The sequence below is a fragment of the Schistocerca cancellata genome, chromosome 1 (assembly GCF_023864275.1).
Source record: "Schistocerca cancellata isolate TAMUIC-IGC-003103 chromosome 1, iqSchCanc2.1, whole genome shotgun sequence".
Taxonomy (NCBI): Eukaryota; Metazoa; Arthropoda; class Insecta; order Orthoptera; family Acrididae; genus Schistocerca; species Schistocerca cancellata.
In genome coordinates this window covers 1,269,543,753-1,269,687,931 of record NC_064626.1, presented here as the reverse complement: position 1 = coordinate 1,269,687,931, position 144,179 = coordinate 1,269,543,753, and the positions used below count along the sequence as shown (strand labels likewise).

At 41.6% G+C, this 144,179-nt stretch overlaps 1 protein-coding gene and 1 non-coding gene across 4 annotated transcripts; one reads left to right on the top strand and one right to left on the bottom strand.

Annotated features, from left to right (window-relative positions):
• Positions 1-41,866: 41,866 nt before the first annotated feature.
• Positions 41,867-143,666, top strand: LOC126094986 (caspase-1-like). Of its 3 annotated transcripts, none has more exons than XM_049909651.1 (6): positions 41,867-41,885; positions 59,286-59,353; positions 67,962-68,212; positions 86,362-86,537; positions 96,545-96,665; positions 121,741-122,198. In XM_049909651.1, exons 2-6 carry the CDS (start codon positions 59,289-59,291, stop codon positions 121,977-121,979), a joined length of 852 nt encoding a protein of 283 aa, XP_049765608.1. In that variant the 5' UTR covers positions 41,867-41,885; positions 59,286-59,288; the 3' UTR covers positions 121,980-122,198. The 3 variants fall into 3 exon arrangements, with proteins under 3 accessions (XP_049765608.1, XP_049765616.1, XP_049765601.1); XM_049909659.1 differs by lacking the exons at positions 41,867-41,885; positions 121,741-122,198 and adding exons at positions 58,851-59,069; positions 141,944-143,666; XM_049909644.1 differs by lacking the exon at positions 41,867-41,885 and adding an exon at positions 58,873-59,069.
• On the bottom strand, positions 58,724-58,796 carry Trnak-cuu (transfer RNA lysine (anticodon CUU)). Its single transcript has one exon. It is a non-coding gene; the product is annotated as a tRNA-Lys (tRNA).
• Positions 143,667-144,179: the final 513 nt, after the last annotated feature.

The following is a 144,179-nucleotide window of genomic DNA, read 5'->3' as shown; positions in this document are numbered from 1 at the left end:
TTGACAAGTTTGTTTTATACTAGAAAACAGTTCGGTACGTTAATGTTACAAATGTTAAATATTACGTAACGTAAAGTTACGTTTACGGCCATTTTACCTTTGTGACGCGCGTTAATGGTTGTGGTTTGTCAGGGTGTATACGACCCGGGACAACCGGGAGATCCGGGAAATACCCGGGAATTTTTTTATCCGGGAGAAAACCGGGAAAAACCCGGGAATTTTTTAGAATTCCGGGAATTTGTCGTTGTTTTAATTTTCAGTTAGTTTTTTGTAATTTTGACTGGTAAGAACCGATACTCGAACGAAGGATATTACTGTATCCCGCTACTGCAGAATAATGCTGCAGCAACAATATATGAACGGGAGAATAAAACCTAAATTGCAAAGGAAATGCTTCATATATATAAAGACAGTGCTCATACAAGCGTTTGCCATCAGCAAAATGTGTCAAAGGGTTTAGGAAGACTATGCAATCCTTCGTGACTACAAATTGCCTCCTATGAGCGTGACGTCACAACTGCTTACATTCTATTCATTTAAGGAGTTACGAGCGGGATCATGCGCATGCGCAGTTGAGTCGCGTATGGGTAGAACCTTCTCCCGCTTCTGTGTACAGAAATGTCGCTGTTGGTTGTGTCCGCAGCAAACCAGGGTATCTGAACCGGGCGGCAATTTTGGTGGTGAGGGGGGCAAATTCGTATTCTTGAGGGGAAAAAAAACCTTGTTTCACAAAGCATCTAGCGCACGCTAGTCTATCGATTATTCAAATGATTTTGAAATGCATCCCTGTTGCTTTTTTAACACATTCTAAGTTGATTTATGAATGAATCATAAGTTGCTTTTTGAATGCGTGCATAGAGTACATGATGTCCATGCCAGAGGAATCCTCGTCGCATCTAGAAATAAACTTTCCTGCAGACAAAAGGTGACGGGGCTATACGAGCTGAGCGGAATAAAGCCGAACGGGTGAATGCCGTTTGTTTATGTGATGGATTGATTGGGTATGCGAATGATCAGCGTTGTTATAATTACTAGCTACGTCCATAGATTCAGACTACCAGAGTGGAAATAAACGACTAACAGGAATAACAGGTAAGAAACATTACGTATTATCTTTTCGGTGTATCCAAGAAAATGAAATTTAAACAGAAAATTTTTGGCCACATCGCTACAGTAGAAAGGGCTAGTTGTACATTTCCCGGCTAGCAGCCCCTAAGTTCTATTCTGGGAGTAGCGCGGAAAACGCGTTGAACGAACACGTAATAACGCCTAACCGGAGAATAATCGCTGGATAACTAAACAGTTGATTCTGGCAGGGTTAGTAGAGTTAACCGGAGAATGAGCTTTGACAATGGTAGGAATAGTTACAGAATTAGTGATGAGAAGATAGTTTGTTAGAACGAGGAAGGAGAAGAAACGGGGACATCACACAAATTATGGAATAATATGACGTTTCCAAATCTATACAAACATTTCGTACTACTACTACTTTTCTATCTCGTGCTTCAAAAACTGGAGCGTATGAATGAAATGTGCAACCATTTCCTAACATAAAGCATTTTGCTTGTAGTAGGCCAAATAGGCATTACATATTGTTACTTCGCGAATTATATTCTGTCGTATTATAAAAATGACCATCATTACCAAAACATTACAAAGGCCTGTTTTCTTTTGTCTAGCAGACAGTGACGACATAGACGTAATCAGATCGAGAAACCACACCAGTCTTGGGTACTATTGGTATTAACTGCTTTTGCAGTATTAGACAACGGCATTTAGGTTTTTCATGTAGCAAAACGTTTGACGAACTTTGATGAGGTAATAGATTCTTTCGCAGAAAGGAAAGCACACCATGTAAAGCTGTAGCAAGATTAGAGAGGGGAAAAAAAGAACGCTAGGACTTAAGGATTGAAGAACTGTGTACTGTCTTGCTTGCCTCTTGTCTTACCTGGTTTTGTGTATCCTGTATTTCATTTTATGTCATACAGAACAGCAAGTTATTAGCTAATAGGCAATAAAGAGTCCAAATTTTCTGAGGGGCTCTTGTTCTTCCGGTTACAAATAATCCCATCCACTATTAATTGAGGGGGGGGGGGGGGCATGATGTCAAACCGGCCGACTGGGAGCAGGAGAGACACCACAGGACATTTTAATTTGCACTGCCCTGAATATAGTTTGATGGCACCCAGTACAAAATATACACATTTGAGTTCCACAGTGCGAAGTACAGTGACGTGCGGTAGAAGAATGCTGTGTGAAGAGGCGTGGCACTGCCCTTGGCACACTTAAGACCAAATAACATGGCTTACATTTCCTCAAAGTTATATGTTTTATGCATCAGACTCTTCAGAAAGATGTGCACTACAAAACGAACATTTTTGAAAAGTTTTTTTTAAATTTTTTGCGTCCTATCTCAAATGCTCGATCGTAGATCCATGTGATCTGTGTTTACATTTAGTGATTTTTGCTGTTTCCTCTTCGTTTACTGCTCTCACGTCAAATGGAAAGAAAGGTGATTTCTGTGGCTGGGGGCTATCAAGTGAATTAAAATACATCCACATAATTATCGAAGGCTACAGTATGTTGTTAGTTCCAGATCTGATTTTACTTCCACCTTTCTGACAAGTCAAGCATTAATCGCCTTGCAGAACAATTAAGTTATGTTTGTCACTTTGCTAAAGAAATTCTGCTTTTATTTATCTTTTGCGCTGAGGCAACCAGTTTGTTTCAAACGAAGTTTTTTAGTCCACACTATTGGCTAGTTTCAACTGTTCACTGCATTTCAAGTGCACGTTTTCATCTTCTACCACGTATGGCATTATGCCATAATAAAGAAACAAACATGAGACAATACAGTACTGGTACTCCAAGAAAATTTACATCCTGAAAACCACACTGAAAAGGTTAATATTAGATCGAGGCCTACTTCGCTGGGTATCTGGACATACGAATGTGCACTTTAAAGCGAATTATTCATTTCAGTATGGTTCAAGAAATTCCGACTTTCGTGGAGTGTCTTATTTCTGTTATGACATAATGCAAGATCTTTAAATGTTTTACTCATATGAACATACAGGCTCCCTACGTCATCGTAGCTGCGCAAGCGCGGGGATGCCTCTTATGTGGCATTCTCTGGCAACTACTGGAACAAATCTATTTGTAACAGATCTCGGAAAATATTGCGAATTGTCGTTTGAAAAGCGTTGTTTTCAAAGCAAATTTCCTTTTGCGCAAATGAATTATGTGCGAGAATTTACGATGAATTTCTTAAATCACAGAGCGTTTGACTCTCATTTAAAAATCAACTCTTTAATGACAAGCCATTTAGAAGAATTTCGAGCCCAGATGATCAGAGATTTATGTTGGTATTAAACATTTTACTGGCAAATTTATGTGATGCCTTAAAGTGTAAAACGCGCAAAAAAGATCAACATTATACGTGAAAGCTTCTCTTGTAGCTTATTAATCTTCGCGACAAATATTAAATATGAAAACTTTGCTTTTCCTGCGAAACAGTGTGTATTAATTTAAACCATTAACTTTTCCTGCTTGTGTGTTTGCGCTACTGTGATGCTGTTGGCTGACTACATCACGTTACCTACGCTATGAATATCCGCTGTCATCGGCTAGTGAGATCACGTGAAGTGACATGATCTATGACTGGCTTACAAAAGCGCATCGCAATGTCTATTTAAATGTTTCGAAAAGTAACATGCGGTTTTTGGTGCAATTCGAATTTATACTCTCGTTATACAAAAATATGCAACGTATATGTTGCTGCACATTAAAGAACTTTCCAAAACGTGGTTTCCTTCCCAAGTTTCGTTTTCTAAAGTGCCGGGAAATTCTAAGCCGCTGTATAAAACCATAACCATTCAAATGATTGATCAATTTTACTGCTCCGAGGAAAAGTATACTGTCACTTAACACGGAAAAAGTGTATTTTCGCCCGGGAGAAAGTGTATTTTTAACCGGGAGATCCGGGAAAAATCCGGGAATTTTTTTTCCCTGTCCACGTATACACCCTGTTTGTTGACAAGTTTGTTTTATACTAGAAAACAGTTCGGTACGTTAATGTTACAAATGTTAAATATTACGTAACGTAATTAATTAGGTTCAATAAATTCAGATTAATATTCATATAGCTTAAAACAAGCTGTAAATACCAGGCTGTATTCCACGTGGTAGATACAGCTGGAGCCAAGCTTGATAAGTGAAGCTTGAAATTAGCTTGAACTCTGCCAACTTTGATGTTTGTTTCAAGCTTGAATCCAGCTAACAGGCCTGAATATTCCAGCTTTGATCAAGCTTATATACTTGAACTATACAGCTGGAAACAAGTTTGAAACCGGCTTACTGTGCTATCTGGGAAGTGCTATTCAGAGTTTTTCAGTCCTTGTCTATCGCACTGGGCGTATCTGCACGGACTTTGTCGCCAATCACTGCCAGTTTCTCTTTTCTGGCATCCTGAAATAAACAAGAGATGCAGTCAAAACAAAGTTTCGTAAGCTAAGGCATTACGATACAAATCGAAAATCACCGTATGGCGTTATATGCATATTACTCAGAAAGAAACGGTTGCAGACGTATCGTATTATGATACAGCGAGTCACATGTACGCCTTTCCTCGCTGTATGCCTGAATTAAGACGCTTAACGCCTCTTTGCACCATTTCATTTCTAGAATTCGAAGCTGTCAACAGAAAAAAAATCCTTTCCTAAACAGCTAGTATAAAAGAGTCTACTACAAAAAAAGTTTCTTTTGTGCGTGTAGCCCGCATCTCGTGGTCATGCGGTAGCGTTCTCGCTTCCCACGACCGGGTTCCCGGGTTCGATTCCCGGCGGGGTCAGGGATTTTCTCTGCCTCGTGATGGCTGGGTGTTGTGCGCTGTCCTTAGGTTAGTTAGGTTTAAGTAGTTCTAAGTTCTAGGGGACTTATGACCACAGCAGTTGAGTCCCATAGTGCTCAGAGCCATTTTGTGCGTGTATGAAACCTGCTTACTGAAAAAAATGTGGAAGATCCCCAACGCGAAAAATCCCCTACACGAAAATCTGAAATTAGCCAGTGATTAGGTTAGATTACGTTGGTTTAGGCTGGGTTAAAACACCTAACCAAACAACAAGCAGAAAGCACTGTGGTACACCTTTCTGCGCATGCGCGAGTTATCGCTGCCTACTGCGCAATCGCAGATTGACGGCAGTTTAGAACTGCTCTCTATTCTGACACGCGGATAATGTGTCTGCTAATTTTCGTAGTTTGACCCTATCTACCGCTAGATGGGTGTCGCGTTAGACCAATGCCGTTCGCGGCGGATTGTCGTGTTATACCAACTTAACTGTCATTCATTTCTTTCTTCATGACAACATTCAGCCGAACTCTGCAGGGGCAAAGAAAATGCTCTTGCAGCGTTTTCGATGGGAAATGTTTAATCACCCACAATACAGCTCGTTACTGGCTCCCCCTTTTTCATCTCTGCTCACATGAACCACTGGCTATGAAGTATTGGCAGAAAGTACAGGCGGCTAACTTCTATAACGAGGGCTTTGGAAAGTTGGTACAACGCAACGACAAAGGTAGTAAGTCGGATCGGCGACTATGTAGAGAGGTGGCCGTGAGGTGCAGCTAACTACTGCAAATAAAATATTTTTGATTTTAACATTGGTTTCCATTTTGCGGCCAGTCGGACATTACTTTCCGAGTTGCCCTCGCATAACACTTTGGTTATATAACTTAACGTTAACTGATTTGTTGCATTATTGTAATTTGTGTATGTTATTGCATTATTGTAATTTATGTATGCTTTTTAGTGTCGATTTACATAACTGAAGTTGAGTAAAACGTGTTTTGAAAGCTACATTAATTTCGGATGGCTAGTTAAAGTGTAGCCCACGGCCAATATACGGCCAAATGAATGTGGGGAACCTCCCGAAATCATCCTTAAATTGCCCGCCACAGTAATCCTCTTCTCTACAGTTTGCAGCGTTATTGTGTAGCCGGCCACGCCAAGTGGGTGCAAAATTCGCAGCTATGTGACATCACATGTTTTTCGTCCTCGAAATTTCATACTTTTTTTCCTTTCTTGTAAGAAAATGGTATTTTCTTCTTCCGAATAGTGTGCTCGGGATCAAGTATAAATGGCAGTGTTGTTCTGAGTATATTACAATAGCTCTGCGAATGTAGAATCAGCACGTTTTCATGGGTTTTCATTTTCGATAGACAACTGGCAAACTGCTGTTGTGATTCCGTTGTGCATGAAGGAGTCAGGGCGTTCTTATGGGAACTACGGACAGATGGCGGGCACGTACAATGCTTCCGTGTTTGTGACGTGTTGGCCGTTGGCAACGGAATCCACGCGCCAGGGTGTCGGACTAGCAAGTCTGTGAGGGCTGAACGTGGAAGCGGCAGAAAAAGACTGAAGTCATTATTTGGGCACAGTTTTGTAAAGGTTCGTATCCACCTTGACTGCAAAACAGCGCCGAAACTGCAGTCGTTCTAAGGAACTGGAATAATTTCAGGCAAACGGAGTGGCAACTAATAAAAACCAAGATAAAATTATGGTGAAAGCTCAAGATGTACCATTTCTCGTTGCGGAAATTTGTGGTAAGGTCTTACGGGACCAAAGTGCTGAGGTCATCGCTGGCCGAGTGGCCGAGCGGTTCTAGGCGCTACAGTCTAGAACCGCGCGACCGCTACGGTCGCAGGTTCGAATCCTGCCTCGGGCATGGATGTGTATGATGTCCTTAGGTTAGTTAGGTTTAAGTAGTTCTAAGTTCTAGGGGACTGATGATCTCAGATGTTAAGTCCCATAGTGCTCAGAGCCATTTGAACCATTTGCTGAGGTCATCGGTCCCTAAGCTTACACACTACTTAACCAAACGTAAACTAATTTACGCTAAGAACAACACACACACACACACACCCATGCCCGAGGGACGACTCGAACCTCCTATGGGGCTAGGCGCGCGAACCGTGACAAGACATCCTGGACCGCGCGACTACCCCGCACGGTATCTCTCTTTTGAGTTATTTGTGTTTTAACACTTAGATAGGAACATCGTTCCACAGTGTGTTCCGGAGAACCTGTGGGGTGAATTTCGCTTTTTCTGACATATATTAAGCCTTTTCTGAATATCTTCGTATATCCATAATTAAAACGGACGACTTGGGACGACAGCTGGTATGATATATGTTAAAAAATGACGTAATTCCTCCAGCTGTATTAAGGTGTTGGTTTTATTGGCAACTAGTTTCGATGTTGTTACACCATCTTCAGGCCCATACTTGTTGACAGTAACCGTATGTGTCTAACACTAGTAGTCAGTGGTGAGATAGGCGTGTTCCATGCGGAAGGCAGGTAGATCTATGTTACTTTTATGACTTATTATTTTACATCTTTCAACCAGAAAGTCTTGCACCTATTTGCTGTAATTTTGTTACATGTAGAGTTACTTGTCTGTATATATGCAAAAAGAAAGTTGTGAACTATTGGTACATCTTTCAAATATAAATATGTGAGACCATTATATTTGTTGTACGTAGATTTATGACTACTTCGATACACAACCTATGCGCTTTGCAGTCAGACATATGACGAAGTATTTTATACGACAACATTTTAATAAGTAGATAAAAAATTAAAAAGAGCTCTTCTATCCCGTCCTTCATCACTTTCTATATGTAATATATGTCCTTGTTACTGCATGTTCATGCGTATGAAACGTGTCCCTGCGTTTGTCAGCCAATGATAAGGTTACTTTAGAATATATGTACTATAAATGTTAGCCCGCATCTCGTGGTCGTGCGGTAGCGTTCTCGCTTCCCACGCCCGGGTTCCCGGGTTCGATTCCCGGCGGGGTCAGGGATTTTCTCTGCCTCGTGATGGCTGGGTGTTGTGTGCTGTCCTTAGGTTAGTTAGGTTTAAGTAGTTCTAAGTTCTAGGGGACTGATGACCATAGATGTTAAGTCCCATAGTGCTCAGAGCCATTTGAACCATTATAAATGTTAGAAGTTGATTCGGAGTAGTTTGCATCGTATCTGTAAGAATTTCGTATGTATGCATCGAATATTCTGATTCTCGACACTGTGAGTGGATAGTACCACAGTCTAACATAAGACTGTGATAGTACTTCTGCGATATCGTATCTTTGGTGCTGAAGTTGCCTTAGTTACGATCTTTGAACCACTAGTTTTAACTTCGTATCAGCTAGTACCTGCCTTCCGCATGGAACACGCCTGTCTCACCACTGACTACTAGTTTTAAGACACATACGGCTACTGTCAACAAGTATGGGCCTGAATATGATGCTGTAACAACATCGAAACTAGTTGCCAATAAAACCAACACCTTAATACAGCTGGAGGAATTACGTCATTTTTTAACATATTTCTGAATATTGTGGTTTATCTGGAAATTTAAAATGACTGACGTTTTGAAATACAAAGATTTTGATTTTTTATTCAGTTTCAGAAAGGAAATTCATAAATCTCAAAAACTCCTTTATCATTGTTTTACATTATATTAGCTATACAGAAATAACGAACAGTCAGTTGTTGGGTTTTTCAGTTTAGTGCAGTGAAATGACGTGGAAAAATTGTTTTGGAACAAAATAAAAACATATTTTATTAATGCATAACACGTTTTACATATAGGCTACACAAAAGATCTAGTTGCCAATCAGTAATCACAGAATAGAGTCACAGTGTATCCTATCCACAGCTATACAAGCAGGAAAAATACTTTGTTCACAGATCTCCAACACTCCCTCTTGAACAAATATTTTTCAGATACTGAACACTACTCACCACAGATTAGAAAATAATGATTCACCAAGTTCTGAAACTTGCCTGTATTGAGAGGCTTGGTTAAGAGATCTAATATATTCTGTGCATAGATCATTGATGGTTATATTTCCCTGCCCCAGGTGATCTCTTATAAAGTAATGCTCTATATCGACAGGTTTGGATCTCACCCTGGTGACATTATTGTTAGCGAATTTAGTAGCTGCGACATTATTGTTGCCAAGTTTAATAGCTCCTATATTATCACAAAATACCACAGTTGGTTTTATTTTTGTAAGAGTTTCTCTTTTACCCATCAGTGTTCTGATCCACAGAGCTTCGTGGTCAGTGGAGGATAAGGCCATATATTCAGCTTCCACGGTGCTCAAAGCAGATGCCCTCTGTCTTTTACATGACCAGGATATCCATCCTCCCATTAGTCTAAAGCAACTTCCAGTGATGGAGTGCCTGCTTTGCAGCTCACTTCCCCAGTCTGCATCACTGTATCCTTCGAAATCTGCATTTCCCTTTTTAGTATACTTAAGCTTATAATCAATAGTTCCCTTTAAATACCTGAATATTCTCTTGATTACCATCTAATGTTTTTGACTTGGACCATTGCATAACTTACTTAAAGCGTTTATGGCAAATAAAATGTCAGATTAGGAAGTCTGTGCTAAGTACAGTAGACTTCCTGCAGTTTCCAAATAGGATGCACTTTCCTTACCTTTCTTGTCCTTGTCAGTTATTAACACTTTTGCATTATTTTCAGTTGGAGTGGAAGTAGGCTTACAATTTTTCATACTGAACTTTCCTAATATTTTTCTTGTATACAAAGATTGATCAATTCATAATTCTTCTCTGTTGGCACTTCGTAGAACCTTCATGCCTTAGTATTGATTAACTTTCCCGAATTTATAATGTGTACTTGGATCTGCTTTTGACTGTGACATGCCCAGTTTTATCAAAATTTTATTTAAACATTTATTCCAGCAATGGCCACTCTACTTTAATCCGTACAAACCTTTCTTCGAACGCCAGATTTTCCTTTTCCCTTGATAAGATCTTTTAACTTCATTAGGTGGGATCGCATATATTTCCTCTTCCAGCTTTCCATTCAGATGGCTATTTTTTCATCCATTAGATGAGGTATCTTAATAATAAATATTTCACTACTGGTGAGGAAGTTTCTATATAATCTATTCCTTCTTTCTAATGATATCCTTTAGCTACTAGACGGGCCTTGAATTTTGTTACTGCACTCTCTGGGTGTTTATAATTGAATAGCCATCTTGTGCTTAGTGGCTTTTTATTTTCAGGCATGTCAACCCTTTCATATGTATCGTTATCCAAAAATTACTGTATTTCGTTTTGAATAGCCTGTTTCCAACTTTGAGCATTGGTATTTGTGTGGAGACTTATCGGCTGTGATGGGTTCATTATTAAAGGTTTGGGCAACATTCATGTCATACTCTGAATATCCTTTTGGTTTTGTTATAAGTGTAAAACCTTAAATTGACTTGATCCATCGAATCTTGCACCTCAGTTTCATTTTCAGGTGGCATATCAGTCTGCTCGTTATCCGTATCTTCCTCTGCTTCAGCTTCCATCCCTTTTTCAGCACTGTCACACCTTATATTCGGCTGAATTACTATAGTATGTTGACTATTTTTCTTTATTTTATGTTTAGAATCCTGTAAAAATACCACATCTCTATTGCTCAGTATCTTCTTATTCATAGGATTGCAAAATCTGTACCGTATTGAATCCTCACAGTAGACAAAAAAAAAAAAAATCTGAGACTTTGCATCCCATTTGCCTTTTAATGGTTTTGGAATCTGAACCATGGATTCTCATCCAAAGACTTTTAAGTGCCTTATGTGTGGTTTCTTCCGAGTCCCTACTTCATAAGGTGTCTTGTTTCTCACAGCTTTGGTAAGTAATCTGTTAATTAAATACACCGCAGCTGACACGGCCTTAGGTTGCCCAGCATCGCTTAGCATACTTCTTGCTTTCTCCACAATGGTTCTGTTGGCATGTTCTACAACTCCATTCTGAGGGACTATGGTAGTCTGATGTCTGATACCCATTTCATTCAACTGTCTCTTAAACTGACTGATTACGTATTCTGATCCATTGCCTGACTTAATAATTTTAATTTTCTTCCCAATTTTTCTTTCGACTGTTTTACAATAAGCATCAAATACACCATTCATTTCATCCTTGATATTTATGTATCTAGAAAGTCACATGTGAATGTCAAAAAATAGTAGTTACCGCCCAAGGACTTATTCTCCATAAGGACACAGAGCTCTATGACTTCCGTGGATCTGCTTTGACTCGATTCAAATGGCAGTCTGGCGTGCTTCCTTTGCAGACACACCTCACATTGCTTATTATTCTTTCCATAATTTTTCATCCCAGCTGTCATATTCTTCAACAAGGCCGTAGTTTTTTTGTTCAAATGTCCACAAGCCTCTTAATGAGAGTTAACCTATCTTCTAGAGTGTAATTTAGTTTTTCGCGATGAAAATTCTTGAGCCTGAAAGCATTTACATGTTCTTGAAAACGGGAAAAATCAGTCATTGCACAAGATATGTTGGAAACGAAACATGTCATCAACAGCCTAGAAAACAATTTGGTAATACTACATAACGAAGCCAATGGTAAGACTCTAAGACTGTTAGAACAACAGGAGATATACCTTCACAAAATCAAAAAACCAGAATCTATGTGAAATGATCAAACATATTTCGCAAGCCATAGTTATTTCAGTAATTTTAAAGACCTATTCTAAAGTTATTTCTTGCATATGTCAATTGTTTAATAGTTATATCTTTAGCACAACGAATAAATTCATCTTTGACAATGCCATTTACAAAAACATCATGGACCCACAGGGTCCGAAATGCATCGTTAGTTAATAAAACGCAAAAAAGTTGTTTCTGAAGGCGTTGTTTAACTCATATCTCCAATATTTTGAATACAGTCACGTTTTAAGCTGCATAATATGGATAAAATTACATTAATTTATGTTTGATTACAACCTTCTAAGATGAAGGAGTGCGATCAGATATACAGTATGCATCAATACTGTAAATTTTCTTCAGCGTCACTAACATTGCTTTCGTGGTTTCTACAAAAAATTGTGTTTTGCCATTGCTCCATACATTTGGGAAAATGCCTTTTCAGTAACAGCATACCGATACAGGTGAAATGAACATAAAATTCGGGATAAATCCTTTCATAATTGTTAAATCCAGCACAAATAGGTATTCCGAATAACTTACGAAAATTTTCGGCACGGAGCTAGGAAAATCTTGACTGTTACGAAAAAAGTGGGATGGATGGTCACCTGAAATATGCACGCTGTCTGTAAGCGCACAGGTCGTCTAAGCGATATTCCAGGTCCATATACCGCCTTGGATGCCCCCATTGAAGTGTGCTGTTGCTGCTCTGATGCGAGCTCGCAGTTCGTGCAAGTCCTGCCCGAAGAAAAAAATGTAATGGGGCTCCGCAGGATCTGGGTGTCAGATCCACACATTGTGCCAACTTGCTGGAGGGTGGCCAGTCAATAACTAACATGGCCATACAAGAAAAAAATCAGCTTCAGGTGTGTGTGATCATTATGCTGAAACCGTATCTTTCTACTTATCTCCATTTCTAAAATATATGTGATCAAAGTTGTAAAGATCGTTTTGGAGCCTATTGAATGCATATAGGAGAGCGACCAAGCTTGCTTCCCGCCGGGTTTTTAATAGCCTAAAACAAACAACTAGCTGTAGTTCAGTCCTTTAGTGAATTTTAATTAAGGTTTATTAAATCCATTTCCGATCAATCGAGTTTCCACGGACACGAAGAAAGGTCCACGATTACCTCGGACAGTTGTATAAAAATCATTCCAGCATGCCTCTGCCTCCAAAATTAGGAAATACGGACGTATTGCAGCCCTAATTGGGGATGCAAAGATGAACGCAATGGTTCTCTTAATACATATGAGGAAGAAAGGAATCTTGCCTCGTTTTAGCGACAGTTTTATAGGCAATGTTTAACGATGTCCACAAATGCAAAATCATTTGAATATTCAGCCATTTATTTGTGTGAAAAAGTAAATATTTTGTACAGAAAATTACGTCACCAGCTACATATGTGCCCCCGACGTTTTCAGTTTTACAGGTAGTATCATAACTATTAAAAATTCACAAGCACAAATTTTCAGGAGTATCTGTATGACGTTAGGAATCTGTGTGGGCCTAGGAGAGATTCTTTAGTCTTTATTAGTCTTATATTAAAAAGTTTCTCTATTTAAATAGTTATTTTCTGCTTTTTAGTCTTGTGAGTGTGAAATAGTTTCTCTATTTAAATAGTTATTTTCTGCTTTTTAGTCTTGTGAGTGTGAAATTCTTGAACTGATTTAAAACATTCTGATGAGGTTACAACATAGACATGTGGTAAATTTCAGGTTTATTTGAGCTCTCTTCAACTGAGTCAACCAATATACTGCTTCCTCATAGGCATATCTCGCGAAAAGACCGCGAATGTAAAAATGAGAGAGAATCTAGCTCACAGGAAAGCTTAGCAGCAATTGTTCAACAGCGAAACATTCGCGTTTGGAACACGAACGCAGGGAAATAGCAGTGGTACACTAAGTACCTATCTCCGCTACGCACTAGAAGAGAAGACGAATTAATATTCCATTGTATTGTCATCCTTTTTAAACTAAGTTGAAAATTTCAAGTCCATAGCTTATCGGGAAGTTAGTTTAAAATCAATTGCAAGATAGACCGAAAAAAGTACACTCCGCAACAGGCCAGACCCGAAAGCGAGTGAATATTACAGTGTCATCCACTTCTGAGCTATATTGAAAGTTTCAAGCCTCTAGCTTATCAGGAAGTCAGTCTAAAATGAATTGTAAAATTTTTAACGAGAAAAAGAAACCGATCAAATAAAAATGTGCTAAAAAGTGACTGTCCATTTATATACACACAAATCTACAGTGCAGCACCAGATATTAAACTTTTAAAACCAACAAAAAACTGATGTTTAATGCCAGAAGTACAAAATTCGTATTTCATTAAGTAAATACATATATTTTGAATATACTTTATTTTTAGACATATACTTTTCATTCACATCTCCTTGAAATAACACACTTTATTTGTCTTTAAAAAAAGTTGTCAATCCTAGTCATGGTCCATGTATAACGGAAAAGGCTGAAAAAGATGTAAGTAAAAACACTCAAACACCATAAGTGAGTGAAAACATTAATATGACGGCCGCAACCGACGGAGACTTGCTTCATTCGGTTGTCCCACATTGAGTGAAACCACTTAAACGCGGTGAGTGAGTGAAAACATTTGTGTAGCGACATGGCCGCAGAGACTAGTTTCTTTCGGATGTTTCATTCGACTGAAAAACCGACTGAACGAAAATAAAACTGACTGACCAGTCGATTTTTAAAGGCAGTCGATTGTCCCATCACTATACCATCGCATCACAGTTGCGTGTGAATCGATCTGAATAAAATCGCAGTTTTCTGTTGTAGCTGCGATAAACGGCAAGAGCAAGATAGTGGCATAGCGGCGAAAAGATTGCCATATGAGTGTTTACATTGCAGCATATCTGTGAGACGCACTTAGTAGCTGAGCAGCGGCAAGAGCATCTTAGTTGATTCCTGATCGGGTTTTCTTCGCTGTGTAGAGTATGGTTGTCGCAAGTTTTCGGTGTTGAAATACTTAGCCGAGCTAACATTGTCGTATTTGGTATGAAGTAGCATTTAAATTTGAAAACAGCGCATATGTGTAAATTGGACTCTGAAAACGGTAAAATGTGAAGGCATCGCGAATATTTGCGGGCCTCTGATTTTGTCTTCCAGCAGGAGCTTGGCTATGCACAGATCTATTAGTTGAAAAGTTGTTTACCCTGTAAGATACTGAATACTTTCTCAGAGAATTATGCACGAAGCAGATGCTTTTAACAGTATCGCAAGCCACAAGTTAAGTAATTTGTACCTTAGTGGCTAATTTGTACTTTAGTCCGCCCCCCGTGGTCTCGCGGTAGCGTTTTCGCTTCCCGAGCACGGGGTCCCGGGTTTGATTCCCGGCGGGGTCAGGGATTTTTCCTGCCCCGAGATGACTGGGTGTTGTTGTGTCGTCTTCATCATCATCATTCATCCCCATTACGGTCGGAGGAAGACAACGGCAAACCACCTCCATTAGGACCTTGCCTAGTAAGGCGGTGCGGGTCTCGCGCATCGTTCCCCTACGCTCTGTAAAGAAACATGGGATTTCATTTTCATTTTTCACCTTAGTGGCTATCCTCCATTCAGAATCAATTATACCGAATGCGACCAATACAAAGAAGCTCGGGCCTCATTCCTCTCGTGTGTTCTAACATGTATACCTCACCGCCCCCTCGTCTCTTGTACAGGGAAATCTGTTAAACTCCCATGTACATTGTTACGTAAGATTATGTAATAATTAGGTACTAGAAAAATGCCGGTTTCACGAGCTATTTGGAGTTTTTCTCTGCTGCTGTTTTAACCTCTGCACACGACGAGGTACCTTGACGGGGTTCCCCCCGTATCTGTACACACGCCTACTTGACCTCTGTACGGAGACCTGCTGGTTGCGGAAGCTTACAATCGACTCGTATCGTACTGGCTGCTCAAAGGCCCGCCTCCTCCTACCACGGCAGCCAACTTACAGAAACGAACGTGTAATAGGTTAATGCGTCTAGAAGTGACGCGGAAGTTGATGCAGAGTCGCTAGAAGAACCAGGTACCGACGAAGCCTCTTCACTCATTCTTGTAAATAATAATAATATTGACAATCACTTCGTGCAACACCGCACACGAATCAACACTGTTCACACAATGGGTACTTAGTGCTAAGGGACACAGTACTGTTACATAGCTAACGTTGGCAGCGACCGTAAACATTCCGGAGCTGTCCGAAGTCAGCCGACTTTTACGATCAGGGAGGGGCCAAGTAATATTGTGCGATTAGTAAGTCCTAACCTGTTATAGTGTTACCGTTTGAGGCGAGTGTACTAATACGGCATTGTGGTATTACGGCTCATGGTGGACAGCGTCAGTGGTCAGTTAGTTATACTGTGACTCGATCGAGTTAATAAACAGCGTTTAGTTCTTTACTGGTCAGTTTAAGATGGACAATTTTATGAACAGGCAGAAAAGTGCTAACTCACCAAGTGTTGGTGATTGTCAACTTAGACCTAGTGTTAGTGATAACATGTATGAAAATGAAGGCAAAGGTATTGTCGAAAGTAGTAGCAACAAAAAACGCTGTTCTAGGAAAAAATATCGCAGTTATCATCCCTATGGAGCCAGATCAGTCAGATATAATAAGGTAAAGGATGTTATTTTTGTAAAATTTGCAACAATTATTTGAAGAAAATCATTTTAAGTTTTCTCACAAAATTGAAAAAAAAAACTTTCATTGGAACTGCTTTTTCGTACTGGAAGAAAGGGGTAGAAAAGTTGAAAGTGCACGAAACATCATGCTGACACAGAGAAGCTGTACTCAGATTTCAATTCTTACAATCGAACGTCAAAGTATTTAGCCACATTCGAAAGAAAAACTGACGCAAATGAAAGAAAATCGTGCTTGTTAACTAATAGTCATATCTTCCCATTGTTACTTAGTCTTGCAGGTGCTTGCGATACGAGGGATTACTGGTGAAAAAAGTAACTTAGACAATTTATAGCGCCTTTCTTGGGAAGGCCACCAGCCACCTTCAATGTGGCTGTGCGCCCTAAAACACTAATAATAATCATCATCAATGTGGCTACAGCGCGAGGCTAACAAATGGACATCTCATAATGAACAAAATGAATGTTGGGTATTTTAAGTCATATGCTTATTAGAAAATTATTCGATGTTATCAAAAATGCAATTTAGTGTCTGTATAAGATTTGTTCATGCATTGTGAAATATAGGAGTGTTTTTTAGAGTTATACTCTACACAAAATACCGTAGTTAGAGCTCAGTTTAATATTATTATCGATGTTTTAAGACGATTTCATTTATCTGCATCTAATTGTAGAGGCCAATGCTTTGATGGTTCAGCTAACAAGGCCAGAGTATATAACTGTGTCCTGGTAAAATTTATGGAAATTGAGAATAGAGCTGTATTTGTGCACTGCCTTGCAAGCTCTTTAAACCTAACACTACAAGACACTATGAAAGCAATCCTATAATGTTGAAATTCATTGAATGTTACGAAGGATTTAATGAATTTTGTTAGAGATTCACCTAAAAGATTAGATCTTTTTGCTCACTTACAGGCACATGCATCCACGAATTTAAAAGCACTCTGTCCTACAAGATGGGGCATAAGGTATTTGACGTCTTGTGGAAATAGTTACCCAACTGCTTTTCTCATTCCTTCCTGGCTGTTTGTATTCTTTCTAATGGCCTGGCCATAGTATTCACTTAGATGATTGATTGTTTTGTCAGCCAAATGTCCTCTTAATAGTCTTGTCACCGTCTAGCTTTTGAAAATTGCTGCCTGGTTTTACACAGACGGATACCCATTCATTTCTGAACATGACTGGTCTGTCATGTGTCTACACATTGTTACTTTTGTGATGTTTAAGTCATCAAAGGACCTGCTGACAGTTATCGATTTGAATAAACTGATGTGATCAACAAAAATGAATTTAGCATAGTGAGCCCTATTGTTCTTCAGAGTGCTTAAATATCCCCACAGCTGAGGCATTTTCCATTCCTCCACTGGATTCCTCATATGTTTTCTGACAGTAGTCTTCACGCAATTTTTTTTTGTTATTAGTGGTACACTTTTTGTGCATCCATGGTAATGTTTTGGCAGTGCATCAACAACAAGCATCTTCCCAGTACAAATACTCATGGCAGCAGCACAAGAATTTTTAGATTGATGGGTTCTTTTCTTTCTGCCACGATCCATCAAATGCTGTGCATGTGCTGTTACAACTATTTTCTTCCAATGCTTCCACTGTTGCAGATTTCATTGTTTCCTCTGCAGCTACTTTCACTGTTTCCCTTAAAGTATCTATGTATCGAAACATCAGTAGGGGGCCATGACAGATTCATAAGAGCACAGTTTTTTAGCCCTAGGGTCTTTACTGATACATCTCAGTCCATAGAAATATCTGCCGTTTGTCTCAAAAAGGTTATTGTTTTCACATTTTTCAAGTGTCCCAAATTCTTCCTTACTCTCACAAGTTTAACATGAGACTTCCAAACTAAGAACTAAACCGTTTCTTTTGAAGTCATTTTCAGAAATTACTGTATCTCTGGTACACAAATTACAACATACAGTTTGATTAAACACTGTTTTAAGTACATGTAAACATAACCTAACCTAACCTAAATATTAAACCAATATCACTGGCACTGATTTCACTGTACACTTCGTTACTGTTCGCAAGCTTCCTTTTGGAAGCGCTTGGTGGTGACGAACTTTGTTCTGTGTTGTTTGCCCTAATCTCGTTCTCTGACCGTAAACTTACAAAAGTGCACGTTCTGTAGAATCTGTTTCTCTTATATCTTCTCTTCTTAAACATTCCTTTTGCTGGAGTCATATTAAGAGAAAAACATAACTCAACGGTTCCTCCCGTCGGAGGTTCGAGTCCTCCTTGGGGCATGGATGTGTGTGTTGTCCTTAGCGTAGGTTAGTTTAAGTTAGATTAAGCAATGCGTAAGCCTAGGAACCGATGACCTCCGCAGTTTGGTCCCATAGGTACTTACCACAGATTTCCAAAATAACATAACTCAAAGCGCAGCAAGCCCAAATATAAACAACAAAAGGTGTAATGCACCTTACAAACTGTGGATGATGCCATGCATTATTCCACCAACAGGAGGTGATATCACAGGAACAAACGTAGCCAACCTATGCACTGGGATGTTTACTATGATACTTAGATTCGTCCAGAATAAACGAAACATACATCAAATTAAAGATAACATTCCAGTTAACAGTTTTCCATAAATAAATAAAAATCGATATTTTATGTACCACACACCTTTTGTACTCGACTTAGATGCCCCTATGCGTGCTGTAATTAATCTAATCTTGTCCTTATGATCCTTATGGGAGCGACACATAGGGGATTGTAGTACATTCCTAGATCATCATTCACAGCTGGTTCTTGAAACTTTATTAGTAGGTTTACTCGGAGTAGTTTCCTTCTATGTTCGTCTACCTGTTCAGTTCTTATAACTTCTCTATGATACTTTCCTACCGGTGAAACAAGAGGCCGAGATAGCTATTGTGCTTGAGCTCAAAATACGTTCTAGGTTCTACAAAAAATGCATTTCAAAGATATTGGACGGTAATTTTGTGGATCACTTATGCTACCCTTCTTATAGACAGGGGTGACCTGTGCTTTCATCCAGCTGCTGGGCTTGGATTTTTATTCGAAAGATCTGCTTTACATTATAGCTAGATCTATGATAAAATCAGCCGCAAATTGGGTATAGAATCTGATCGGGATTTCATCGAGCCGTGGTGCATTGTTCAAGTTCAGTTCCTGTCTTGCCCATGAGTGATTGCCCTTACATACGACGAGAATGTCTTTGGAGTTTGTGAAAGACCTGCTCTCTTGACGCCCATAGTGTTTCATTCAGCATCCCTGTGTCTATAGCCCTAAGCTTTATTTTACGCCTATTATGCAGTGGTCACTGTTCCTTTACTGTGACTGTGCACCATTGAGAATCTATCCGTCTATCCAATGCATGGTAAACTATTGTTCCTTGAACATATAAAAACTACCAATGGCTGTTCGAGTCCGGTTATGGCATTGAGAAATGTTCATGTGATCTTGCCACGAAAAAGTAAACAAACCACTAAATCTCCAGGCCAGTTCGCCATTTTTCGTAAGGTACTTCAGATACCTTACTGTGTTGGACGGCTGTGGGAAACCGCGTGATAGCAACGCACACGTCATCAGCCCTGCTCCTCCGTTGTGTGCGGAAGCGCTGAGATAAAGTGCGGCGCCCACGTTGCAGATCGATGTGATAGGAGAGCTACCGCCGCGTGCTGCTCGCTTCGCCGCTGCTGCCAGCCAGCTGTTGCGCGCATTTCCTAGACTGCGGCTGGCGCTGCGTGCCTTTTTGGCGGCAAGCAGGTGTGCAGCTCCGCACAGCAATTTGTCTTGGCTGGGGGGGGGGGGTAACACCGGCGCTGTGCGCGCCTAGCACCGCATTCGATCGCCGGCCAGTCCGTAGCGTGCTGCTTTACGGCGCCCATAAGCCGCCAGCATCATCATGGTGCCCTGTGACGTAGCTCACTCACTCCCTCCGTCGATGAGTACCGCCGTTCTACCGTTAACCTCCCACCCTCCGTATGTCCACTTGCGCTGTAAAAATAACGATTCGTACGTATTCGGTAGGGTCGAGAGACGTACCCTTCAGAAAAGAGCTTAGCACTTTATTTAAAAAAAAAAAAAAAGAAAAAGAAAAAAAAACAGAAGTAGCTCCACTAGAAAAAATTATTTGGGAGGGAAAATGTGTTATGTAGTGTCGAACGGTATAGGTAAAAAATATAGAGGTTTATCGGTCAGTATCTGTAGAGATAGCCACGCCAAAAGAGTTACAATTGCTTAACTTTGTGACGCCAGTTTTGTTCCCCCGCCACCGATGAATGTCATTCGACTGCCATCTTGTGGCGTAATGTCGAAGCACCATCACAATATTTCGATTTCCATGTTAGTAATTGTGCAGTGTGTGTGTGTGTGTGTGTGTGTGGTTTTTTTCCAGTGCCAAAAAATGGCCGGCCGTGTGGCCGAGCAGTTCCAGGCGCTTCAGTCTGGAACCGCGCGACCGCTACGGTCGCAGGTTCGAATCCTGCCTCGGCCATGGATGTGTGTGATGTCCTTAGATTAGTTAGGTTTAAGTAGTTCTAAAGTTCTAGGGGACTGATGACCGCAGATGTTAAGTGCCATAGTGCTCAGAGCCATTTGAACCATTTTGAACCAAAAAATGTCTAAGAGTAGGCGTGAACAACAATTGTGCAGTTTATTGAACTGTATGAGGCGCAGCTTTGTTTTTGGAAAGACAGAAACGAGTGCTATAAAATTAAAGATATCAAGCATTGTTTGAAATTATATCTGAACATCCCTGGTTGTGACTTATGCATCCCAAAAGCTCAAATGAGAATCATTCGCAATGTCTGCACCAACGAACACAACAATATGTTGAAGTTCACAAGAGTGGTGCATCTGCAGATTCATCAGGCAGCCAAAAAGATTTATTTTATGTGTATTTAGAAGGAAAACCCGATGTTCCTTAAAATATCAAGTGAGATAGTTGTGAAAGTTTGATAAAAGTAATACTGTATGTTGCTGTACTTAAACCAATACCAAAAATCGATCATTTTATGCCACACGGAAAGTGCACAACAATTATGACAACAGAAGATCTGGAGTATGATTTTACTTTGGATGGTGAATACCAAGCAAGTGTGACAACATGTGTGTGTTTTTATACTAATTGTATGTGTCGTGAACCATAACAACATGGTATTTTGACAGGAATACAATGCGTGGTTTCAGCATCCAAGGTTGCTGGTAGTAAAAGTTTTTCCATTGCATTTATGAACATATAATGGTTAATTTATGGGGTGAAAATATTTGATGCATGGATAAGATTCGTGTGTGTGTGTCAGTAATCAATGGAAGGTGATTTGTAGCTTCACAACCGCTCTCTTAATTCTACAAGTGGTGTAAATTAATGCAATACTGGCAATATATTCAAATTCTAGTATTGGCAGCTGCAATACTCTTGAAGACTTGCCTAGTGATTCTGAGAAAGGATGTAACAAGGTTTCTGGTGGCAGTATAATTTCACATTGAGCTGCCTTTATACACACATCAAAAAACTTTGCATCACCTCGGTTCCGAGAGTTCTGGCACCTGTACAGAAAATTGGATTAGAGATCAACATAAACATCATTTCCGCTCTTCTTATTGCTCATGAAAACCACACTTTGCATGTTGTACCACCATACAGCGAGGCCTTCAGAGGTCGTGGTCCAGATTGCTGTACAAACCGGTACCTCTAATACCTACTAGCACGGCCTCTTGCATTGATGCATGCCTGTATTCGTCGTGGCATACTACGCACAAGTTCCTAAAGGCACTGTTGGTCCAGATTGCCCCACTCCTCAAGGGCAATTCGGCGCAAATCCCTCATAGTGGTTGGTGGGTCACGTCGCCCATAAACAGCCCTTCTTAACCTATCCCAGGCATGTCCGATAACGTTCATGTCTACAGAAATATATATATAAAAAATGTAAGTATTGATATAATTTTACACAAAAGAAGACCAAAAATTGGACACTTCAATTACATTTGGTGTAGCTCTCATAAAGTCTTGCATGGTGCAGGTGGTTGGTGATGAGGAACACTGAAGGAAATGGCCGTTAGTCTGCTCAACGCCACACTGGCAGAGAACTGATTCCACAGAGAAACCGCAAGTCCGCAGATTGGTCTTGCATCTCGTTGTGTGGGATCGTAATCTATTGAGAGACCTCCATATTGACCACTTCTCCGAATGTCCAGGGGGAAGTTCTTCCTTTGGAGCCATCCATTCTCCCAAATACCGACATTTCACCCGCCATCGCGAGATCCTTGCCGCATGTGGATTCTCGACGAGAGCCTCAGTAGTTGTCAAGAAGGTCTTTCTTGATTTCAGCCTAGGATATGCGGGCTAACGACCGTATAGTGGATGGGCTTCCTTCGTTGTGGCCTTACTTTTCTCAAAACTCGCAGCTACCTCACTTCTGATTTCATGAGGAGCTATGCCAGCGAGGCAATGGAGTTTGTCCACAGGAGTAGGTCTTAAGTAACCCGTGATAATCCGGCAAGACTCGTTTAGATCCACATCTACGTACCTAGCATAACTGGACTTGTACCACACGGAACATGCATATTCAGCAGTCGAATAACATAGAGCAAGCGCGCTTGAGCGCACAGTGCATGGATTAGCACCCCATGATGTACCTGTCATTATCGCACTATGTTATTTCTGGCTGCCACTTTCTGTTTGGTGTTTAGGGAATGCTTTTTATATGTTAGCGCGCGATCCAGAGTTACTCCAAGATCATTGGGAGTAGGATTATGTTTAAGTACGATGCCTCCCCAGGATATATTTAACGATCTATTTGCCTGTTTATTCTTCAGGTGGAAAGCGCAGGTCTGAGTCTTGGCAGGATTAGGTTTCAAGTAATTCCCTTGATAGTAAACAGTGAATTCTTCCAAAGATTTTGATAGAGTATCTTCTACAGTCTCAAAACAGTCAGCCTGGGTCGTGGTAGCGCAGTCATCAGCATAAATAAAGCTTCGAGTTCCTTCAGGTATAGCTTGATCGTTGGTATAGATGTTGAATAATAGCGGCGCAAGCACGCTGCCTTGTGGTAGCCCATTTTTCTGAGTTCTCCGTCTACTTTTCTTACCCTTAAATTCCACGAAAAATCTGCGGTTCTGGAGAAGGTTTCTAATATTGCACATGAGTGTGAAATCTTTAGTTATATCATAAACTTTATTCAGAAGGAGCCGATGGTTGCTCGCATCGTAAGCCGCGGATAGATAGATAAAGACAGCGACTGTAATGAGCCGTTTCTCATATCCACCTTCGATATGTTGTGTTAAGTTTAATGTTTGAGACGTGCAACTTTTCCCTTCTCTGAAACCTGCTTGCTGTGGTATTAGAAGAGGCTCCACCTTTCTAATCATTCTCTGAAGAATGAGCCTCTCCAGTATTTTGTAGAGGTGACAGAGTAAGGAGATAGGTCTATAATTTTTGGGGTCTTTCTTATCCTTCCCTTGTTTCGGTATGGCAATTACTCTTGCTTTTCGCCATACTTTAGGGGTCTTGCATTCTCGAATATTGTTGTTCATAAACACCAGTAACCAAAGTATTGTATCAGGACCAAAATTCTTGATTTGTTCAATTCTAATGTCATCCAGTCCTGCTGCTTTTCCCAATTTACATTTATACAGGGCTGAATTCAATTCCTCAAGAGAGAAACAAGGGGATATGATACTATTCTCTTTATCCGTTTGCCTGAATAATTGTTTCCTCTCTATATTTCTGGGTTTAGTTGATTTGCCATTAATGAGGAGTTAGTGAGCAATTTGGTCTGGTTTAATATTAACATATGTGTTGAGCTGAGTATTATCATTACACAGGTGACGGGTAATAGCCTGGAGGCCTTTTGGCTACTTTTACTCATGTCACAGTCGACCATTAATGGTAGCCATTCTTCTCACTTAGCCTCAGATATTGAAGAGAGGACATTCTGTGCAAGGCTTGATGTCGCTTCACTGAAAGGATCTTCTTCAAGCTTCCTGTAGTATTCTTCAAGAAGAGTGGCCGTTTCAGGTGTTATACCATTGGTACAGTTCATTCTGCATCCTCTTAGAATTGAAGCTCGGGAGGAGGCATTAACGATGTTAACAGAATTCTCATATTGATCTATCACACGATCTATAACTACAATTTTCTCACCTAATAATTTTGAAAAGTTCTGCCAATCAGCCTTTTTGAAGTTGTACCTTCGTCTGAAATGGATTTCTTGAGGTCTTAACTTGTGGGAGAACTTGACACATAATGCTGTGTATTCGGTATGGGCTTACAGACGGATTTAGTGCAGGTATGAAAAATTGTTTAACTCAGCTCCGGATTATAGCCATGTTCCCAGCGTCCACTGGCGGCCGGAGTGGCCGTGCGGTTCTAGGCGCTACAGTCTGGAACCGAGCGACCGCTACGGTCGCAGGTTCGAATCCTGCGTCGGGCATGGATATGTGTGATGTCCTTAGGTTAGTTAGGTTTAATTAGTCCTAAGTTCTAGGCGACTGATGACCTCAGAAGTTAAGTCGCATATTGCTCAGAGCCATTTGAACCATTTTGAAGCAACGTCCACTGTAGCAAGAATGAGGTAGTTTGCTGTCATGAAGGAGGGAGAGATGGAAAGTTTCAGCCCACAGAAGGACAGCCTCACCTTTTTGATCCTCTTGAGTGTACCCCCAAACATGGCTGTTACTGTTGAAATCACCTATCACAATAGAAACTTTGCCTGTAATAAAATTTTCAGGTGGGGTGAAGGAAAAATCTGTTGCTGGAGGTTTATATACTGATGTGACTGTACAGTTACTTAACAGTAATAATTTCAATATTGTTATCGTGTGACTGACCAACACTACAGACTTCAATATCAGGTCTTATAAAGATGGCGCTTCCATACTGTGCATGTGATCTTTCAGCAACAAGTTTCATTCCAGGAACAGAAGGACGTCTGCTGGGTATCCCTATGTATTTCTTGAACACACAAAACATCACATTGCTTAGTGTGGCACATGTATTGCAAGATATTCCTTCGATATTCGCGAATATTATAATCAACACTGGTTCTAAAAAGGACCGTTGATTAGATGTCTCTGATGTCTCTGATACTTCTTGTGTGAAAGGATCAGCTGCCGCCCGCATCTCGTGGTCGTGCGGTAGCGTTCTCGCTTCCCACGCCCGGGTGCCCGGGTTCGATTCCTGGCGGAGTCAGGGATTTTCTCTGCCTCGTGATGGCTGGGTGTTGTGTGGTGTCCTTAGGTTAGTTAGGTTTAAGTAGTTCTAAGTTCTAGGGGACTGATGACCATAGATGTTAAGTCCCATAGTGCTCAGAGCCATTTGAACCATTTTTTTGATCAGCCGCCATGTCATTCTGAGTTGGACTCTGACGTTGGCCAGGGTACGCCCGAATGCAATTCATATCTCTGTACTTATCATCAAACGTTGCAATCTTCGGGGCGTACCCCATGCTACTTGATGTGGAGTCGCTATTGTAGCGTGTGGAAACCTGGCTTTCTACTATGCGGTAGCCGTATGGCAGTAGTTTTCCAGCCACTTACCGCAGCCCTGTTACGTTAAAACCCCCGTTTAATACTGTGGACTATCGAAAAGCTGGCGATTTGCCGTACGGTATAAAACCTAGCATGTGGCAAGAAGCAGTTGGGGGATTACGAGTACAGCTGAACCGACCAAGCCGTACTTCGTGTCACTGACAACTTTGAAACCTGATAGTCAAAGGAAGGCAGGATTCGGTTACGATTGTGGACGGGGCCGTAATCAGTTACTATTGGTTGCCTATTACAGTTAGACACATTTATTTTTGAAACAGTAATTCCAGACTCAACAATAAATAAAAAAATACCACACGTTATTAATGAAGGAATAAACAACTGTGTAAATAATAGTGTTTTCAGTGCGCTACAATTTAGCAAATCACCATAAAATACAGATACAGATAATGTTTAAAAAAACACGCCACTGTGACCACAGCCAAAGGCCTTACACGCCAAGAATGGCAATAAATTGAGAACGTTTAAGAACTCGCTACAGTTACAGTTTACAGGTATTGAAATATTAAAAGGTAAGTGGCCACAAACACAGTAGAAGGTATCAGGCGCCAGGAATGGCAGTAAATAAGGTCTTAAGGCTTACCGTTAAGATACCAATATCGAATTACTTTTTCAGAGCAAATGACCACGATCACGGCTGAAGGCCTTACATGCCAGGAACGACAATTATATAAAAAATTTAGAAACCTGCTGCAACTGACCACCAAATGGATGAAATAAGCTGATGGCAACCTTGTAACACAACCCTTACACTGCTATATTTATTCGAGAAAGCGACCGGAACTATTAACTAGACATACATAACCTTTAATGTAGGCATTACAAGGTATGGTAATAAATAATACAATAATAAAACACAAGGACCAGTCACAGACCCGGTGCTCCAGGAATCGACCTCTGAGAAGGTCCGGCAACAAAACACTTTCGCGACCGATGAGACAGGCAGCCAAGAGTTGCATTCAGCCAAGAGTTGCATTCACTTCACAAGATGGTAACTCAGACTAGTAGCAATCTAACGAGTGACTAATGATAATCTTGCTGAAGCTACCTGACGTCCAATAAACCAGATGCAAGCATGGAACAGCACGCCAAAGCCGGAACCGGCGGTCTGCACTACATCCAGAATACTGTGTTTAGAGCAAAAAGGAACCACTACCAGATATCCGTCCTATTCCACAAACCCGAAAATCTGAACAAACAAGTCACAGTACACAGAACATCAGACGAACTAACAGTAACTAACCCCACTCGATTTGCACGTGAGGCAAAACCGATATGTAACCAACAAGAATCAGCAACCACACGTCATTGCGGAAACAATCGCAAAAACCAAGTACCAAATGAGTGACATCAAATTCATTAGGCACACAAACGCACACTCAACTCACTGTGACGACTTCTGGCAGAATGAAACAAATCTCTTCAATGCTTAATTAATCCACAGTTGAGTAACCACACTGTCTCATCACTGAGCCAAGTGCTTTTAACACAGTAGGGTCTCCAAGTATAACAGGTACGCAGATCCACCAAACCGCACATGATGGCGAGATGATAATCTCCCACAACATCACATACGTACTACGGGGCCCATACATCTACATCTACATCCATACTCCGCAAGCCACCTGACGGTGTGTGGCGGAGGGTATCTTGAGTACCTCTATCGGTTCTCCCTTCTATTCCAGTCTCGTATTGTTCGTGGAAAGAAGGGTTGTCGGTATGCCTCTGTGTGGGCTCTAATCTCTCTGATTTTACCCTCATGGTCTCTTCGCGAGATATACATGGGAGGGAGCAATATACTGCTGGACTCCTCGGTGAAGGTATGTTCTCGAAGCTTCAACAAAAGCCCGTACCGAGCTACTGAGCGTCTCTCCTGCAGAGTCTTCCACTGGAGTTTATCTATCATCTCCGTAACGCTTTCGCGATTACTAAATGATCCTGTAACGAAGCGCGCTGCTCTCCGTTGGATCTTCTCTATCTCTTCTGTCAACCCTAGCTGGTACGGATCCCACACTGCTGAGCAGTATTCAAGCAGTCGGCGAACAAGCGTACTGTAACCTACTTCCTTTGTTTTGGGATTGCATTTTCTTAGGATTCTTCCAATGAATCTTAGCTTGGCATCTGCTTTACCGACGATCAACTTGAGATGATCATCCCATTTTAAATCACTCCTAATGTCTACTCCCAGATAATTTATGGAATTAACTGCTTCCAGTTGCTGACTGCTGTATTGTATCTAAATGATAAAGGATCTTTCTTTCTGTGTATTTGCAGCACATTACACTTGTCTACATTGAGATTCAATTGCCATGCGCTGCACCATGTGTCAATTCGTTGCAGATCCTCCTGCATTTCAGTACAATTTTCCATTGTTACAACCTCTCGATATACCACAGCATCATCCGCAAAAAGCCTCAGTGGACTTCCGATGTCATCCACAAGGTCATTTATGTATATTGTGAACAGCAACGGTCCTACGACACTCCCCTGCGCCACGCATGAAATCACTCTTACTTCGGAAGACTTCTCTCCATTGAGAATGACATGGTGCGTACTGTTATCTAGGAACTCTTCAATCGAATCACACAATTGGCTTGATAGTCACTCTACTTGGATTGAAATGCACTCGTACTGAAGCTTGATGGATCCAGTTTACGGCGAGGGCGTGCACCCTCGTGCTACACTCACACGACACGGAAAAACAACGTCGCCCCAAAGATAGGGCAACAGTTACTACATATCGATAACCGCCGTTGCTGCCACTAGCGGGCAGGCAACGCTTGCAAAACGAGTGGCGCCAGTCAAGGCGAGAAGAAGACAAACAGCCGCAATCACGCCAACTAAAGGATACGGTCTGGCCTCCACCGGACGGAAACCCACGAACAGCACCAACGCGAGCCGCAGTACAGCTCAAACTTGTACCACCGTGAATAAGAAATCAGGGGAAAACGAAAACTACCGAGTCGATATGGACGTGTGAGAAAGCAATAAGTCAGCAACAAAACATTTCCATTATCCCGAGTCCGCTGAGGTTAGCAAACTGGAAGAGTATGAAAACTACAGATTTGGCTGGAGTGAGGTCAGAAATTCATCATCATCATCATCATCATCATCATCATTTAAGACTGATTATGCCTTTCAGCGTTCAGTCTGGAGCATAGCCCCCCTTATACAGCTCCTCCATGATCCCCTATTCAGTGCTAACATTGGTGCCTCTTCTGATGTTAAACCTATTACTTCAAAATCATTCTTAACCGAATCTAGGTACCTTCTCCTCGGTCTGCCCCGACTCCTCCTACCCTCTACTGCTGAATCCATGAGTCTCTTGGGTAACCTTGCTTCTCCCATGGGCGTAACATGACCCCACCATCTAAGCCTGTTCGCCCTGACTGCTACATCTATAGAGTTCATTCCCAGTTTTTTTTTTATTTCCTCATTGTGGACACCCTCCTGCCATTGTTCCCATCTACTAATACCTGCAATCATCCTAGCTACTTTCATATTTGTTGATAAGGTAACCTGAATCCACCCAGCTTTCGCTCCCATACAACAAAGTTGGTCGAAAGATTGAACGGTGCACAGATAACTTAGTCTCGGTACTGACTTCCTTCTTGCAGAAGACAGTAAATCGTAGCTGAGCGCTCACTGCATTAGCTTTGCTACACCTCGCTTCCAGTTCTTTCACTATGTTGCCATCCTGTGAGAATATGCATCCTAAGTACTTGAAACTGTCCACCTGTTCTAACTTTGTTCCTCCTATTTGGCACTCAATCAGTTTATATTTCTTTCCCACTGACATTACTTTCGTTTTGGAGATGCTAATCTTCATACCATAGTCCTTACATTTCTGATCTAGCTCTGAAATATTACTTTGCAAACTTTCAATCGAATCTGCCATCACAACTAAGTCATCCGCATATGGTTCATGGTGTGGCTTCCTGTAGTCATGTCCTAGTTCATGAACCACGGGCAACGTATGAGTGGCCAAGTAAGTGGTCCCGACAGTCGGTATACCAGTTACTTTGGAATAAGGCTGGGCATCTCGGACATATTCTGAGTCGTGGTCACCTTTGTGCTCATACGGCAAAGACTACCAAATCCACCGGTTAGTCCCTCAGCCGTTAGGGGTAAAACCCAATGGGACTCGGGGCAAGTAAGGCTAGCAACCTGCTTCCCTGGTACTTTAAATATGATGCTGGCAATAATCAGAGCAAAATGCCTCAGAAATTCGTCCGAGGAAGAAAACATTCGAGTTCCGAAACGTTTCAGGCAGTAGCAAAACGTTGCTTCGAATTTCGAGTTGCAAGGGAAATTCCTCATCGCAGCCCCCCCTCCCCCTAGATTTAGCGGTAAGAGGGCCCAGTCGACAGCCTGAACTGAACTGTGAAAAAAAGGTAAAATAGCAATAGCGAACGGTCCAGACACAAGTCAACAGAGAGCAGTATGGAAGAGCCACGGCGTCGTGGGTAAGTGGTAACGGTATTGGGCGGGCGAGCCGTATTCAAAGCTAACTCGTAATTTGTTATTTTCCTTCGCTGTATTCAAATTTGTGTCTGTGTCGTGATGTCCGTTTGCAACAGCGAGATGTAAGGAAGGGACCTATAATGAAAGTTGATTCGCACGTCTACTCCATTAAGCATCCGAAAGGAAGCGGTTTTCGAATGGGAACCGCAAACGTTCGATGACAAGGCGACAAGTCAACAGAATCCACCGGGAAACACGGCTGGTGTGTCATACACAGCGTTAGTGACACTACGTGTGTCATTTGATAAGGAACGTCTTACCGACGCACCTAATTCGTACGCCCGGTGAGTGAAGTAAGCCTCCTTGCCCGATTCCGATGTTCGTATGAATGTGAATGTGATCACTCCCAAGGAAATGATGGAAACATAATAGTTCGTCACATGAGCTGCGACAAATGAACCAACGGTTCCACCGTCACAGTTTCCCTGTGCTCTGTCAGAACCTGTTTTTAACGTTTTTCAAACTGCGTTCCGTTTTGGACATTTTAACTCTCGAATTCCTTTGTTGTAACATAGTTCACACCCGTTTCTTTGTTGTTTTCATTTCTGTGTGACGTCTGAGTGGTATTTCGCCTGCTCTCACTATTCATCACATTTACTTGCGACGGTAATGTATTCTTACCACATGACTCATAATCCTGTAACTAGTGTGTAGTATGACAACTGCCAAGATTATAGAAACGGATCAAACATTTCATCGACCCGACGGGCAGTTCATAATTTTTTGAAAAAAAAAAAAAACAATAAACGACATGAAAGAATTTTGCATCCATGTCGACCGCGAAGTTGTCCAGCACTGTTAAATCGCGACACCGTACATCTTCGAATGTATTCGATGTTGCATGTGCTAATCTTGGACCATACTTTGCTTTTTTTTTTCACACTTAGTGTAAGTTCTTCCTGTATTGATGCTTAATCTGTGGTCAGTTTTTGTCGAGCCATCTTACCACTAAATCTGAAGGGGGTGCAATGGAGAGGTTCCCTTGTCAGTAAGCAATACATATGCAACAGCCGTAATCTCTATGGCTTAGAGGTTCTGCAATAACTACGCGATGCGGCTTCCTCTAGGGGTAGTGATACCGAGTAGTGTAAAATTAAGGATTGTATACAGTAAGTAGAAGAAGTAATTAAATTCAAAAACTTAGAAAACGTTATTAGCTATTAAGTACCGAAACTGCACTTTAATTTGATGTGTAGTACAAAGCCGACCGAGAGATTCGAACACGAAGTGTAACTATGAAATAATGGACTAATGCTGTCACAGAGTAAATTCGCATGCGCCAAACATGAACGACCAGTAACCGTGAAACGTGAAGCCTTCTCACTCAGTCGAATGCAGCACACATTGTTCATCATAAGAATAAACCTGATGTAAACATTACGTACGCTATGTATTCTTCCGCGTTTGCTTGAATCTCATTGGATTTGGTTTCACGTGGAGCGGACGCCAAGCTGTGACCAGTACAGTCAAGTAAGATCATAAGAATACCTTTTATGCTGTATTACAAGCACACAGACTGAGCGATACTGCGAGACAACAGCTTTGATGGCGCATTAAACTTGGACAGCACTGGCCATCATGCGGTCCAACTAACCTTCAATGATGTGACAAGTTGCAGTTCAAACGTAAAAAGAGACGTGCCAAGAAACAATATAGCTTCGAACGTCATTTAATTTTTAAAGATAATAAAATAATATTCGGAGAAACTCCAGCACTACTGCGCGCTTCTAGGTGACCAGACGAAAGCATAAAATGCACTGGTTGTCACCTGACGTAGGTTTCTAATTACAAACAAGGGTGATGAGAATTTCTAATGTAAACATAGGGTAATTTTTCTGAGCGAGCTGTGAATAATGCAAAAGCATACTCCAGGGATTTCACCGTGCTGTTGAATACTGAAGACAATGTAGGTATTAATTACAGTCAGTCGTCTGGTAATCTCACAGTTCCTTCCTTATCCGAGTCCGAGAAATACGTTTCAGTTCTGGAAGTGTCACCTGCTACGGTGATAACGAGCCTGTGAACAACAGAATCCACGAAGATAACCAGGCGCCGCATTTTCTCTTCTTCTATGACGAGCCGTTCTACACTGAGTCTAAAAAGTATTCGTCTGGTTGTAATTTAAAAAAAAAAAAAACGATGTATATGTCACGTGAAAGGAAGGGAAAATAAAATGTGAACATCCAGTCATACGCAACGAACCTTGGTAAGTCATTTTTATTGATGGACAAGGAAATAAATACATCCATAGTGATAACAAATTTGACAAAATGGAGAATTTATTCAAGGGCTACTTCAAAAAGTATTCGTCCACTCATATTTTTTTGATTTGCAATCTGAGAATATGATTTCAATTACAAAAATTAATATTTAGTGGGGTTTCCCTTTGCAGCTATTACTGCTTGTAGTCGTCTGGGCATCGACTTGAACAACAGAGAGGCTGGAATTTTGTCCCATTCGTCTTGAAGTGCTTCTCCTGATGCTATCCTCCAGTGCTTTCCAAAGGTGTTCAATAGGATTAATGTCTGGGCTCTGAGGACGGGTGTTTAGTTGTTTTGGGGTATTGTACAGGAGCCACAGTCATGTATTTAGAGCCATATGCTTTGGGTCGTTATCTCGTTGAAAAATGTGATTTCCGTGCAGACCTAATAGTTCGTTGCTAGGATTCAGAATGTCCTTTAAAATGTTGATATACATATGGTGACCCATTGTACCTTCCATGAGATGTAATTTTCCCACACCATCAGGGAGCCACCACTGTGTTTAACGGTTGGCACAAGATTGCGTGGCAACATCTCCGCATTCTTCTTACACCACACCATTCGCCTGCCGCCCGACCCGAATACGTTATATTTACTCTCATCAGAAAATATTACTCTATTCCAGAAGTATTCATTTTAGAATCTATGTTCCATCGCAAAATGAAGACGTTTCTTTCGATTCTGTTCTCTGACCCAAAATTTCATGCGCGCTAACCGGCCGTGATACCCATACGTTTTGCAGGTATTTCTGATTTTGTTGGCACATATCTTCTTTCTTGTAGACTCTTATCTCCCCAGCCAACTTAGGAGTGCTGATTGTAGGTTTCTTCTTCATTTCCCTCATGATACATCTCACGTCTGCTTCACTCAAAATGTGAGAGCGTCCGGTACGTGTTTGGTTTCTTAATGATTTTGTTGCGCAAAATTGATCTATTGTCGACTGAACCATCGATATAGGTCTACCAACTCCTTTAGCAGTCTCTTTAAGAAGATTTGCACTAATTATTTAAGCGTAGAATAAGCTTCGTTTCGGATCAGCGTCAACTCACTACCCTTACCATGGCGCTAATTGCACTGTATCGTCGCCTTCCAGAACTACGACAGGCGATTGAATGGGGCCGCGCACGGTTGATTCTAGTGTGTGCCGTGGGTCAGCGTTATAGTTTGACACTGCGCGCAGAATTTCGGCATGTTCAGATGGTGGACAAATACACTACTGGCCATTAAAACTGCTACTCCAGTAAGAAATGCAGATGATAAACGGGTATTCATTGGACAAATATATTATACTAGAACTGACATGTCATTACATTTTTACGCAATTTGTGTGCATAGATCCTGAGAAATAAATACCCAGAACAACCACCTCTGGCCGTAATAACGGCCTTGATACGCCTGGGCGTTGAGTCAAAGACATCTTGGATGGCGTGTACAGGTACAGCTGTCCATGCAGCTTCAACACGATGGCACAGTTCATCAAGAGTAGTGACTGGCGTATTGTGACGAACGAGTTGCTCGGCCACCATTGACCAGACGTTTTCAGTTGGTGAGAGATCTGGAGAATGTGCTGGCCAGGGCAGCAGTCGAACATTTTCTGTATCCAGAAAGGCCTGTATAGGACCTGCAACATGCGGTCGTCCATTATCCTGCTGAAATGTAGGGTTTCGCAGGGATCGAATGAAGGGTAGAGCCACGGGTCGTAACACATCTGAAATGTAACTTCCACTGTTCAAAGTGCCGTCAATGCGAACAAGGGGTGACCGAGACGTGTAACCAGTGGCACCCCATACCATCACGCCGGGTGATACGCCAGTATGGCGATGACGAATACACACTTCCAATATGCGTTCACCGCGATGTCGCCAAACACGGATGCAACCACCATGATGCTGTAAACAGAACCTGGATTCATCCGAAAAAAATGACGTTTTGCCATTCGTGCACCCAGGTTCGTCGTTGAGTACACCATTGCAGGCGCTCCTGTCTGTGATGCGGCTTCAAGGGTAACCGCAGCAATGGTCTCCGAGCTGATAGTCCATGCTGATGCAAACGTCGTCGAAGTGTTCGTGCATATTGTAGTTGTCTTGCAAGCGTCTCCATCTGTTGACTCAGGGACTGTGGCGTGGCTGCACGATCCGTTACAGCCATGCGGATTAATAAGATGCCTGTCATCTCGACTGCTAGTGATACGAGGCCGTTGGGATCCAGCACGGCGTTCCGTATTACCCTCCTGAACCCGCCTATTCCGTATTCTGCTAACAGTCATTGGATCTCGACCAACGCGAGCAGCAATGTCGCGATACGATAAACCGCAATCGCGATAGGCTACAATCCGACCTTTATCAAAGTCGGAAACGTGATGGTACGCATTTCTCCTCCTTACACGAGGCATCACAACAACGTTTCACCAGGCAACGCCGGTCAATTGCTGTTTGTGCATGAGAAATGGGTTGGAAACTTTCCTCATGTCAGCACGTTGTAGGCGCTGCCACCGGCGCCAAGCTTGTGTGAATGCTCTGAAAAGCTAATCATTTGCTTATCAAAGCATCTTCTTCCTGTCGGTTAAATTTCGCGTCTATAGGTCGTCATCTTCGTGGTGTAGCAATTTTAATGGCCAGTAGTGTACTTTATGAACTAGTTCTCGTATTACATTTTTCATTTTGTTAACCTTGCTGTGGATTTGGATGTATTTCTCTCCTGCTTTTCAACAAACATTACTTACCGAGGTACTTCTTTCATAACTGGCTCTTTAGATTTTGTGTACATTCCTTTTCATATTACACAGACTTTGTTTTCTAAAAGATATGCAGCTAGACGAATACTTTTTGGACTCACTGTATATCCCGCGTGCGTTCCACAGTGACATGTGTAAAGCTGCGTGCGTTAGTTGCAGCAAGTCTGGCGGCTTAACACTCTCGTCACTTCCCGGGCCAAATCATGCAAATTGGCTGCAGATCAATGTTTTTGGATTCTTTTTGTAATGGAACAGTAGCAAATGCTAGATGCTGTGAAAATGATTGTTTTTCGTGTTTATTCGATACTTATCTACCTCTGTGATATAAAACGATGGGCATAGTGTAGATAAAGAGGATTTGGTTTTTCATTTTTGCCTTAAAAATTAAATTGTTATGTTATCCTAAGTTAACTTTTATGAACGCTGATTATCATAAAACATCGATAATTAAGAATTTGTATTTGAAATGAAAACAGGAATTTCGCGTCCAGTATGTAATTAGAAACAAGAAGGCGTGCATTATTCATAAAACAATGATGACGAGTTTTATAAATGTATATCAAATTGAAGGAGAAAAAATGATAGTGGGGAGATTAGAACCAGCGAACCATTAATTGTATTTGATTAGCACTCTTTTTAATCTTTTGTTTGGCACTGTTCTTGCGTTTGGTCTGGGCGGACGTCAGATGACATCAGTTCAGTTTGATCGTCGATAACTTTTTTTTTTTTTTCCAGAGGGCAAGCTGACGTCTGACCGAACACGCTGAGCTACCGTGCCGGCTTTTCTTTATTTCATTTTGTTCGTCATTGTTCGTTCCATTTGTTCCATCGTTGATCCATTAATTCAGTTTTTTTTTCTCCAGAGGCCAGCTAAACCTCTGACCGAACACGCTGAGCTACTGCGCCTGCTTGATAACCATTACATCACGGAACCACAATATTCCAATACGCTACCGACTGCGCTGCACGTACAATGTGGGTTCGTGTATCTTACATACAGTGGCTGGGAAAACTTCGAAGCCGATTATCTCTGTAAATTTATGAAAAACATTAAGAAGGTCCTATTTCTCTGCACTTTTTAACCTTATTCCACATGCGTGTTTTTCACTACGGAACAGAAAGCAGCCTCAGCCATTTTCTTGCTTACATCAGGTTTATTCTTATGATGAACCGATTATAGACGAACTCAGTGCGACCATGGCCTTCGTTTGTGGAAGAGCCGTCATTTTGTTTTGCTGTAAAAATGACAAGTGTAATAATAGGGCAACGGACGCCCGGCACGCCCATCAACATCAGAAACAGATGAAAATATCTAAAAAGTAGGTAGACCCTAATCTGATTTGATGTGACCATCGGTTGAGTATTCGATCGACTGCTAAAACTGTATGAATTGACAAAGTATGCACAAGGCAAATTTTACATAACCAAATAACATGAGAAAAGTGTGTGCGAAACCGGTGCAGAAAATTAACTGGATCGAACCAAAAGAAGTTCGTCAAAATGTTTGTAGGCTACTGACACTTTGAAATGAAAATAATCCTAATTTCTTGGAAAGCGTGATAACATCTGTCGAATCTTGGGTTTTCACTTGTGGTGTAGAAACGAAGCACCAAACCATGCATTGGAAGAGCGGAAAAAGCTCGAATGAGGAAATCAAGATTCAAAGCGATGACAATTATGTTCGATGTTATTGGAATCGTGTATCTTCACTGAGTTTCTGGTGATCAAACTATGAATCACCGTTACTACCTTGAAGTTCTTGCTCAACTCCATTATAAAATAAGAAAAATACAACCCGAATTGTGGAAGTACAAGTCATGGGTTCTGCATCAAGACAATGTACGGGCTCATACAGCATTGTCTGTTAAATTACATTAACGGGCTCCGGAACGCCCTATACTTGCAATGTTAAAATAACGCTTATAAATTACATCTTTCCTCACAAAGTATTTGAGGTAGGAAGTTGAACTTTTTACAGATTATTTATTGGAATATGGGCTACAACTTAACACAGGGATTTTACAAATTTTTAGTTCAGTTATTAAAGATGAGTTTTTTTCAATTGTAATGAAAATTCACAACATTTTTTTGCAATTTTTTATTTATATATTCAAAAATATACAGTTTTTTGGAAAAAGGCTGTGTTAAATTATGCAGAAGGTACTGTGTAACAATTACTGAAAGTTTCAAACAAATATGTTTGGAAGATCCTTAGAAAACATGTAATTAGTATGACAAAATAAAAGTTTTGGGAATCGAGCGACAAAGATTGGATTAACTTTTTAGTGCATTCCAGATCCATAGGATGGATTATCTTCATCCTCTGCAAACTCCTCCTCCAGCTTCCTCTTGTTCCTCCTCCTGTTTACTCTTGCTTGTATTTCCAGACTCTTTACAGCCCTGTCTGCAGCCCGAAGGCGTTCCTTGTCTAAAGCAAGCATCGCTCGTACCATGTTAGAACCTATCTTCATTCCCATATTTCTAAATACCTTGCACCTTACAATGTTGCCATCATTGAAAGTCGCAACAGCAACTTTACTTTTACTCATTATTATACTTCAACAAAACAGAGACTCAAGAAACAGAATTAATTACGAATATTTTCGAGATAACGACAGAGTAAATAAACATGAAACAATCGACAATCACACCAGCGTATATATTGAACCATCACAGGTTAGCCACAACACATACTTTATCTCACATCACTAAAATGTACCTGATGAACACGGACGTTAATAATAACACCATTTGACAGCAGTTTAACAGCGCCACAGTGGGTCACGCCCATGTAGAACACATTTCAAAAAAAATTTAAAAATAGTTGTAGCCTTCGGAATTGAATAAATTATATATCTATTAAAAGGTAATAGTCTGCAGATTCATAAAACGCAAAAAAGTAAAAATTGAACTTTTCGTGATTTTGAGCCTTTCTGGAGCCCCTTAAAAGAACAAGATTTCAGCCCGTTAAAGCTATGAAAGAAAAAGCGGCACGCGTCATTGAGGAGTTTACTGAGGACGATTTCCAGCACTGTTTCCATCAGTGGAAAACTCGCATGGAGCGCTGTAGGGATAGAACGGCGTATATTGACAGTGACAGTGACTAAAATTGTTTGTTTTTGAAATAAAATTATTTACTGTAGTAGTCCCCTTACCTACTGTCCCCAATATAGCGATTACAATTAAAAAGGTGTTTCTTTAGGTAAGGGCCGACCTTCAGGCACAGAGAAGTGAAATTGGCTTTTAAAGATGTCGCCAGAGAATATCTAGCTAATATACAGTGGATCTGTAACAGCGTGCTGCAGAAAACCCAGGCTGGTTATAAAACGTAGTGCCACTTTGGTCAGCTGATTGCTTTCCACTGGGCAGGAGCTTTTAACTAAGGACCCACAAGACAAACAGCCGCACCCACTTTTAAACTGGACTTAGCGATTGGTCTTGTGAGTCAACAGACAGCACAGACAGACAGTTTAGGCGACATTTTGATAGAAGTTTATCTGAGAAGCTATCTCAGAAGTTAATGGGAGGCTACCTTTTCAAAGAGCAATGGCGTTATTACTCGCTGAGTCACGATAATTCGCCGGCAAATTCTACGGTTGTTGGCACGCGTGTACAGCCACGAGGTCGTCCTTGCCGCCACTCAGGCAGCGCCAAGGTTCTACTTCTCACTTGACGACACCTCTCTCTCGCTCGCCGAATTATTTGAGGCTTTTGTTTATCTACGATTTCCATTATCCAGAAACCGGAGCAATAACTGCCCGATTTATTTTATTCGAGTTCTATTAAGCAGGCGCTATACACTATCTCTTTCAGTGCAGTGAAATTGTTCAGTCGGTGTGCTTTTTTTTGTATGGCCTTTAATGGCTAGTTGTAGATTGTGAGGAATAGGCTAACTAATGTATTGCTGGGAGTGCGCATTGCTTGACGCCATTTTATTCCACTGTTGGTACGCATGGAAAAGCGTTCACGATCACTTAGGGCTGGCAACGCAAAACGAACTTTGAGAGTATTTAGGATATTCGTTGTTGTAAACATGAGTGAGTAGCGTTCCAAATGTCAGAATTATGCTCTTAAGGACATTTGTGACTAGTGAACATCATGACGGGCTGCAGAAACTTTGTAGAAAACAAGGGAGTTGATACTGTCACTTCTTATGAAAGTATTAATGAGAAATATTTAACCAAGACTGAAAGTATTGCGTACATGTACATCACTCGTGCATAGAGCGTAAATCTCGTGAAACATACAATACATTATGTATACAAAACAAAGTTCTGGTGCATTTCAAGGTAAGCAAACATGCCAGAGAAAAATGCTCCTTTTATGATCATTATAATTCTACGTACTGTAGCAGCGATTTTGAAAATGTAATTGGAAATGTTGTGTAGTACGTTCAGAGCGTCCTGCGTTCTCTGCCAACATAAAGATCGTTGAGCAGAACTTAAAATTATGCTTCACAAAATGGTTCAAATGTCTCTGAGCACTATGGGACTTAACTTCTGAGGTCATCAGTCCCCTAGAACTTAGAACTAATTAAACCTAACTAACCTAAGGACATCACACACATCCATGCGGTTCCAGACTGTAGTGCCTAGAACCGCTCGACCACTTCGGTCGGCTATTCTTCACAGTTTTGACGTATTGTTCAAATGGCTCTGAGCACTATGCGACTTAACTTCTGAGGGCATCAGTCGCCTAGAACTTAGAACTAATTAAACCTAACTAACGTAAGGACATCACACACATCCATGCCCGAGGCAGGATTCGAACCTGCGACCGTAGCGGTCGCTCGGCTCCAGACTGTAGCGCCCAGAACCGCACGGCCACTCCGGCTGGCTGACGTATTGTTCATTAGCTAGCTTCTTGTATAACCGAAGTAGCAGCGGGTGGCCTAACGAAAGATAATTATGTAGCAGTGGGTGGCCTAACGAAAGATAATTTAGCCTTCATTTGTACGTCCATTCTTCAAATTTCTGAAATTCTTGCACATATACAGATCCAATTTTTAACATGTAATGGTTACTAATAACTATGTTGATACATATAGGATGAATAAAAATTCGCAATCGGATTTCGCACCGCGATTCCTCACATACTGGCAATACAAAAAACGTCTGTCACAAAATTTCGTCGTGCGCATATTTCGGGCAGTAAATGGACGTTATTAAAGACTGGCAATGTGGCAACACTTTAATAACTTGCAAGGTAACTATCTCTGTCAGCAAATAAGTTACTACTGTGCAGTTGGTGCAGCGGGTATCGTTTTGGGTTAGCGTGCATGAGGTTGAGCGTTCGATTCTGAGTTGAGGCTTATTTATTTTTATTTGCTAAAATTAGTGTGCGTGGTACGATATCTAGCGTCCTAATCGTCATACAGAGAGTACTGTGGGTCTTCCACAAAACATTTGCAGTTACGTACTACGAACACAGAAGTGGAAGTACAGTCGTTTTCGCTGGTCTGCTTTTAAAGAAGTCTTTGGCGTGTCGTGGCCACGAATTGTTTTCGCGCCACTGCATCTACTACATTCCAAACCTTTTTTTCTGCGTACCCTCCCCCAATGGTCCTATCTAAATTACTTGCAAAGCACGTTGCTAGCTCTATTGTTGACGTAAAGCCCTAACGAAGTGTAATCGACCTGAACGTGACAAGAATAATAGTTGGTATTAATCGATGAGACCATTTGGGGTGGGGGGGGGGGGGGGGGTACACACAAAACAAGTTTGGATTCTGGTAGATGCAGTGGTGTGAAACAGTTCGCGTCCACTACATGCTAAGGGCTTCTTTAAAAACGAATCAATGAAAACGCCCAAACCGCTAACCACAACACCAACTGCATAGCAGTGCTCTATCTGCTGACAAGAGATAGTTACCGTATATGTTATTACATTGTTGCCACATTTAACGTCCATTTACTGCCCGAAATATGCGCACGACGAAATTTTGTGACAGACTTTTTACTGCACGAAATATACGCAGGACGAAATCCTGTGAGACATTTTTGTATTGCCAGTATGTGAGGAATCGCGCTGCGAAGTCTGAGTGCGCGAACTTTTCTTCATCCTGCATATACCGCAGAGAAGGAAAGCAGTTGCCATATTTTCAGTAAACAACCATAACCTTTTCTTATACTCCCGAGGTGTTGAAGGAGCAGCAACTGTTGTATGCATGACTCTGGGTTATGCTATCACTTCCAGCCATTTACCTCCGAGATAGGTTCTCCATAATTTCCGTCAACGGATGAAGGCAGATTCCGGGGCGCTACTATGAAAAGCACAAGGCAGATTTCCTGCCCCGTTCGTGCCCCAACATTTGTCACGTCTGTAATCAACCCGTCGGCCGTTAAACCCTACTCTTCCCTTCTTCGGTCTTATTGTGCCGTATTGTTGTAGTTGTGGCATAGATTGTGTTCCTTTATCTGCACTAGGGCCGTGACCATCACTGATAAACGCTGCGCGCTGTAATTAGGACTCGGGCTGTTGTTTTTCTCGTCGATCGACATGGTACCAGCCTCCATATCGCTCGCAGATAACATGTGACAGTTGGGCTGAGAGATACGAAGAATAGAGTCTGATTTGTGACTCGGAAGCAACTCGTGGTGGTTGCCTGCTTTACAACCATGTGGCCTCAGCCGACGCTTCAGTTCAACTACGTGTAACTGCAACGCTAAGTGAGGTAAACAAACAAGACTACAGAAATACCTTAGTTTCCGATTCGTATTTCCGTCAGTTATTTTTTAAAGCGAGATAGTAACCTATTCGCGTTTATTTCAATTTATAAGTTGCTATGTGTTATTACTTTTAGTACTGATCGATCTTTTATCGGCAGCGTTAGCATTAGGAAAAAAGACGTAATTCAGCTAGCGTAGAAATGTTGTTGGGTTTTTTAATGATGATGTTGTTGTTGTCTTCAGTGCTGAGACTGGTTTGATGCAGCTCTCCATGCTACTCTATCCTGTGCAAGCTTCTTCATCTCCCAGTATCTACTGCAGCCTACATCCATCTGAATCTGCTTACTGTATTCATCTCTTGGTCTCCCTCTACGATTTTTACCCTCCACGCTGCCCTCCAATACTAAATTAGTGATCCCTTGATGCCTCAGAACATGTCCTACCAATCGATCCCTTCTTCTAGTCAAGTTGTGCCACAAACTTCTCTTCTCCCCAATCCTATTCAATACCTCCGCATTAGTTATGTGATCTACCCATCTAATCTTCATCAATCTTCTGTGGCACCACATTTCGAATGCTTCTATTCTCTTCTGGTCAAAACTATTTATCGTCCACGTTTCACTTCCATACATGGCTACACTCCATACAAATACTTTCAGAAACGACTTCCTGACACTTAAATCAATACTCGGTGTTAACAAATTTATCTTCTTCAGAAACGCTTTCCTTGCCATTGCCAGTCTACATTTTATATCCTCTCTACTTCGACCATCATCAGTGATTTTGCTCCCCAAATAGCAAAACTCCTTTACTACCTTAAGTGTCTCATTTCCTAATCTTAATTCCCTCAGCATCACCTGACGTAATTCGACTACATTCCATTATCCTCGTTTTGCTTTTGTTGATGTTCATCTTATACCGTTCTTTCAAGGCACTGTCCATTCCGTTCAACTGCTCTTCCAAGTCCTTTGCTGTCTCTGACAGAATTACAATGTCATCGGCGAACCTCAAAGTTTTTATTTCTTCTCCATGGATTTTAATACCTACTCCGAATTTTTCTTTTGTTTCCTTCACTGCTTGCTCAATATACAGATTGAATAACATCGGGGATAGGCTACAACCCTGTCTCACTCCCTTCCCAACCACTGCTTCCCTTTCATGCCCCAATTCCAGTCAACATTGTCAAAAGCTTTCTGTATGGAAAAATATATTGGTAGCTAAAGCAGAAGTGAAATATTTCGGCTGCTGAATCCTTTTAGCCGTTAAGGATTGCGGTGCCTGTATTTAACATTTCTCATTAGTCTCCTGGGAAGGTCCTATTACTAGTGGTCTTTTATTCCTTGCGATCTGAAAATGGAAGGAAGGAAAACTGGCTTTCAGCGTATCACTGACGACAAGTCTTTTTTAGCAACAGAGCACAAGCTTGGACTAGAAAGCAAATCGACAGCGTCGTTTTAAAAGGAACCATTCCGAGATTTAGGGAAGCCAAAGGAGACTATCATCTGAAGGCAGTGTGGTACCACGGCTTCACCTCGTTCAGTGATAAGGTGTTAGATGTGTTCATGTATGTGTAGCTCATGCAGTTTAGTGCTGTATTAAAGCTGTGGATGACAGTTTGGAAATGAATAGAACAGAGACGTATGGTCTGTACGGAAGGGAAGGCCAGCCTCAAAGTACTCGCACCATCCGACGGGTCAGCCGACTGTGTTTTATTGTTTTTCGCTGCTGCGTAATTTAAGGCAATCTAGCTGAGTAATTTAAAGCTGCTGCCTGGTCATCTCTTAGGCATTGCACTCGACGGCACCTCGGCTCGTGCGTGGCTGTGATCGGCAGCACCTCAAAATCGCCGCCACCGTGTCCGGCCCGTGGTTCCATCTCATTGCAGTATTTTACACGTATGGAAATCAAGACAAAAGGAAGCGCAAGTTTCTAAAATTAACACTTCACTTTTTCCTGTCTTGCCGCAATTTGGACGTTGTAGAACACGTTCAATTCCTTGGATTTCACCACAGTAGCATTTGTTGTCTGCTTCGCCTTTGAGACCCCGTTTATATAGATTTGTTTTGCCTGGCACTGCACCCGCTCTTGTGCGATTCAGCGTTCTCCAAACCTTCCAGCTCGATGTATTGCCGCAAGGCTGGGAAGTCCTTCGGGGTCACGTTTGGCTCAGTACTAAGGAGTCTCTTGCGGGATTTACGTCTGCGAGGTCCGCATGAAGCAGCTTGTAGGGGGTTGCGCTCATCGAAAGCCTGTTAGGATCCCATTTCTCGGGAACGTGTAGGCGTATCATGTTCCGATTTACGTCAAATGCTAAGGTGTACGATCCCTTGGTGAAGTACAACATTTAAGCTTCTAAGTCAATGCAACCTAAAGATACGGCCATTTAAGTCACATATTTTGATACCTACACACTCACTCACCAAAATCTTAAGGGTACAATCCCGTTGACGTTGAATCATGAAATTTGACAAGAAGCAAGGTTTCACGGTACATATATAGGAAAATTAACACAGCATTCAGCACCTGTCAGAAGCATAATAGAAAAATATCACTGGAAGGAAACATAAAACCTAGGTTGTAATCATGTTTTAATAACTGCATAAAAATATTTTATTAAATCTTCTCTCTCTGACATATACAAACTGAAGGCTCTTGCTCGCTTCTTTTTGTATCCCCGTTCCATTCTCAGGAACTACTGTAGAAGTTTTGATACGTTCTTGAAATTCAAGGGACCTGTATCTTGCCATCATCGAATCGATAACAGCCAGGAATTGTGATTCTCGATTCCCTGTATAGATGAACTGTCTGTATACAATTCGCGAGTCCCACTCGCACCTGGCCAATATTTTTGTTATCTGAGATCTCCTTTCGGCAGCACGTGGTCTGACTTGGTTTGCTTTGATTGATCCTTTGTTTATGTGGCTTTTTTCGGTACTCTAATGGGGAATTACTGTCTTTAAACAATTTCTACAGAAACCATACGGCAGTTATAAGAGTGGAGAGGCATGAAAGGGAAGCAGTGATTGAGAAGGCAGTGAGACAGGGTTGTAGCATATCTCCGATGTTAATCAATCTGTATAATGAGCAAGAAAAACTTGGAGTAGCAATTAAAATGCATGGAGAAGAAACTTTGAGGTTTGCCGATGACATTGTAATTCTGTCAGAGACAGCAAAGGACCTGGAAGAGCAGCTGAACGGAATGGACAGTGTCTTGAAAGCAGGGTATAAGGTGAACACCAACAAAAGCAAAACGTGGATAATGGAATGTAGTCGAACTAAATCAGGTGATGCTGTGGGGGATTAGATTAGGAATCGAGACACTTAAAGTAGTAAATTAGTTTTGGTGTTTGGGGAGCAAAAGAACTGATGAAGGCCGAAGTAGAGAGGATATAAAATATAGACTGCCTATGGCAGGGAAAGCGTTTCTGAAGAAGAAAAAAATTGTTAACATCGAGTATAGATTTCAGTGTCAGGAAGTCTTTTCTGAAAGTATTTGTACAGAGTGTAGCCATGTTTGGAAGAGAAACATGGACGATAAATAGTGTTGACAAGAAGAGAACAGAAGATTTCGAAATGTGGTGCTACGGAAGAATGCTGAAGATTAGATGGGTAGATCACGTAACTAATGAGGAGGTACTGAACAGAATTGGGGAAAAGAGTAATTTGTGGCACAACTTGACTAGAAGAGGGAATCGGTTGGTAGCACATTTTCAGAGGCATCAAGGGGCACCAATTTAGTATTGGAGGGCAGCGTGGAGGGTAAAAATCGTGGAGGGAGACCAAGAGATGAATACACTTAAACAGATTCAGAAGCATGTAGGTTGCAGTAGTTATTCGGAGTTGAAGAGGCTTGCACAGGATAGAGTACCATGGAGAGCTACACCAAACCGGTCTTTGGACTGAAGACCACAACAACAGCATTTGCCGATTTATTGATCTTACTGGCATAACATGTTAACAACGATTGTTTGCAGACTCGCTGGGTGTAGCGTATATGTTATGTAAGATACATGTTTATGCATAGGCATCAGTTGTCGAACTACTCCTCTCTCACCTTCACAACCGAGCCCCCACCACTAATTTGTCCCCTCTCCTATCGCGCCGTCTTCGCAGGTACGGGCCAAGTTATTTTGTGCGTATCCTAAAATAAGTTATTCTCGTCAGTCGTAATTGCTGCCTACGCCGTAGTCTTCTTATACTGCTCTGCTACCGGTGTCTGTCGTATTAGTGTCATCTATGAAGTCTGTTGTGCTCTGAGCATATTGTGGCCTGCATCCTTGTCTTTGTCGATATTCGTCATGTGTGGCTTTATATATTTTGTCTATGATTTCATTTGTGATGTTGTGTGACCAACGGTCGATACACATTCTGTGCTCAGGGCTCGACTTTCGGAACACGAATAGCTCTCTGGTTTCTTTATTGGCAGTACTTGTATGCTCATCGTGAATTCATACAAATGGTGGTAACTCTACCTGTTTCACAGGGTATTCTCATAGTCCTCTTTTAGTGGGTCATGTATTTCAGTACACACTATTTGTACGGCGTTTGAAAGGGGAAAAGATCTAAATGCACATTTGTACGATTCAGCAAGTCTCTCCGTGAGGCATGCAGAGGCCCTATACAATATTCCCACATTTGCCACATTCAACATTCATTGTAATATTGGGAGTGTTCCTTCTAGCGGCTACGGCGTCACATTCCCATGAGCCGACAAGACCCCTGATCAGAGTCCTGTACCGTACTCTGTTAAAAGTGCAAAGCTGCCCTGATCCAGAAGATTGGTTTGGACATAGCGGTGCTTTTCAAGACATGGTCCTACTAGATGTGCGACCTTTGAAGTGACTCGTCCACCCAGTTAACAGTGGGACTTGCAGTTCAACGTGGACTCACATCCGCGGTCCAGTCTGGTATTTGTCACATACTCTGCCTCACTATACACGCTCGACTTTCCCTGCTAATTCAATTTGTTATGAATCTCATGCACGTTAGCAATACTCGAAAATAGCTTGCTTAAGCAGCCAATTTCGTAGGCAGACTATTGTTTCCTAACAGCTTACTAATCATCAAAGCCTTCTGTGTTCCGCTCCACTTCAGTTGCCGCGCATTCTATCTTCTGCGTAATATATTTGTATGGAATTTGGAATTTGTACCACGCTCTTGAATCCTGTTGTGAAGACAAAATGTTTGTGTGGCAAATAGCACAAATTAATTTTTTTTTACATAATGGGCGGCGTAATGATCACACCGCCAACCTTCAAGTCAGGGCGAAATCATGTGAAGGACTGATGAGATTTTTTTGCAGATTTCTTCCGATAACAGTCTGAGAGAGCCGCGTCACCTGCGAAAAATCTGAGATTGCAGCTAACGTCATTCACCACGTGTACGGCCCAGTGGGAATAACAACGATCTTATCACTCATCACTGAGGCACACCCAGTGTCACATTTTTGTCTGTTGATGAGTCTCCACCAAGTTAATGAACCTGTCAAGTTTGCCGCATTACAGCCATAAACCCGGCAACTTATCACTTTCGACCTAGTCACTGAACTTAAAGCTTTTCGAAAAAGGGAAATCTAGCAGTTTATCTCGGTCTGTGAGCGAGAGTAATATTTGTGAAAAGCACCAGTTTCTTATAATCGGAAACAGTACCGTTTCGAGGACATTTTTCGACATCAGGGCCATATCATTCGCTCCCCACCCTCCCTCGTTGTCCCGCACACATTAGTTGCTTTTCCTTAAAAATAAATATAAATCTAGTGATCATAGAATTGTTTTTTTCTTTTAATATGAGTTCAAAGTAGACATTCCTCTGTGTCACAGATAAACCTCTTCATCTTATTCCACTGCTTAAATATTGAAAAGAACAAGCAATTCATTCCCATTTTGAGTAATCCGACAGCTCTTCAAAAGCTTTTAGTGAAAGCAGAAAGCAACTGTATTAGTCTAGCTTCAATAAAAGTGTGCTATTTATTAAACTGAGCGGAGAAAATGAGAATATAAAATCCTGTTTTTTTCTTAGTTTAGCAATAACACATTTAAATTCTATAACGTACAATTTATTTTACTTTTGCGAAAGAGGGACAAAAAATACGTAAATATATCTAGGTGCTTCGTAAAAATATCGCAGAGTTGTAGCGGCACACGCTAGAGTTCCTAACAAATAGAATGCACAATGTCATTCTAACGGAGAGAAAACTTCAGACGTAAAAATAATTGTTAGAGGGCCATTACTGTTCACATTATATATAAATATCCTGGCGAATAACGAAGGAAGTTCGAAAAGTTGAGAACGAATGTGTTTCCTTTGTGTAGGAACTTAAGTGGAGGCAGAACAAGTGTTCACTACGAACTAAGGAATCGAAGGTCTTCTTCCATTGTGACTGAAGATGAAGACAGCCAATTGACAGTGGATGAAATTTCTGTGATTTTTCCACAATCTCCAGAACTCTCTTTTACAAGACACTCACAGAACCGCTAGGATAACGGGAACTGCGCGCACGATGGATCCCAAAACAGCTCACAGGGCAGCACAAGAAAAATCGAGTCAGTAGCGCCCGCGAATTTCTTGAGCGACTTGAACTGAAAGGCGAGGATTTTCTGAGCTCTGTTGTGACTGGAAATGAAACGTGGGTGGCTTATTACACACCTGAGACAAAAAGACAGTACTCGCAGTGGCGTCACACCAATTCCCCATCAGCCAAAAAATTCAAAGCCGTAATTTCGCGCAAAAAATCTTGACCACAGTGTTTTGGGACTGAAAAGGTATCATTTTGGCCGAATTTCTGCTTCAGGGGAAGGCCATCAATGCACAACGATACTGTAAAACCCTAAAAAAACTGAAAAGGGGCTTTCAGTAAAAAGGGAGGGAAAAACTGTCGGGAGCAGTGTGCTTGTTGCGAAGCAACGGCCGTTGTCACACAGCCGTAGCCACTAAGCTCTTTGACTCATTTGGTTGGGATGTTTTGAGCCACGCTCCTACTCCCCTGATTTGGCGTCCTCGGATTATCGTCTTTTCACTTCCGTGTGTGGAATTAAATTTTCAGCCACCGAGCAGATGCACAAAGATGTTCTGAGTTGGGAAGGGGCTGACAGGAGAGTTGTTCGAGGAGGGCATAAAAAAGGTTGTGCCATGGCCCACCACATGCACTGAACGCGATGGGATTGTGTGGAAAAATAGTCAACAAGTGTGTCAACAATATCCTGTATTTTTTCAACTACACATTTTTTTTTTTTTTCAAAAAATGTAAAAACCTAGTACACCTCCATTGTGAACGTGATTCGTATAGTTATACAGTTACGTCATAACAGTAGAAAATTTTAGCAAAATGCAAGAAGACCTGCAGAGGAACGGCGCTTGGTGCAACGCAAACAAATTTAGCATATTGCTTATATAGCTAGAAAGACTCGTTACACAATTACAGAATTGTCCAAAAATCACTAGAAGCAGTCACATACATTTGGGAGTACGTGTACGGAGCGACTTCAAGTGGAACGAGTAGATAGAAATTAGTCGTAGGAAAGGCAGATGCCAGCCTGAGATTCATCGGACGAATCGTAGTTTGCCCACAAAGGAGGCAGCTTATGAAACCCTTGTTCGATTCCTACTTGAATATTGCTTATTAGTCTGGAATCCTGACCAGTCAGAATTAATATTGGAAACGGAGAAGATCCAAAGAAGAACAGCGCATTTCGTCACAAGGTTCGATTAGTAAGCGTGAAAGCGTCACGGAAATGCTCAGCCAGCTCCAGTAGCGGATTCTACAAAAGAAGCGTTGTGCATCACGTAGTAATATACTTTTAAAATGTCGAGATGGTACCTTCCTACAAGCGTCAGTCCATGTACTGCTTGCCCCTATGGTTATACCGCGTACAGACCGTGGCGGTAGAATCAGAGGAATTTGAAGTCACACGGAGGCCTACCAACAATCATTTTGCTGCGCAAAATTCGCAATTTGAACGGGAAATGAGGAAAATCACGAAGTCCCCTCCTCCACTTGGCGAAGTATACATGTAGATGCAGATCTGCTTCACAGGCACAGTTGATAAATATTATAGCTCGCGGCCATGCTGCGTCAAGCCACTTTAGCCAGTTTAAAGAAATAAGTCCTAAATGACACCATAAGTTTCATTTATGCATAATTTTGAACCATTAGAGGAAAGTTTTGATAGTAAACAGATTTCGGTGATTATAACAGGAAACCCTCATTGGAAACAAATGTTACAGATATCCAAGCATATGCATTCTACCTGTTTAATGACCATGTGTCAGCCGGGTACTAGAAAATTAAACATTTGGAATCACAGATATTTCAGAGGTGCTCTGAGCTGTTCTATGACCCAACACAATCCGAAAGTGAAACGGAAGGCGACATGTAGTAGTCGTTGTCTTAAGTCCGAAGACTGGTTTGATGCCGCTCTCATGCTAATCTATCCTGTATTTACTTCTTCACCTCTGCATAAGTCCCACAACCTATATGATTTCGAACTTTCCTACTGTATTCGAGCGTTGGCTTCCCTCTACAATGTTTACCCCCTCCGTTCACATTTCCTTCCTTCCAAACTGACAATTTCTTGATCTCTCAAGATGTGTCATATCACGACCCATCCCATCGTTATTCAGGTTGTGCCATAAATTACTCTTTTCGCCCAGTTCGATTCAGTACCACCTCGTTGGTTACTCCACCTACCCATCTAATCTCTAGCATTCTTCTAGAGCACCACATTTTAAAAGCTTCTGTTGTCTGAAATGCTTATCGTCCATGTTCCACTTTCGTACAAGACTACGCTCCAAACAAATACATTTAGAAAAGAGTTCCTAACTTTTAAATTGATATTGAATGTTAAACTCCTCTTTTTCAGAAACTTTTTTCTTGCTATTGCAAGTCTGCATTTTATATCCTCTCGACGTCGACCATCATCAAATGGTTCAAATGGCTGTAAACGCTATGGGACTTAACATCTGAGGTCATCAGCCCCCTAAACTTAGAACTACTTAAACCTAACTAACCTAAGGACATCACACACATCCATGACCGAGGCAGGATTCGAACCTGCGATCGTAGCCCAGAACTACTTAAACCTAACTAACCTAAGGACATCACACACATCCATGCCCGAGACAGGATTCGAACCTGCGACCGTAGCAGCAGCGCGGTTCCGGACTGAAGCGCCTAGGACCGCTCGGCTACAACGGCCGGCTTTCTACCATCATCAGTTATTTTGTTGCCCAAATAGCAAGACTTTTAGTGTGCCGTTTTCTAATCTGATCCCAACAACATCGCGTGGTTTACTTCGAGGAGCAGACATAACTAAAAACTATCAGAAGCTACGTAATTGATACAAACTGTTCGAGTGGGCTGCATTGCCTCCCGCTAGTCGAACCATGTACTGATGTTCCTTTGGATCGTAATCGTGAGCCTCTGGGAGTTCATTTTGTCGCTGAAAATAAACTTTCTTTTAAACGACACATCATCCAACTTGCAACGATCTTGAGAAACACACACGTCAGTGAAAGTCCAATAACGAGCAGGAGCTATTAAGTCCAGACCTCCAGAGAGGTAAAACACAGGACATAGAAACTATAACCAGTGAACAGACTAATACCGATCAATAGCAAACGACTGAAAATTTAAAAAAAAAAAGCGTCGGATCCAATACTTGGATAATGAAACGACTGAATACGCGGTAAAGTATCTAATTAAAGTTGCAACAGTGTCGGTTAGAGTTTCAGTAAGTATTCGTGTCGTTCGAATTGTCACAGTCTTGCTTGCCTCACGAGGATGAATAAAGGAGCTCACTCTAGACCAGTGGTTACCAACCCGAGGGGTGATTACCCCCTGTGGGGTAAAATGAAATTTTCTGAGGGGTGAGAACGAAAAGATTCGGGAAATTTAGAAATTTGTGGTAAGGTCTTATGAGACCAAACTGCCGAGGTCATCGGTCCCTAAGCCTACATATTACTTAATGTAACTTCAACTAACTACGCTAAGGACAACATACACACACCCATGCCCGGACGAGGGGAGCCGCACGAACCGTGATAGTGCGCCTTAGACCACGCGGCTAAACGATTCGGCTCTGTTTCAGACACGAACCGAAATTATTTTCGAAACATCATTACTATTGTCATAATTGATTGTATAAGTTATCAATAATCACCTTTTCTCAATTAGAAGCATTACTGTGATGGAGGTTATTGGTTCCTCTGCTCACTACACGCATACGTTGTGCTTTGTCCCGAACATCGCCGATGATAAATGTGAGACATATGTGTAACAATGGGCTGAGCCAAGTTCGCCGCTCGCTTCAGGGCCAAAGTGATATGCAGCCCGGCCACTGCGGGTTCAGTGGAAGTGAGAGAGTGAATGTTTTGTTGTTTATCTTACACTGCTGATAACTCATGAGCGTGTTCACTAGCACCGATCAGCTGCTGCACTGCAAATGTCAGAAGGAAGTAATTGGGCTTCGTGAATGCGCATTACAGAGACGGTCATCTTCTGATGTGGTACATGTTTGTACCAAGTAAGATATCAAGTTAAGGCTGTTATCATACAGCGCACGAGTAAAAGAAATACGAAATTCGAAACATTTAGTAAACATTTGCGACCGTGTCTCATACTGCAGTTGCTGTTACTAATTCATATAACTGATTTGTGTAGGTTACCAGTTAATAGTGAAATCAGTAGGGTAAGATGTGGTAAACTGGCCAGGACGGGAAAAGTGACCATTGCATGTTTTTTTCCCGTGAACAGCACTACTGCCTCCCGAAGAATGGTCGGACTGGTTCTAAGTATCTCTCCACTGTTCTCAGAGAGATAAAGGAAGCATGTTCCGTTAGTTTTAGTAAAAACTTTTTTTCATTTTTTTTGAGTCATTTGATTTTAGCTAACTCATTTATCTTATTCTTGTTAACCTCACTTGTATGGAGAGTAATTTTTTATAATGTAGATGTTTAAATAACGTCTTTTGACCTACAAATGTAGATCATTATTTATTTCAGTTTGATAGTTTCTTCTGTGGATCACTAACGCCGACGTGGCGTCCGGCAGGGAAGAGTGACCAAGGTGGTCATCCCAATAAGAGTTAGTTACTTAGAAAAACTACGCGTAACACAGCAGATGAAACCAACTTCTAAACCCTTTTATATACAAAGCTGTGACCGCCATTCTACCCCTTTGTGACAATTCTGAATTAATTAAGTTATTTAAAACCGTCTCTGTGCTTTGCGACAATTTAGAATTAATTAAGCTGTGTTATGTAAAACCGGCTCTGTTCCATTTGACCCAATACGAAAGTCCGATTGAAAACAGTATGCTGCCGCCGCCGCTTGGAAATATTTCAGATATTAGGGCGTGAAGATGCCTAGAAAAAGTGCCTGGAAATCAGAAAAGCAAATGCGATGGCGGTGACCACAGTACCCGCTTAGGTACGGGAAAATGGTCACTATGTAAGCTTCCAGAAAAGTGCATTTAGTTCCAATAAATCATTTTCTTTTTCACTTAAAACATTTGAGTGATACCGTATGATATTCAAAATGTTTGTGTGGTAAGCCGTCAATAGCCACGGTTTCGTGAAAATTGAATTTCTCTTTGAGTGGCCACTTTACGCCCCCCCCCCCCCCCTCCCTTCCTATGTAAATTAAACTAAATACCTTTGAATCACAACTACGAACAACTTAATTGGAAAGAAAACATCGAAAATGTGGTGGGGATGGCAAACGGAAGACTGCGTTTATTGGCAGAACACTTAGCAAATGTAACAAATCTACTAAAAAGACTGTCTACACTACGCTTGTCCGTTCTCTTTCGGAGTACTGCTGCGCGGTTCTCACCAAATTTCAATTACCAATTTTCTCCTCCGAATGCGAAAATATTTTGTTGATGCCGACCTACGTAGGCAGAAACGAGCATCATAATAAAATAAGGGAATGGTTCAAATGGCTCTGAGCACTATGGGACTTAACAGCTGTGGTCATCAGTCCCCTAGAACTTAGAACTACTTAAACCTAACTAACCTAAGGACATCACACACATCCATGCCCGAGGCAGGATTCGAACCTGCGACCGGAGCAGTCGCGCGGTTCCGCACTGCGCGCCTAGAACCGCGAGACCACCGCGGTAGGCAAAATAAGGGAAATCAGAGCTCGCACGGAAAGGTATAGGTGTGCTTTTCGAGAGTAGAATAATAGTGAATTATTATGAAGATGGCTCGATGAACCCTCTGCCAAGCATTTGCTTCTGATTCGCAGAGTATCGATGTAGGTGCTGATCTAGGTGTCGCCCTACAGTGACAGTGTTCACCCTTTAGCAGAAAGTTTGACGACCGCTGTTCGCCGGGATCGTTCTTTTGAAGGGCGCGGCTGAGCGCCGATTTCCTACCCCATCCTCGACACAGCTTGAGCTTTTGCTCCGCCTCCAATGACCAAGATCTCGACAGGACGTTAAACCCTAAGCTTCTTTCCTTCTTTCAAGGCGATGTCCGGGAATATTCTTGTCACCAAATATCACTGCATAAAGAACGTGACGAAATCAGACTAGTAACATGTACAAAGAGGCATTCGTGTAAGCTTTAATTATTTCCTGCCCTATCCGTGAACTGCACGGAGCACACCACAATGCCCCGTTTTTTAATAAAAAGAAAATGTACTGCCATGTACTACATAGTGATAGCTTGTGTGTGCATGCACACGTATTATTATCGAAGGTAACGTCGAAGACTTTGGCACCGGGGCAACATAAATTGAGGAGCGCCGGAACAAAACCGGATAAATCCGCATTTGCTGTTAAGAAAGTAACAAATAGTGATCTCTAAATGCCTCCACAAGCTATAAAAATAAGAAACACACCATAAAACACTTGCGTTGTGCTGAAAATTATTTTGTGGCAGCATGTATTACTCTCGTATCTCCCCCCTACAGCTCAGACACGTGAATACAGCAAAAGTGGATATATCGGGTTTTGTTCCGGCGCTCCTCAATTATTTGCTCCATCTAAAGCAGGACCTGTTGTTTTCTTGTATTGTGAGGGTAGTTGCATTACGTCCTTGTTTCCCACGTTTAACTGCGCCTGACACGAATATTTCAATAAACTTACTTCGTTTGAGAATTTTAGCCAGTGAGACCAACGTTTGACAATGGTTACTATGTGCATCGTCAGTTTGTGAAATGTGGAAGCGTCACGTCAGTTAAGAGCGGTTAATTCCAGGTCCGTTAAATACTTCTCACTTCCAGAGCCGACAATTGGCATTGGCTGTCCAGACAATGAGCACTTTATGTAGTCACCAGTCGCATACGGTATATGCGTTTAGCTGAGGCAACGGGCGAGTGTGGTCGACTGGTGTTTGCCTGTTTACATCTGGCAGTGGGTAGAGTAAGGGTGTGCGAAGCGAACTGAATAACTGCAAGCTGTGCCATCAAATACTGGGCGTTAGGACGGATCAGAAAATGGCTTGTACATTGTCTTGGGTATGTATATACTGCTAGAATAATACGAAAAGTTGTGCCTGCTAGTAAAGTGTATTAAATTGTTGACAAAACACAAAAACTATGTGATGTAGTCATTCCGTTTATGGCCGTTGAATTTGCGGTTGCAATTTCGACATTTTGTCATTTTCAAACATGCTATAAGCAGACAAATTACAATAAATATTTCCACCCGCCGTATAATACGTAAAGGCTGTTGTGGATCCAGCACTCATCTAAATGTTGAATTCTGGTACAAGACGTTTTCGTCTGTGGCCTTTATTCGTTCGCATGAAGCGACAGTGATTAAATTAGCTAAATATAAATTTTTAGTCATGTAGGAAATAATGAATATTTGAGATCATATGCTAGACAAAAAAAGGAAGAACATGAAAATGTGAATTTTGTGAAACTGTAAACTCGACTGCAGAAGCCTGTGTAGAAGATCTTTTTAGCAGTGTTCAATTGACGAAAAGTCTGATTGCGTGATTAAGAAATTTGTAGAAGAGATTCTTCCGAATACGAGTTAAAAATGCATACAATGGCTGGGAACCGAACTATTTTTCTTTCAAAATCGGAAATTAATTTTACCTCAATTCCGTACAAATTTAAAAGATTGTAATGTAGAAGAGACTCGTTAAATTACAAAATGTGTTAAAGTAATGCAGTTGAGACGCACTGAATTTGTGCGAAATCAGTTACATAGTTCACACATGTAACTCGAGATACCAAACTTAGTGATCATTCACAACCTCCAGCGTTAAAAGTGTCTCACGTTGTCCCTCTAATAAACATATGCACGCGCCAACAGATCAACGGACCGACAAATTGGACATGGTATGTGTTTTGACCGACCGACTTCCCCCCCCCCCCCCCCCCCCAAAAAAAAAGCAAATTGTGCCGTGTTCAGCGCTGTCGTGTCAACCGCCCCACAAAAGTTGTTTTTTGACAGTGTGCACGGTTTTAAATGCTGCTACAATATTCATAACATGGTGCAAGGCGGACGGAACGTTGACAAGAGTTTCTTGAGGAATTAAAAAAAAAAACTGCAGATGTTTGTGAGGCGGTAGTAGTATAGCAATATAGATGCAAGAAATAAACACTTTTTAATTTTTTTAACGAATTTTTAATGGTTTTGTTTGGCGTACAGAGATATTAAGTCCTTCGACCTTCTGTATTTGTTTTATTTCCATTTATCGGAAATTAAATCTAAAAACCGAAGTATCGACATTTAATGGAAGTTAATTCAGTGAACACACTTGCTTCATTGTTATTAGTGTTAAAAATGTCCAATCTATATCTAAGCCCTCTGAAATGAAGAGCAAAGTGTAGGCTTTTTTTACAGCTCGTAACAGTTGCTGCGTGCTTCATTACTTATACATCTGTTGTATTTATTAGATGAGGTGCACCATATTCTTTATTCTTCAAATTTTATGTGAATTTCTTAAGCTTACAGGCTATCTTTTATGCTACATAGATAAATTAATAACGTTTACGTTAACATCTTTTGCTATACCACGATGTTTTCCCTCAGTGTACTATACATCACGTTGAAGGTGCCTGGAACCATTTTAATTGATAATTGTGGAGATACAACAGCACAGAATTTGAGGTCCTCTTAATTTCTGCCTCTAACAAGAAATCGTAGCGTAGCTAATAGTTTCTCCTTGCAGCTTACAGCCTCTCGTGACTGTTTTCTTAATCTTGAGAATTGTTTGATGTTCAGCAATGTCGTAATAATCGACTCCCAGCTGTTTAAGTAACAGAACGTGGTTTAATTTCTTCTCTTGCTTTATCCACTTCTTTACCCACAGTTTACTCCTTTTTTTTATCATGTTACCAGTAAGACAGCCAAGGCAAGCCCTCTTCTGTTTGTGTGTAGAATCTAAACAACAAACTTTCTAGTAACCAAATCACAAACGAACATGCTAGTCGGTATGTCGGGCGGGCAGGACTCCCCCCCCCCCCCCTACCTATATACACTTTTATAGATTTCTCATGCTTTTTTTCTTTGGAAATTACATTTTGCACCTGTACATTTACCGTTTCCCAGAACTCTCGAATCAGATTATTAGTCTTGTAAGGTCACATTTTTTTCACATTCATCAATAAGCCGTGAGCGTGCTAGCTATGTAGTTTTGTTTGTCCAGTGGCAGCATTCACCGTAATGTTAAATTCAATAAGTAAATTGGCAGGCTGTTCTTGGGTGGTGCATATCTTCTCCAGCTGTTCTATTACATTGTCCAGGCTCTTCTTGTAGCGTGATGGTATGTTTTTGAATCACGTAGCACTGCTTCCACAACTAGTGATGCCTTATTTATTTCTAGTTTAAGTTAATCAAATTTTTTTATTCAGTAATGGACTTAAGGTTTCCTTTTAGTAGCTCCTTTATTTTTTTTGTCACTTTTTTGTGTAATGCTGAACGGTGTGTACAGTTTTATTATTGCACCCTAATTTTCTCCTTATTAAAATATAGTATTTTTTCCGGCAAATGTCTTTTCTATATAAGAAAGGTCATTCGGAGCGTTAAGATGACGTTTGGTGTATTAACTTTAAATGTTTCTGGTGCAAGTTTAGGTAATTAAATTCATTTGCTGTGGCCGAGCGGTTCTAGGCGCTTCAGTCCGGAACCACGCGGCTGCTACGGTCGCAGGTTCGAATCCTGGCTCGGGCAGGGATGTGTGTGATATCCTTAGGTTAGTGAGGTGTAAGTAGTTCTGAGTCTAGGGGAGTGATGACCTCCGATGTGAAGTCCCATAGTGCTTAGAGCAATTTGAACTATTTTTGAAATTTCATTTCGCCATTCTGCTTATGGTTTGGGTTATATGTTCTGCAGTAACAGCAGCCGGTTTTACAGTTTTGTTACACTAACATATTTTGATGTATTTGATTTTTTCCCTTCTCCATACGTTAAGGAAAGCTAAAAATGGTATGCCTTATTCCGGAATAAATATTATGTGACTTGGGGTAATGTGACGGGTTCTTGTATTCAGAGGTGTAATTGAGTGCTGTTTTTTACTGAGTAATAACCTTATCACTGTGCATGTTGTTACTAAATTCTGAAGAACCTTGAACTATGGCTCTTTGGCTTCATTTGCGCTGAAGTGCTTAACATTGGTCGTTTCATGATACCCATATACTCTTTGCCGGTCAGGAGCGGGGTAATGTATTACAGTTTTCTTCGGAAAAAAATTAGCAGTCTTATGTCTAAAATATACCTATAAAATTCTTAAGCTTTTGAATTTATTGCTGGTTCAGACTGGCTTTGATTTTTATTCCTCTACTAATAACATAATATGCGGCGCCTCAGCGTGGGACCATTCTGGAACTCTTAAGCACCGAAATTATAAACATATATGAAAAAGGAAAGGGGAAGAAAAAATTACGCCCAACGTGGGGCTCGAACCCACGACCCTGAGATTAAGAGTCTCATGCTCTACCGACTGAGCTAGCCGGGCGGATGCGTTATATAGATTACTGTTTGTAGTAAACCTACACAGAGGGTCCTTTGTTGGTCTTGGTTCCATCAATGTTTCGGTGAAAGTATGCTGTGTAGCTGTCAAGTTTGCTTTGTACGCTACGATCTGTAGTAAAGACAGTGCGTAGTGGTTTTCAATGCAAACTCGGTAAATTTGGTATTTTATTTGGCCTCTTTCAAATATCCATTTTGGCACCATCTGGCGGTGCTAGTTGTAACGAACGTGCTACTTGCAAGTCTGCAAGACAATAACGTAGGTGTTTATTCCTAAAACTTAAATCTGTTAAATGACATGTGTTTATCTTGTTCGTTTTATAAGTGACTTGTGCTTTTCCATGCGAACGAAAGTGTATTTAATATGGACAGTTTAATGAATGGCCAATTTTCATGACCTGCGTTTTTTGTGTGTATGCAAGAGCAAGCGATTTCCGAGAAGACCGGTATATGCTAACTTTTTTTTACTTTTCAGATAATGGCTAGCACAGACACGACGGAAACCCCTTCTTCTGACGCGGGGGATGCTCAAGGGTTGCGTTAGTAAGTACATTTATTGTTTTATCATCAGAGGTTGTGTCAATAAGCACTTACCATTCCATTATATTAGGTAGTACTTTTTTCAGGGCAACACAAACATCATACACACAGTTTGTGTTATGAGCGCTAATTACTCGTGCAAGGCATGTTGTGCAGCAGTCTTCGTTAAGAGTAAAGATAGGCTGTCAGTAACAGTTCTAAAATCAACTCCCCCTCCTCCCTTTCACCTTATTGTTCCATTTCTCCCTTTGCTATCTGCAGTATTTCAGTCACTCCCCCCCCCCCCCCCCCCCTCTCACTCACACCGTAATTAAAAGTGGGAATCAAAAATTTGAAACAAATTGGTTATGTTACTTTAGCGTCTTTATCATCCTTTTGTAATGATTACAAAGATTAAGTGCTGAATAGTAGGATAGAGTGCAATATTTATTATGTAGTTAGACTTCCAACAAATGTAGGAATGAGTGTCATGAAAATGGTGCTATGAAACAGCAGCTACAATATCCTTTGGTCAAGGGTGACACATCACAAATGAAACAAATAGCCATGTAGAAACAGGAGAGTGGCAGATCATAGCACACGAACCCTCACCAAATGACACCACAGCACTTGATAAATATTATTATTATTATTATTATTATTATTATTGTAAACACTACACTGCCATGTATGTATAGATCAGTTCATACCAAATCAAGCAAAGGTTTGGACAACATGGTGTGTGATGTAAATTTGTTTAATTGTATTTACTCATTGAATACACTAAAAGTACAAAATTTCATATTTTCTTGATGCATGGGAGTTGCTTGTTGTACTAAAACAGCCGTGTCTTTAACATCAGGACCATTGATACTAGGAAGCTGAAACTGATGTCACAGTAAAAGTCTTGGTTTAAGCTGTACTTGATAAGGAACACAATGCTGTAACATTTGCTTGATTTTACTAGAGAGAGAGAGAGAAAGTCAAAACTGAGTGCAGAGAGAATGAGAGTTCTGGAGATATAAAATGGTAGCAAATTGTGTCACTAAAATCTGTGTTCTTCATTGTGACTGTGGCTTGATGCTTACTGAGAATTGAATTAAATGGGTATTAATCCTATAGTATGTTCCTGAGGGCTAAGACGAATATTCAGTACAAGTCATTGGCTTTGACCAGTGACATAATATGGCTGTTGTCATGTCACTTTGTGATGTGCGTTTTCACAGTCTGGTTATTAGTTGGCCAACTAATGTGAAAGCAAAAACCATGATTGTTGTGACACTGATTTGTAGGTTAGTCAGAGGTCCGAGTTAGGTCGGAAGTTTGGATGTGAGTGGTGAAGCCAACAAAATGCAAAAGTAAAACATATGGTTGTAGTGACAGGCTGATCTGTAGCGTAGCTGGTTTGAAAAAATCATCATTGATAATTACGTTGTAATCGCTACGGCATTTACGTGTATGTCCTGTATTTCCTTTGTCACTGGCCAAACCTGGTGACTAGTGTAGAATATTCCACTTTATCCATACCTCATAAGTAATAAAAGCTTGTATAGAAACAACTGCTTAGGTGCAACTTTAATGAATGTTGTTCGCATTTTTATAATTTTGAGCAGTCATTTTGTGATAAAGAGGAGGGGAGGAGAAAGAAGTTGCATGAAGCAGTAACTTAAGTTTAAGACTTATGGTTCATCCTTTCTTAGGATACATTCAACTACCACGTTTTAGATTTCAGGATTTACATGATTAAAAAGTACAGTGAAGTGGAGATCACTTTTTTGAATGGCTTGCAGTCATGGTACGCCACACGGTGTAATTTCAGCCTGGAATTTAGACATTTGGAATCATTGTTTTCTGTATGATTTTTTAATTGCTCTGAATTGGGGTTATAACCTTACTTCATTTTGTTAGTGTTTATTTGTTGCACATAATTCAAAATGGATGCCAGTAATGGTTTATTGAACGAAACTGTAGTTGTCAAGACTTCATTTTCAAATGGCCTTTGTAAGTGTTGTCTAGCAGCAAGCCTCATAATGGGGCACCGCATCTACTTTTTGCCATTCTGCACCAATATCATCATCTTATTAAGTGTGTGTTGAGAATTCTTTTTCAGCTGCCATCACAAAAGAACAACCTATTTTCTATGTCAGGTAACTCGATCTTTGATATTGAGATCAGCTATGACTAGAAAAGCATTTAGTGCAACTACATAATCTTCCCTAGCTCTGGAAAATCCAGGATATAAAAACAATAATATTATGAAAAGTAGAGTGCTACTCACCACATAGGTGGCACAATGAAAAGATTGGTAAATGATAAGCTTCTGGACAAGAGCCCGTATTTGGAAATAGAAATTCAGACATTAAGAATTTTATTTTGTCCTCATTGTAATACACTACAAAAGGATGCAATGAGACTTCACTGGTGTTAACTCCAGCCTAGTCGACAAGTATGGGGTCTCTAGGAAACCTGAGTTCTCGGACCACTGGACAACATTAAACCAAATCATATTAAGAGTTTTATTACAAGAAAGTAAATGACAATACTTAACTTTTGACAGTTACACAGATGTGTCGCAAGCAAAGGGTGACATGCAAAATAAGTGATGTTATCCAGTATAAACAACTCCCAAGTCCATGTTGCATAGATGGTACAAGCAAAGTAAATAGTGTTGAAGGTTTTTTTCACATGTTGTTATTTCTACAGCTTCTTTAATTGTAGAGCCCCTGTACGTGGGAGCCTGGGACAAAACTTTTGTTTCTCTAACAGTATTTTATGTTTGTGAGGCTTTGCTCAGCAACTGCGGATTTCTCCAGCTACCTTCAACCATGACCATAAACCATTCAGCGATGCGTAGAAGCGAGCTCTTGATGCAGAGAAGAGCTGTTGACATTCAGTGCAATGTTTACCCGATGGTGGGATTGGTGGCACCACCAGAAGAGACATTGACACTATCTGCAACAGCATGACATAACAACCAACCAATCGGAAGCCGTCCTTGAGCTATATAAGGCCACCACAGCAGCGATTTTGACAGGCAGTTGCTCCTGATGATGATGCTGGTGGAAATTGTCGAAAGCGTCAGGTTTTACCATGTATTTACGCCGCAAGATGTCGGAGAATATTTTATACAACCATTGTGAAAGACTTTAATCTTCTTCTGATAGGTTCTTTTAGGAGCAAGGAAAAACCACAGAACTACTCTGGTAATTTTTCATTACCTTGTTGCAATTACTTATCAAAAGAACTTATTGGTTCTTATCATGAAAGAGACAGATAATATGCACCAGATCTGATGGTAAATGTAAACATACTGTTTTATAAGACTTGCTAAAGAAATGTGATTTGTTAACATGTACTTCAACTTTTAATGTATTTTAGCAGTAGTAGTACAGATAACAAGTTGTGACACAAATCATACTGGTTTAACTTACAAGGAGACCAAATGGCAATTGGATTTTTTTAATTTTTTGTGTGTATTGTATATGAAGTTCAGAACTCAAATATCAGTGACACAAAGCAACCAGATGCAACTCCAAAAAAATACTCAATAAAACCAACCAAAGTTTTGCGGGCAGCCTTAATTTACTAAAGTTTGAACAATTTTTAGGTGGGCTGCATGGCTCAGTCAGTAGCATTCAAAATTAGTTATCATTGGTACAAGTTTCATGGTGGTAATTTTTTCATTTGTTTTGTTCAGTTTGAATTCCCATGTCATTTAAGTATAAAAGTCATCAAATATACGATAATTATCATTTTTATGAAAAATGCATGTCCTCTTATTTGTATCGCACAGCTACTCCCAAAAGTCAGCATACTGTAACTCTTCATAAAGTGAACAAGTAAAGGCAACTACCATCAACTAATAGTAACGGGACATACTGTAAATTTTGTAGAAGTGCTGTTGACTGCCTTCACACATGGGCATTATAGTGTCAGGTTTCCCCTCAACTTATGTCCATTTTTCATGAAAAATAATTAATTAGCATATATTTGATGAATTTTATATTTAAATGGTGTAGGTATTTGAACTGATGAAAAAAAATGATTACAATGATACCTGAATCAGTGAACCAGTAGTATTACCAGTCTCAAACACAACTGGCTGAGCATTGCAGCTCGTCGCAACTTTGTCCCAACTTTAGTGACTTAAGCTTGCTTGGAAAATTTAAAAGTCAATTTTCTCAAGAATTTTGTAGTTACACCGAACTGGTTTAGTGGATTATGTACCGTAAACATAAAAAAACCTTAGTGAACCCTGCAGTGCTTTGCAGTTGCTAAATATGAGTAGTGTTCAATAAGTAATATAGTCTTTTTTCTGAAAGCAAGTTAATTTTATTCAGGATTCTAATAAACCATATTATTTCCCACTCTGTTGGCTACTAGCTATAAAACCTTATTTTTCAACATAGTCTCTGTTAAATGATGCCGCCTTATACCACCTTACTGGGACATCCTGTATGCTTCCATGGTACCACTCTAATGGTCAGTGTTGGAGTCAGTGTCTTGATGCATCAACAACCTCCCCACCCACATACTACTAACCTGTGGACTGCATCCTTCATTGGGCCAAGTGGACGGAAGTCAGATGAAGCGAGGTCCGGGCTGTAGAGTGGATGAGGAAGTACAGTCCAGTGAAGTTTTGTGACCTTCTTTCGGGTGCACAGACTTGAGTCAGACCTTGTGTTATCATGGAGAAGGAGAAGGTAATTTGCATTTTTATCGCAATAAAGAAACTGAAGTCATTTCTTTAAATTTCCTAGGGGTACCACAATACACTTAAGATTCTACCCTTGTACCATGAGGGAGGACTTCAAACAGAATGACCTCTTCAGAGTCGCAGAAGACTGTTGTCGTGGCTGTACCTGCTTAGGGTGCAGCTTTGAACATTTTCTTCAGTGGAGAGATGGTGTAGTGCCACTTAAAGGATTGCCGTTTTGTTTCCGGTTCAAAGCGATGTTTCATTGCCTGTGACGATGTTTGACAAAAAATTGTCACGATCAGCCTTGTAACATGCAAGCAATTATGCGCAGATGGTCCTCTGTAACTCTTAATGTTCTTCTGTTAGGCAACAAGGATCCCAGTGGACACGCACCTCTGGGTACCCCAGCTGGTGGAAGTGTACGTCAGCACTAATGAGAGAAACGTCCAGTTGTGCAGCGAGAGGTTTGATTATAATTCGTTGATCATTTCAAGTGTCCACACAATCCGGCATTGCAGGATTCACAGCTGTGTGTGGTTGACTGGCACACGGGAGAGCGGACAGGTTTGCACGACCTCGTTGCGATGACAGATGCCTCAACCGACGACTCACCGTGCTTTTGTTCATTGCCGGGTCTCCGTAGACATCCTGGAAGCACCTGTGAATATCTGCGATGCTCTGATTTTTTGCCAAAAGAAACTCGGTGACAGTTCTCAGGTGCCATTTTGATGGCTAAGTACAGCTCCACCACTTATTGAAGCTTCGTGAAACTAGAGAGTCTGAAGCAAGAACATTCCACCTTGTCCCACAATAAATTCCACATTTTTGGCTGAAAAAAAAATGTGTTGTTTTACTTCTTAAATGCCCCTTGTATGTATGGGAATTGGATAGACTTCCTTCTGGCCCCTCTGTCCATCCCTCTTCCTCCTCCCCCCCCTCCCCATCTTTCCACTTTCCTCCTCCTCCTCCCCCACTCGCTGTCTATCACCTCCTCCACATACCCTTGCTGTCCACCAACACCTCCAGGTCCCCTTTCCCTGTACATCACCACCTCGCTCATCTCTCTTTGACCTTACATTTATTGTTTTGGCAAACTCAGATTTTGTAATAGTATTCTAATAACAAGCCAATGAGTCATAAACACAACTTTCTTGTTTTTTATGAAAACCAACTGTGAAGAAGAAAACGAAACAGCACATTGCTGTGTATACATTTTGTTTAAAATATATATGATGGGGGAGAGAATATTTGGGAGAACCAATTTGACTGATTGCTCTGTTATCATAGTTAAAACTGACTGCAAGAAAAGAAAAGAAAGAGAAGAAGAAGAAGAAAATGAACTGCACGTTTTTGTAGCTGACTATAGCACAGGATTTTCTTTCTCAGTTAGTTTTAACAAAAAAAAGTGTGTCCATTTCTGTCTGAACATTCTTTAGAATATCATGCAAAAATTTGAAGATTATTGGTAAAGAACTTCGAGATTTTTCATGTACATCTATGTCCACATGGCTACCCTGCAAATTGTACTGACCGAGGTGGACTGGACTGGATTCGTATGCGGGAGGATGAAAGCTCAAATTTGCATGTGGCCATCCTGATGTAGGTTTTTTGTGATTTCCCCTAAATTGCTTCAGGCAAAAGGCAGGATGGATCCTTTGAAAGGGCATGGCCGATTTCCTTCCCTAATCTGATGGGACCGATGACTTCGCTGTTTGGTCCCCTCCCCCAAATCAACCAACCAACCTACCCTGCGAATCAAGCTTAAGCCCTGGCAGAGAAGTCCTGAACCATCTTCACAAAAATTATCTGTTATTCCACTCTCAAACAGTGCATGGAAAAAAACCTGTATCTTTCTGCGCGAGTTCTGATTTCCATTATTTTATTACGATGATAGTTTTTCCGTATGTAGGTCGTCGTCAACAAAATATTTTCACATTCGGAGGAGAATGTTGGTGTTAAAATTTTGTTAGAAGGTCTTGCTATAGCAAGAAATGCCTTTGTTTTAATTATGTCCACCTCAAATCCTATATCATGTCCGTATACTCTCTCCCCTATTTCTGGATGATACAAAACGTGCTGCCCTTCTTTGAACTTTTTTGATGTACTCTGTTAACCCTATCTGGTTAGGATCCACGCTGCTCAGCAGTACTCAAAGTACTCCAGAAGAGTATGGGCAAGCATATTGTAGGCAGTCCTTTCAGTAAATCTGTTGTATCTTCTGAGTGTTCTGCCAGTAAAACAGTCATTAGTTCTCCTTCCCAACAACATTTGCTGTGTGTTTTTTCCCATTAAAGTTGTTCGTGATTGTAATTCCTAGCTATGTAGTAGAATTTACAGCCCTTGGACTTGATTGATTTGTCGTGTAACCAAAGTTTAATGGATTCGTTTTAGCACTCATGTGGATGCTTCACACTTTCCCTTATTTTGGGTCAATTGCCAATTTTTGCACCATAGTGGTATTGTTTCTAAATCATTTTCCAATTTGTTTTAATCTTCTGATGACTTTACTAGATGATAAATGACAGCATCATCTGCAAACAGCCTAAGATGGCTGCTCAGATTGTCTCCCAAATCGTTTATATAGATAAGGAACAGCAAAGGCCCTTTAACGCTACCTTGTGGAATGCCAGAAATCGCTTCTGTTTTACTCGATGACTTTCCATCAATTGCTACAAACTGTGTCATCTTTGATAGTAAATCGTGAATCCAGTTACATAACTGAGATGATATTGCATAAGCATGCAATTTAATTACAAGCCACTTGTGAGGTACAGTGTCAAAAGCCTTCTGGAAATCCAGAAATACCTAATCAATTTGAAATCCATTGTCAATAGCACTCAACACTTCGTGTGAGTAAAGAGCTAGTTGTGTTTCACAAGAAAGATGTTTTCTAAATCTGTGTTGATTTCGAGGTAATTGATAATGTTCAAACACAACATACATTCCAAAATCCTGCTGCACATCGATGTCAATGATATGGGCCTTTAATTTAGAGGATCACTCCTGTTTGCTTTCTTAAATGTTGGTGTTACATTGTCAACTTTCCTGCCTTTGAGGACGGATCTTTTGTTGAGTGAACAGTTATTACATGATTGTTAAGTATCGAGCTATTGCGTCAGCATACTCTGGAAGGAACCTAATTCATATACAGTCTGGATTGGTAGACTCGCTTTTATTAAGAGATTTAAGTTTTTTCACTACTCTGAGGATATTTACTTCTAAGTTACTCAAGACACTTGTCGTTGTATAAAGTACTACAGATTACAAAAATCAGATTGCCGTGTGGTCTCCCTGTTAGCCCATATTTCGTGAAAACTGGTAATAACGATACAAAAATTTAAGTTGTGAACTCCACTAAAACCAAATAAATGATCAACCATTGAAATTGCTCTGGATCTTGAGACTTCCTGGCAGATTAAAACTGTGTGCCCGACCGAGACTCGAACTCGGGATCTTTGCCTTTCGCGGGCACTTGCCCGCGAAAGGCAAAGGTCCCGAGTTCAAGTCTCGGTCGGGCACACAGTTTTAATCTGCCAGGAAGTTTCATATCAGCGCACACTCCGCTGCAGAGTGAAAATTTCGTTCTGGAAACTCTGGATCTTGTCTAAAACAGTACTATATAAAATGTATTATGTTTTTCCACAAATTGTTGGCCACACACACACACACACACACACACACACACACACACACATTACTCAAGAGCTTACGGTATTTATCTGACTGACATCTTTATTCCACCTTAACTGTATTTTGTTTTGCTGCCCGTCATTGCTCTGTGTTTGTATCTGTTGGTGCTCCTTAACAATTATTTTGCAGTGCAGGGAGAAGTTCTTTGTTGTTAAACATATAATTAGCAATATTTTTTAAATCTTGTCATAACAAGTTGTGTACCACATTTTTTCGTGTTTAATGCTACTGTATTTTTCACAGCAATGGTTCTCCAGCATTATTTGCAAGAATGCCAGCAGAAATTGATGCAGTGTATTATAGCATGTCTCACAAGAAAAGAGGGCTTGCGGTGATTTTCAATCATGAAAATTTTGATATTCAAAGTTTGAAGGCACGTGCAGGAACCAAAGTAGACCGTAACAACCTCAGCGAGTCTCTCTCAAAACTTGGATTTGAGGTCAAAGTATATGATGATCTCACATACAAGTCTGTCAAAGAAATTGTTGAAGAAGGTGAGTTGAAATTGAATTTGTAAGATTGTGAATAATTAAGATTTTATGTTTTTGACATTGGTTGGTTCTCAGAAAAACGGTATTTTAAAATCTATCCCATTTATTTCAGCAGTAAAAGAAAATAGGTGAGAACCCATTTCTTTACTAGCAGAATGAATTGTCTTACAAAGAAACATACAAAATAAATTAATTTTATTTATCTTACTGCTCCATGTTGTAGAGCTTTCTCATATTTCATTTATTTTGCGGCTGTCGGACTTAAGTATGGGAGCTATACAGAGAGAACATGCTTCTCTACTAAATGAACTGAAAGCTGATGGAGGCTCTGTAATTGTGCAGGGTGTGTGCAGTTGAGTGATATGGGACCCCTGATACGTCTAGGTATGGCCCCTGACAGGTGACACATATGTAAGCATCCTGTCTGATCACCAGTGTCCATTAATGTCCATTGTGCATTCTGATGGACTTGGCAATTCCAGCAGGACAACGTGTCACTCCGCATGTTCTACAGAGTGGCTCCAGAAACATTCTTCAGAGTTTAAACACTTCCGCTGGCCATGAAACTCCCCTGACATGAACATTATTGAGCATATCTGGGAACCTTGGAATGTGCTGGTCAGAAGAGTTCTACACACCCTCGTACTCTTAGGGATTTATGGACAGCTTTGCAGGATTCAGGGTGTCAGTGTCCTCCAGCACTACTTCAGTCAATTTCATGCTACGTCATTTTGCGGCACTTTTGCATGTTCACGGAGGCCCTACATGATATTAGGCAGGTGTACCAGCTTTTTTTTTCTTACGTGTAATTCTAAGTTGCATTCTTCTGGAAGAATAGGACACACTGGCAGTCTGTTGATGGCCCCACAAATATAATCTGTGACTACTGTGTACGTGGTACAATGCGAGGATATATCTACCTACATCTACATGTATACTCCGCAAGCCACCCAACGGTGTGTGGCAGAGGGCACTTTACGTGCCACTCTCATTACCTCCCTTTTCTGTTCTGATATAATGTGTTGTCTTCATTTTCTCAAGTGGTATTAAACACTGGAAAGTTTTCCCAGATGTGCATTGTGTTCTTGCCAGGTGAGGTTGATGTCATTAAAAAGCAAGAAGGTTCACATCACCTAAAGCATCCAATCACCCAGTTTCTGAGACTATGTATTATATACTATTTATTTTTATCTTGTTTATTGTGAAACACTTTGGTCTTTCGAACAATAAATTTGCCCTGCGAATTACTTGAGTAACATCTTTTGTGCTAGATAATAAGCCAGTATCATCTGTGTTCTGTATGGTCCAAGCTCTCTAAAATCATGTGTAAATTGTTCTTCCACACATGTAGTGATCGCTTTTTCACCACCGGGCCAGCCCAGTCCAGGCACACAACATTATCCGTGAGGCACTGCTATGGCTGCTGGCAGGCATGCGGCAGCAGGTGCAAGGCTCTGCTGTGGCAATCAGTGTGTTGGGCAAGCACTGTAATGACAATCTATGCACCCCTCAAGGGGTCTGCCGCTCTTGGGCAGGTTTGTGCTCGCCTACCAGGGGGCCCCAACCTTTTGAAGCATCTTTTCCCATCCGTGCTGCATGTCTATCCTCTTGCTCTTCTTTTTCCCCTCACTTGGGGAACACGTCCAGGTGTTTTTGGAAATGTATTGTGCATTTTTGGTAGTCGGAATCAGAATACTCTCCACTGTTTCTCGTTCCTTTTTTCTTTGTTCACTTTCTCCTATCCTTTGTCCACTTTGGTTGTTTGAGGTTCCTCTTTTCCTTTTTTCTCTCTGTGCACTCCTGATGATCGGCTTACGTGTCTGATACACAACAGGTGACTGGGTAATGTGTAATTCCCAGCCCCATGTTGATAGGCAGGGTTTGCATGTACCCCTTGGTACAGGCCAGGCCCAAGGAGGGGTGATTGCCTGAGCTGTTACCTTACCAATTTGCCATTTGGTCTCTGTGTCAGTCTGGAACTGCGCTGCTGCTATGGTCGGAGGTTCGAATCCTGCCTCGGGCATGGATGTGTGTGATGTCCTTAGATTAGTTAGGTTTAAGTAGTTCTAAGTCTAGGGGACTGATGACCTCAGATGTTAAGTCCCATAGTGCTTAGAGCCATTTGAACCATTTGCACCTTAACACAGGAGCACCTACGTTCCTTTAGACTCCTTGCACATGCATTCCCATTTGGACCTATCCTTCTGCACTACCCAGCTTGCCCATCGTCTTGTAGGCCAACCTCCGACAGCTCTTTCGGACAAAGCTCCATTCCACAATTTCTGGCCTGACAGTAGCAGACGATGTCATCATGGACGCTATCGCTATCTCCATCTCCAACACCTTCAACCATCATTTTGCGGAGATTTTGAGCTTCTCCCACTATCACTCTGCATTCCTCCATCATAAACGAGCGGAGGAGGCTCGTGCAATACATTATGAGTGCTACAAAGCCGCCTGTACTATGAAGGAGCTAGATCGTGCTCTAACTTCATTCCGATCGTCCACCCAGGGGCCAGACGATGTTCACATTCAGATTTTGCAGCACCTTTCTCTTGCAGGCAAGCACTTTCTGCTTCATACATACAACCGCATCTGGGCAGAGGGTGTTTTTCCAAGATGCTGGCGTGAAGCCACTGTCATACCCATACCTAAGCCCAGTAAGAACAAACAACTCCCTTCTAGCTGCCACCCCATTTCTCTCACCAGCCGTGTTTGCAAGGTGATGGAACATATGATTCATGCCTGGCAGGTATGGTGACTCTATAGTCTCAAAACTTACTAACTACTGCACAGTGTGGATTTTGAGTGTGCTGTTCTGTAGTTGACCATCTCGTGACTTTGTCCTCCTAAGTCATGAGTGGTTTTCTGTGAAAATCCCAGACTGGCCGTGTTTTTCGATTTGGAGAAAGCCTACGACACCTGCTGGAGGACTAGTATCCTCTGTACTCTCTACATGTGGGACTTCTACAGCCACCTGCCCCATTTCCTTCAGGAATTTTTAAAACCCCGAGTTTTCAAGGTACGTGTGGTTTCTGTCGTGTTCAACACCTTTATCCACGAAAACAGTGTGCCTCAGGGTTCTGTCCTGAGCATTGTCCTCTCCTATTGCCATTAACCCACCAGGCCCCTATCCAGCCTCTCTGCTCAGGTGGGGCAACTGCCGCTTACTATACAGTGCCAGCTTGTCATGGTGAGGGAGGCATGTACGTTCCTCCCAGCTCTAGCTCCACTCGCACACCTTACTGTTGCTCATCCGCCTCTGGAGCACCTTTTTTCCAACTGCCCAGAAGCTACGATGCCTTTTTGTATCCACATGCAGCATGTCCTGGAGTCACTCAGTGTGAAGCCAGTCCGACCCCAAATCCAGGGTTTTAACCGTCTGCTGCCCTGGTTACTGTAATGACCCAGGAGTGATTGTATGTTTGGTGCGGTACAGGAGAGACTGCACTCCTGCTTGCGTTTTTAATGCAATATTTTGTGACATTTTATCTAAGCATCACAACTATGTATATGTTTTTACGGGTGGGTCTAAGCAGGGGTCTCCAATGGTTGCTCTGTCGTTCACCCGGATCATGTCCTCAATGTCTTCCACGCAGAATTATATGCAATATTGCGGGCACTGGAACAGATGAGAAACTTTCACAGTGTTACGTTTCTCATCTGTTCAGATTCTCTGAGCCCCCTTTATACTCTCACAGCATTTGTACCCAGCAGATAAAGTAACCCAGAATACCCAGGATGTCCTCCTCCAACTACAACAACTGGGGAAGGAAATGTCTTTCTGCTGGTTACCTAGGCACATTGAAATTACGACGAATGAAAGGGCGGATCGAGCTGCCAAGGTGGTGTCTCATGATCCTCATATATTTCGGAGTGCTATCCCCCTGCATGTTCTCACCTCGCTGTTGAGGTGCAAAGTGATGTGGCGATGGGAACACGAGTGGCTGGAAGTGAACGACAACAAGCTCTGTGTTGGACTATGGAAGCATAGTTTACTCCTCTGCTCGGCCGTCTATTCTTCGTCGTCTCGACTCTATCCACCACCGTGGATTACGTTCAGTGTCTGGAGCTTTTTTTCACCAGCCCTGTGGAAAGCCTTTATGCTGAGACTGCTGAACCTCTGCTGTCCAATCGGCAAGCAGTCCTGGGTCGTTATGCTAGCCATCTGTCTTCCATGCCTGCTAATCCAGCCCATGACATTTTTTTTCGACGCCTCCTTTGATGTAGGGTATGCAGGCCGCCCCTCCTCCCTACTGCCACCGGGAGTCTGCTTTCGTCAACTGCTCCATTCTCTTTCCTTCCGCTCTCCTAAAACTTCTTGACAACTTGGGGTACAGCACTGCCTTGGCTCCGTCCCCGGACCTGCCTGCTTCGGGACCTTTGTCAATTTCCCAAGGATGGTACCTCTTCACTTGTTTATCGTCGGGCATTTTCTGCTCTGTGTGCACAAATGAAGGAAGCCACATTTATTTACGCTGATGGCTCGAAAACATCGTTAGGTGTAGGGAGTGCCTATATTGTTGGCGACACCCCAAATCAATTTCGGCTTCCCGACCAGTGTTCGGTTTATACTGCGGAGCTTTACGCTGTTCTCCAGGCTGTCCACTACATCCGCCGCCATCAGCGGATACAGTATGTTATCTGTTCAGATTCTCTCAGCTCTCTCCTCAGTCTCCAAGCTCTTTACCCTGTCCACCCTCTGGTCCACCGGATTCAGGACTGTCTGCGCTTGCTCCACCTGGGGGGCGTCTCGGTGGCGTTCCTCTGGCTCCTGGGACACTTTGGTATCTGTGGAAATGAGGCGGCCGATATAGCGGCGAAGGCTGCAGTCTCTCTTTTTCGGCCAGCTATGCAATCGATTCCCTTCACCGATCTACAGAGCGTTTTATGTCGTCGAGTTGTTCTTTTATGGCCCGCACATTGGTTGACACTTCCCCATAGTAAATTGCGGGACGTGAAAGCTCTTCCATGTGCTTGGACCTCTTCCTCCCGAAAGCGTTGTCGGGAGGAGGTAATTTTAACTAGACTCTGGATAGGGCACTGTCTTTTTAGCCATCGACATCTTTTAAGCGGCAATCCTCCCCCACTCTGTCCCCACTGCTCTCAACTGTGGACGGTAAGACACCTTTTAATTGAGTGCCCCTATTTTACTCCGTTACGCGCCCGTCTACAGCTGTCACCTGATATATCGTCAATTTTAGCAGATGACGCGCTCGGCTGATCGCGTTCTTGAGTTTATTAGTGCCAGCGAAATGACGTCAGTCATTTGAACCTTTTTTTGGGGACCAGCAACCCCTTTCAGTAGTGGATTTTTAAGCCTTCCTTCTGCTTCTAGTTTCTCCAATTTTTTTAGTTTCGTTCTCATTTCTGCTGCTTTCCATTTTCGGTTTTTACTGTTTCCTCAGTCACGGACTGGGTGCTAATGACCATAGCAGTTTTGCACCCTAAAAAAAAAAAAAAAAAAAAAAAAAAAAGCCCACAACTCAGCCATGGAGTATTTCCTTCCACCCACGTTGACAGGACGAGGTCCATACTCGTCTTTGCATAGGTCACATCCCTATGACACATGGATTTTTACTCCAGCGACAGAATCCTCCAGTGTGTGGTACTTATGGCATGTAGATCGAGGTGCGCCACATTTTATTGGATTGCATTTTATTTACCAACCAGTGGACTGTGGTGGATTTGCCAGCAGATCTGCCATCTATTTTAACCAATATTCAAATGACTGTGATTCAAGTTTTAAAGTTTTGTGAATTTTGACTGGCTTATCCTCGTATTTTGTAAATGGTCAGCCAAACAAATTTCCCTGTGCTTTTCTTTTAGCTCTTCTGTGTTTTGTTTTCTCTGTGTTTTAATTCCTTGATTAGCTGTCTTCTCTCCTAATTGGTTTTAGTGCATGTGACAGTGCATGCTTTTAGTTCCTCTCCACATTTGTTTATTTTAATAAGCCTAAGGGTGCTGATGACATCGCTGTTGGCCCTACACACACACACACACACACACACACACACACACACACACACACACACACACACACACACGTACGTACACGTACGTATGCCATTAACCCTATAATGCCTGTCTACTGCCGGGCATCTCCAGCTCTATTTTCGTTAACGATTTTGCCGTCTATTGCAGTTCTCCACGGACTTGTCTCCTTGAGTAGTGTTATCAGCGATGTCTCAATTGTCTTTACCTGTGGAGCATCTACATTCGCTTTCATTTATTTGAATTTCTGGTGGCGCAGTTGGTTTCTTCCACCATCATTACATCTTGAACCTGTTGCTCTTCCATTCATTGGAACTATGAAATTCCTGGGGCTCATTCTCGATAGGAAACTTTCTTGGTCTTCCCATATGTCTTACCTGGCAGCCTGCTGTACGCGGTCCTTCAGTGTCCTACATGTCCTCGGTGATACTTCCTGGGGAGCAGATCAAACCATCCTCCTCCGTTTGTACTGGTCCCTTGTCCGTTCGAAACTAGACTATGGGTGTTCCGTTTGTGCATCTGCACGCCTGTCCCTCTTACTCCATCTCAATACTATCCGCCATTGTGGCATCCATTTGGGCAATGGCGGCTTTTACACTAACCCAGTTGAGAGTCTGTAAGCAGAAGCTGCTGAACTACCGCTATCCTAACTCTGTGACTTTCTCCTCAGCAGATATACATGCCATTTGTCTGTCATGCATGGCCACCCTTCCCATGCCTCTTTCTTTGATGACTCCTTTGATCGCCAGTATGGTGCGCGTCCCTCTTGTCTGTTATGTCTTGGAATTTGCTCGTGGCTCTTCCTTTGGAAACTTAACTTCTGCTACCTACAACTTTCCTGATGGGTGTAAACCCTTCACCACCTTGGCTTCATGTTGACATCCTGTGTTCACCTTGGGCCTTCAGTCGCTTCCCAAGGACACTACTCCAGCGTCACTCTATCACCTTTAGTTTCACAACCTTTGCACGGATCTTTGCAATAGTACCTCTGCATACGCTTATGGTTGTCGGATTGACTGTGGCGTTGAGTGTGCCTTCATCATTGGCAACAACGTTTTTTGGTCTCACCTTCCGGAACATTTACAGCAGAGCTGTTTTTCCTGTTCAGGCCATGCAGTACGTCCGGCGACACAGGCTCTTCAATCTTCAATCTGCTCCAACACTCTGTATCCTTCAAAGCCTTGTGTGCTGTACACCATCCATTCCCTAGTGCAACAGGTCCAGGGAAGCTGCCACTGTGATGTTTATGTGGGTTGATGGTCATGCCAGTCTGAAGGAAACGAGCCCGCTGATGCTGCTAAGGCTGCAGTCCTTGTACCTCAGCCCTCTAGTTCTTATGTTTCCTCCAATGATCTCTTGTGTTGCCACCTGTCTGCAGGTGGCGTCACTTTGGCATCAACACTGGTCGTCTCTTCGTGGTAACAAGCCCCTCCCAGCAGCTTGGATGACCTTCTCTGGGCCCTCTCACTGTAAGGAGATCATCTTAGCTAGGTTGTGTATTGGTCATTGTCTTTTTAACCATTGCCATTTGTTAAGTGGTGCTACCCCAGCACTTTCTACTCATTGCGCTCAACCTTTGATGGTTCACCATTTCCTGATGGAATGCCCTTTTTTTAACCACTTATGTTCTCGTTTGTGTTTGACGTCCGAGTTATTGGTTGTTACAGTGAATGACGAGTGGGCTGTAGACCGCGTTTTACTTTTTATCGATCATAGCAATAAGACGAAGACCGTGTAGTTTTTAGTTCATGACTTTCTTTTCTCTATAGTGTATTTTCTGGTCCTTTCTCAGAGTCCCTGTTTTTGTTTTCATGTTCTACAGTTTCTGATGTGGCTGCATAAGACCATAGTTGTTTTTGCACTCTAAAACAAAACAGACAGACAGTCCACGCAGATGGAGCCAACCATAGGGAATAAGTTGGTTGTGACTTTGGTTTCCCAGGCAACATTCTGAGCATTTGTGTACTGTCACAACCAGCACATTCAGTCAAAGTTACCTAAAATCCTGATGGCTCTCAAGCTGATGAGCCTATATACACTTATCTGGTCTGACTTGCAGAACCCTTTATGGAGTGTAAAGGGAAGGTACCCAGCAGAGAATGTTGTCTAAAGCATCCAGGATATCCTGTTCTCTCTCTAGAATCAAGGTACAGTGTGCGCAAAATGCCATGGCCAATAGTTGCCATGGTCAGCTGGGTAAGTGTGGGGAGAATGGCAGTGGTTGTGTTGGGGTGTGGAGTGGGGGGGGGGGGAGGGGGGGGGGTCGCTCAGAGTGCTGTAGCGGAAATGCCATCTCAAACTGAAGCCTACACTCGTATTTTTACTAAATATTAAGTGGGTCCCTCCATGCCCACACTTGCATGGTCCCCCCTGCGGGTCCGGGGTAAGAATAGGCCCGAGGTATTCCTGCCTGTCGTACGAGGCGACTAAAAGGAGTTTCAACTGTTTCGGCCTTCCATGTGATGGTCCCCCTTGGGGTTTGACCTCCATTTTTCTAAATTTCTACAGAAGTACGAGCCTTTTGGGGAAGGACACCTTACGTGGTGTACCACTGGTCCTAAGTGCACTCAGACCTTGGCACTCAGCATTGCACCGGCGTTGTAACCATACCCACTATTACTCAAATTGGGCCTAAACGCCTTTTGGGTTGTCCCAGTTACGCCCATAGTGCGTCTCCATCTGCACCAGCGATCATGATGGACTTTCCATGGCACCAGAAATCCAGCACGGTAGCCAGCCCGTTGTGGTGGGGTCGTCATGTACCCTCTAGGTTGTAGCCCCCTGACAACACAGGGATCGTACTGCCGATACCTGAGCTGCACCCTCCCCACGTCGGCCAAGGAGTAGATGCCCGTCTCCTTGGGGCATCAGGACTCCCGGCAATGGTCATCCTGCCAGGTGGCCCTTGCTGCGGCTGGGTGGCGCCCGTGGGGAGAGCCCCTGGTCGGAGTGGGTGGTATCGGGGCGGACGTTTCGCAGATGAAACGTCACCACGTATCGGGTCGCTCTGCGGCCGAGTCTTTCAAAAGAAAAAGTACCGTTTCTGGTTCTGGTTCTCCTGCCCCTTCCCTCTTGGCCACTCCATGGGAGGAGGGACAGGCCCGCCGGCTTGGAGCGAAGTACTTCCCCCGCTATTTGGTCTGTTCTCGAACCGATGGGGGGACATTCGCCACCTCCAAGCCCATGTTCTTTGTTCAGCACATTGAGGACATCTTCGGGGAAATCGAGGCTCTCAGCAAGATGCGTTCAGGGTCCGTACTTATCAAGACCACGTCCGCCACACAGTCGGCGGCGCTCCAGGCGTGCGACCGCCTAGGGGACATCCCAGTCTCCATTGTCCCACATCTGGCACTCAATAGGACGCAGGGGGTTATTTTTCATCGTGACCTCCTGCTACAATCTGATGAGGAGCTCAGGGCCAACCTGGAGCGCCGAGGCGTGCATTTCGTCCGGCGAGTCCAGCGCGGCCCCAAAGACCGTCGCATCGACACTGGGGCCTTTATCCTCGCCTTCGAGGGGGACATTCTCCCGGAGAAGGTAAAGGTAATGTGCTACCGGTGTGACGTGCGACCCTACGTTCCGCCTCTTATGCGCTGTTTTAGGTGTTTGCGCTTTGGGCACATGTCGTCACGGTGTGAGGCTGAGCCCCTCTGTGGCGATTGTGGCCGTCCTCTTCGTGAGGAACATACATGCACCCCACCACCTCGGTGCGTTAATTGTCCTGGTGTCCACTCGCCTAGATCCTCAGACTGCCCCGCATATCAGAAGGAGAAGAAGATACAAGAAATCAAAACTTTGGATCGGCTGTCTTATTCTGAGGCCAGGAAGAAGTACGACCGCCTCCATCCCGTGCCATTGACCACTTCATTTGCCTCAGTTGTGTCCACTCCTTCCGCGGTATCCTCACCCCTCTCCTGTCCCCCCTCCGCCTCCTCCGCCCATCAGGGGGCTCTGCCTCCGCCTCCCAAATCCCTCCCTTCCAAATCCTCCTCCCCCGTGGTCCCCACCCCCTCTGCCCCAGGGGCCATCCTTCCTCCTCCTTCTCCCCACACGCCACCTGAGAAGCGATCCTCTTCTCAGGCGTCCATCGGGGAAACGTTCCGGACCCCGGCTTCCGAGGTCCGGCGTTCCAAAACGGACCCCGCGCGTGAGGACCTTCTTCGGGTCCAGCCCACCATCCCTGTGCCTCCTCGGCCTTCCAAGAAGGCCTCCAAGAAGAAGTCTCTATCCCCCTCTCCACCCCGGCGCGTTTCGACTGACGCTCCATCCGTGAGTCGCCGCTCCCGGCCGTCCTCAGTTTCGCCGGGACGCTCTGCTGCCAGGCGCTCAGCTGGCCTTTCGTCGGCAAATGATGCTGCCCCTCCTACACAACCAGGGACAGCGGCCGCAGCTGGCGACCAGTCGATGGAACCGGATCCGCCTCCCGTCGGTTGTAGCGTTGTTCCCTCGCAACCTGGCCCTCCGCGGCCGTCGAGGTGACCAGCTCTTCCCCCGTCTCGTTCCCCCAACTTTTTGACTAGCGATGGCGTTGTTTCATTGGAACATAAGAGGTATTCGATCTCATCGGGAGGAATTACAACTGCTCCTCCGCCTGCACTGTCCGCTCGTCCTTGGACTCCAGGAAACCAAGTTGCGCCCGACTGACCGTATTGCCTTTACCCACTATACCTCGGAGCGGTATGACCTTACCCCTGTGGACGGTGTCCCAGCTCATGGTGGGGTCATGTTGCTCATTCGGGACGACGTCTATTACCATCCCATCCCATTGACCACCCCACTCCAAGCAATAGCTGTCCGCATTACTCTTTCTCGCTTTTACTTTTTCAGTTTGTACCATCTACACTCCACCGTCGTCTGCCGTTAGTCGGGCTGACATGATGCACCTGATCGTTCAGCTTCCCCCGCCGTTTTTATTGTTTGGCGACTTCAATGCCCATCATCCCCTTTGGGGCTCTCCTGCATCCTGTCCAAGAGGCTCACTCTTGGCAGATGTCTTCAACCATCTCAATCTTGTCTGCCTCAATACCGGCACCCCGACTTTCCTCTCGGACTCCACTCATACCTACTCTCACTTGGACCTCTCGATATGTTCTACCACTCTTGCCCGTCGGTTCGAGTGGTATGTCCTTTCTGACACCTATTCGAGCGACCACTTCCCCTGTGTCGTTCGTCTCCTGCACCACACCCCATCCCCACGTCCTTCGAGCTGGAACATACTGAAAGCTGACTGAGGACTTTACTCATCCCTGGCGACCTTTCTGGACCACGATTTTCCCAGTTGTGACAGTCAGGTCGAATACCTCACGGCTGTTATCATCCATGCTGCCGAATGTTCCATTCCTCGTACTACTTCTTCACGTCGCGTTTCCGTCCCCTGGTGGAACGAGGCTTGTAGGGACGCTATCCGTGCTCGACGACGTGCTTTACGCACCTTTCGCCGCCATCCTACGTTGGCGAATTGTATTGAATACAAACGACTCCGAGCGCAATGCCGTAGAGTCATCAAAGACAGCAAAAAAGCTTGTTGGGCCTCTTTCACCGGCTCCTTTAACAGTTTTACTCCATCTTCCGTCGTTTGGGGTAGCCTGCGCCGGCTGTCGGGTATTAAGGCCCACTCCTCGGTACCTGGCCTGACCTCAGGTAATGCGGTCCTTGTTGATCCGGTGGCTGTCGCCAACGCCTTTGGCCGCTTTTTCGAGGAGGTTTCAAGCTCCGCCCATTACCATCCTGCCTTCCTTCCCAGGAAAGAGGCAGAAGAGGCTCGGCGACCTTCCTTCCACTCGCTGAATCTGGAAACCTATAATGCCCCCTTTACTATGCGGGAACTCGAACGTGCGCTTGCACTGTCCCGGTCCTCTGCTCCGGGGCCGGATGCCATTCACGTTCAGATGCTGGCACACCTTTCTCCGGCGGGCAAAAGCTTCCTTCTCCGTACCTACAATCGCGTCTGGACCGAAGGTCAAGTCCCCATGCGTTGGCGTGACGCCGTTGTTGTTCCTATACCCAAACCCGGGAAGGATAGACACCTTCCTTCTAGTTACCGCCCCATTTCTCTTACAAGCTGTGTCTGTAAGGTGATGGAGCGCATGGTTAATGCTCGGTTAGTCTGGATTCTTGAATCTCGACGGCTACTTACTAATGTCCAATGCGGCTTTCGTCGCCGCCGCTCCGCTGTTGACCACCTCGTGACCTTGTTGACATTCATCATGAACAACTTTTTGCGAAGGCGCCAAACGGTAGCCGTGTTCTTCGACTTGGAGAAGGCTTATGACACCTGTTGGAGAGGAGGTATCCTCCGCACTATGCACAGGTGGGGCCTACGCGGTCGCCTGCCCCTTTTTATTGATTCCTTTTTAACGGATCGAAAGTTTAGGGTACGTGTGGGCTCTGTATTGTCCGACGTCTTCCTCCAGGAGAACGGAGTGCCTCAGGGCTCCGTCTTGAGCGTAGCCCTTTTTGCCATCGCGATCAATCCCATTATGGATTGCATTCCACCTAATGTCTCAGGCTCTCTCTTTGTCGATGACTTCGCGATCTACTGCAGTGCCCAGAGAACATGCCTCCTGGAGCGCTGCCTTCAGCGTTGTCTAGACAGCCTCTACTCATGGAGCGTGGCAAATGGCTTCCGGTTCTCTGAAGAAAAGACGGTTTGTATCAACTTTTGGCGATATAAAGCGTTCCTTACGCCATCCTTACATCTCGGTCCCGTTGTTCTCCCATTCGTGGACACAACTAAGTTTCTAGGGCTCACGTTGGACAGGAAACTGTGTTGGTCTCCACACGTCTCTTATTTGGCGGCCCGTTGTACACGTTCCCTTAATGTCCTCAGAGTTCTTAGCGGTTCATCTTGGGGAGCGGATCGCACTGTCCTGCTTCGCTTGTATCGGTCCATAGTCCGATCGAAGCTGGATTATGGGAGCTTCGTCTACTCGTCCGCTCGGCCATCCCTCTTACGCCGGCTCAACTCCATCCACCATCGGGGGTTACGTCTTGCGACCGGAGCCTTCTACACTAGTCCTGTCGAGAGTCTTTATGCTGAAGCTGCCGAGTTACCGTTGACCTACCGGCGCGACGTACTGCTGTGTCGGTATGCCTGCCGGCTGTCGTCTATGCCCGACCACCCCTCTTACAAGTCCTTCTTCGCCGATTCTCTCGACCGTCAGTACGGGTTGTATGTGTCTGCCCTGCTGCCCCCCGGAGTCCGCTTCCGTCGCCTGCTTCGACAATTGGATTTTGCCCTCCCTACCACCTTCAGAGAGGGTGAGAGCCCGACACCACCTTGGCTCCAGGCTCCGGTTCATATTTATCTCGACCTCAGCTCACTCCCGAAGGATGGTACTCCGGCTGCAATGTATTGCTCACGGTTTGCCGAACTTCGTGCTCGACTTGCCGGTCACACCTTTATTTACACCGATGGCTCCAAAACTGACGATAGTGTCGGCTGTGCCTTTGTCGTCGGGGCCGCCACATTTAAATACAGGCTCCTCGACCAATGTTCCAGCTTTACGGCCGAGCTTTTTGCTCTCCATCAGGCCGTTCAGTATGCCCGCCGCCACCACCATTCATCATATGTACTCTGCTCTGACTCACTCAGTGCTCTTCAGAGCCTTGGAGCTCCCTATCCGGTCCATCCCTTGATACAACGGATACAGCAGTCCCTCCATTCTTTGGCTGATAACGGTGGTTCTGTCAGCTTTCTGTGGGTTCCCGGACATGTGGGAGTGCCTGGGAATGAGGCTGCGGATGCTGCAGCCAAGGCTGCAGTCCTCCTGCCTCGGCCAGCCTCCCATTGTGTCCCGTCATCCGACGTTCGTGGGGATGTCTGTAAGAGGCTTGTGTCGTTGTGGTGGGATGCTTGGTCATCCCTCCAAGGAAACAAGCTCCGGGCAGTAAAACCGCTACCAACTGCTTGGACAACATCCTCCCGACCATCTCGGCGCGAGGAGGTTCTTCTGACCAGGTTGCGGATTGGGCATTGCCGGTTTAGCCACCGCTACCTGCTCTCCGGTGACCCAGCCCCGCAGTGCCCTTGTGGTCAGGCATTAACAGTGCGCCATGTTTTATTGTCGTGTCCCCGTTTTAGTCAATTTCGTGTTGTCCTGTCCCTGCCATCTACTTTACCGGATGTTTTAGCTGATGACGCTCGAGCAGCTGCTCGTATTCTGCGTTTTATAACTTTAACTGGCTTGTCCAAGGACATTTAATCTTTTTACTTATTTTGTCTGCATCTTTGTCGGGTCCTTCTGGTGTCCCCTCCATCCCCTTGAGTTTTACCAGATTCCATGTGCTCAAACAACAGTGACTGGGCGCTAATGACCTCAGCAGTTGAGCGCCCTTAAACCCAACAAAAAAAAAAAAAAAAAAAACAACTTGCATGGTGACCATTCAAAAAGATTTGTCACATCTTCTTTGGTTAGTATCTAAAAGGAATTCTGCAGAAAATGCAGTGACTTATTTTTGTGTAGTTTATTAACCACTTGTAACTTTCAAAGGAAAGTCAAGAGTGGGGAATTTCGAGTAAAACCTACACATTTCTCTTGTTAAATGTTAAAATTTGCTTCTTTCGACAAAACTCGGCAGAATTTTAGACAGTCTCACCTCACTAACATGCTGTGCAGATGCAATTATGAGAGAATTCTGAAACTGTGGTTTATTAAGTGATGAAGTGAGGAAAAGTAAGGTCAGCATCTTACGAAAAAGCGCATCCTTGGTACGAAATAAATGTATAATGACTTCACTTATGTTGTTCCAAAATCCATAGCATTTCTTTCACCAGCTGTTGATGTCCCTTAAAAATTACATTCTTTTATTGGAAAGTCTGTAGTCTGTAATCAGTGGACTAACACGGTACATAATGAGGTTTTACATAATAACTGTACAGCAAAAAACTCTCCTCTTTGTGTGCTGTCACTTGCCAAAATCTCATTTTGGTATTTCAACCATTTATGAAACGTGGAGAATGTTACAGATATTTCACTCTGGTCTTATCGCTGGCGCGGTGCAATCGCAAATGAATTCACTATGTCAGATCAGTTTTCTCAAGATTGGTGACAGTTGGAGATGTCCAACCAAATCTAAAGAAAAATTCAATATGTTAGCTAAATTTCACATATTACATGTTATGTAATATGCACCAGAAGCAAACTCATAGTGACCCCTATTTTTCATTGCGAACATTTTCGAATTTTGTAAAATGTCTTACTTTCAAGTAAATATCCCAATAACTATGACCACTAATGAAATGATGGGCACATCATAATGACCCTGACATATAAAGCTACAAGTAAAGCAAAAATTAATTTTTTTTTTACCAAATAGTTTCTGTAAAATCATTCGAGAAAGATTGCAGGGCATGCATGTCGATTCTGTCATCGCTGACCAGCTGAGGGGTGGCAAAATGCTTGTTGGCCTTCCCTTCTGAACAAATGAATGAACTCGCCCAGCTCTTTGGATGGTGTCTGGTCATTGCGCATTGGCCACCATATCGTGTGCGAGCTATAAAGAGTTGTCATTCTGTTGGTGTACCGAGGCACATCTGAATTTGCTATAATGAGAGTGCAGTTGCAGCAACCAAGAAGTTTTGTGGTGAGAATTCACTGATTTGTGAGGGAGCCCTATGCACTCAGTTAAGTCACTGCTGCAGACAGCAATGGGTGTGTTGGAAAGAGTGGCTGGAAATAAGTGAACTTCGGACAGTTAAACGGTCATGCTGACCGTGTCATACCTCCACCCATACACTCGCACAATTTTAGCTCGCTGTCATATAGGGACCTGTCCTGTAAGCCAAGGCTTCCTCTTCCATTATGCTGCACTCCAAAATGCCATTATGACAATGTGCCATATTTAAACTAAATGTTGTCTTAGTGCAGATAAGAGGGCATTAAATGGTTTGCCTGGAGACATGCCATCTGCCTGAAGCAGAAATTGGATGAGTGTAGAAAGCGTCTTTTTATGAGGAATTAGTCAGAACTTTCACCACACACACACACACACACACACACACACACACACACACACAAACAAACAAACAATTGGGTTGTATGAATAACAGACACTAGTAATAAATTTGCTAAGTTTTGGGATGGATGTTTTTAAAGATTACTACAGCAGAATTTTTACAGGCTGGTGAAAAACTGCTTTATTTAAAGTGGAAACATAAGGTTAATGTTAATAAAGTAAGTTAATATGTATTACAAAATAAAATATGATTATTTGTGTATTGTCTTATTCATAGCTGTCATTTTTCAGCAGCTGTAGTATATATTTAAAATAAAATTGTCTTCTAACACACAAATTATTATTTTTTATTTCACTTTACCGGTTGCAAGAAATTAATTTGTGTTGGTTTAGCAGGTGTAATTACCTTCACAGAAACATAATGCCATAGCATTTCCAAAACTGTAAATATTGTATGTGATTATTGTAAGCGCAGATTGACAGATTGATAACTTACAGTAAATGAATTGCACCAGACGATCTGTGCTTACAGTAATCAATAGAATATGCGTGGTTTTGGGCACGTTGTGGCATTATGTTCCTGTGAGAAGATATTGACGCGTGCTAAACCAATACTAATCTTCTGAAGATGATTAATTTGTTGAAACCAGTAAAGGGAAATAAAAATGTCAGTGCAACTGATGACAATCTTATTCTGAGATTATATGTTTACTGATTTTAAAGAACTGAACACAAGCGTAACGTGCGGCAGTGTACTGGTCAGTCACATACGAGGTCTGTCTAAAAAGCATCCGACCTTTGACCAGAAAAAATATTTCGAATGCCTGACGGGATTGGGATCCTACTCCCCTTCAAAGTAGGCCCTTTGTGCTTCCACACACTTAGCCCACCGATCCTTTCACTGCAGAAAACACCTCTGGAAGTCTTATTTTGGAATGGTGTTCAGATCCATCATCGTGTTCCTCATTATCTCTTCTCTACTCTCAAAACGTGGTCCTTTCAATGGCGTCTTCAATTTTGGAAACAACCAGAGGTCGCAAGGAGCCATGTCTGGAGGTTAGGGAGGTTGGCGAATGGCTGTAATTCCATGTTTGGCCCAGAAATTTTGTATCAAGTGGGATGAGTGTGTGAGGGCATTGTCGTGATGTGGTTGCCAGTTTTTCGCCGCCCACGTGTCTGGTCTTTTGGGCCGAACTGCATCACAGAGTTGCCGGAGAACATCTTGTTAGTACTCCTTTGGCACTGTTTGTCCTTCTGGTGCGTATTCTTGATGCACAGTTCCATGGACATCAAAGAAGACAGTTAGCATCACCTTGATTTTGCTTGGCATCTGCCACACTTTCTTCGCCCTTGGAGGCTTGGGATGCTTCCATTGCAACGACTGTCTTTTTGTTTTTGGGTCATACCCGTACACCCATGACTTATCTCCAGTTATCAATGTTCAGAAACCCAGGATCAGTGATGTCGGTGTCCAGAAGGACCTGTGCAATGTCAAAATGGAGGTCTTTTTGTTATGGCAACAACAACTTGGGCACGAATTTCGCAGCCACTCAGTGCATGTTCAAATCATCACGCAACATTGCGTGTGCAGAATCTTTACTAACTCCGACCTCTTGGGCAATCTCTCGCACCGTCAAATGACAGCTGCACTCCGAGCAGTTTGGGGCCTGCCAGAACACTGGTCACTGTCCGCTGATGTGTGACCATTTTTGAGTAAGTTGAACCATTCCTTAATTTGTTTTACATCCATTGCATCTTCTCCAAACATCTACTGAATCTTATGAATTGTTCCGCTTTGAGAATCACCAAGCTTTTGACAAAATTTGATGCAGAATCTTTGCTCAACACGTTCAGCGATCTTCAAAGAATCGGTTATCCGACGAACACGTTGTGTAGCACCACACTCAGCGACCGACAGACAGCCACTGACATGCTGGAAGGTGGGGACAAAATTCATGCATGCGCATAAAGATCTCTTCTTTACTGTGAACCATAGTGCTGCGCTGTCTCTATTTTGTGCGGGAAAATCAAAGGTCGAATACTTCTTAGACTGACCTCATAAGTCTGGAGTTCCATTGTAACATAACCTTATACTAGCACAGCAGTAAATCTTTTTAGATCAGTGTAATGAATTTTAGTTTTTAAATAGTTATAATTGCTAATAATGTCAAAATGTGACTGATTTTTGTTTCCATATCCAGCTGCACGCTATGACCATAATGAATGTGACTGCTTCGTCATGGCTGTGCTGTCACATGGAGAGATGGGCGTTTTGTATGCCAAGGACACAGCATACAAGCCTGAGTTTCTCTGGACACATTTCACTGCGGATAGGTGTCCCAGCTTAGCTGGAAAACCAAAATTATTCTTCATTCAGGTATGTCTTGACAATCAGGCATGTAATGTAGCTAGTACCAAATTATCAATACTATAGCCTAATAGTCCTGTCAACTGCTGTTTTTACCTGGCTCTTGATGGGCACTTATCGTTGGAGACTACAGTTTTGTCTTCAGTTCTATAGGCATAAGATTCTATATTTGTTCTGTAGACATCGGAGCTTGCTTCCAGCATTGTTGGTTACACTGCAAGTATTTGTATTGTGAGACAATTCTAATTGGTGTCAGATCAATATAATTGTCATATTTAAACTGGTGTGTACACCTCCATGTATTCCCTTCTGTCTGAAAATCAGAGTTAGCATCCCTTGGTGAGCACAAAAAATGGTGAGACCTCAGTATCATGCACAACCAATCTTCGATGTATGATTCTCGTGTGAAAAAATGTTACTGTGTATCGTATAGCAGAGATGTTGTCACCACATTATCCACCCCCTCCTCCGAGTTCTCTTATCTTAAATTGTGTAGTGTACATTATTTATGAGGTACACATTGACTGCTTTTTAAAATTAATGTATTTTAATTATCTTCCTTGGCAGATTGATGTACCATTTTAATTCTTGCCCCCCCCCCCCCCTCTCTCTCTCTCTCTCTCTCTCTCTCTCTCTCTCTCTCTCTCTCTCTCTCACACACACACACACACACACACACACACACACACGGACTCTGTCATCTCTGGGTACTGAGACCAACCTCTTTTAAATGTGCCTGTCTTGTGCTCAGCATGTCCTCTGTCATAAAATGATTAGATCTATACTTCATAAAGCAGTACACTCTTGTATCTGTGACTGATAATAATTTAGGAAGTCTGGGTCAGTATAGTGTTTTTGTAAAGAACTGAGGTATTTAAGACTATGGGACGACTTTCTGGCACTGGCAGTTATACTTTTATTTCCCTTAGCTGCTGTTGCTGAAGTGTTCACTTTTGGAAGTGTCTTACCCAGAAATTAGTTTGAATAATGTGCAGAATTTAGAAAATATGCTATGTATTATTTCCTGCGTACATTACATCCGTTAAAAAGTTAATATGTTTAGATCTAGAGAAGGTTCTTTTATAGGCCTGCAGTTTTGTAAGATTTCCAGCCTGCTTTTAATGTTGTGATTGCCGGTAATGATCTCAGAGTACAAATTCCATTATCGTGATGAAGCTAACTTTTAATGGAACCCTACTCGTATTTAGTATACTGAGTGCACAACTTTAATCCTACTCATGGTTCAGTAGTATAGTGCACAACTTTAATTCTACTCATGGTTCAGTAGTATTGCAACAGCAGACTTAAGTTCTGTTGACAGGCACATGAATAAGACCGTAAACATTCACTAAGCTTTCGGACTATGTCCTGCTCCAGAGTTAGCTAGCACACATTGTATCAGTACTGCAACTTGACTGGAATGAGAGATTGTATTGGGTGTAATGGGTGAGGTGAGGGGAGGGGAGGAGAGGGGAGGGGAGGGAAGAGTGACTGATGGCCAGGAGGGTAGGCATCAAGTGTGTGGGGATGGAATGGGACATTGATGAGTTTGCTTTGGTACAGGCTGGCGAAGTTGGGTGTGGTGCACAATTATGTGAAGTGATAGACTTGTATGGGGAGATGGAACCCAGGAGGACTTTGGATGCAGGATAAGTGAAGTGGGCATGGTGATTGGTTGGCGGGGATTTAGGTCAGGAAGATAGTGAGATTGAGGATTTGATGTGAAGGCAATGACAGACCATGTGGTTCAGAGAGGGGGAGAATCCAGATGGCACAGGTTGTGAAACAGCTGTTGAAGTAAAGCATGTTGTGCTAAGTAGCATATTTTGCCACTGGGTGGTTGAGTCTACTCTCAGGCACAACTAGTTGTTGGTCACATCCACAGAAAAGGCAACGCACGACACTAGTGCTTTCACAGGGGGCCGTGGCTCTGACAATATTGTATATGCCTGTGATGGGACTGGAACAGTATGTGTGGGGGGAGGGGGGGGTGTATTGAAAAGATCTTGCACTTGTCTTCAGAGGGATATGACCTTCGTGGCAAGAGGTTTTAAGTAACTGTGGTATAAAAATATGTAGCGGTTCCACCTGGTTTTATTTCTTCGGTTGTTTTACTGTGTTGCTACACTGGCTGAAAAATGGGATTTGTAATTTAGACACTAACTAAACTGTAAATAATGTAGCCGACAGGTGCTTATTTGCGTTTCACTGTAGTTTACTTTCATTTCGTTCAACCCCTCAATAATACACAGGTATATGGCCAGTGCACTATTGTTTAAACTTTCCATAAGCCCCATTAATAGTTTGCAGGCGAACATCCACATACTGCTACAATATTTTTCTGTTGAACATCTGTGAGCAGTAAAAACATAATCGAGTAGTTCACAGACTTCAAATAAATTGAACAGTCACTGTGATTGCTTTAACACACGGCTTATTGGAGTAACACATATTTCACTGTTGTTGTTGTTGTTGTTGTTGTGGTTGTGGTTGTGGTTGTGGTGGTGGTGGTGGTGGTGGTGGTGGTCTTCAGTACTGAGACTGGTTTGATGCAGCTCTCCATGCTACTCTATCCTGTGCAAGCTTATTCATCTCCCAGTACATACTGCAACCTATATCCTTCTGAATCTGCTTAGTGTATTCACGGTCTCCCTCTACAATTTGTACCCTCCACGCTGCCCTCCAATACTAAATTGGTGATCCCTTGATGCCTCAGAACATGTCCTACCATCCGATCCCTTCTTCTAGTCAAAGTGTGCCACAAATTTCTCTTCTCTCTAGTTCTATTCAATACCTCCTCATTAGTTATGTGATCTACCCATCTAATCTTCAGCATTCTTCTGTAGCACAACATTTCAAAAGCTTCTATTCTCTTCTTTTCCAAACTATTTATCGTCCCATGTTTCACTTTCATACATGGCCACACTCCATACAAATACTTTCAGTAACAACTTTCTGACACTTAAATCTATACTCAATGTTAACAAATTTCTCTTCTTCAGAAACGCTTTCCTTCCCATTGCCAGTCTACATTTTATATCTTCTCTACTTCGACCATCATCAGTTATTTTGCTCCCTAAATAGCAAAACTCGTTTACTACTTTAAGTGTCTCATTTCCAAATCTAATTCCCTCAGCATCACCCGACTGAATTCGACTACATTCCATTATCCTCATTTTGTTTTTGCTGATGTTCATCTTATATCCTACTTTCAAGACGCTGTCCATTCCATTCAACTGCTCTTCCAAGTCCTTTGCTGCCTCTGACAGAATTACAATGTCATCGGCGAACCTCAAAGTTTTTATTCCTTCTCCATGGATTTTAATACCTACTCCAAATTTTTCTTTTGTTTCCTTCATTGCTTGCTCAATATAAAGATTAAATAACATCGGGGAAAGGCTACAACCCTGTCTCACTCCCTTCCAACCACTGCTTCCCTTTCATGCCCCTCGACTCTTGTAACTGCCATTTGGTTTCTGTACAAATTGTAAATAGCCTTTTGCTCCCTGCATTTTACCCCTGCCACCTTCAGAATTTGAAAGAGAGTATTCCAGTCAACATTGTCAAAAGCTTTCTCTAAGTCTACAAATGCTAGAAACTTAGGTTTGACTTTCCTTTATCTTTCTTCTAAAATAAGTTGTAAGATCAGTATTGCCTCACATGTTCCAACATTCCTACGGAATCCAAACTGATCTTCCCCGAGGTCGGCTTCTACCAGTTTTTCATTTCGTCTGTAAAGAATTCGCGTGAGTATTTTGCAGCTGTGACTTACTAAACTGATAGTTTGGTAATTTTCACATCTGTCAACACCTGCTTTCTTTTGGATTGGAATTATTATATTTTTCTTGAAGTCTGAGGGTATTTCACCTGACTCATACTTCTTGCTCACCAGATGGTAGAGCTTTGTCAGGACTGGCTCTTCCAAGGGAGCCGGCCGGAGTGGCCGTGATGTTCTAGGCTCAACAGTCTGGAACCAGGCGACCGCTACGGTTGCAGTTTCGAATCCTGCCTCAGGCATGGATGTGTGTAGGCATGGATGTGTGTGATGTCCTTAGGTTAGTTAGGTTTAATTAGTTCTAAGTTCTAGGCGACAGATGACCTCAGAATTTAAGGCGCATAGTGCTCAGAGCCATTTGAACCTTTTCTTTTTTTTTTTCTTCTTCTTCCAAGGCCATCATAAGTTCTATTGGAATGTTGTCTACTCCCGGGGCCTTGTTTCGACTCAAGCCTTTCAGTGCTCTGTCAAACTCTTCACGCAGTATCGTATCTCCCATTTCATCTTCATCTACATCCTCTTCCATTTCCATAATATTGTCCTCAAGTACATCGCCCTTGTATAGACCCTCTATATACTCCTTCCACCTTTCTGCTTTCCCTTCTTTGCTTAGAACTGGGTTTCCATCTGAGCTCTTGATATTCATACAAGTGGCTCTCTTTACTCCCAAGGTCTCTTTAATTTTCCTGTAGGAAGTATATACCTTACCCCTAGTGAGATAAGCCTCCACATCCTTACATTTGAACTCTAGCCATCCCTGCGTAGCCATTTTGCACTTCCTATCACTTTCACTTTTGAGATGTTTGTATTCCTTTTTTCCTGCTTCATTTACTGGATTTTTATATTTTCTCCTTTCATCAATTAAATTCAGTATTTCTTCTGATACCCATGATTTCTACTAGCCCTCGTCTTTTTACCTACTTGCTCCTCTGCTGCCTTCACTACTTAATCCCTCAGAGCTATCCATTCTTCTTGTACTGTATTTCTTTCCCCCATTCCTGTCAATTGTTCCCTTATGCTCTCCCTGAAACTATGTACAACCTCTGGTTTAGTCAGTTTATCCACGTGCCACCTCCTTAAATCCCCACCTTTTTGCAGTTTCTTCAGTTTTAATCTACAGTTCATAACCAATAGATTGTGGTCAGAGTCCACATCTGTCCCTGGAAATGTCTTACAATTTAAAACCTGGTTCCAAAATTTCTGTCTTACCATTATATAATCTATCTGATACCTTCTAGTATCTCCAGCATTCTTCCATGTATACAGCCTTCTTTTATGATTCTTGAACCAAGTGTTAGCTATGATAAAGTTATGCTCTGTGCAAAATTCTACCATATGGCTTCCTCTTTCATTTCTTACCCCCAATCCATATTCACCTACTATGTTTCCTTCTCTCCCTTTTCCTACTCTTGAATTCCAGTCACCTATGACTATTAAATTTTCGTCTCCCTTCACTACCCTGAATAATTTCTTTTATCTCATCATACATTTCATCAATTTCTTCATCTGCAGAGCTAGCTGGCATATAAACTTGTACTACCGTAGTAGACGTGGGCTTCGTATCTATCTTGGCCACAATAATGCGTTCACTATGGTGTTTGTAGTAGCTTACCCGTACTCCTATTCTTTTTATTCATTATTAAACCTACTCCTGCATTACCCCTATTTGATTTTGTATTTATAACCCTGTACTCACCTGACGAAAAGTCTTGTTCCTCCTGCCACCGAACTTCACTAAATCCCACTGTATCTAACTTTAACCTGTCAATTTCCCTTTTTAAATTTTCTAACCTACCTGCCCGATTAAGGGATCTGACATTCCACGCTCCCATCCGTAGAACGCCAGTTTTCTTTCTCCTGATAACGACATCCTCTTGAGTAGTCCCTGCCGGGAGATCCAAATGGGGGACTATTTTACCTCCGGAATATTTTACCCAAGAGGACGCCATCATCATTTAACCATACAGTAAAGCTGCATGCTCTTGGGAAAAATTACGGCTGTAGTTTCCCCTTGGTTTCAGCCGTTCGCAGTACCAGCACAGCAAGGCCATTTAGGTTAGTGTTACAAGGCCAGATCAGTCAATCATCCAGACTGTTGCCCCTGCAACTACTGCAAAGGCTGCTGCCCCTCTTCAGGAACCACACGTTTGTCAGGCCTCTCAACAGACACCCCTCCATTGTGGCTGCACCTACAGTATGGCCATCTGTATCGCTGAGGCATGCAAGCCTCCCCACCAACGGCTAGGCCCATGGTTCAAGGGGAGTAAAATATAGAGATGTGGTATTGTAATGTTTTGTGGTGTAGAGCAAACTTCTGCATGTTCCACCCCCCCTCCCCCCCCTCAATGTGTTTATGAGAGAAATGCTAGATAAATTTGCAAGTGCATTGAAGCTGCCAGTAAGTGATGTATTCATTCTACGTTCATCTGCAGATAAAATTTACATAAGACAGTGTGATTAATTTCCTCCAGTTTATTCAGGTCTTCAAACCCTTGTGTGTATCTAAGTACTTCTGCATGAGATGGTTTCCTACATTATATAACTTTTGTATTCTAGTTTCCCAAAAGATGAACAGTGTGTCAAAATATGGCTCCACAAAATAAAAAGAAAGAATTTCGTCCCTACAAAATATTCTAAAGTGCACTCTAAACACTTAGCTGCAGAATGCTTTGATAGTGATGCATTGGCACCCAATACAGTGTGTTTGTAAGATAACTAATTGGAACAAAGATTTGACAGTATGAATTAGTGCAATAGAAAACCTAAAAAAATATTATTGGCTGTCAAATAAATAAAGCAGGTCGTGTAAATTGCTTATTTACAGTAACAATTTGATTGCTACGAATGCGTCTCCCCCCACCCCCCCCTCCCCCCTTCCCCCTTCCCCATGATGCTTCGGTGGCCAATACACTGTCATTGTGAAGTAATTAATTCGACAGCATGAATAAATGTAATAGAAAACCTAAAAAGGTATTGTTGGCTGTCACTTCTTTTCCCGCACCGGGAAAAACGTAAGTAAAGTGGCACTGAGCTATGATACTGTGGAGGAAAAGCACAATACTCATGCTCTTCACAGCTTTAAAACTATTTCAGTTCCAGGTATAAAATTGTTAAAATGTCTATAAAATGTGTATACAAAGTTTCAGGATACTTCCGAAGGTGATCTATCTGTTCTAGCAAATTAATAACACTCAAAATACGCTAAGCACTATACGGACTAAAATGTGCTGTCCCAATACCACGTCACTTGAGCAGCAGGAGATGTTACACGAAGATTTCTCGTTTTGCTCATCCGAATGCTCACTCCATAGAGAGATTTGTACTCTTATCAGGCTGATGCACAGAGCAATCTTAGTTGTAGTGGGGAGGTGGGTAGTTTCCACGTGACCCGTGTTTAAGTTTAGTGATTTTGCTGTTTCCTCTTCGTTTACCGTATTTACTCGAATCTAAGCCGCACCTGAAACATGAGACTCGAAATCCAGGAAAAAAAATTTTCCTGAATCTAAGCCGCACCTGAAAAATGACTCGAAATCGAGGAAAAAAAAATTTCCTGAATCTAAGCCGCACCTGAAATTTGAGACTCGAAATTCAAGGGGAGAAAAAAGTCTTAGGCCACACCTTCAAATCGAAACAATGTTGGTCCATTGTAATATAAGGGACAATTTAGGTCGAATGAATGACGATACAGCTACAGTAGTTCGGTTCGAGTCGTAAGCTTAGCAGTTAAGCTATACCAGGTAGCCATTGCTATGCGTCGGGCACTCCGTCCGTATTTATACGGGTACCCTTCCTTTTTCACGTGCTTCGTCTGGTTTGAATTGATTGCTTATTTTTCTTTGATATGATAAGTGCCGTTCTCTTTGTTATAGGTTTTTACGTCACTCTAAGCTAAAAATGTATTACTATACTGTGTCATGCATTGTTTGTTGCATTCTGTGTTTACGGCCTGTCGCCGCTCGCGGCATGGCTTGCTTTTGTGCCCACTACCGCCGCTTACAATTAAAAAAAAAAAAAAAGAGAGAGAGAGAGGGAGGAATCGTCTCATTAGCGAAACAATGGCAAGAGACTGTTATTTGTTGTTACTTACACTGCTGCTTTCTTTGATAATGATCAACAAGAACCAAATAATAGAATGCGTATGATAGAAGATGTTCTGAACGAGAGTTTAGCGAAAATTTTTCTCCGTTTGAAAATCTTTGCAGACGCCTCTTTAGTACATTACATTCTACACAGAAATTAGAGGCATCTTAGATTTAAAAATCTAGTCAATTGCCGTGCTTCATTTCTGACTGTATCACTATCAGGCACAAGAATAATACGAATATAAACATGACATGATATGTGTATTCTTCCGCGTTTGCTGTTGTCTCACTCTAGTTTCGTTGTTAATTAGGCAGACAGGTTAAATGAGATAGCAGCAAACACGAAAGAATACATGGCAAAATGTTTATATTCGTATTATTCTTATTGTGAAGAGAATAATGCATGTGATTCACAATTCATAAAAGTTCCTATTAGCAACCATCTCTTCTCCAGGTAAGAAAAGATTCAGAACATAGAGTTGGCCATATTGACAAACATCCCAAACAGTCTCGCCAATCGGATTTTCGTAGTACATTGAAATGCTGCTAAATTAGAAGATGAACTGTACTTAATTTGTATTTACTATGTTGGATAATGTATGAAAATACAGTGGTCGAAACTCGGGGCGGAGAAAAAAGCTCGTCTTCCACAATTTTTTTTTTTAAAATGACGCAGAGGTTTTGGCGCCAGTATTTATCTTTGTGCCTGCAAAGCATGCCTGTGTAGCACTACATATATTCGACGGCAGAAGTTAGTTGTGGCGGCACCTACCAACATTTTTCAGAACTTCCGCTTACTTTGCACTCGATTCTAAGCCGCAGGCGGTTTTTTGGATTACAAAAACCAGAAAAAAAGTGCGGCTTAGATTCGAGTAAATACGGTATTGCTCTCATGTCAAGTGGCCGGGAGCTATCAAGTGAATTAATATACATCCACATAATTACGGAAGACTGAAATATGTTATTAGTTTCAGATTTTATTTTATTTCCACCCTTCTGAGCGCATGAACGGGCACAGACGAACTGTCCGCCTAGGTGATGTCCAATACCCAGTAGCAGAGCATGCCCTCCAGCGTAATTCTAGGGACCTAGGAACCTGCTACACCGTATGTGCCATTTGGCTTCTCCCACCCAACACCAGTCCCTCGGAACTGCGGAGATGGGAACTTGCACTCCAACACATCCTTTCAACTCGCCATCCCCCTGGACTAAACCTACGTTAACCAACCTCACTCCCATTTACTCTTCAGTCATCTCTTTCCCTTTCCTCTTTAGCCATTCACGCATCTTTTCATCGTACAGTTTCGTTTATCTTTATACTATATACCTCTTTATTTCTGTATGCATCCTCTTCATTTTGAAGCTGGCACAGTACTTACAGTAGAATATTTTTGGCTTCCCTCTGACACCCATGCCTCCATCTTTGCTACCCTCCCTGTTTACCTTTCTCCTGTTGTTTCATAACCTGGGTTGTGAGTAACTGAATCCACTTTCCCTTCTTTCTCTTTTTCCCCCTCTCTCCTCCCTGACGAAGGAACAAAGTTCTGAAAGCCAGGATAAAAATTTTATGTTCTGTTTTGTGTATCTATCGGCTGTACTGAGCTGAGGTAAGTACTGACCAGCCCCTCTATCTCTTTGCCAGTATTTGCAGCACTATATTAATTTAAACCATTAACTTTTTCTATTTGTGCGTTGGCGCTACTTAAGTGATGTTGCTATTGGCTGACACATCGCATGTCCTATGCTCTGAATATCTGCTGTCATCGGCTAACGAGATCATGTGACATGAGCTATGACTGGCTTATAAAAGTGCTTTTGTAATCGAATTTAAGCAACGTAGATGTTGCTGCACATCAAAGATTGTTCCAAATCATGTTTTTGTCCCCAAGTTTCGCTTTCTAATGTGCCGGGAAATTCTATGATGGTGTATAAAACTATAACCATTCAAAGGATTGATAAGTTTTACAATTCCAAGGAAAAGTATACTGTCACTTAGCACAGAAAAGGTGTATTTTCACCCAGGAGAAAGTTTTATTTTTAACCAGAAAATCCGGGAAAAATCTGGGAATTTTTTTCCATGTCTGCGTATACATCCTGTTGTTGTGCTTTCCTGAACATACAAAAAGGTTTAAATGTGCTACTCTTTTACTGTGTTTCAGGCATGCCAGGGTGACAAGTTGGATGGTGGGATTACACTGAGAACGGAAACAGATGGTGCCCCACTTTCATATAGGATTCCAACGCAAGCAGACTTCCTGATAGCATATTCGACAGTTCCAGGTAAATCATAATATTTTTGTAAGTGCAGCTTTAAGACCAATATTGTACAAAATAGTAAATCCTGGACCAGTTTGTCAGAATTTATTTCAAGCTATAACTGTAATAAAATATGAACTGGATAGATTCCTGGTCATCACGTACAGGAGGATTAATCAAATGAAACTGTATAAACATTTTCAAGTCTCAAACATATGCATACTTACATACAGGAGGCACTGAATGGTTGTCTGTGAAAATCAGCTTTCAGACAAAGTCCTTCATCAGACACACACACACACACACACACACACACACACACACACACACACACAATTTACATATGCAAGCTTTTGGAGGCAGTGGTTCCTCCTCCTGGCAGAATGGTTGAAGGGCAAAGGAGGAGGGGTGAAGGAAAAGTCTGGAGAAGTTTAGGAAAAGGGGTAGAAGTCACCCAGAACCCGGGGTAAGGGGAGACTTAAATGGGATGAGAAGGAAAGACTGAAGGAATCAGTCTTTTATTCTCATCCTGTTTAGTAAGTTTCCTCTGACCCGGGGTTCTGGATGACTTTTCCAAACTCTACCCCTTTTAAACCTGTTCAGACCTTCTCCTTCACCCGTTTGTCTTCAACCCTTCTGCTAGAGGAAGGAGCCACTGGCTCTGAAAGATGGCATACGTAAGAACTGCGTTATATGTTTGTTCTCCTTCCGACGGTTAGTGGGTAGACTTTTTTATCTACCCAATTACATTATATTGTCAAAAACTGATAATCTTTGTTGTTATAATCTTTACAGGGATATTGTAAACATGAAAAGTGATATCACACTTATTGTGGGCAGTACACTAACAAATCGTGTGAAGTACCATAGTTAAGAGCTTGAACCAGCCACTAATTCAGCAGCATAGCAGAAGGGCCTCCATGGGGTAAACTAATAATAGCTGGGAGCTTTGACTCAATCCATAAGGTTTGTTTGGGAGGCAGCAGTTTTTGACAAGAGTGGGACACGGCTGAAATCTAGCTACGTTGTTGCTCTGTCTGTATATCAAAGAAGTAGTAAATAAAAGGAAGGAGAAGTTTGGAAAGGGAACTAAAGTTTGGGAAGAAGAAGTGAAAGCTTTGACATCTGGCGATGACAGAATAATTCTACCAGAGACGAAAAGGAGTCGGAGAATCAGTGCAATGGAGTGGATAGCATCTTGAAAAGTGATTACAAGATGAATTAGTTTCTTCAACAAAAATAAAATGCGAGTAATGCAGAGTAGTTAAATTAAATTGGGCAATGCTGAGCAAATTGTTGGGTGGGCAGAGAGAAGAATGAAATACTCAATTTTGTCATTGTAAATCATTACTCCATGGAGGATCATAATACAGTTATTTCAGTTACTGCGCAGGTGACAAGAGTGGCAGATGGTTAGATAAGCAGTTGCAGAATAGAAAATTACCAGTATAAAGGCAACTAGACCAATGAGATACATGTGAGGTTCTACAGATATTGTGCCAAAGAACTTACTCCCATTCATAACTCTACCATTTGGTCTGCTTTAATGATACATGCCACCTCTTGCCTATTCACCTCAAGGATTTAATTGTGTACCTCCTACTGCTTGTAATTTTAGGAAATGGGCAATGAAAGGTTCAACTGCCAACAGTTAATAGTGGATCACTGTCTGTATGATTTAATATTCTGAATGTATTCCTCATTCCAGACCAATTTAACTCCTCAGTTTTGGCAATGTTCCATATGCCACACTTCACACTGAAGCTATAAGGCCGTCAGAATGTGGCACAAATAATTAGCCTGAACACATTAGTGAGTGCGACTAATCAATGCAGACTCAGTTTCGCAACTGGACTGTCGCCACTGCTGTGCTCAATAACATAAGAAAACAGCACGAGTAAGACCAAATATATCTACATAGCAAAAGTAATCAGGTTATGGTTAAAATTTACACACAAGATATATTATACTTAAAGGTTCATTACATAAGTGGTAACAATATGTTCAGAAATGATGAACAAACATTAGAAGGTGTCAGAGAGAAATTCGTGACACATATAAATAAATAAATGTTTGTACATAAATAATTCCTGTGAACTTTGAGCATCTGGACATGAAAATGTTCAATGTCCCACTATTTTACACTCCTGGAAATGGAAAAAAGAACACATTGACACCGGTGTGTCAGACCCACCATACTTGCTCCGGACACTGCGAGAGGGCTGTACAAGCAATGATCACACGCACGGCACAGCGGACACACCAGGAACCGCGGTGTTGGCCGTCGAATGGCGCTAGCTGCGCAGGATTTGTGCACCGCTGCCGTCAGTGTCAGCCAGTTTGCCGTGGCATACGGAGCTCCATCGCAGTCTTTAACACTGGTAGCATGCCGCGACAGCGTGGGCGTGAACCGTATGTGCAGTTGACGGACTTTGAGCGAGGGCGTATAGTGGGCATGCGGGAGGCCGGGTGGACGTACTGCCGAATTGCTCAACACGTGGGGCGTGAGGTCTCCACAGTACATCGATGTTGTCGCCAGTGGTCGGCGGAAGGTGCACGTGCCCGTCGACCTGGGACCGGACCGCAGCGATGCACGGATGCACACCAAGACCGTAGGATCCTATGCAGTGCCGTAGGGGACCGCACCGCCACTTCCCAGCAAATTAGGGACACTGTTGCTCCTGGGGTATCGGCAAGGACCATTCGCAACCGTCTCCATGAAGTTGGGCTACGGTCCCGCACACCATTAGGCCGTCTTCCGCTCACGCCCCAACATCGTGCAGCCCGCCTCCAGTGGTGTCGCGACAGGCGTGAATCGAGGGACAAATGGAGACGTGTCGTCTTCAGCGATGAGAGTCGCTTTTGCCTTGGTGCCAATGATGGTCGTATGCGTGTTTGGCGCCGTGCAGGTGAGCGCCACAATCAGGACTGCATACGACCGAGGCACACAGGGCCAACACCCGGCATCATGGTGCGGGGAGCGATCTCCTACACTGGCCGTACACCACTGGTGATCGTCGAGGGGACACTGAATAGTGCACGGTACATCCAAACCGTCATCGAACCCATCGTTCTACCATTCCTAGACCGGCAAGGGAACTTGCTGTTCCAACAGGACAATGCACGTCCGCATGTATTCCGTGCCACCCAACGTGCTCTAGAAGGTGTAAGTCAACTACCCTGGCCAGCAAGATCTCCGGATCTGTCCCCCATTGAGCATGTTTGGGACTGGATGAAGCGTCGTCTCACGCGGTCTGCACGTCCAGCACGAACGCTGGTCCAACTGAGGCACCAGGTGGAAATGGCATGGCAAGCCGTTCCACAGGACTACATCCAGCATCTCTACGATCGTCTCCATGGGAGAATAGCAGCCTGCATTGCTGCGAAAGGTGGATATACACTGTACTAGTGCCGACATTGTGCATGCTCTGTTGCCTGTGTCTATGTGCCTGTGGTTCTGTCAGTGTGATCATATGATGTATCTGACCCCAGGAATGTGTCAATAAAGTTTCCCCTTCCTGGGACAATGAATTCACGGTGTTCTTATTTCAATTTCCAGGAGTGTATTTTAATCACTCACAGCTTTTGCAGGTCCTAAGCTTTGTACAGAGCTTGACTGTCATTTACTTCATCACACGCAAGTGAAGTATTGTGTTGTTGTGCCCCCCCCCCCCCCCCTGCCTCACCTTCTTGCATAGGCTATACCGTAAGTGTCATGGCATCCCTCACTGGCACCTCATGAACAGCAGAGGAGAAAGAGGCCATAATATTTGGCAGTACAATTCTCTGTGCCCGTTCCATTAAACATATTAATTGTTGTCATCTGTATTATAGTTTGAAACAGTTCGTTGATGTAATTTTATATACACTAATGAATTTCTACACAAGTCAAAATTGTGAAAGACATTATGAATTATCACTCGACTGTAAACATGAAATTTCTTTCTCTTCGCTTTACAATCATTTTTTCCCCTCTTTCTGTTTCCAAAATTTTATACATTTCTCTTATCTTTCTTCTTCCCACATTTTTTCGATCCACTGTTCTACCTCAAATTCTTCTTTACGACTACTGTTAAGTTCAGATTGCTATCCTCACCATACTTGTGACGGTTTAGTAAATAACATACCTTGTTATGTCAATCCTGGGACTGATACTCAATTGAGAATGTTGTTTCTAACTCTGCAGGTGATGTAAAATTTTCCATGCTGAACATTCCCTGTGTGTAGCCATTAAAAATACGTTTGCTATACACAAATACTGATTCATTTGAAATCCTTGAACATGAAACATTAAATTGTCCATTGGGAACGAGATGGAAAGAGCTCAGCATTGCCATTATGTTTACCCATGACGAATTTATCCAGTTAGCTGTCATTAATTTCAAGATCAGAAGCATGTCCTTGGTTCAATAGACAGATTTCTTTTTGCTGTGAGATTGAAACTGAACTCGAGCAAACTTGGCTTCTTCCTCTGTTTACTGTCCTGACAAAGGAACTGTCTAGTCCTACGAATCAAAACCTGCTCTGAAAATTTTTATTCAGGAAGAATAGAGCAAAAGAAATGCAGTGGCAGAATTTTCGCTGCTAAGACACACTGCAAGTATACCGGGTGATCAAAAAGTCAGTATAAATTTGAAAACTGAATAAATCACGGAATAATGTAGGCAGAGAGGTACATATTGATACACATTTTTATCTCTCTATCTACATTATTCCTTGGTTTATTAAGTTTTCAAATTTATACTGACTTTTTGATCACCCGGTATTTAATAAAATGTTGAAATTTGCTAAATTATAGCTTGCTTGGCAGATGGATAAATGTGCACCCCTGCCGTAGCTGAAGCAGATAGCTGGCACATATCCTTGGTATAAACAGATAACAAGCCACAATGTGAAAGGAATTTGTAAAGCAAATTTCAGTTTCTGCTGATCCTCTGACACAATTGTTTAGCTACTATTTGTTCTAATTTGCAACTCATTTAACATCCATAATAATTAGCAGTTTTGTTTTCAGTATCGCTAAGTGTTAACAATGGAGACAAAACTGAATTAATTTTCTTCATGTTTTGTTTGTATTTGCTTGCTAATAGCATCTGTCTTTGTGCAGGTTCGAGGTTCACAATAATGGGAAATCCAATTAATGTTTGCAAACTTGCAAAGATGAAATATAAAGAATGTGGTATGCAATCAAAAGCATCTACTTCGCTGAATTGTTACTTATTAGTTAATTTCTGGGAATTCATTCAAATTATGTCGATATTTTGTTAGAAATAGTGTAAACAGTAGAAGAATCAGGAAGTAACTGAAGATCCATGAACTGACTTTAGAAAGATGATTATTGCGCTAGCTATAGCCCAGAACAAAACTGCATTTCCTTCCTAGCCCAAAGAAAAGGTGTACAATAATAGCTTTTAGTGACAAAGGAAATGCTGTACATTTTTAGTGAAACAATTGAGAGAGAAAGTACTTGCAGTTAAGCAGTGTGCAAAGCTTGCTTGCAGTTAAGCAGTGTGCAAAGCTGGTTCATAAAAATCTTGAAGTTAACTGTATAAATGTAAGAAAGAGTTACACGAAGTATGAAATATGTGCTAAAATGAAATTCGCCAATGTGTGAAAGAAAAAGCATTCGAATGATTTAAAACTGTTCATTTCAGTCAGTTCAGCATTAATGAGGGAGATGTAAGAGACTAGGCCCTCTGAATTACATGAAAGATAAACTATGCTGGCTTACAGGCTTCTTCAACCTGGTTAAACAGATTCAGTGAATGATGAAGATATGCTGAAAAATAAGGCCTTCAAATTTTTTATGTGAAAACTCTTAAAGCTTTTTAAATAAAACAACTATTATTTAACAGTCTGTGTCTTTATTCTTCACATCTGCAAATTTGCAGCCCTCTGCCGCTATAAGGTTCTGAATTGTAAAGTGTAATATAATGATGTTAGTGTGTGAGAAATGGCATGCTATAGTCGAGGTTAGAGTTCAAAGACTTCATCCACACACACGAACACACACAGTTCCCTCTCCTCCTGCATGACAATGTCACACCACACAAAAACACTGCAACATCCACAACAATCTGATGCCTTGAATTCATAGTTACCGATCATCGTCATCCATATAGTCCCGACTTTTCATCTGTTTCCAGAACTTAAGTGCTTTAGAGGACTTCACTTTGGTAGTGATGAAGTGGTTCAAGCAGAGCTGGTGGTGTGGCTCCATCAACAAAGTCAGTGATGGTATCAACAAACTGGTCACTTGTTGGGAGAAATGATCATAGCCAGGGTGACTTGGTTATGACATAAATACGTAGACATGAAGAATAAAGGTGTAGAACTTCAATAACCTTTATTTAAAACTTTGGAGGCATTATTTTCAGCATGTCCTCATATTTGGTACAGGAATTGGCAAAATTACAAAGTTTTTAGAGGACATGTCCTGTGTGCAAACTGCACTTTATCATTTCAAGCAAAAAAAAAAAAAAAATGCTTCTGCAGTCAATGAATGCTATTACACATTTGAATACAATGATGCTGGTGATAAGTATCAGTGGGTTACTATTTCTGCAGTTTTATATGTCTTCAAGAACCTCTAGGCAAATCAGCACCAAAAATTTAAAAAAGAGAACTGTTTTGTTGCTGAAATCTTGTAATCGAATTAGCAAAATCTGGAAAAATGAGAGAGAATAATTTTTAAAGTTATGCCCGAAGCGTCTTCATACCAGATGCAGAAACTAGCATTGTTTCAGTTGGACTCTTGATCTGGATGTTCTTTAGTTTCATGTTCCATGGATCATTTTGCATGGCAAATCTTACAGTAATAGAAATTCTTCTATGGAGTAGGAGGGGTTGTCAAGGAGAAATTTTTTTCTGTTTTTCAAATTTTACCTTGCTGTCAGTCAGACATTTAATATAGGGCATAAGTGGTAAAAATTTTAGTTGCAGAATTTTACACATCTTTTTGTTCTAAAGACAACCTTAATGTGGTCTAATGAATGTCATTTTTTCCTCTGGTATTGTAATTATGTAAATCATTGTTCTTCCTTGAAGTGCAATGAATTATTTACAATGAACTTCATGAGGGAATAAATAAATTGGAAAGTCAAAATGCCCAACTCCTTAAACAGACATCTACAAGATGATCATGTGCGAGCACCACATATTATTCTTAAAGCATGTTTTCGAGGAATGAAGACTTTCTTTCTTTAAGATGAGTTACCCCAGAACATAATTCCATAGGACATTATTGAATGAGAATATGCAAAATATGTTAACTTACTGATTTCTCTTTCCCCAGGATTTGCAGGAATCTAAGTGCAGATGTGGCTAAATTACCTACTGGGTTATTCTAAATGATGGACCCATTTAAAAAAAAATTGTATGTATTCAAGTACAAATCCAAAATGAACAAACTTTATACCAGTGAAAAGAGAAAGTTTCAAAGTTTTTGGTGGGGAGACTGTGATGGTTTCATAAGCGGCCGGTAGAGTTCGTGCGGCGATAGGGCTGCCATTCTGTTTCACTGTCAGTTGTGAGTGAGATGGCAACTGTGGAGCACAAGGTTTTCTGCATTCTTGTTAGCGAAAAGTGAGTTGCAAATTGCAGTGTAGTGGGCATTTCGTTCCAAATTCGGTATTTAACCACCAGCATTAGCCGTTGGTTTAAGCAATTTAAACAGACTGGGAGTGTGTGCAAAGGAGAAAGCACAGGCCGACCTCATGTATCAGCGGATGATATCTGACGGATTCAAGAAAGCTTTGTGCGCAGTCCCAGTAAGTCTACCAATAGAGCCAATCAAGAACTTGGAATACTCCATCCAACTGTATCGAAAGTTATGAGATGACATTTGCTGGACAAGCCCTACCGATTACAACTTGTGCAGACTCTCAACCCGAATGACAAAGAGAAGTGTCTCGCATTTTGTGGTTATGTGCTAGCAAAGATGGAGGATGACACATTTCTACAGCATGTAATTTGTAGCGATGAAGCGATGTTCCATCTTGGTGGAAAAGTCAACAAGTACAATGTTCGCATACGGGGTTTGGAAAATCCACATTCACCATTGCAACAAGAAAGAGACTCACCGAAGATCAACGTGTTCTGTGCCGTATCCCATACAAAGGTTTATGGACCATTTCTCTTTGCAGAAAGAACTGTAACGAGAGTCACCTACTTGGATATGTTGGAACAATGGCTGTTCCCTCAAATTATGGAAGATTCCCAGGACTTGTATTTTCCAACAGGATGGAGCTCCACCCCATTGGCACCATGATGTATGAGGGGCTTTGTGAATGATTCCCTTCTTCAGCACTGGATCGGTCACAGGGGACTTGAGGAGGACCTGGCTCCGCACTTCTGGCCACCGAGATCACCTGATCTCACACCCTGCGACTATTTCTAATGGATTATGTGAAGGAAGCTGGTTACGTCCCACCTCTACCAACCACTCTGAACAATCTGAGGAACATTATCACTGTTGCCATGCAGTCAGTAACAGCAGATGCACTTTCGCGTGTGTGGGATGAGTTTGGCTACCGTGTCAATGTTTGATGTGCAGCCAACTGTGGCCACATTTACCATTTATAAAATTTATTGCATTTCTATTAAATACTTATTTAAACTAATCAATTACAAATTATTAAGTTGATATCAAATATTATGAAAAACTTTGAAACTTCCTCTTTTCATTGGTATAAAGCTTGTTCAGATTGGATTTGTAATTGAGAATAACTATGAAGTTTCGAAAATGGATCCATCATTTAGAATAACCTTGTCTTTAGGAGGATGATGAAAAGACAGTTTATGTAATTCTGAGTACACCCGGAACGTATTGTCATTCATCCAATTGATAAAGAAGTTTTTATATGTTATAGCGCATTTCAGAAACTTGTTGGACTGTATGGTTTCTGATAGCTCTTTGTCATTTCAGGTTTATTAGCGGAACAGTATTGTTAAAATTCAGTCATTTTTGCAGTCAGCTTGCATCAACACGCTTTACAAATCTGATCAGGTGTGCCTGCTAAGCAGCAAAATATTCAGAACAATGGCCACAATCATTTATTACTCCAATAAAATTAGTAAATACTGTGAAGTGTCCAAATGCATTATTCTTCCCTTTATCTGGTGTGCCTTGTGGAACGCAATGGTTTATTTTCGTCATCTAATAGACACAATCTATTTGCGCAACAACTACAGGGTATAAACAGGGAATTGTTCCAGATATATAACATTCAAGAATTATAACAGCTGTGCTACAGGAATTTTTATAAAATACATAATGTCAAGTATTGAAAGTTCCGATAGGTGGAAGTAGTCTGTAATGAAACAACATATTTCTTGATTTTCTTTCTTCATCTAGTCTCTTATGTAACAATTACACCTGCAGCAGTTTAGCTGCATATATGAACTGGAAGTTATTCAAAAAATTAACAATTTGAGACATTTTTGGAATGGTTTAAGTGCTCAAAACTTGCACATTCTCTTGTCAATGCTGATTCAAGCGCTAGGCAGAAAGGGCTGTACAAACTGCAGTTATAAGCGATTCTTCATGCAGCACATATCTGCTTGTGTCTGTGTATGTGTGGATAGATATGTGTGTGTGTGTGTGTGTGTGTGCGAGTGTATACCTGTCCTTTTTTTCCCCCTAAGGTAAGTCTTTCCGCTCCCGGGATTGGAATGACTCCTTATCCTCTCCCTTAAAACCCACATCCTTTCGTCTTCCCCTCTCCTTCACACTCTCCTGATGAAGCAACCGTTTGTTGCGAAAGTTTGAATTTTGTGTGTGTTTGTGTTTGTTTGTGTGTCTATCGACCTGCCAGCACTTTCGTTTGGTAAGTCTCATCATCTTTATTTTTAGATATATTTTTCCCACGTGGAATGTTTTCCTCTCTCTCTCTCTCTCTCTCTCTCTCTCTCTCTCTCTCTCTCTCTCTCTCTCTCTCTCTCTCTCTCTCTCTCTATATATATATATATATATATATATATATATATGGTTATAATAGAAGGAAACATTCCACGAAGGAAAAATATACCTAAAAACAAAGACGATGTGACTTACCAAATGAAAGTGCTGGCAGGTCGACAGACACACAAACGAACACAAACATACACACAAAATTCAAGCTTTCGCAACAAACTGTTGCCTCATCAGGAAAGAGGGAAGGAGAGGGAAAGACGAAAGGATGTGGGTTTTAAGGGAGAGGGTAAGGAGTCATTCCAGTCCCGGGAGCGGAAAGACTTACCTTAAGGGGAAAAAAGGACGGGTATACACTCACACACACACATATCCATCCACACATATACAGACACAAGCAGACATATTTAAAGACAAATATATATATATATATATATATATATATATATTTAAAAAGAAAGATGATGAGACTTACCAAACAAAAGCGCTGGCAGGTCGATAGACACACAAACATACACACAAAATTCTAGCTTTCGCAACCAACGGTTGCCTCGTCAGGAAAGAGGGAAGGAGAGGGAAAGACAAAAGGATTTGGGTTTTAAGGGAGAGGGTAAGGAGTCATTCCAATCCCGGGAGCGGAAAGACTCACCTTAGGGGGAAAAAAGGAGGGAAAAAAGGACAGGTATACACTCGCACACACACACATATCCATCCTCATATACACAGACACATGTCTGCTTGTGTCTGTGTATATGAGGATGGATATGTGTGTGTGTGCGAGTGTATACCTGTCCTTTTTTCCCTCCTTTTTTCCCCCTAAGGTGAGTCTTTCCGCTCCCGGGATTGGAATGACTCCTTACCCTCTCCCTTAAAACCCAAATCCTTTTGTCTTTCCCTCTCCTTCCCTCTTTCCTGACGAGGCAACCATTGGTTGCGAAAGCTAGATTTTGTGTGTATGTTTGTGTTTGTCTGTGTGTCTATCGACCTGCCAGCGCTTTTGTTTGGTAAGTCTCATCATCTTTCTTTTTAAATATATTTTTCCCACGTGGAACGTTTCCCTCTATTATATTTATATATATATATATATATATATATATATATATATGGAAACATTCCACGTGGGAAAAATATTTCTAAAAAGAAAGATGATGAGACTTACCAAACAAAAGCGCTGGCAGGTCGATAGACACACAAACATACACACAAAATTCTAGCTTTCGCAACCAACGGTTGCCTCGTCAGGAAAGAGGGAAGGAGAGGGAAAGACAAAAGGATTTGGGTTTTAAGGGAGAGGGTAAGGAGTCATTCCAATCCCGGGAGCGGAAAGACTTACCTTAGGGGGAAAAAAGGACAGGTATACACTCGCGCGCACACACACACACACATATCCATCCGCATATACACGGACACAAGCAGACATTTGTAAAGGCAAAGAGTTTGGGCAGAGATGTCAGTCGGGGCGGAAGTACAGAGGCAAAGATGAAAGACAGGTGAGGTATGAGCGGCGGCAAATTGAAATTAGCGGAGATTGAAGCCTGGCGGATAGCGAGTAGAGAGGATATGCTGAAGGGCAAGTTCCCATCTCCGGAGTTCTGACAGGTTGGTGTTAGTGGGAAGTATCCAGATAACCCGGACGGTGTAACACTGTGCCAAGATGTGCTGGCCGTGCACCAAGGCATGTTTAGCCACAGGGTGATCCTCATTACCAACAAACACTGTCTGCCTGTGTCCATTCATGCGAATGGACAGTTTGTTGCTGGTCATTCCCACATAGAACGCTTCACAGTGTAGGCAGGTCAGTTGGTAAATCACGTGGGTGCTTTCACACGTGGCTCTGCCTTTGATCGTGTACACCTTCCGGATTACAGGACTGGAATAGATGGTGGTGGGAGGGTGCATGGGACAGGTTTTACACCGGGGGCGGTTACAGGGGTAGGAGCCAGAGGGTAGGGAAGGTAGTTTGGGGATTTCATAGGGATGAACTAAGAGGTTACGAAGGTTAGGTGGACGGCGGAAAGACACTCTTGGTGGAGTGGGGAGGATTTCATGAAGGATGGATCTCATTTCAGGGCAGGATTTGAGGAAGTCGTATCCCTGCTGGAGAGCCACATTCAGAATCTGATCCAGTCCCGGAAAGTATCCTGTCACAAGTGGGGCACTTTTGGGGTTCTTCTGTGGAAGGTTCCGGGTTTGAGGAGATGAGGAAGTGGCTCTGGTTATTTGCTTCTGTACCAGGTCGGGAGGGTAGTTACAGGATGCAAAAGCTGTTTTCAGGTTGTTGGTGTAATGGTTCAAGGATTCCGGACTGGAGCAGATTCGTTTGCCACGAAGACCTAGGCTGTAGGGAAGGGACCGTTTGATGTGGAATGGGTGGCAGCTGTCATAATGGAGGTACTGTTGCTTGTTGGTGGGTTTGATGTGGACGTACGTGTGAAGCTGGCCATTGGACAGGTGGAGGTCAACGTCAAGGAAAGTGGCATGGGATTTAGAGTAGGACCAGGTGAATCTGATGGAACCAAAGGAGTTGAGGTTGGAGAGGAAATTCTGGAGTTCTTCTTCACTGTGAGTCCAGATCATGAAAATGTCATCAATAAATCTGTACCAAACTTTGGGTTGGCAGGCCTGGGTAACCAAGAAGGCTTCCTCTAAGTGACCCATGAATAGGTTGGCGTACGAGGGGGCCATCCTGGTACCCATGGCTGTTCCCTTTAATTGTTGGTATGTCTGGCCTTCAAAAGTGAAGAAGTTGTTGGTCAGGATGAAGCTGGCGAAGGTAATGAGGAAAGAGGTTTTAGGTAGGGCGGCAGGTGATCGGCGTGAAAGGAAGTGCTCCATCGCAGCAAGGCCCTGGACATGCGGAATATTTGTGTAATAGGAAGTGGCATCAATGGTTACAAGTTGGTTTCCGGGGGTAACAGACTGGGTAGGGATTCCAGGCGTTCGAGAAAGTGGTTGGTGTCTTTGATGAAGGATGGGAGACTGCATGTAATGGGTTGAAGGTGTTGATCTACGTAGGCAGAGATGCGTTCTGTGGGGGCTTGGTAACCAGCTACAATGGGATGGCCGGGATGATTGGGTTTGTGAATTTTGGCAAGAAGGTAGAAGGTAGGGGTGCGGGGTGTTGGTGGGGTCAGGAGGTTGATGGAGTCAGGTGAAAGGTTTTGTAGGGGGCTTAAGGTTCTGAGGATTCCTTGAAGCTCCGCCTGGACATCAGGAATGGGATTACCATGGCAAACTTTGTAAGTAGTGTTGTCTGAAAGCTGACGCAGTCCCTCAGCCACATACTCCCGACGATCAAGTACCACAGTCGTGGAACCCTTGTCCGCCGGAAGAATGACGATGGATTGGTCAGCCTTCAGATCACGGATAGCCTGGGCTTCAGCAGTGGTGATGTTGGGAGTAGGATTAAGGTTTTTTAAGAAGGATTGAGAGGCAAGGCTGGAAGTCAGAAATTCCTGGAAGGTTAGGAGAGGGTGATTTTGAGGAAGAGGAGGTGGGTCCCGCTGTGACGGAGGACGGAACTGTTCCAGGCAGGGTTCAATTTGGATAGTATCTTGGGGAGTTGGATCATTAGGAGTAGGATTAGGATCATTTTTCTTCGTGGCAAAGTGATATTTCCAGCAGAGAGTACGGGTGTAGGACAGTAAGGAGTCATTCCAATCCCGGGAGCGGAAAGACTTACCTTAGGGGGAAAAAAGGACATGTATACACTTGCACACACACACACATATCCATCCGCACTTACACAGACACAAGCAAACATTTGTAAAGGCAACGAGCTTGGGCAGAGATGTCAGTCGGGCGGAAGTAAAGAGGCAAAGATGTTGTTGAAAGACAGGTGAGGTATGAGTGGCGGCAACTTGAAATTAGCGGAGATTGAGGCCTGGCGGATAACGAGAAGAGAGGATATACTGAAGGGCAAGTTCCCATCTCCGGATTTCTGATAGATTGGTGTTAGTGGGAAGTATCCAGATAACCCGGACGGTGTAACACTGTGCCAAGATGTGCTGGCCGTGCACCAAGGCATGTTTAGCCACAGGGTGATCCTCATTACCAACAAACACTGTCTGCCTGTGTCCATTCATGCGAATGGACAGTTTGTTGCTGGTCATTCCCACATAGAAAGCTTCACAGTGTAGGCAGGTCAGTTGGTAAATCACGTGGGTGATTTCACACGTGGCTCTGCCTTTGATCCTGTACACCTTCCGGGTTACAGGACTGGAGTAGGAGGTGGTGGGAGGGTGCATGGGACAGGTTTTACATCGGGGGCAGTTACAAGGGTAGGAAGGTGGTTTGGGGATTTCATAGGGATGAACTAATAGGTTACGAAGGTTAGGTGGACGGCAGAAAGACACTCTTGGTGGAGTGGGGAGGATTTCATGAAGGATGGATCTCATTTCAGGGCAGGATTTGAGGAAGTCGTATCCCTGCTGGAGAGCCACATTCAGAGTCTGATCCAGTCCCGGAAAGTATCCTGTCACAAGTGGGGCACTTTTGGGGTTCTTCTGTGAGAGGTTCTGGGTTTGAGAGGATGAGGAAGTGGCTCTGGTTATTTGCTTCTGTACTAGGTCGGGAGGGTAGTTGCGGGATGCGAAAGCTGTTTTCAGGTTGTGGGTGTAATGGTTCAGGGATTCCGGACTGGAGCAGATTCGTTTGCCACGAAGACCTAGGCTGTAGGGAAGGGACCGTTTGATGTGGGATGGGTGGCAGCTGTCATAATGGAGGTACTGTTGCTCGTTGGTGGGTTTGACGTGGACAGATGTGTGAAGCTGGCCATTGGACAGATGGAGGTCAACGTCAAGGAAAGTGGCATGGGATTTTGAGTAGGACCAGGTGAATCTGATGGAACCAAAGGAGTTGAGGTTGGAGAGGAAATTCTGGAGCTCTTCTTCACTGTGAGTCCAGATCATGAAGATGTCATCAATAAATCTGTACCAAACTTTTTTTTTTTTTTTTTTTGCCCTCCGCTTTCAACAATAACGCTGCTACAAAATCCACTGTTTCCAGTTCACAAACAGTTCCTTTCAGCTATTAAGCTATTAAACAGTCTTTTTGGCCAGTTCCAATAACTTTCGCTTTTTTTCCATTTCCGTTTTTCCCACGTCACTGATCTTTTTTAGCCGCTTCCCACAGGTTTTAACGTCATTATTTCTTCGTCAGATAATTGTTAGCCTCATTTTCTCAATCTGCCACCACAAAACCATTACATTTACATGCATTTTTTTCTAAATTTTCCGGACTTGGTCCACCCTTCAACGTGTTTTGGCAGCAACACAACCACATAAGTCACACATCTTTGTTTGATATATATATATATATATATATATATATATATATACACTTAAAAACAAAGATGATGTGACTTACCAAATTAAAGTGCTGGCAGGTCGACAGACACACAAACGAACACAAACATACACACAAAATTCAAGCTTTCGCAACAAACTGTTGCCTCATCAGGAAAGAGGGAAGGAGAGGGAAAGACGAAAGGATGTGGGTTTTAAGGGAGAGGGTAAGGAGTCATCCCAGTCCCGGGAGCGGAAAGACTTACCTTAGGGGGAAAAAAGGACGGGTATACACTCGCGCGCGCACAACACACATATCCATCCACACATATACAGACACAAGCAGACATATACAGAGGTAAAGAGTTTGGGCAGAGATGTCAGTCGAGGCAGAAGTGCAGAGGCAAAGATGTTGTTGAATGACAGGTGAGGTATGAGTGGTGGCAACTTGAAATTAGCGGAGATTGAGGCCTGGTGGATAACGGGAAGAGAGGATATATTGAAGAGCAAGTTCCCATCTCCAGAGTTCGGATAGGTTGGTGTTAGTGGGAAGTATCCAGATAACCCGGACGGTGTAACACTGTGCCAAGATGTGCTGGCTGTGCACCAAGGCATGTTTAGCCACAGGGTGATCCTCATTACCAACAAACACTGTCTTCCTGTGTCCATTCATGCGAATGGACAGTTTGTTGCTGGTCATTCCCACATAGAAAGCTTCACAGTGTAGGCAGGTCAGTTGGTAAATCACGTGGGTGATTTCACACGTAGCTCTGCCTTTGATCGTGTACACCTTCCGGGTTACAGGACTGGAGTAGGAGGTGGTGGGAGGGTGCATGGGACAGGTTTTACACCGGGGGCGGTTACAAAGGTAGGAGCCAGAGGGTAGGGAAGGTGGTCAAAGGCAGAGCCACGTGTGAAAGCACCCACGTGATTTACCAACTGACCTGCGTACACTGTGATGCATTCTATGTGGGAATGACCAGCAACAAACTGTCCATTCGCATGAATGGACACAGGCAGACATTGTTTGTTGGTAATGAGGATCACCCTGTGGCTAAACATGCCTTGGTGCATGGCCAGCACATCTTGGCACAGTGTTACACCGTCCGGGTTATCTGGATACTTCCCACCAACACCAACCTATCCGAACTCCGGAGATGGGAACTTGCTCTTCAATATATCCTCTCTTCCCGTTACCCACCAGGCCTCAATCTCCGCTAATTTCAAGTTGCCGCCACTCATACCTCACCTGTCATTCAACAACATCTTTGCCTCTGCACTTCCGCCTCGACTGACATCTCTGCCCAAACTCTTTGTCTTTAAATATGTCTGCTTGTGTCTGTATATGTGTGTGTGTGTGCGAGTGTATACCCCTTTTTTTCCCCCTAAGGTAAGTCTTTCCGCTCCCGGGATTGGAATGACTCCTTATCCTCTCCCTTAAAACCCACATCCTTTTGTCTTTCCCTCTCCTTCCCTCTTTCCTGATGAGGCAACAGTTTGTTGCGAAAGCTTTAATTTTGTGTGTATGTTTGTGTTTGTTTGTGTGTCTTTCGACCTGCCAGTGCTTTCGTTTGGTAAGTCACATCAGCTTTGTTTTTTGATATATATATATCACACACACACACACACACACACACACACACACACACAGGGTGTCCCAGCTGTCTTGTCCACCCAAAATATCTCTGGAACAATAACAGCTATTGGAAAACGACTTTCACCGTTATCAATGTAGGACTGGGGCCCATGAATGTACATATTTGGAAACATTCTAAAACGAAAGCATATGTGTTTTTTAACACAAACTTATGTTTTTTTTAAATGGACCCCCTATATGTTTTCTTCAGCAATCCATAGCATGACAAAGCACATACACAATGGCGTTGATTGCATCGCAATATTCCCATTACATCCCGAGATATTGAGACGCGAAGTTGACGCTTAAAACACCCGACACGCGCTGCTAGCGCACTTCCTGAGGCTCAGGCGTGAACCCCATGCTGCCCGTAACCGCGCAGCAGACCGTATTATTCGTTTCGGACCTCTTGATAAGTATGGAAGTGTGATTACGCATGTCAATCACATCGCGATTACGGGCAGTATGGGGTTCACGCCTGAGCCTCAGGACGTGCGCTAGCAGCGCATGTCGGGTGTTTCAAGCGTCAACTTCGCGTCTTAATATCTCGGGATGTAATGGGAATATTGCGATGCAATCAACGCCATTGTGTATATGCTTTGTCATGCTATGGATTGCTGAAGAAAAAATATAGGGGGTCCATTTAAAAAAACATAAGTTTGTGTTAAAAAACACATATGCTTTCGTTTTAGCATGTTTCCAAATATGTACGTTCATGGGCCCCAGCCCTACTACATTGATACCGGTGAAAGTCGTTTTCCAATAACTGTTATTGTTCCAGAGATATTTTGGGTGGACAAGATAGCTGGGACACCCTGTATATATATACACACACACACACACACACACACACACACACACACACACACACACACACACACACACACACTTGCAGTGTGCATTAGCAGCTACAGTTTCGACAGTGCATTTCTTTAACTGTATTCTTCCTGTACGGAAAATTTCAGGGTTGGTGTCGACTTGTAGGATGATACCATTCCCTTGTGAGTACAATTAGAATGTTCAGTTTTTGTCTGTCTTATAAGCCTGTTTTACCAATCCATGAATAGTTGTTGCAAGTTGTTATAAATATCAATCACATTTTTGTTCAACCCCTTGTTCATATCAGCTCTCAATTTTTGATTATCTGCTTTCAGTTCTTGACCCAACTGATGATTGTTTCATTGGTCAACTTTTGCTCATGATCATCTAGTTTTTTGTACTTTTTTAAAATTATTAACACATCCTCCCTTCATAAATTATCAACATGATTGTTGTCTGTCACTGTCTGTACAGTTCAATGTGTACATTCAGTCCTGAACTTTGTCAGTTGCTTCTACAGTTTGAATGCTGTCAGTCAGTTCCAATTGATTAATAACATCGATATCAAAGCTATTTCAATGGCCACTGTCATCCTCATTAACGCAGTGGAAATTCTCACTTTCTCTAGCCATTATTGTTAAAATACGTACACTGCACACACAATTTTGTGATCTGAATAATCATTCATTGTTTGTATCTTCTTCCTTGGTCAGTGTTACTTGAAAAATTGAGGTTACACTAAAATTTAAAATTCATTCAGCATGTTTGGAGGCTGATCTGACTCCGGGATCCGAAGATTGTTGAAGGATGCAAAGTAGGTCCCTCTGAATTCCGTTTATAACATTACTGACTAGTCTTCTCTAATGACAGGCAATATCTTATCACTTCTTTAACTCAATGATCTAATTATATACTTTCTTTTGCTGGTAATTCTTAGGAAGTGAACAATGAAAGGTTCGATTGATATCGGTTAACAGTGGATCACTGACACTGTGATTTATTACTGAACTCATTATTCATTTCAAACCAATTTAGCTACACTCAGGTTTAACAATGTCCTATATACCTAGCATGACATAAACCACTTTATACTAAAACCTTAAGGCTAACATTATATGGTATGAATACATTGGTGAATGCAGCCAACCAATTCCGCTTCACAGTTATTATTGTGCACTCACTACTGCAACACTACATCAATTTCATATGTGAAGCAACAATCAGTGTATCAGAAAGCATTGTCAGTGGGCAAAGATTACTTTTAAATGTCAGACACTGCTAAATGAATTGTAGTTGGAGCAATATAACACTTACTCAGTGGTGAAGCAATAAACTTTCATAAAGGCCAAATTATGTAACCAGTATGTCAACATTCGAGAATACGTTATCTCCACACTGTCTAGCAGTAGTTTATCATACCTCACTGAAGCAACAAAGTGTACCTAGCAATTAGAAAAGTAATTCCCATTCCCATTTCCGAGAAGGTTTATCGGATGGATCAGCATAATTATAGGTCGATATTTCTTAGGTCAGTCTGTTGTAAGTTTATAGAGCATTTTTCATGGTCAAACATGATGACGTTTTTTGTGAATAAATTTTTTTCTCTATAAAAATAAAATGGATCCTGCTGAAAGATATCTTAAAATACTTAAATCTTAAAAAAATTTTGCTCATCTGTGAGACCCAGGGTGCCACAGACAAAGGTGCTAGAGTTGATGCGGTGTTCCTTGACTTCTGGGAAACATCTGATACAGTGCAGCCCTGTTGTTTAGTGAACAAAATACACGCTTACCAATTATTGGAGAAAATTTGTGGTTGGATACAGGACTTCCTTGCAGACAGAACTCAAATGACATACTTAATAGAAGAGTCAACAAATATGAACATGCAAATACACTTCACGGGTTTGAACTGCATCGTATTGTGCAAATCTCGCAGTATTTCATCAATGTCATTGATTGACCACTTCAGATAGGGGTAAATGCTGCTGTCACTGCTGCAAGATGAGACTGTTGATAATCATGTAGCAGCATTGAAATTTATCGGGCCAGGAGCATGCAATATGTGTGCATGGGAAGATGCTTGCAGTTAGTGGAAAACAACACTCCTAGTGCTCCCTGCTGGGAGCTGCAGTAAGGCCTTTCGAGTGTGCACTACAGGCAATAACTGTGGTGCTGGACACTCCTGTGGTTAAAAACAGAATTAAATCTCAACAGTACATTGTGCTGAGTCATTAATTGGAATTTCTTGTTTTCCCTGTTTTGATTTAATGGCAGCCAGGTGGTGCTTAATTGAAAACCTGCATCCCTGTTGACAAGATTGTCCGCCGTGCCAATATTTATGGCCTCCTTAACAACACAGTCCCAGAAAATGCATGTCTTTTCATAAAACATGCAATGCTCCATGTCCAGACAATGCCCTGCCACTCCTGATCAATCAGGTTGCCCCAGGTGTGTATGATTGGCATGGGATCTTAATACATGTTAAGTTTCCTAAGACAATTCTCGTCTTTGACTGAGCACAGCTAATTCCTCAATGTTACTAGTGGCTGAAAAACGCACTTGACATAGTACCATTTGAGGATTCTTTCTGTTCTTGAAGACATACTGCTAAAATAGGGCAAGAACACAGTTGGAGTGGGTGCCTCTGCATTTTTATTTACATCCCCACTTTGTTTGCCTGAAATGGAATGCCTCGCATTTCTACCAGAATAGCCATTATGTTGGAGTACCATTGTTAGGTGTTATAGCTCAGCAAGTAGACTGTCGGCATCTGAGATCACATGTACTCCATGCACCAAAGAATGTAAGACACTATTGCATTATGCAGAATGAAGGTAACTTGTGTCCTGCAAATATAGCTCCATGTATGTGTGTTTGCTGTAGACACTGTGTTCCAGTGTACCATCAGCTTTCCTTCTGACCATAACATCCAGGAATGGTAAAATGCCTTCTTTTTCCACCTCATTGTGAACTGTGTTTTCGAATGCTGTAGGTTCAGATGCTGGAGACACACACATGTGGGGCCACACCACAAATGTATCGCCTACATACCGCCAGAAGCAGGAATGTAACTTGCTTGCTGCAGAAGTTTTTCCTCAAAGTCTTCCATAAAACTGTTGGCCAGCACGAGAGACAGAGGACTTCCCGTGGCAACACCATCCACTTGTTCAAATACTGGTCATTGAATAAGAAATAAGTTGAGGTAAGTACTTGTTTAAACAATGCCACAATATCATTCTCAAACTGGCTGCTGGTAAGCTCTGACAAGTCCTGCAGGGGTACTTCTGTAAATAAAGATGGAACGCCAAAGCTAACCAAAAGATCCGACAGTTGTATCTTAATTGTTTTCAGGCATCGTATGACGTACTCTGAATGTTGTATGTGGTGGTCACTCTTGCCTATGAGAGGTCCCAACAGCTTAGTAAGATGATTGGCCAGAAAATAGGAGCAGCAGTGTTGCTTACTATTGGGTGAAGGGGATACCCATGCTTGTGTGTCTTCCATAGGCTGTACAGTCTTGGGGGAACTGCAGCCTGTTGGTGTAAGCTCTAAATGACTTTAGAAGGAATAGAACTTTGAGATGATCTAAAGATTTTTATTGGATCTTGCCAGTCGGATCCTCTCTCAATAGGATCGTTGAGCAGCACCTCTATCTTGCTATTTTCCCCTTGTCAGCGCAAAAAATGACGACGTCTTTGTCCGCTAGCAAGTCCTGCAGAGCTTACCTTTCTGCTGACCTGATGTCAGACTTTCTTGATGGGGCTTGTGTTAAAATTTGGCAGATGTCCCACCTATCTCATCTCTTCTGCAACCTCACTGGGAAGCTACAACTGACACATCTTTTGGTTATCATTGACATAGTATCTGTATTTACAGAAGTAACCCTGCAGGACTCATTAGAGCGTACCAGCAGCCAGTTTGGGAACGACATTGTGACGTTGTTTAAACATGTGCTTACCTCTCCTTATTTCGTACTGCATGACCAGTATTTTGTACAAGGCGATGGTGTCGCCATGGGAAGTCCTCTTTCTCCCTTGGTGGCCAACTGTTTTATGGAAGAATTTGAGGAAAAAGCATTGCAGTCAGAAGTCTCAAATCTTCCGGCTTCTGGCGGCATGTAGACAATATATTTGTGGTGTGACCCCACGGAACAGAGACATTAGCTGTGTTTCTTTGGCACCTGAACTCGCTGCATCTGAATATACAGTTCACATTGAAAGTGGAGAAAGATGTCATGTTTCCATTCCTGGATGCCACGGTCAGAAGGAAAGCTGATGATACACTAGGTATATAATGTCTATTGCAAAGCAACTCTCAAGGAACTATATTTGCAGCCCGCTAGATGTCATCATCCTGCACAATGCGCTAGTGTATTATGGACTGTGGTTTGTATTGCATATTTGGTCTCGGATGCCGAGACTCAATCTGGTGAGCTACAACACCTAACAATGGTATCAAAACATAATGGCTGTTCTAATAGACGGATACGGCATGAATTCCATTCTAAGCAAATTCAAAGTGGGGATGTAAATGAAGATCTGGAGGCATCCACTGCAATGGTGGTGTTGCCCATTTTGGTTGCATATCTTGAAGACTAGAAAGAATCCTCAAAAGGCATGACATAAAGTGTGTTTTTCAGCCACCAGCAAAATTGAGGAATTAATTGTGCTCGGTCAAAGACGAGACTGACCGTAGGAAATGTGGCGTGTGTAACATCACATGCCAATGTGGAAAATCTTATATTGGGCAGACATAATGAACTGTGCAAGAACATTGTGTCAAACACTATCGTCATACACAAGTGGGGCAATCTGATAAATTAGCGGTGGCGGAGCATTGCTTGGACACGGGGCATTGAATGTTTTATGAAGAGACTGAAATTTTATCCATAGTGTCATGTTTCTCAGACTGTTGTTAAGGAGGCCATACATATCTATATGACGGACAATTATATCAACAGGGATGCAGGTTTTCAGTTAAGCGCTGCCTGGAATCCAGCACTGGCTGCCATTAAATCAGTACAGGGAAAACAAGAACTTCTGATTCATGACTCAATGCAACACACTGCTGAGATTTAATTCAGCTTTTTACCACAGGATTGTGTGGCAGCAGCACAGTCTTTGCCCACAGCACACATGGAAAAGGACTTTCTGCGCCTCCCAGCAGGGAACAGTAGAGCACGCTTTTTCCGTAGCTGCGAACATCATCCGATGCACTCATATTGCCTACTCGTGGTTTGATACATTTAGACACTGCCACACCATTATTAGCAGTTACATCTTGAAGCAGTGGCAGCAGCAACTATCACCACCTGCAGATGTTGAGCAGTTGAACCGATGAGATGTTTTGGGATTTACATAATATGATCTGACGGCAAACCCGAGAAGTGCTTTTGCAGCAGACCCATCGGGAAAGCCCAGAAAATACGAACATCGTTTCTGGAGTATTTCAAAGGACTCTTTGTAGGTTCACTACTATTTACAATTTATATTAACAGTCTGGTCGAAAAAGTTTGATTTTCTGTAAGAGGATTCACGGATAATGCTGTTGGCTGTAAGACAGTTGCAGTACCGGGAGACTGTAATAATATTCACGAAGTCCTGCTGAGGATTGACTGTTGGTGCAGGGCTGGGAGCAGACCCTGAATATAAATAAATGTAGTGTGTTGTGCATAAATAGACAGTGCGTTCCACTACAGGTTGATACCTCATTGGTCACGAATCACCAGAAACGGTAACTACTGTAAAATACTTAGGAGTAACCACCTGATGTAACCTGCAGTGAAATGACCACATAAAATGGAAAAGCAAATGTCAGGCTCAGAGTCATTGGGAGGATCTTTCTAGAAATGTATATCACAAATGAAAGAAATTGATTGCTAAACATTTGTTTGGCAGGTTATTCAGTATTGTCAGACAGTCTTGGACACTTCCCAATTTGGAATAATCGTAGAGATTGAGAACAATTGAAGAAGAGTGGTGCATTTCATCACAGGATTACTTGGCATGAAATTGTAACAGAGAATCACGAACTCCAATTGCAGATGTTGCTAGAGTGACACTGTGCATTTTGCACTGTGGATAGGTTAAGAGTTTTGCTCCGTATGCAAATGGAATGAGATGTTATGACAAAGTTCATCATACAATTATGTTTGGAGTATATAAGTAAACATAGATATCTGAAGATGAATTGTAACCAAATTGATCAAGATTGCTTACCACTCAAGAGTTCCAAAAACAGTACATCAAAAACATTCTGTAGATCATAATAGCGAACCATATGTTTCAAGCTTTATTCGGAGAATTTTTGTTCTGTAATGTTTCACTTTCAGTGCCATTGAGCAAAGTTAGGTCTCCACCATGAATGCACTGCTGTTGCCACAGTTGTGAAGACCAGGCTCCTGCTTGTGGGTCTCTGAAACCTTATCCAAGCCCCATTTGTAGTAGCTTTCGTAATACTGTTGTGCTAGACAATATCGTTTTGCTCCTTGGTTTATTTGAACAGTAGGGTGATGCACTGGACCTTCCAGGTGGCCATCATGCTCCATTTATAAGATGTTTAAGGGAGAAGAGAAAGTGTTATGCTTTCAGAGGGAGGGGGACAGGAAACAGGGGGAGGGGGGGCTGGAGAGAGGGCAGGTGAGGCCCAAGTTAGTCTAGGAGAGCTGATGCTGATGGAGATTAGAGGGGCAAAAGTAATGTTTGAGTATTTAGCAGTAGTAGTTTGTGGTTGGCCGCGATTTGGAAGTGGCTGGCCGTGTAACTACACAGCTGACAAGTTGTCATAACCACATAGAATGTAGCAGAGCTGGGGCGATGATCTGGCTGCTTTCACTGGTGGCTGTACTTTCTGTAGGACAGGAAATGGCTGTGATTAGACTCCAGCAGGAGGCAGAGGAGGTGGTGGGTGAGTGGGGTGTAAGGACAGGTGCTGGACCTTGATAATCCTTAAGGGAATAATCTGTCACATAAAGGGGAAAATTGTGAACGGATTAACCAACTTCTAAAAGTAGTACTGTATTGAACTATTGTCTTTGAATAAAATTAGTAACTACTAACTGGCTTGGGGTTGCAGTCATGGTTGCTTATGTAAACCATCAATGCAATCAGTTTTATGTATTATTACAAGCTGTACTTTCTGTAATTTACAGTGGAGGAAAACTTGTACAAAATGATTTACGCATGATAGTATACTCAGCACAAAAGATAGTCTTCATGTACAATTTAGTAAAATATGAAGTGTTCAAATGTTTAATAACAAGATATGAATTATAATTAAGTTGTTCCAAAAAAAAAAAAAGTTTTGTGCTAAACAATAATAATATCTGTTATGAACCTCTACCCTTTTTGACCATCAAGAATTGCGTTTTTTCAAAACTGTGCTGAACCAGTAATATTGAATATGTTGTCAGTCATTATGTGATTAAACACTGGTCTCTTTAATCTAGGATACTACTCATGGCGCAACACTACCTACGGCTCGTGGTTCATGCAGGCCCTCTGCTGGGAACTCCAGAGTCGAGGAACAAAACTTGATATTCTGACACTGTTGACATTTGTGTGTCAGCGTGTTGCAATAGACTTCGAATCCAATACACCTAATAATGATGTTATGCATAGGCAGAAGCAAATACCGTGTATCACAACAATGCTGACAAGATTATTGCGTTTTGAGGAGAAGAAATAATATAGCTTTAGTTATAGAATTTGTGTGTGTAAAAAAATTTTTTTTTTTTTTGTGATGCAGCAAATGCTGTAACAGTTCCAGGTTTGATGATGTGTAAGAAATTGCACATTCAAAAGTGCAAACTGTCAGTTTCATTATTTTGAGAATAGAGGGAATTTTTGCCAGTATATTTTTTATACAATAGCCTTTTTTTTAAAAAAAAAAAAGAAATTGTTAAAACATGAATTTACAAATTGGCTACGATAGTTTGTATGGTAAGGAAGTATTGTTGGTGTTACACTTACCAGAGTACTTTAAATTTGAGCCTTTTTTCTGTGGAAAGTATTTCATCCATGCATCTTCTCGCTCCTCGTTTGTTTATCACATTAGTGAAACTTTCATGCTTCTATCACAATATTTGGTACTTTTCCTATGAAACAAAGAAAATGTACTGGATAGTATGGAAAGAAACAGGCCATGAAAAAATGGTACAGTATTGCATATTCTGGAGCTTGAAGATTTCATAATCTTATTGACTACTGTAAAAGTTCCTGCAGTTTGTCATTTTTGTTCCAATTACCTGTGTTGGAATGTTGATAATTAGAATACAGACTGCCTCATTCAGCAACACACACTTTTAGTTGTGATTTATGCTCTGTAAAATGCTCAAACTTTGAAATGTATGTGTATTTATTGGTACTGGTTGTGACGTATCACGTAATTCACTAAACATGTTCCCAGTAGTGTTTGTATGCTGTTCTCGATCATATTTAGTTTATCTCCTTTTAATAGAATTGTGTGTGAACAAAAAAACTTTTGTTTCAAACACACAGCTAATTGTTTTCTCACTTTTTTGTTTTTAGTAATACCATTCACAATTAACTGGTTTATTTTAAGTAATATGATACAATGTGATATAAAAGTACAAAAAATACAGTTGTGGTGCCTTTGGAAATATCTATAGAACAGTGTGTTTGTATATTTATTTTTTCATACTTAACTAAATAAAAACTGTGAATAAATTATTGTGCATACTTTTTAACTCTTTTTTAATAGATTTCTTGTGCTTAATGTCCATTCCACTTCAGTAATCAGTCTTGATTGTAACATTTAGTAAGCTATTTATAATGCTTCAGACTGTAAAAGAAATGTACTTATTTGAAAAGAAATTATTTTTTTAACTGAAAATGGATAATCCTTGTCAAAATTGGCATTAAACTTGACTTGAAATGGTAATTTACCAAGTGTTGTTGCTGCAGTACCTGTCAAGAGACATATGGAAATGGAATAGAACATTGCGACTACTGTTAATAGGTACACTCTACAGTAGTTTTCAGAGTATGTGAAAGGTAACATAGATATCTGAAGATGAATTGTAACAAAATTAATAGAGACTGCCTGTCTCATAAAGTTCCATAAAATACTGCAAAAACATTCTCTAGAGTGTAGTAGTGAAGCAATTTTTCCAGTAATGTTTGCAGAATTTTGTTATGTTTCACAATTGACACAACCATTTCAATGCCATTGAGCAAAGTTTGGTCTTTATTACCAATGCACTTCTGTTGGCAGAGGTGCCGAGTCCACACAAAACTCTCAAACCTTATCGAAGCCTCATTTGCAGCTAGTTTCACAGTACTATTGTGGTAGGTGAAGCCCTGTTGCACCCCTGATTAATTTGATTGATTAGCTGACACACTGGACCATACAGGTGGCCATGAGGCACTATCTTACTAGGGCTTTGTCTTAGATACCAATGGGATGTACCTTTTACAAGTTATTCATCAGCCCATTTAATGTACACGCCGATCATAAATGAATATGAACTGTTCCGACCATCATATCTGAAAAAATACTGTCATTCCTATAAACAAGTGCCATAACAGACATTTCCCTGGTGGTAACAAGAGGTTGAATGACGTGTCTGGTGAGGCCTACCTCTAGATTGAGTCTTCCAACAGTCATGTGTAATCTTGACCGTTGAATATGTATTTAGTGTAAAATGTTGCATGTAAGTTAGTTTTGGTTAAATGTATAAAACAGTTTGTTATTTTTAAAAGATGGAGACTATGATAAGCTGATGACCATCCCCTTTTACAGTTCCCATGAATCATTTCATTCGCCCCTGACACCCATGAGCAAAATGCATGCAATCAAATTTCCACTGCTTTACAAACATGCAAACATATATGTCCTGTGCACATCGTGTGACTTGTGTCGTGGAGCTACATGCTGTATGTGCCGTATCTATAAGATAGTGATAATAAACAAAATGAAGAAAGGCAAAGACTCGTGCAATAATAAACAAAACGAGAAAGGCAGAGACTCGTGCAGCTCTGTTTTGTTCAAAGGCTGATACACCCGTGGAACAGTACCAAAAAAATCAATAGCTTCCAAAAATATTGCTGCTCAGTCACAATTTCTTGGTTTTCTTGAAAAACAGCTCAACCACAGCAGTTGAAGAAGCTGTAAGCAGCCTGCCCTGCCTATGCATTAGCATGCCAGCTGCAGCAACAGGGCTGCCTACACATTGCGAAGTAGGACACTCGGAGCACTGCAGTCATGACGATTCAGTGAAAGTCTGTGCTTTTGCAGTCATGACGATTCAGTGAAAGTCTGTGCTTTTGCAGGACAAGCCTAGTGGTTTCTACACCATTGAGCCACAGATTTATTATTACATGTGTGTGTGGAAGCAGTACGTTAGCACAACAAATGACCTTCTAACCAATTATAGTAGTCTGGCAGCACCTACTAACAAGGGAACATCCCCATCGCACCCCCCTCAGATTTAGTTATAAGTTGGCACAATGGATAGGCCTTGAAAAACTGAATACAGATCAATCGAGAAAACAGTAAGAAGTTGTGTGGAACTATGAAAAAATAAGCAAAATACACAAACTGGGTCGTCCATGTGTAAGATAGGCAATGTGAGGCGAGGAGCGCCGTGGTCCCGTGGTTAGCGTGAGCAGCTGCGGAATGAGAGGTCCTTGGTTCAAATCTGCCCGCCACTGAAAATTTTGCTTTCTTTATTTTCGCAAAGTTATGATCTGTCCGTTCGTTCATTGACGTCTCTGTTCACTGTAATAAGTTTAGTGTCTGTGTTTTGCGACCGCACCGCAAAACCGTGCGATTAGCTGACGAAAGGACGTGCCTCTCCAATGGGAACCGAAAACATTTGATCGCAAGGTCACAGGTCAACCGATTCCTCCACAGGAAAACACGTCTGATATTTTGTATACGACACTGGTGACAGCATGTGCGTCACATGACAGGAATATGTTGTCGACCCACCTAACTAGTACACTTGGCGAATGGGTGAAAAGTTTCTTCTACCTTGCCCGATTTAGGTTTTCTTGTGGATGTAATAATCACTCCAAAAAAAAGTGATGAAAACATATGAGTTTATGTGAAAAACTGAAAATAAAAAGTTAAAATTTTCGGTAGAGAGATGATTTGAACCAAGGACCTCTCGTTCCGCAGGTGTTCACGCTAACCACGGGACCACGGAGCTCCTCGTCTCACATTGCCCTTAATATTGCCTATCTTATGCATGGACGACCCAGTTTGTATATTTGGCTTATTTTTTCATAGTTCCACACAACTTCTTCCTGTTTTCTCGATCGATCTGTGTTCAGTTGTTCAAGGCCTATCCACTGTGCCAACTTATAACTAAATCTGAGGGGGGTGCGATGGGGAGGTTCCCTTGTAAGAGGATTGTGCCGGTTGTTGGAGTGATATGGCCTCAGCAAGCAGCCACCATGTGTCTGGTGGTGGTCCAGCTACTTAGTCGACCTCCTGAAGCTTGGCACCTTCCTGCTGTGGGCTGCACCCAGGCTCGCTTCAACAGTAGCAGTAAAACTGTCCACCCTCATACTGGTGCAGGCATCCTGGCACCATACACATTTGCTTGCAGGGCCAATTTACACTCCTGGAGGCTATCATCCCCTACAAGAATTCGCGCAGATCTCTGTGCCGCAGGTACCTACCACGAGTAGCCGAGCTGTGCCGAACTGAGCCGTATGCCGCTTAATGGGCTTCTGGACATGGATGTCACAGCCAGCTTCCTGGGTTGCAACTGGCCAAGGCAGTGCACCACGAGTCAACCATATCATGAGCTAAAGAAGGCTTGGCTGCCATGCCAAAAGTGTAGTGTTTGTCTTTCTGAAATTGTTTTCCTGAGCTAGCAGCAGCCACAGCCCACTGCCACAACTCAACCCTGTGCACAGAAGTGGCTCTTTACCTCAGGTCACCATATTTCTTCACTGTAGAAACCCCACTGTCATCACTTTTAGAAAATGTTGTACACTTTTTGCAATTAATGGACGGTGGCTTGTTGAAATTAAATTAACGAACACCACTGAACTGATAACTTCATTCAGTCCAGCTTACTGCCACTAACAATTACAGCTGGTACTCTACTGAACTGCTTTCTTTGAGGAACATTAACTACTAGCAACTACTAACTGGCTTATGATCGCTTATATAAACACTCAACAATGCAGTCAATTTATAAGTATCATTACAAACATTATTCCATGTTATTTAAAATGGAGAAAAAGTTGTAAAAAATTATTTATGAATGGCCGTATGTTTAGTGTAACAACAAACAAATCAGTTACTGATAAAATTATTTAACTGGATAGATAAAAAAAAATCTACTCGCCAAGTGGCAGCAGAACACGCACATAAAAGACTGTTGTGATTGGCAAGCTTTCTGAGCCAGCGGTTCCTCCTTCAGGCAGGAGGGTTGAAGGGGAAGAAAGAAGGGTGAAGGAAAAGGACTGGAGAGGTTTGGAGTCTTTCCCTCACATCCCGTATGGTAAGTCTCCCCTGACCTGCAGTTCTGGGCGACTTTCCTGAAATCTACCCCTTTTCCTAGACCTCCCCAGTCCTTTTCCTTCACCCTTCTTCCTTCCCCCTCAGCCCTTCTGCCTGAAGGGGCCACCGGCTCTGAAAGCTTGCCAATCACAACAGTCTTTTATGCATGTGTTCTGCTGGCTCTTGATGAGTAGATTTTTCAAGTATCCAATTAAGTATGTTTAGTGTAAACCATATGTATATTCTTCATACATAGTTCTGTAAAATAGTTTGAATTTTGGTAAAATATTAACTAAAAAGTTGGTTGTAAAAAGCTCTATTTTTCTACTAAATAACATAGTTAACGTGTTCTTGCTCAATAATTATTTATTTTGTAGCCCAGCAAGTTACTTTTGTACTGTATTATACATTATTAAACAATCTGGATATTTCTAAACTGACACTCTAGAACTTTCAAAACGATAATTTTATTTGGAAATGAACAAAATCAAGTTAATATTCCTTTTAAATTAGACAATTTTGTTTCAGCAAAATTAAAACGATGTATGTAACTAAAATTAGTGACTTTGTTGATGACAGTGTGTTTAGCATCAATGTGTACACAGGGTGTCCCAGGAAGAATGGTCAGTATACAGGGATATTATGGGAACGATCATTCGAAGCAAAAAAGTGTAGTAAACATGGAATCTAAAATGACATCTTATGAACTATGAGCACTTGTTCAGCAGAAGAGATGTGTTTCACAGTGCTCAGGAGATACTTGTATTTCGTAGCTCTTACGGTATGCATTTTACAACCTGTGTTTACTAGATACTTTTGATACAAAAATGTTGTAGCCACACCCCAAGTAAATACTTGGGCAGAGAGAGATACAGTGAGTGTGGGGACCAGTAATTACTCTGTCTCCAAAGATTTCATCTAAAAGTCGCAGGGACTGATGTGCAATATGAGCAGTAGTGATGTCTTGTTGGAAAAGTGAATGACTTATCTAATTTTCATTCACCAGGACAATAAACGGAAAAATTATCTGGGAACAATAGACATCTGAAGTGATGATAGTATCACAGAAGATCGGTCCTATAATTCGTGCTTGCACTATGGCAACCCACAGTCAGATTTTTCTCTGCTTACAATGGCATCTCTGTAGATTTTCTGATGATCAGATACGTGAATTTTGGGAATTAATGTAGCCAGATAAGTGAAACCAAGCATCATCAGTGACAAAAGTTTGATCTGAAACAGCATCTCAATGTCAGTTAACAAATTGCTGAAAACATTCGTTTCACATGGTCTATACAACATAATTGTTGGTCAGTGTTAATATTGTATGGATATGTTCCCAGTTATTTGTTTACAGTCTTGTGTGCTGTCAAGCGAGAGACTTTAGCCTCTTGTGGTAATCTTCTCACTGCTTTTGTTTGACTCCGCAACATAATGTCTGAAATGTTGCCAAGCTTCTGTTCTGTCAAATTTGTGAGCCTACCAGTTTGTGGTGCATCGTGAACTGAACATGTTGCTCAGAATTAGCAAATTAAATCACGTACATTGTCTTGATGTTTACACCTCAAAACAGCAAAGTGTAATCTAAATTGCCACCTCACATGCTCCGTAAAGTTTCCTCCTGCATGGAAAACCTCTTTCACTTAAAATGCTCTCTGTGCAATAGTAAGCATTCTCACTACACTCATCTTATACAAGAACTAGACAGTAATGCAACTAGCAGTTCCAAAGCACATGCAACACTAACACCACTACCCTATAACAGCAGGTCCATGGAACACGCACAGGCGAGACTTGAATGTGCTGCAAAATTTATGCACCCCACAAAGCGACATGCACGAGGCTCACTGCTGCAGAGAGACCTTGCCAATGCATGGTATATTACTGGTCATCATTTGAGATTTGTTCTTAAAACTTGTTAAGTAAACTTCTTCCAGATAGCTTGCGTTTATTTTAGCATCAGGCAATGCAGTTTCCCCAGTATATCTGTGACACTTTCCCATGTGTCAAACAAACCTGTGATAATTGGTGTTGCCCTCCTCTACATTTGTTTCATTTCCTCTGCTAGTCCTACTTTTGCACTAGTCCCACACAGATCAGCATATTCTAGGATGAGTCAAAAAAGTGATTTGTAACCAGTCTCTTTTATAGAATGATAACTTTTCCCTACTATTCTACCAGTGAACAGAAGATTGCCACCCGATTTACCTGTGACTGAGCCTATGTGATAATTCCATTTTATATCCCCACAAAGTGTTACATCCAGGCATTTGTACAAGTTGACTGTAATATCGTAGGACCTGAGACTGTAGTAGTGTACGATGTTTTATTTAGCATCTGTTGAGGAACCAGATCAGCTGATCGGTTCAAGAAGCACTCTATTCTTGTAACAATAAATTATGAAATATGGCTGTGTCCCACATTCCACCTGCGAGAGAGATGTCGTCAGTCATTGGAGAACTAAATCTAAAGAAAAAAAAGCAGAGATTTATGACACGCAGTGTTAGGGTATGCGATCGAGAATAGGTATGTACGAATCTCAAACAGAATTGTAACTCATTGTTGTCTGCTATTAAACACATTTTTTTTTTTTTTTTTTTACTTTACTGTTGTGATGATTGTGTTAAAAGTATTGAACGGAAGAGGTTGTTAAAGGATATACAATGTTGAAAACGTTTTTAAACAAGTTTCGTGTTATAAACCGTACACTTCCAAGAGTGAACATATGTGCAAGGCTTCTGTAGGACCTTTGGACATTTGGTTTGTGACGGATACATCAGGAGGTGTTCTTACCGATAATTGGAGTAATCTACTGTCCAACTACGCACATTGAACCAAATGATAACTGAATTGCCCTGGATCAGTTTCCAAAGCATCTACGGAAAGTCCTAAATATTACCAGCAATTTACAGCTGACTGGTGGAGATCTGCAGCTGCTCCTGTACAATGAAATTGTCAAGCACCATTAATTACTGTCTTAAAATTCTTGGCAGGGAGTATTGAATTTTCAGTGACATTCAGGGAGTAATGTAATCAGAAGCATTCAAGACAGTAAAGAGAATCTGTATTTTCTCTGAATAGATAACAAACAAATTTAGCCCAACTGAACTTTAATGAGAACCTTTTCTGTCATGAAATAATTTAATTTCAAGGAGGTTGCATATTAGTTAACTTCAAAATTGCTTGGTTCAGTTGATTATTTCCTTCAGGTATAGGAACAGTAAAGCAAGTAATAGTTAATTATTTATCTCATCCCCTGGCCACATTTGAATTAATATTAAAGATGATAATGTAGCAGATTCCAGTTGTAACCTGCTGATATTGTTGTCTTAGTATCCTAATTTTTTTCTTTTTTTAATTCATTTTGTGAAATGCACAGTTTTACATTTCTGAACATTTAAAGCAAGTTGCCAGACTTTACATCACCTTGAAATCTTACGAAGATCTGACTGAACATTTGTCCTGTCTTTTACACACAACTTCATTATAGATAACTGTGTCATCTATGAAAAATCTGTTGTCTGCAAGTTCACTAATAAAGAATTTGAACAGCAGTATTCCCTACATACTTCGCGGAACAGACCCACAGTTACTTCATCTGTCTATGACTCTCCACCCAAGATGTCCTGTCTCCTCCCAACTGAGTCCTTGATCCAAGACTTTCAGGGTATTGTGAGAAAAGTGCGAGTTGGGTTTCATATGATTCATACTTTGGAATCCCATCTGGTTGGCATGGAGAAGATAATTCTACATGATTGTAACATGCACTTTATTCCAACTATTGGGTACATTTTATTTTATTTCTTTTATTATTATTATTTTACAGAGCTATGATAGATTATGGTTTAAAGGGGGGCTAACTGAGCAGCAAATTTGGTATAGAATCTGATAGGGATTCCATTGGGCTCTGGGGCTTTGTTCTGTTTTAGCAATTTCAGCTGTTTCTCAACACCCTTGACACTATACAAATCTCTTCGTAGAGGTGTGAGAACAAAATTGGGGCAGTACTCCTGGATTTTCCTTTTTAAAGGAACATTTAAACATGGAGTTCAGCATTTCTGGCTTTGCTTTGTTACCCTCGGTTTCAGTCCCTGTACTGCCCACGAATGTCTGGTCGCTAGCTTTGATACTACTAACAGCCTTTACATATGACGAGAATTTTGTGGGAAATCCTTTGATAGTAACCTGCTCCGGTAGTCATTGAAGGCTTAATGCATCACCCTCTTGGCAGTCAAATGTTTTGCCTTTCAATGTATCCCATGTTTAGCCCCTATGCAGTTTTACACTTATTATGTTTTGGTCTCTGTTTTTTTTTTTAGAAGTTTATACCACGGAAGGACTCTTCCATCGAGAACTATTGTATTAGGTCCAGTCAGCAAAACTCAACAGTTTGCATGGAAAATTAAGTCCAATATCAAGCAAAACAAGGATAGTGGAATGTAGTCGAATTAAGTTGGGTGATGCTGAGGGAATTTGATTAGGAAATAAGACACTTAAAGTAGTAAAGGAGTTTTGCTATGTGGGGAGCAAAATAACTGATGATGGTTGAAGTGGAGAGGATATAAAATGTAGACTGGCAATGGCAAGGAAAGCGTTTCTGAAGAAGAGAAATTTGTTAACATCGAGTATAGATTTAAGTGTCAGGAAGTTGTTTCTGAAAGTATTTGTATGGAGTGTAGCCATGTATGGAAGTGAAACATGGACAATAAATAGTTTGGACAAGAAGAGAATAGAAGCTTTCGAAATGTGGTGCTACAGAAGAATGTTTAAGATTAGGTGGGTAGATCACGTAACTAATGAGGAGGTATTGAATAGGATTGGGGAGAAGAGAAGTTTGTGGCACAACTTGACTAGAAGAAGGGATCGGTTGGTAGGACATGTTCTGAGACATCGAGGGATCACCATTTTAGTATTGGAGGGCAGCGTGGAGGGTAAAAATCGTAGAGGGAGACCAAGAGATGGATACACTAAGCAGATTCAGAAGGATGTAGGTTGCAGTAGGTACTGGGAGATGAAGGTGCTTGCACAGGATAGATTAGCATGGAGAGCTGCATCAAACCAGTCTCAGGACTGAAGACCACAACAACAACAACAACAACAACAGCATCATGCATTCTAGGCATATACAACCACGTTGCAAATTGTGGCAGGTTTAGTTATTGTGGGAATATATTATCATGACAGGGAGATGTGCTACGCATAACACTGGAAATTAATACCAATGAAACATTGTACTTGGAAATATTGGGTGTTTCAGTGATTACAAAATATGTAGTGATCTGACTGACAGCGCTAGATGGAGCCCGAGAGGTGTTCAGCATTGCTGTGCACATAGCTCCTTGGTCCAGGTGTCTGGTTGTCACTTGTTGAATCAAAGTTTGGTTCTGCCATCTGACAAATATATATATTTTCTCTCTTTTTTTTTCCCTTAACATAATGTAAATGGACTGATAAAAAATGTACTCACCAAGCAGCTGTTGGAGAAGACACACACAAAAAGGTTTCACTTTTACAAGCTTTTGGTGCAAGTGGCTCCTTCTTCTGCCAGGAGGACAAGCCATTGGCTCCGAAAGCTTGTAAAAGTTAAACCTTTGTGTGTGTGTGTGTGTGTGTGTGTGTGTGTGTGTGTGTGTGTGCTATCCATTTACATTATCAGTCTTACACCAAAATTTTATCTTTTATGAAGCTTGTGTTTCAAATATAGAATAATTCATTGGAACAAATGAAACCTGCCAAGATATATTTTTTTCTCAAATTATACACTTAGCTGTAAACGTCTAGGTCTATAGCAGTCTGTTTGCCCTTTTATTCAGGAACACTATCACTCTCAATTTCGAAAACAATCGGGTCCAAATTAGATTATTGAATTGCGAGTTTTGTCTGCATGTGTAAAACTATTCACAGAAGTAGCAGACGTAACAGGAAAGCATGTGCACCAGAAAAAAATCATTAAGGTGAAACTGATTAAGAGAGAGGAAATCTTTGACATTTATCTCATAAATTTTGGTCTCGAAGAAAAATTACAAATATGCTTCTAAATATATAAGTTCAGCTATTCATTGTAAGGGTCTGAGTAAGGAATTTAAATTCTGTCAGACAATTTTTATTGAAATCTGGTTGGATGTGTATAATGATGTAAGAGAGAAGCAGGTATGAAGTTGCATGACCCTCTATTTGACAGGAGCACAGAATATGGTTTTTTAAGAGAAATTATGATTTGTTTCTGCCCAGTTTTCAAGGAAAATATGACTTGATAATTTTGTTGACCAACGGGTGCGAAATTACAGATCCTAGCTCATGGAATGCCCTATGCTTTGACTTATAGCAATTAGAATTTAATATGAGAAAATGATTATTTATGTTCCAATCCGACATTGTTTTTAATTTATCCAAATAGTACTATCAGTACCAAAATGATTTTGAATGTAGAGGAAAGATGCCTATTATGGGAGAGTTCACTAATGTTAGAGAGTTCTGTCGTGCTCAATCCTGTTGGGAAGTATCAGAACCTGCTTCTCGCAGCACCTGAGACTTAGAGCAATGACAATAAGACTATAATGATTTGTCAGTAGCCGACCGCGGTGGCCACGCGGTTTAGGCGCTGCAGTCCGGAACCGCGCGACCGCTACGGTCGCAGGTTCGAATCCTGCCTCGGGCATGGATGTGTGTGATGTCCTTAGGTTAGTTAGGTTTAAGTTGTTCTGAGTTCTAGGGGACTGATGACCTCCGATGTTAAGTCCCATAGTGCTCAGAGCCATTTGAACCATTTGTCAGTACATGGTAGGCATCACATCACATTGGTATGATAAGAGACGTTAGGGTCCACATCGTCTGTTTATCACTCCATTCCACGTATAAAATGTAGCCTCTTGTGTGTAATTTGTGGGAATGTTTATAATGCATTATCCCCAAGAAATAGAAACGTAGTTCAAGTAGTTACCTCATTTTTTATTACAGTTATTTAGAGCAGCGTATTAGAGAGCAGTAATAGCGGAAAATGTTATAAACGGCCTCTGGAAAATGGGGCTTTCCCCATGTAACAGGCTTATACTTAGAGACAGACTTTTCAGTATATCAGGAGTTTGAAATATAAGATGTAAACAACGGAATAAGTGTGAGTTTAAGTGGTATCCAACCAGCTCCCACAACCGGCAAGCCACATCAACAGCCACCAACTGTAGTAAAAATCAGAATATGCTGAACCTGTTAAGTAGCTAAAATCATTTCCCCAAAGGGAACTTTTGTATCAGTTCAGAGAGAAGAAAGCTGTAGCACAACCAAGGGAGAGAGAAACGAAAGCTGGGTTCTCGAAAAAGAAAAAACACAAGAAACATAATCTTCCAGTCATTTGCAGTCTGATATGCATTTTAGAATGCTTCAGATTTGCAATCTGAAGAAGACACTGAATGCATATTCTACAGTGGTTGTACGTTAGAAGATTAATATAAAAGAAAATGGGCACATTTCATGGAATGCTGTCCCAGGGCTGCTGAAGAATGTCAAATTGAGAAAACTAGGTTTCGTGTGTCCTTGCTGTCCTCCTTTTGCACAGTAATTGCAGAAAATGTTGATAGTTGGTAAGAAAGCGAATATTTTTCAGGGTTTACCTGTTCTTGTATTGGTCGATATTAAGCATTTTCTTTGACTGTCTCATATTAGGACACAATTTCTATTTTGAGTCAGATTGACTTGTTTGTGCATTTTTTCAATTTAACATTTATATTAAGTTTTAAGTAGCACAAATACGATAAATAAAATTTAAAGTGTAATGATTTCATGTAGATTTCCAATTGGAAACACATAGAAGAATATCAATTGCTGTTACATAAAATAGATAATTTGGATGAGGAAAGTTTCAAATAAGGGATGAGGCTAAGTATGAGATCCACCCATCATTGGCTTCAATTACCTGCCTCGCTGGATGAGGCTTGGAGACTGTCAGCCCCTGGAACTGTGTTTCATCTTTTAGGCTCTTCTATGTTTAAAATACTAAGTCCTGCAGTTGGTCATGAGTGTGGGGTCAGTGTCAGCCAATGCAAGTTCATGTGATGCTTCATTTTGGCTCACAAATTTTCAGTGGGTTAAGGTCTAGTGCTTGAACAGGTCAGTCAATCAGGTCAATGTCAGTTTGTTGCAAAAACCATTGCCGAACAGTTTGACTCGTACAAACCGACGAGTGGTCACTCATTTGGGATAGTGTGTTCTCACACCCAGCACTGCAATATGTTTCATGACATGTGGATAGTGTTCTGTTGGGAGAAATTCGGTGAAGTGACCCTGCCCCATCTGGTGATATCTGCCACCAGCACGAGACTATAGTTTTGCCAACACCCAAATGTTGCACCACATATTGTTGGTCGTAGCCTGTAGACCTTCATTGGATGCTCATTCACTGAGCTGTATACTGACTCACCTTAAAAGATGACATGGTGGCAGTCACAGTCTACATTCAATTCAGTGGAGACAAGCATGTAAAGTTTGTGAAAGTCAATGGGGGCCTCTTAGCAGCCCTATTGGCCTAAGGCCAGCATCCTGTAAGTGGCTGCAAATGGTTTTCTAGCATCCAGGGAAATTGGTCTCATTCTTGAGTTGGATGGTGTTTAAAAATGAATGTTCCATATAGGTGTCAGTTAACACATTGTCTTGCGTTGATACTTTTCCTAAGCCAGATCTTCGAAGATGGTCAGTTACTTCTGTCTTGCGCCACTCCTTTATCATTTCCGAGCACTATAAACTCAAGCTCTGAACCCGGCTGCCAATTCACATGCCGTGAAACCATCATACTGGTTGTTTGCCAGGATGCTATCTCTTGTGGCCTGTGTATGTGCTGCCACTAAATGACTGACTGTCGTATACCCATCTGTGGTACAGTGTGTTATCACACTTGGCATACGAGGATTGTTTCAAAAGTTCTGCCCTCCATAAGATGGAACTGAAGAAAATTATTTATTTTACAAAATACCTTTACAGGCCTTCAATATAATCTCCTTTCTTGCTTATGATAGCTTCCCAGCATTTTGGCAACTTCCGTATTCCCGATAGGGCACCTATATATAATGAAATTTTAACTGTGTACCAGACTGACACTTAAACTTGGAACCTTAGACTTTCATGGGCAAACTGAGCTACCCAAGCACGACTCGTGGCCCATCCTCACAGTTTGGTAGTTAGGAGACAAGGTACTGGCAGAATTGAAGCTGTGAGGATGGGTTGTGAGTCATGCTTGGGTTGCTCAGTTGGTAGAGCACTTGCCCATGAAAGGCAAAGGTCCCAAGTTCGGGGTCTCAGTCCGGCAGACAGTTTAAATCTGCCAGGAAGTTCCATACCAGTGCACACTCCACTGCAGAGTGAAAATCTTATTCTGGAAACATCCTCCAGGATGTGGCTAAGCCATGTCTCCACAATATCCTTTCTTCCAGGAGTGCTAGTTCTGCAAGGTTTGCAGAATAGCTTCTGTGAAGTTTGGAAGGTAGGAGACGAGGTACTGGCACAATTGAAGCTGTGAGAACTGGTCGTGAGTCGTGTTTGGGTAGCTCAGTTGGTAGAGCACTTGCCCCCGAAAGGCAAAGGTCCCAAGTTAGAGTCTCGGTCTGGCACACAGCTTTAATCTGCCAGGAAGTTTCAGGGCATCTTCATCATTGAGCTGTCTGGTTACCTGGGTCGCCTCACTAGAAGCTTCATGAATTGTATCCAAACATTTCCCATGGAGTTGTTCCTTCATTGTGGGAAACAAATCAGAATCCAGTGGGCTCATCTCAGGACTGTGTGGTGGGTGGGGCAGTTTTTACCATTCATATTTGTTGAGCATTTCTCTCACTGTTATGGAGGTATGCTATGTTGTGTCATAGTGCAAAATGAGGACACTGCATGTTAAGTTCACAGGCTTCCATGGCTGGTGCCACTTTGGATAAAATAATTTTGTGCACTGGGCTTGCATAATTGTAAACTACTAAAACAACTAAACTGTCAATGTTTCAAGTATCTTGCTGCGGTATGAAACACCCTGAAGTGGAATGCAGCAAGTCAGTCAAAACATTGGCAGTTTAGTTGTTTTACTAGTTTACAATGATGTGACCCAATACTCAAAATTATTTTGTACAAAATGTCACTCCCTCATTGACGAAGTTTTGTGCGTAAAACATTTTGCAGAAGTAGCCTGTTAGTATGCACCTGTTACAGACGTGCCCTGGGGCACTCATACCTGTAGCTATGACTCCATTCGTGTCATGTGCAAAGATCATCATCAGTTTTATCTTTGATTGTTGGCAACAGAATTTTTTTCAGGTGTGGAGAGTCAGAACTCTTCCATTGTGAAAAATGAGGCTTCAGTTCTGGCTCAAAATCTAGTATATAGGCTGCATCAAGTGCAGCAATGTTTTCAGGAAGTGTTCTCCTTTTGCTCGATAACAGTGAAGCAATTAATCTGTGATTATTTTACGACCTGCTTTCTGCTGTTCACTGAGACCATATGGAACCCATCTGGCAGCAAATTTTCTCATTTTTAATTTTTCAGTTACGATTCTGTAAACCAAACTGACAGACGTTGTTGTATCATATGCAATTTCGTCACATGTTTTTCTCAATCGTCTCTCAAAATGTCATTAACAATAACCGGAGAGGTGTAATCTGTTGCAACTGATGATCTTGCACTTCTTGTTTTGTCTTCAGTACTTACCTGATCTTCATGGAAATGAGCAAAACACTGATACTGTGCAACGATCCACTACACTATTCCCACTCATCTCTCTCAAAGTGCTATATATTTCCATTATGTTACTCCAATGTAGGGATTTAATTTTGATGTAGGAATACTGATCACTACATGTAATCCAACTTGACTCAGTTGCAGCTTCAATTTTAAAACTAACTCACTCATGACATAGCCATGCAAACCTGCAACAAGCATGCAACTGCCATGAGCTCACAGTTGACATGAATTTCAACATTATCAAGCCATAGTAATGGTCACACAAGGGCAGTGTGCAAGAGTTATGAACTGACTCTTGTGTCTTGGCTATATCCACGTTATGCCTGCAACTTATCAATAAACAATACAATGTAAAAAAGAGCTGACAATACAATGAAAAAAAAGCTGTGACTAGGGGATGCAAACACTAATTACTTCAGTGGAATTCAAGAGTGTGATATGCATCAGAGAGTGAGAGTTATCTACATACACTTGGAATAAACTTCTGATAATACTGTATGAGTGCACTAGCAGGTTTTTTTAAAATTTTTATTTATTTATTTATTTTTTATTTTTTTTTTAAGACAATGCACAACCTAATAACATTTTTGTCTGTGTCCTGCACCATTGTCTTAAAACCCAAATATATAACATAGAAATTTTCCTCAAACACTTATTTAGTAGACAGATTCATTGGAGACGGGAAAAGACTGGACAATATGTAAAATAAGTGGATAAAATCACATAGGATAGTGATACAGGCTAAACCTGATGTTTAAAGTTCAAACCAAATGATGTTTATTAATTAAATTTTACACACACATAAGAATGTTGGCCTCTTACAGATTGGTGGATATAGTTAAAAACAATTAAACAATGATTAATTTATGCAGTTTAAGCACCACATCAAATATATCAGGAAAGTTATTCTACTACACTGTAATTCACGAAATCAGTAGCAAACATTCAAAGTTCAAAAGTGCAGTTCCCCACTATCAATGATGAAGTAAATTAAAGTCCTTTACCATCAAAAACCATTGTGAAGACATACAACTAGTCTGCCACGCATCTACTTAAGCATTAACTGCAGCGAATAGTATCTACCTCATGTGTGGCTCCTGGGTGCCATAGCCTCTTCACAAAAACACTCACCATCACCAACAAAACGCTCACCAACAAAAGACCTTGTATGCCCAGCTCGCACTTGAATATTGTCTGTGGGGTCATTCATTACTGAATCGAATTTGGTTACTTCAGCAGTGACCATTTTTCAGTATTAAGGATAATTACATACATATGCAATACACTAGAACAGAGAATAAATTGGTATGACTATTTAATAACATCTCATTAAAATATTGACACGTAAGTTGTTAACAAGTTCAGGAATGCCATTCTACATCCAGCCTTGCAATGTGTTCAGACTTACAGAACATTACAAATAACTTGTCAAATGAGATTTTTCATCCATTAGGAATATTATTTAAGGATATGGGGAACCCATACTGTATTCATATTACATGTAACTGTGGAGAATTTTTAGTAAAGACAAAATATGCATATCAGTTTTGTAAACTTGCCTACAGTTGTTTACACATTTGCCTTATTTTAAAAGTACAACAACAATGGAAATTCCTGGATGGAATAATATGTAAAATTAAGGAAAGGTATCCTTTCATCTATAGCTGACGTGTGTGGTGTATAGAAATATGCAATAGAAAACAGTATTTAGACTAGCATTTGAGCTTTTGCTCTTTCTCTAGTAGAAGTACACACGGTGACACAGACTTTCTAATGCAAATGACAACAGCCATGGCAAGACTGACTGCTAATTATCAATGACATTTGCTTGGTCAGGTGGAAGTGGGGATGGCGTAGGGAAGGACCTATGATGCAAGGAGGCGATAGTGTGACGCAGTCTTTCGACAAATAACTCCGTGGTTGCACAACACTATGAAGGGAGTCAGAGGGTAGAGCACACAAGAGGTACAGAGAAGGAGAGGGTTAAGGCAAAGCAAGACAATGGAAAACAGGTTAGCTCGGGTTGAGGCCAGGGGGTTGAGAGAGCACAGGATATGCTGCAGAAATAATTCCCATCTGTGTCATTCAGATAAACAAGTGCTGAAACGGAGTATCCAAACAGCTCATGTAGTGAAGCCTGATGAAAATTGCTGGCAGATTAAAACTGTGTGCCGGACCGAGACTCGAACTTGAGTTCGAGTCTCGGTCCAGCATACAGTTTTAATCTGCCAGGAAGTTTCATATCAGTGCACACTCTGCTGTAGAGTGAAAATTTCATTCCAGCTGTTGATGTTTGTATTGTGATGCACAACATGTCCGGCAGTGGAGTGGTAAACATTTCCTGTCCTGTTAGTGACATTCTCATATACCAACATCCCCCATGCCCATGGCTTTGTGACCATGGAACAATACCTTTCCCATTGTTGTCCTGACACCAAACCCCCAGCTCTTCTGTAATCTCTTAGCCAACCCCGTCCTAATCCTCAATTATACCTTTTTCGATGGCCAAGTCTATGAACAAATCTGTGGTACTGCCATGGGTACTTGCAGGGCACCATCATATGCCTACTTATTTTTGGACCATCTGAAGGAATTCTTACTAGCCAGTCAGCACCCAAAACCCCTTCTTTAATTCAGATCTGTTGATGAAATTTTTATGGTCTGGACTCATGGCAGGGAGAGCCTTTGCTCTTTTCTCCATAACCTCAACACCTACTCCCAAGTCCACTTCATCTAGCCCTTACATCAGTGAGCCACCTTCCTGAATGTCGATCTCCACCTCACAGATGGCTCTACAAATATGTCTGTTGATATCAAGCACATCAACCACCAGCAGTACCTCTGCTTTGGCAGCTGGTATCCGTTTGTGACCAAGCAAGCTAGAATCTCTTTACTTCCTCTCTTGTTTTACCATCTGCCTCCTTAAATTCATTTGTTCATTTGTGACTAATTCCTATTAACATACATGAGTATAATTGACATTTTGATAAAAGAGAAGGGTTGGCCTTCAGTTTTAAAGAATATAGCACCAGATCTAATTTTGTGCAATCAGCAATTGTTCCCTGACGTAGGTTCTATTGTTGACTTATAAACAAATATAAATCTGTGCTAATTATAAACATTTGGGAGATGAAACAATAGCATTCTTTAAGTATTTATTTGACTTTATTTGAAAACATGTTAGCAAAACCGGCTCTTAATTAATTCCAAAATAATTATCAGGTTTGCCAAAAGTATTGTTTGTATATCTGTTAATTTCATCATTTAAACAAATAATTCTGCCTAAGTTTTGTAGCAGAAGTAACCGTTAAAAAGAAGGAGTTTTTCCATATATTCAGTTAAACTGAATGTGTTACATTTTAATTGTAATTTCTATAAATTAAACATCGAACAATATATAGTTCCAGTACCTATTATTGTGAGGATATATAAAGACACGGTTTTTGGTCCTGAGACAGTCAGTTCACAGCTGATTTTCAGACAAGAAATCTGTATTGGTTAGATCAAGAGCAATGCATCAACTTAACCGTGAAATAAGTGCAACACAAATAAGCCATGTGTTAAAACAAAGACAGTGTCTGTTCAATAGTGTCACATGTACCGCATTATTCTACAAGAACAGTGTGGTTATGTTTTCACTGCTCATAGATGTTCAACGGTAAACTATTGTAGCAGTATGCTGACATATGCCTGCAAACTATTAATGAGGCTTATCAAAAATTAACCAATAGTGAGCTGGCCATATTAACTGTGTATTATGGGGGGGGGGGGGGGGGTGAACAGTGAAAGTAAAGAACTCTGCAATTGTTGGCAACATCATTTACAGTAGTCAGTGTTGAACTTCCACCCCCTCATTTTTCAGGCAGTACAGGAACACAGTATGTCGAAACTGAGGACTATCAATGAAGAAATAAAGCACATATGGCGCCCTTCTGGGTGAGGACTATTATATTTTGGCACAATAAATTAGAACTCGCAAACTTTGAACAGTGAACTCAAGAATGGTTTACAGTGGAGAGATTTCAACAAAGGAAATGCAACAGCAAATCAGCACATGGGTTTCAGGGGCACAGTATGCCTCTCTTCATCTATAAACCCCCCCCCCCCTCCCCCCATTCTCCTTTCCTTCCCTTTTTTGGTACCCCCACTTTCCCGCTCTCTACTTCTTATATGACCTACCCAACCTTAAATTTAATGAAAGATAGGTAATGTTGAATTATTTTTCTTTTGAATTTGTAGGAGTCTGCATGAAAATTATTTTTGTTCCTTTTACTGTGATTTTGTAAATCAATTAAGTTGAAAGTTCTTTTTCTAATCAGCCACCTAGAAACCATTAGGAAGTACACATACTATTTTTTTACATATGCATATGTTTGTTCAGTTTGCAAAACTATGCAAAACCAGGTAATACTGGTTGAGTTGTAAGTCAGTTTGTGATTAAACACTAGTTTCTTTAATCTAGGGTACTGTTCATCGACCATCACTACCCATGGTTCGCTGTTCGTGAAGGCGCTCTGCTCGGAGCTGCGAAGTCGAGGAACTAAACTTGATATCCTGACACTTTTGACATTTGTGTGTCAGCGTGTTGTGATTGACTTTGAATCCATTACACCTAATAACAATATTATGCATGGGCAGAAGGAAGTACCGTGCATCACATCATTGCTGACAAGATTATTGTGTTTTGAGGAGAAGAAGTAAGATAACATTAGTTATAGAATTCGTATGTGCTAAAATTTTGCTGTTTTGCACTTATGGCTGTAACAGCTCCAGGTCTGATAGTTTGTAAGAAATGGCATATTCAGAAGTGCAAAATCCCATTTTATTTATTTTGAGACTTGATGAATTTTGGCCAATACATTTTTATATGATAGTTTTCTTTTTAAAAAAAAAATTGTAAAAGTTGCAGTTTTTCATATTGGCCAAAACAGTTTTGAAATGCAAAGGAAGTATTTGTGGCATTACAGTTAATGAGTAATGTACATTTGAGCCTTTTTCTGTGGAAAGTATTTAATCCACATATTTTCTCATTTGTTTACCAGTTCACTGAAACTATCATGCTTGTTTTGTAATATTTGTTGCTTTCCAATGAAGTAACGAAAATCTACTGGGCAATATGAAAAGAAACAAGCTATGCAAAAATGTTACAGTTTCAGGTACTCTGGAACCTGAAGATTTTTTATTATCTTATTGACCAGTGTAAATGTTCCTGCAGTTTGTCATTTTTTCTCTAATTGTTTGTGTTGGAATGTAGATTATTGTAATATAAACTACACATGCAGAAACCACTTGTAGTTGTGATTTATGTTCTCGAACATACTCAAACTCTCAAATGTTAATGTTATTGTTGATACTGGTTGTAACAAATTAGACCTTTTCACAGTAGTATTTGTGTGCAGTTCTTGATCACATTTAATTTCTTATTTCCTTCTAATGGCACTTTCTGCAAAGAAAAAACATTTGCTCCAACATATAATTAATCTTATTTCTCAATTTTCATTTTCAGTAGTACCACATACAGTTAGCTTTGGATCATGCAATATAATACAATAAAACTTTGGATCATGTGATAAGATGCACTGTGATATAAAAATACAAAAAATACAGTTGTAGTGTCTTTGGAAACACCTGTAGAATAGAGTGTCTTAGTATTTACTTTTTCATAGTTAACTGCAAAGGAGCTGCACATAAATAATTATACATATTTTTTAACTCACTTGTAGAGCTTAGTTTCCATTCCAATTGAATAGCCTTTTAAGACTGAAACATTTAATGTGTGGTTTATAAGTCTTGAAAGACTGTAGCTGAGAAATTGTATAAATTTCAAAAGAAAATATATTCCTTTGACTGGAGATGTATGATCCTTATCTGAACTGGCTTTCTACTGACTTTTAAATGATACTTTACTGATTGTAGATACTTTTGCTGCAGTATCTGTCATGAATAGCAATTGTGATCCCTCTAAGATAAACTGCATGATGGTAAATAATTTACTTTTCTTTGAAATAAACAAAACTATAGGCTAAATGCAGTGGTTTTTTGAAACATTCCATGTCATATCTGAAAGTTCTTTTGTATTGTGTAGGAAGTGGAATATCCTGTAGAGTTGATTTATTCTTCACATGTTGTATATTTGATTGATATCATGTCCAAACCTTTTTTTAAAATTAAGGTGAGAACTGCATATTTTACTTGTAATCATTTATTTCTTGTGATGTACTTATTGTAAAAAAAAAAAAAAAAAAAAAAAAAAAAAAAAAAAAAAACGTATTCTAAAGACAGTATATGTAATTTTGATTGAAATTATAATTTAGTATGTCAGAATTTGGTTCAATTTCATAAATAAATTATTTCAAAACTGTAGTTCTTGTCTACTGGAATACTACCAGAATGCCTACTGTTGTGTATGTCCATGCGTTTGTTGTTCACAGTAACCACATCAACCAATACTAAGAATTCCCACAGTTGCCAACTGCTTTATGATAGATGATGACTTGGTCCTTAATTTGTCTTAGACATTTGTGACACTGCATGTGGTGAAGAAACCTCAGAAGTTTAGATCCTATTTTATTTCTGTTGTTAGCACAGAATTAGTGTATGTGGGGAAAAAAACAGACGTATACTTGCAGCTTTGCTTCTGTGTCAGAAATTGCACCTAGATACAGACCACAGTTTGTATGGGACACAGTATTTACTTA

Coding starts and splice junctions, on each gene's coding strand:
- LOC126094986 (XM_049909659.1), top strand. CDS start 59,289: ATGGCTAGCACAGACACGACGGAAACCCCTTCTTCTGACGCGGGGGAT. Junction 86,538..96,544: donor CAAAATTATTCTTCATTCAG/GTATGTCTTGAC, acceptor ACTGTGTTTCAG/GCATGCCAGGGTGACAAGTT. Junction 96,666..141,943: donor AGCATATTCGACAGTTCCAG/GTAAATCATAAT, acceptor TCTTTAATCTAG/GGTACTGTTCATCGACCATC.